This window comes from Homalodisca vitripennis, chromosome 3, assembly GCF_021130785.1.
Source record: "Homalodisca vitripennis isolate AUS2020 chromosome 3, UT_GWSS_2.1, whole genome shotgun sequence".
NCBI lineage: Eukaryota > Metazoa > Arthropoda > Insecta > Hemiptera > Cicadellidae > Homalodisca > Homalodisca vitripennis.
In genome coordinates this window covers 175977769-176121947 of record NC_060209.1, presented here as the reverse complement: position 1 = coordinate 176121947, position 144179 = coordinate 175977769, and positions in this window count along the sequence as shown.

Genomic DNA, 144179 nt, shown 5'->3' with positions numbered 1-144179 from the left:
TGCTAAGGCATAGTGGTTACCACCAACTTGCTATGCAACTTCGGCTCCCTTGAGAAACCTTGCGTTGAGGAAAGGAATAATTCCGCTTATTGAAGCTGTTTAGACGTCGTTTCGTCTGTTCAGACACAGAAAGCCAGCAGATTTCCTGTGTTACAACGTACTCAGTTCCCGTTTAGTACCCGAGCCAGTGTAGCGAGTGCAACAGTTATTACAAGATAACCAGATTAAGCAACGTCTAGTCTAGCGTGGCTGCTGCTTGGATGAATAACCGCTGAGCTATGCTGCTTTTGTAAGCAGCCCACCTGTCTAACCGTTGGTGATGGTTCGAATGTTAAAGAGAGCTTCTTAGCCCCAACATCACCTGGTAAAATAAGATATCTTTACTTTAATTTACAGTCTGATTCCCCTACAATTCGTTTATTCAACAATTCGTTACGGATACTTGTTTTTATTTCAATCTCTAGAAATACTCAGAAATCTTTAAGTTCATAATATATAGTTACAAACGTTGAAGTAATGAGATTAACAGTAACCTGAAATTCCCAGAAATGTTTCATCGGTTTATTTTTGGAGACAAAGAAGGATACGGTTTCATTTGTATTTACCAACATATAGAACTTCAGTACAAACTGCTTGATTGAAAATGAACCTGCAAAAAACTGTTTTCTTGTTCTACCTCTTTCCATAAAAACACTCCAATAGTTCGCTATTATATTATCATTAATAAGAATATTTCCATGAAGTATAACGTATATTCGTATTTCCATAAGAATATAATGAAGTATATGAATGTAGTCTGTTATGACACATCGGTATATCAAATAAAATCCAACGTACAGTAATTTAGAAACACGTTAAATTATTGCTATTTGACTAATCAATTTATAATGCTTAATAAGTTTTATTTGTTTAAAATAACTAGCTTAAAAATAATGAAACATAATTTAACTTTATTATTTAATTGATTTAAACCTTTCTCTAAAATCAGTTTATATATTTCTGGCAGAAAGTTGGATAATACACCCAAATACCTGACACATACAATATACAAATATAAAAGTATAATTTTAATTGTGACATTTATAGTTTCTTAATTTATTTGTATGCTTGAATTTGTTTATGTAAAACTTATTTATTTTCAATAACTATAACCTATAATTTCTGCATACTTTAAGTTATTAAATAATGAAATAATATATTTAAGATTTGGCGAATAATATTTACTTTTGTAAAGTAAAACACACCACTTTTAACAGTTTATTAAAATAGTAGTACACTTTCATTTCCATATAATATGCTTTGGTGCATACTAACCATATACTGCAAAATGGATATTAATATATTTATAATTTAGGTCATATCCAAACATCCGTCGACCAAGGGTCTAGGAGACTGAGAGATTGGGACTTCTGCATGGGAGATAGCATATAAGAAATGGAAAGAAAAAATAAGAGGGAATAGCAGGTTATCAACAAATACGCGAAAAAGAGGCAGAGAATTTAGGGAAACATATCTACCATTTACCTCTAAGGTGTGTTTTTTACCATCTTCTTTTTTTCGTAATTTTTTGTCACAGTTTTATCACCATAGGTTATCGAATAATGTTCAGCAAACTAGTACATATTTACAGTTTGATGTATATTTCATTGGAAGAGAAATATGTCTCTTTAGTAGAGAAGATGGCGTGTGGTGCTTTTATGAGAAAAAAATTCAAAGTAGCAGCGTACCTAGATATATATAACAGGCATTATAACGAGACCTTCCAGAATAATGAAATGTCACAGATCGTTACTATCTCCAGTGATGAACTTCGATCGGTTCCAGAAGTACAGTATAATAAATATATGACTAATAACGTCAACAAATACAAAATTACAGTAGTTAGTTTTTTAAGTTTTCTTTATTTTCACCATTTAAAACTGAATAGCATTAACATTACAAATATACGAGATCAACACATCTCCTGAAAATTGTAAAGGAAACAAAAACATGCAAAGTTCATATAGACATATCTTACTTCGTGTATCATCAATCTGTCCGTACTATACTCTTTTTATTTAACTAAATAACAACTTAAATCTCGCTTCCTACATTTTTTACGAGTGAGGTATATATTCCTCAACAATGTATCAATCTCTTAGATAAAAGGAAGTCTATAACAACAAATATATATTTGTTGTTCATTATGAATTTGATTATCGTACTTAAAATGGTACATTACTTTCTCCTCTGTCTTCATCCTCATTAAAAAAGTCTTTTAATAAACTACGCAAATATAATTTATATTTCTGAAAACGGAATAAGCTAGGATTAGTAACCAGATATGTGCAGTATTTCCATTTTATACATACACTTAATTATTTCACGGGTCAGAGAAAATAACAACTAAAATAAAGCCTGTACTTCGGAACTTTCCAGACCAACATCAGATGGAACAGTGACTAGATAGGAATAAAAAAAGAATTCTAAGTTATTTATGAATAATTTTATAACATCGGAGATATCCAAAATTAATTTATGAGAACTAAATTGAATAAAGATGCTTTACTGCAGCTTGGGGAAAAAATGATGATACAAAACATCTTGGATTAGTGAATGCAATCGAAAAGTTTGAGCGAAAATATCGACATGGAAAGAATTCAATCCAGAAAAATATAATAAAAGAATCTTTCAAACCATATTTTATGGTCCAAAAAATATCAGATATACTGTTAAATATTATAGGTTTATAACTTACTTCATTATTAAACAGTAACTCAAAATAGTTTATATTTCCACATTATTCCACTATTATTACTACAAATTTACACATTTTATGAAACCAGTTTTCTCTAATACAAGTTAAATTTGTGTAACGAAATGTTCTAGTTACTTGTATTTTTTTTCAGATTAAAAATTTAATGATTACATTTTACTGTACAAGGCATAATTCGATTAATGTATCCCAAATCATGTTACGATTCTTGAAATGAAATAAATTGATGACAGAGATGCAAGATTAAATGAGAAAACAAGCGAACAAAGGATGTAATCAGCACGTGGCGAATTTATCCCGCCTGAATCATCCCACACGCCACTCATAACAAGCCCTTAGCGAGATTGTAACAAAAACATAATACATGTAACAGTTATTTTCGTTATCTGAGAAACAGGAAAATCTAACCGGTACGTTCGTCTAACATCAGAGACCATTCTGTGTGAGTCAACAGGTAACGGAACTATCTCGTCTGAATCACTCCGGAGTAATCACCAGTGCATCCATCTACATCAGAAAACCAAGTGACCAGTCGATGTGAGGCACCAGGTGATGAATCAATGCCGTTAACTTCATACTACACGCCACAGATTAAAAAGCTTTATCAAAGATTCAAACAGAAATGTGATAACTGGAACATGTCGTCAGAAATACGGGTGAAGTTCGTTTATATGTTCATAAGCATTTAAAATCCCTGGAAAAACATTTGTGAACATCTTACTACCAATGCCATTGTAAACACTAAGATTAGATAAAAATTTCCAAAAATAAATTTTATTGATGCTAGTTTTCTGTTATTTTGACGTGACAACGTCTTAAATTAGGTTGCGGCTCGGAGTCACTCATGAAAAAGTGTAACGCCCGGTAACGTTACGATGCCCGTCCAGTGGGTCCGCCGCACGGGATCCGCACGGGATAAAGCAGATAACTGTGGGTCCGCCGCACGGGATAAAGCAGATAACTATGTTTATTCGTGAAAATGTGGAGTGCTTAGATTCGTCATTTACAACAACTACAACAATAAAGGTAAATAATTGTACACTGATATTTCATTATCGTAAACTATGATCGATTGATTAATTGTTAAATTGACACAAAAGTTGAGAAACTGAGTTTATAGGTTATGTCATACTATTGACAAATGTTGATAGTGTTAAGTAAATTATTAGTTTAAATCACTCTGCAATCAATCGTAATTCAGTCGATTGAGAAGAAACAGCGCGTATTGCTAGTCAAACATTTAAAATAACAAATTTAACCTCTAACCTGTCATAACAGTGCGACCAAACAAACGAACTAAACCAACCAATCACCACGCGCGGAGTTAGAATTTAACTGTGTTTAGCAAGAATTTCAAATTCCAATTTTAGTAAATGTTTTATTCAACTTTACCATTTACAATAACAAATTTTAATTAATTTCAAATTATGTACAATGTTTTAGTAAACAAAATATATTTCTATAGTTAAAATTTGTGCAATTCTTATTTTCATTCAATTCCTTGTTCCTATTGTACAATTTAATAATATTCATATCAATAAATATTCTACCGAGAAAAAGACGTTGTCACGTAAAATCTTCGCCCGTAAAAACCGACTTTACAGGCAACCATAATTTTTTTAAATATAAATCAAATGTATTTAGTAATTATCAATATAATTTCAATACATACAATAATGTTTATAAGCTATAAAATAAGAACGGGTAGTGTCCAAATACACGTTAAAATATTTAATAGCATTTATGCTTCTCTACTTTAACGCTTCATAATTAAAAAAATAATTAAAATAAAACAATTCTTATACAGCATTTATTGTATGTCTCTAGAAGAATCGAATACTAAAAATTGAGAGTTCTAAGTTAATAATTAGATGCGTAATAAGTAAATAGTAAACAAACACATTAGTTTGGAAACTCCGACGGATTAGGTACTATTTTGAGATTTTGACAATAATCTTTAGTATCCTTTAGAAAAATGAATAAATGAATGAGTAAATGATTTTATTCCTTCCAAAAACAACAAAGTTAATATGAAAAAATGAACATCTTGGAATTAACTGGCCACTTTCACAAGTATTGTGACCAGTATAAACATAGCAAAATAAAATACACTGTGGGTCCGCCGCACGGGATAAAGCAGATAACTATGTTTATTCGTGAAAATGTGGAGTGCTTAGATTCGTCATTTACAACAACTACAACAATAAAGGTAAATAATTGTACACTGATATTTCATTATCGTAAACTATGATTGATTGATTAATTGTTAGATTGACACAAAAGTTGAGAAACTGAGTTTATAGGTTATGTCATACTATTGACAAATGTTGATAGTGTTAAGTAAATTATTAGTTTAAATCACTCTGCAATCAATCGTAATTCAGTCGATTGAGAAGAAACAGCGCGTATTGCTAGTCAAACATTTAAAATAACAAATTATAACCTCTAACCTGTCATAACAGTGCGACCAAACAAACGAACTAAACCGACCAATCACCACGCGCGGAGTTAGAATTTAACTGTGTTTAGCAAGAATTTCAAATTCCAATTTTAGTAAATGTTTTATTCAACTTTACCATTTACAATAACAAATTTTAATTAATTTCAAATTATGTACAATGTTTTAGTAAACAAAATATATTTCTATAGTTAAAATTTGTGCAATTCTTATTTTCATTCAATTCCTTGTTCCTATTGTGCAATTTAATAATATTCATATCAATAAATATTCTACCGAGAAAAAGACGTTTTCACGTAAAATCTTCGCCCGTAAAACCGACTTTACAGGCAACCATAATTTTTTTAAATATAAATCAAATGTATTTAGTAATTATCAATATAATTTCAATACATACAATAATGTTTATAAGCTATAAAATAAGAACGGGTAGTGTCCAAATACACGTTAAAATATTTAATAGCATTTTATTACACAAAATAACAACGTAAGACATAAATTTTTGATTAATTGTATAATTTTGTAATTTATTAAATTGGTAATTATTTGCTTTGCCCACTTCACATCATTTGCCGAAAAAATAAGACTGGAGTACTGAATGAATGAGGAGACACAATAATTACTAGGAACTAGCGAAAGTTCCTTGGCATCTAACCAAAATTGCCTAATAGCTAACCAAATAACACTATTGAAGCTATACGACGATTTAAAATCTTCAGAAACAAAATCAAACACACCGTTCATACAACCATATGGGAGACTGAATAGTGAATTACGCCATAAAATATATTCTATCGGGCTCAGTAACAAGACAAACCCAATAGCAAAGGCTCAAATGACAGAGAAATTAAACAATGAACCGAATTTACCGAATAGAAACTGTGATTAAAACGCACTTGGCCGAAGTGCTGAATATACGGAGGTTGAATGCATTTCGCGCGTGACAACTACTCAGTGTGGTACGTGCGGAAGCAACGGCGTGGCGTATTGTTTCATTTCCACGTCACGACCCGCATAATTTGTTTAATTTTGTGTTAAAATATCACTGTTTGCTTGCCAAAAACAACAGAATGGCATATTGTAATAAGAAATCACCCCTTTGGAAACGTTATGGCATTTTCAATTCAGATAATAAACTGGCTGTGTGTTTGCTATGTAACAATAAGATTGCACGAGAAAAAGAAGGAAAAAATTAAGTAAAATGTTTATACGTATTATGTATTAAACAACTAAACACAATTTTAGTCATAATTTATGTTGTCTTTAATTTAGATATTACTATTTCGATAACAAGCTTAGTATAAATAAAACTACAATAAATACTATTTTTAATTGCGCGTTTTATTTATTATTTTTAGTACTCGGAGTTGTCACTAAAGAGAATAATAACAAACTATCGGTGTTTCATTGTTTTAGCTTTTTTAAATTAACAATAAGTAGTTTTTTTTACAAAATACCCACTTTGTACAAGGTAGCTACAGACTTGCGCGCGGTCGAATCTCTCAGCTTAAACAATGTTTCCTAAAGCGCTTCCATTTGTATATACGAACAAATTTAATATAAAAAAAATCATTTTATAAGCTACATAAGCAGTCTTTAAAGCTTTGTTATATTGTTGGGTATTATTGTATTTTTATGCTGACTCATAGTCCAGGACTGGTCTGTAAAAGGCTGTTGATGATCGTGTAAGTGAAACAAATTATTATAAATATTGTTCCTTTTTTGTTCACAGATAAAAATTGTTTGAGTAACCATTTCAATAGTAGCCTTGCTGAGCATTATGCTACTTTAAATACTGCTCTTTTGGCTAGTGACAGCAAAAATGGTGGTACTCCTAATTCTACCGGCTACAAGATACTATCACTACCAGGTACGTCTAAAAAACAAATAACTCTGAAAGGCAATAAGAGACCAAAATTGGTGTATGATATTAATGATCACAAATCAATAAAATATTATTATTTAATCGGTGAGATGATCGTCTTAGACAACGAACCACTTTCACTTGTTGAAAAAATCTGCTTTACACGTATGAAACCGTTATCGATGATATACAACAGAATTCGCTCGTAAATTGAAGTTAGTATCTCGCGAGCAACGGCCGTATCAGTTACATCTGATATATGGATATGTCAGCACAATAACGAGAGCTTTTTGAGTTTCACTAGGAACTGGATATCTCCAGAGTTTATTCCAGAACATGACGTTTAAGCTATGAAGCGTTTGCTGGCTCACATACTGGTATCGATATCGCAAGAGCTCAATGCTATTGCAGAAAGATGGAATATTACTCAAAGGAAGATCCACTTACTTGTCCAAGACAATAGGGCCACTATTATAAAAGGTGTATAGTCGCAGACTATGATTCTGGAAATTTTTTATTCATTACTTGCAACTAAATATCGCCAAATTCTCAAACCGAAATACCACAGATGAATGGATGAATGGCTGCTGCGAGACGAATTGTTGGCCGTAATAACCACTCTGCTATAGCACAAAAACGTTTAAATCAACTCGTCAATAACTTAACTTGCCAAACCACCCACTAGTACAAGATGTAAGCCCACGCTTGAATTCGACCTATCATTTAATGGAGCGATTATTAAAGCAAAAGCGATCTGCCTCTTTGTACATTACGGATCACGAATCTATACAATTTGACACCTTCTCAGTGAGATTTCATGGAACAATGCAATGGATCAAATTCCTTAAACCGCTCGAAGAGATTACGAAAAAACCAGCACAGATATTTCCTGCATTTCCGAAGTGATTCCACGTGTTATCACATTGGAAGTGGTAAACAGTAAACAAAAGGTGACCAAATTTTCCAAGATGTGTATACGGCAAGAGGCTATTTTCAGAAGCCGGTATCATTTATGAAGAAAGGCGCAATCGCTTACTATCAACTAAAGCTCAAAAAACTGTTTTCATTCATCATAGATTATCTTTGATAGATTTTAAGTACCAAAGTATTAATAAAGTATGAAAATGTACCATTTTTAATTAAGATAACAATTCTTTTTGAATATGTGTTTTTACCATAATTTGGCATTCGCTATTCGCTATATTTCCATTCGAGAGATATACATGAAAGCTGACTGACACGCTTTTGCTTGCTCCGTAAAAAACCAGTATTTGTGCGAAAATTTGTGATTATTTATTGTTGAAACTGTGCATGTACATTTATGTAGAGTTAAAGAGATTACGAACCAGTTTGCATGCTTACTTGTCGTATATCCCGTGCAATTCGAATTAATAGTTGTTGCGTAAGCAGGTTTGAGGTTAGGAGCGGTGCAGTGCGTTGTGTTAGGTCAAGATCAACTGATAAGTGCTTGAAAATGGTCAACACACGGAGCAACAGCTGTTCTAGTCAGGAGGAGCGAAGCAATATGACTGTGGACGAGAAATCTGCTGATTGACGAAGTATGGCAATTAAAACACAGTAATAGTGTATGCTTGAATGAAATTTATAAAGTACAGGAAGACATCAAACCTTTCAAAAGGGAGATTACTGAAATTTTGGATATGTGCTTTACCAAGATTAAACACTGTGAAAATTCGGTGAAAGAAAATGCCGGTAAAATTGCAAGTGCTGAAAATGTGATTGAAAACCTTAGGAGTGAAACTGTAATTTTGAAGAAATCTGTCGTTGTGTTGAAGAGGAAGGTTGCCGCAAGCGAGCAGTACTCAAGGAGCAATTGCCTGGAGATCACTGGTGTGCCGGAGACAAGGACTGAGGACATCTGTGAAGTCGTGAAGAAGTAAGCGAATGCTGTCAACTTCAAGTTCGAGAGCTCCATAGTGGACGCTGCCCACAGACTGGCCAAGAATCCGAGGAAGCCTGAGTCTCCGCGCGGCATTATTGTCAAATTCTGCCGTCAGATTGATAGGGAGGAGATGCGCCGCCGTGTCAAGGTGAAGAGATCAATCAACGCAGCTGAGCTGGGCTACCACAGCGAGAACAAGATCTTCGACAACTTGTCCTTATAAAAGATACCCGTCATCTCTGGGCCGAGGTGAGGAAGTTTAAGACCGAGCACGACTACAGCTACGCCTGGATCATCAACACCGAGAAGATCTTTCTACGCAAGAAGGAAGGCCGAGGTGCTGTTCTTGTCGCGGATGTGTCGGATCTGGACTCTCTCAAGTAAGGTACATCAACCTCTCATCACAACTTCGATTTATACAGTATATATTCTTTTTACCGCATGTTAATAAGTATTGTTATTGTTGTTAATTTATTGCATGTAATATTTATTAATTTGTTTTGTGTTTATTTGTTACAGTTAATATATTTCCCTGTGTTGGAATTTCTAAATAATAGTTAATGGGATCAAATAAGATTTTGCATGTATATTATCAAAATTTAAGGGGGCTATGGTCAAAAACTAAAGATTTCCGTTTAAGTATAATCAACAACAACTGGGATATAATTGCCTTAACAGAAACTTGGTTAAACGAGTCAGTGTATAACGCAGAACTGTTCCCCGACGGCTATCAGGTATACCGTCGGGATCGGTGTCAACTACGAACAGGAAAGACAATGGGGTGTTAATTGCAGTTTCAAATTATATTAAAGTTCAGAGACTTAGTGATTTTGAAGATTTTGGAGAAAAAATATGGTTAAAGTTGGAGTTTCTAAACAAATCATCAATAATTGTATGTTGCACATACTTTCCTCCTAATTCAGCATTGTCTGATTATAATTCTTTTTTCGACAAATTTCATTCCCTATCATTTAAAAACAAAAAACTTTTAATCCTTGGAGTTTTTAATGTACCAATTACGAATCGACTTTGATTTAAAACTGGGTAATGAAGTATGTAAGCAGTTATTATTTTTTATGGAAATCTATGATTTACTTTTGCATAATGATATAAAAACGAACTTGGTAAAACTCTGATTTGTTTTATCTGACATAGTAGGTTTAACTGTTGAACAGAATTGTTGTCCTGTAGTCAATGTTGATAAGTATCACCCGCCACTCAGTATTACTTTTAAGTTCACCGTTCAGAGTATTAATTACGTAGTTCCTAATACAAACTTGTTTAGCTTTAAAAGAGCAGATTTTTTAATGTCGCACAATTATCTAAGAGATGTTGATTGGTCTAATTTATTGAAAATGAGCAATACTAATTAAGCCGATAATTATTTTTATTCAGTTTTAAATAGAATTATTTGTCAATGAGTATCTGTTCATCGTAAATCGAATTCTAAGTACCCTACTTGGTTTGATCGATATTTAATTAGTTTGATTAGGCGTAAGAACATTGTAAGACGTAAATATTTTAAATATAAGATCCCTGGCATTTATGAAGAGTATAAGGAATTACGAAGCACAATAAAAGTTTGCACTAATCAAGCGTTTAAAAATCATATTAGTATTGTTGAAAGCAATTTAAGGTTAAATCCTAAATCTTTTTGGCGAGAAATAAATAATTTGAGAGTAGTAGATGGCAGACCGGCTGTCATGAGTTTAGACGGGGAGGAGGTAGAGGGACTAGCACAGATAACAGACAGGTTTGCTCGGTATTTTGGTTCAATGTATAAACACTGACAGTGAGGAGTTGTGGCGCCGTGTGCTCCGCTGTGCCTGTCATGGCACTCGCCGTTGTCACCCGCAACGAGGTGCTCTCAGTTCTTCAAAAATTAAAACCAAAAACTTTCGTGGGCCCGGATGGTCTACCTCCCTATACTTTCAAGGCTTGTTCCGAATTACTGGGTTCACCTTTACTTAAAATTTTCAATATTTCCATTTCTACTTCACAATTTCCTAACATTTGGAAACGGGCCAAAGTTACTCCTATTTTCAAAATAGGACAAAGATCAGTCATAAAGAACTACAGACCCATATCTATTTTATCAACACCTGCTAAAGTATTTGAGTCCATATTGTACAACAGATTGTTCGCTCATGTAAAATGCTTCATCAGTCCTCATCAACACAGCTTCTTTTCTGGTCGATCCATCACATCAAACTTAGTCAATTTTTCTGAATTCTGCATTTAAACTTTATATTCTGGTCAAATCGATGTCATATACACAGATTTCGAAAAGGCATTTGACAAGGTGAACCATTTGAAATTACCTTTAAAACTTAATTATTTTGGGTTATCTTCTTCATTAAAAAAGTTGTTTTCAACCTATCTGTCCAAAAGAGTTCAATATGTAACTTATGAAGGTACACTGTTTTCTGAATTTTATCTGGGATCTGGAGTTCCTCAAGGCTCCAACTAAGGTCCACTACTGTGTATTATATTTATCAACATCACTTCTTCAATTAAACATTGTGAAGTTTTGCTTTATGCAGACATTTGAAAATATTCAAAAGTATAAAACAATATTTCTGATTGTCATATTCTACAAAATGATCTTGACAATCTTTTTCAATGGAATAGGACTAATTTGAAATTCAACATAAAAAAATGTTCTATTTTGCGTTTTTCAAAAAGATTTCAGAATGACAATGTTACTTTTAATTACTCGATAGGAGGCGTTGACCTGGCATCCAACAGTTCCATTAAAGACCTAGGCATCACGTTTAACGAAAAATTCTCATTTGCTGACCATGTTATTTCTATCTGTAAATCTTCATTCTCAGTACTGTGTTTCATCCTCAGATCAAGCAATTTCCTAAAAAATACAAATGTAATCAAACTTCTTTACTACTCCTTAGTAAGGTCTAGGTTAGAGTTCGGCTCAGTTATCTGGAATCCACAGTTTGTTTATCTCTCCGATTTAATAGAAAGCGTCCAGAAGAAATCTTTAAGGTTTTTATATTTCAAGGAATTTGGCCATTACACAACAGTAGTTCCATATCTCGAACTGTTGTCAATATTTAATCTTGACTCCCTGGGTAAAAGGCGGCGGGTGGCTATGTTGGTCTGCCTGTGTAAGCTGGTGGGTGGCACAATCGACGACTCAGCTCTGTTATCAAAATTACAGTTCTACGTTCCTAGACACAATGTAAACATTCTTCTTAATAAAAAGAATTTGAATTTTAAAAAGTAGCCGAATACCGAATAGTAGTCAAATATTCATGCCATCTCTACCTTATATAGAAGGAATAATTATAATATAACTAAAAATTAAAATGTGTTATTATTTAATGCATTATATGCATATGGTTTGTATTATAATTAAATTACACCACTATATTTTGTTAACAGTTGTTTAAAACACTTGAAATTAAGTGGTAAAGTAAATATTGTTCATTAGATTATTTAAATATTTTTTCCCGCATTAATAAGTGTAATTGTATCTGACTTAATATCATTCATTATGGGTTATAGTTAATTAAAGTAAATTGCTTTTCCTACGGTCTTTTTTACATAAACTTAGCTTTCTGTACAAATACATTTCTGCATACAAAAAATTGAATTATATTGATTTAAATATTATTGTAACCTATAATTTGTTGTATATGATTTCAAAGAAAATAAAATAACAAAGTTTTGTATTCAACATTGTATATGTATGTATATAATACAGAGTGTAAGAGGAAAACCATGCCCATTGTGCTCACGCGTTAGCTTATGTTCATTTACAAGACCAGAAATGGAGTGTTATAATTAATATAGGAAAAATAATCTAAATACTTATCTAAAATATTTTGCTTACAGTTTACAGACGAATAATGATACAAAATTTTGTAATTTAAAGTAATATTTGTTGCTCTGCACACATAACAAATGTTGCAACACATTAAAATTAGAATTGCTTTTTTCTAATATTGCTTTTTTTATATATTGCGAGATTCGACATTACGGTGGTGGTCGGATCATAGCCTAGAGGTAACCGGGCTGGTAAATTAAACACATGTTTGAAAGTTAACGCACTGGCCGAACCGACCGCATCTTTTCATGGTCTGGGGAGGACTGGGGCAATACAAAGGTAGCAGGGGCTGAGGCGTGGGATTGGACACGAGCATCAGGTGAGGTGGTATGATGCCAGCCGACCAACCAGAGCCATTTATTAGAATCAGCTCACCCTCTACGTCATACAACTTGCAAAACATATTGCCACACGTGAAACCACATAAAACTAAATTATTGTACTGACATACAGGGTACCAACTGTCTTGTTACACCACATAATATTATTTATTTAATTAATATACTATAACTCTTCCCCCCTAAAAGTTGAATGATAATACAACATGAATACAAGTAATAAAATAAATATGATAAGTCATGAAACACAATTTACACACAAGTAGAAATGAATACGGATAATGAAATCAAGTACATAACGTAATAATAGCACACCTAATAAAATATCAAAACATGGATAATTATTGTATCCTCAATAAACCCCATTTCAATCAATTAATCAAGATAAGAATACATAGAAATCAGAATAGATATACACTCACATAAATATCATAAAAATCATTTTTGAATAATTATAAGTTTAGTTTGCTTACGGGTTTTCTCTGCCTAGCCGGATAGCGGCGTATGACAGGTGTGGTTTGTTGTGACCGATCAGCTGGTAGTACCTCAGCTGGAGACAAGGTCAGGCGGTGCGGGGGTGACAAGGTCACACTCCGACTCGATGGAGGGGTGCCAGCTATTTCGGAACTACTACCTGGTCTGGGCGAAAATAACGCAGGGGGTGACAGAGACTGTCGACTACCAGCTTCAAGATGATTCTTACTAGTCACTGTACTTGGCAAATATATATCTCTAGGATTTAATTCATTGTCATTTAAATCTAACTGTGTCTGCATTCCTAGCAATTGATTGATATGACGTTTCCAGATAATACCATTATCTAGTATGACTAAATAAGATACAGGACTTAGTTTTTTATGAATTCTACCTTCCGTCCATTTACCCTTACTTCTAAAATCTCTGATTAGTACTGGCTGTCCTACCAATAATTCACGAGTTTTGCTTCCACCAAAATTTACAATTTGTTTTTCTTGGTTACGGTGTACAATTTCAAGTAAATTAGGTTTGATTAAATCTAGTCTTGTTCGTAAATTACGACACAAGTTTTGCTGGTGACTCATTGGTTGTACTATGTACACAATTTCTGTAAGCTAGTAAAAATTTACATAAAGCTAATTCAGAATTGTCGTTGCTAAGTAAAGCACATTTCAATCTTTTCTTTACTGTCTTAACTGAATTTTCCGCTTGACCATTACTGGCTGGGTGGTAAGGTGGTGTGAAAGTATGCCGAATTCCATTTGACTTCAGAAATTGGCTAAATTCAAACGAAATGAAAGGTGGGCCATTATCTGATACAATATGTTGAGGTAAACCGTACCTCGCAAACATAGGTCTCAACTTGTTTATTGTTTGTTTAGCGGAAGTAGAAGTGACTTCCTCGACTTCGAGCCATTTACTGTGTGCATCAATTATTACTAAATATAATTTAGAATTGAATGGACCAAGAAAATCCAAATGGATCCGTTGCCATGGATGTTCGGGATACTCCCACACATGCAATACACTTTTTGATGGATTTTGCCTTTCACTTTGACATGGTTTACAACTGCTTGCTAGACACTCAATATCCTTATCTATTCCTGGCCAATACATATAACTACGAGCTATGGACTTCATCTTTACAATACCAAGATGACCTGTGTGCAATTCATTCAACATTTGTTTTCTTAACACTTTCGGTACTACAACTCTATGACCATACATCAATATTTATTGTTCTATAGTTAACTCATTTTGTCTTTGCGCATAAGCACTAAGTTCACTAATTACCTTCTCTGGCCAACCATGACAAACATAATTTAAAACCTTACTTAATTCAGGATCTAAACGGGTTTCTCGCTTAACATCTTTAAAGTTAAGGGGTATTTCACTTTCCTCAATATATTGTAAATAAGTACCTATGTAGCTTACTTGATCTGGTTCCTCTAGGTTTTGTCTTAAGTCATTTACATTTAAAGGTAACCTTGACAAACCGTCCGCATGTCCGTTAGCTTTGGAACGGATGTATTCAATATCAAAGTCATAAGCAGATAAAAACAAGGCATAGCGTTGTAGCCTACTAGCTGCATACGCTGGTAATCCTTTCTTGGGACCAAACACTGATATCAAAGGCTTATGATCTGTGACGAGAGTAAACCTTCTGCAAAACAAGTATTGGTTGAACTTCTTAATTCCAAACACTATTGCGAGTGCTTCCTTATCAATGACAGAATACTTGAGCTCTGCTGAGTTTAACGACTTTGATGCAAAACAAATAGGTTTTTCACTGTTATCACTTTGGATTTGAGTTAGGACACAGCCCAACCCATATGAACTACTGTCTGTGTACAACTTTAAAGGTAAATCAGGATTGTAATGAGCTAATATAGGAGCTGAAATTAATTTTTGCTTAATTACATCAAAAGATTTTTTACAGGCTGCGTTCCATGCAAAGGGTGTGTCTTTCCTTAGTAACTGATACATTGGAGTTGCCAGGGTTGCCAGGTTAGGCACAAACTTGGAGTAATAGCTAACTAATCCTAAAAATCCCTTGAGCTGAGTGACATTAGTAGGCACAGGTGCCTTTGAGACTGCTTCAACTTTAGCTGGAGAGGTGCTAAGACCTTCCTTGCTCAACACATGACCAAGATATTCAATGGATGGACAAAAAAATTGACATTTATCTTTGCTCACTGTCAAACCATTTTCACTTAACCTTTGACAAACAGCTTTTAACCTGGCTAAGTGTTCAGCTTGATTTTTACCAGTTATCAGAATGTCATCCAAAAAACATGATATTCCTTCAATACCTGCCAATAGCTGTTCCATGATACGTTGAAAAATACCAGGTGCAGAAGATATTCCATACGGAATACGATTGTAAACAAACAAACCTCGGTGTGTACTGATGGTACATAACCTCTTAGAACTGTCATCCAGTCTGACTTGTTGATAAGCATTAGATAAATCTAATTTAGAAAAGGTTACTCCTTTCTGTAAAGAGGTGAACAACTCTTCTATTCTAGGTACTGGATATCTGTCTATTTCCAAGTATTGGTTAAGAGATACCTTAAAATCACCACATATGCGTAACTGTCCATTTTTCTTTAAGATAGGGACAATAGGTGTACCCCATTCACTACTGTCTACAGGTGTCAAAATTTCATTCTCAACTAGCCTATCTAGTTCCTTGTCCACTTTACATTTTAGTGAAAACGGCATTGGTCTTGGTTTAAAATACTTTGGTTTTACCTCTGGTTTAAGATTAAGCTTAACTGGGTCTCCTGTATAACAACCTAAGCTTTCAGTAAACACATTTGGAAATTCTTGGTACAAACTCATGACAATATCATTGTCGGAACTGGGCCTATCGATAGGTGGTTTGTTTACATGTAGATTGTTTTACTTATACTGTCCTACTAGACTGTTTACATTAAGAGGTATGGTTACTGATACTTGTAAATCCCTGATCCAATCTCTCCCCATAAGCGGGTTTGCACCTTTTGCAATTACATAGAGTTCTAGAGCTTTATTAACATTGTTGTACTCAACATTTACTAATAACTTACCCAAGGGTTGAATTTGCTCACTCGTGTAGGAACTTAAAATTAGACTGGTACTCTTTAGCGGAATGTGATTAAGATTAGCCTTATAAAAATTCTCAGAGACAACACTGACACAAGCTCCGCTATCAACCTCGAAAACTACTAACCTATGTTCCAATTTGAGGTTAACCTTGATCGGATCAACTCTCACATGATTTAATCTTCCTAGGCTTACAAACTCGTTAGGCCTATCTTGTATAGAAAACAAGTTACTTAAATCATAAACTTCATCATTTACATTAGGCCTACATTGTGCATAGTTTACATTTGCAGTAATTTGACTAGGGTTAGGTGTACTTTCTGATACATAATGTTGCTTATATTGAAAATTCTGCTTTTTGCCTTTGCCTTTGTGCTGGGGAAACTTCTTATTACTATTAAAATTTGAAGTGGTTGATTTACCTGAATTTAGGCCTAATTTTGATTTACACACTTTCTCCAGATGACCCATCTTACTACAAAAATTACATTTGTAATTTCTATACCTGCACACATTTGTGACGTGGCCACCTTTGCCACAACACCAACACATTTTATCACTTGACACATTCTCCTCCCTCCTAGACTGAAAACGTTTCCTCTGATGTTGATGTTGATGTGGAGATGGTCTGAATTGCTGCATCTTCATCCCTGCCGCCATGTTGCTGGTATAAGCCATGGACGTCGTCTGCCGCTCCGCCGCCTCCAGGGACAGGGCCAGCTGCATCGCTTTGTCGAAGGTTAAGTCTACTTCTCCAATCAGGCGTTTCTTGATAGTATCACTCCGCAGACCGCTTACCAGGCGATCTCGCAAATAGTCCGGCAACTTGTCTTGAAATTCACAGTATGTTGATAGTTTTTTTAGTTGCACAACGTATTCATCAACTGTTTCATGTTCATGTTGGTTGCGTAAACTAAATTTGTACCGTTCCGCAATGAACGACGGTTAGGACTGACATGATCTTGAAGAATTTGCACAATGTCCTTGAATGTCTTAGAACTAGGCTTGTTCGGCGTACACAAATCCTTTAACAAATTATACGTTTTAACACCTATGACTGTTAACAAAGTACTCACTTTCTTTTCAGCTTTAATGTCATTGCAATCTATGAAAAGTTCGAACCTTTCGACATAAGATGACCAAGATTCCTCCGCACTGTCATAGGGTCCCAACGAGCCTATTATTCCGGTCGCCATGTTGAACTCAGGATCTTCGTTAAATAAACTGTCTATGAAAAGAGGCGCGATTTCACTAACACAATCCGACATTAATGTTTGCACTGAAATTGATGCGAATCAATTGTTGTGTGTACCTTCCTACACCGCACTTGTGTACCTTACTACACTGAAGCGTCCGTGCACCTGTCTACACCGACATCTTTGCACTCCCGAATGATCAATGTCTTCTTGATGCGCGTTTCTTTAAACTGCCTCGTCGCCAGTTTGTAATGTCGAGATTCGACATTACGGTGGTGGTCGGATCATAGCCTAGAGGTAACCGGGCTGATAAATTAAACACATGTTTGAAAGTTAACGCACTGGCCGAACCGACCGCATCTTTTCATGGTCTGGGGAGGACTGGGCAATACAAAGGTAGCAGGGGCTGAGGGAATGGACACGAGCATCAGGTGAGGTGGTATGATGCCAGCCGACCAACCAGAGCCATTTATTAGAATCAGCTCACCCTCTACGTCATACAACTTGCAAAACATATTGCCACACGTGAAACCACATAAAACTAAATTATTGTACTGACATACAGGGTACCAACTGTCTTGTTACACCACATAATATTATTTATTTAATTAATATACTATAATCAACACAACAAAATAAAATATAGAACCTGCAAGGATTACAAAACGAAAGATTTTACATATTTCTTATTGGCTAAAAGAGATTGTAATACACATTCCCCGTAGAGATTGTCGTAGCAATGTTCGTAAAATAGAAGGTGGCAGGTTTACAGTTTGTTTTTATAAACAAAATCCCTCCGGAGCTGGAGCCCGGCGACCTCTCTCACACGATAAACATCAAACCTCTACCTCATTAAAATATACACCTATATTACCTCAGAAACATTCTGTTACTACTTGTGTAGTATTTATCCATGTCTTCAAGTGAAAGAAAAATATTTTGTTTGTTTATCTGGATTGATATAACCAAAGACATTCTCTACTTTAACGCCTCATAATTAAAAAAATAATTAAAATAAAACAATTCTTATACAGCATTTATTTTATGTCTCTAGAAGAATCGAATACTAAATATTGAGAGTTCTAAGTTAATAATTAGATGCGTAATAAGTAAATAAGTAAACAAACACATTAGTTTGTAAACTCCGACGGATTAGGTACTATTTTGAGATTTTGACAATAATCTTTAGTATCCTTTAGAAAAATGAATAAATGAATGAATAAATTATTTTATTCCTTCCAAAAATAACAAAGTTAATATGAAAAAAATGAACATCTTGGAATTAACTGGCCACTTTCACAAGTATTGTGACCAGTATAAACATAGCAAAATAAAATACACTGTTTGTGTCAGAGTCCAGTTTCTTAACGTGCTTCAACAGCCGAGTCGCTCTCTATGGCATCTGTGTCTTAACACTAGCATGCGGCTTATCAATACACTTCTATACCTTACTCACTAGATAGCAAATGGCTTACAATATAAAACAAAGAAAATTATGCTTCCACAGTAACAAGTAAAAATAACAACAAAAACCCAGCAAATATACAGTACACTGATTGAAAATCATTTATATTAAGAACATACTCATCTTATTTTATTCAAATTAAAGTTACTGTAAATTAGTGCTAATTTTGAATTTGAAGTTAATCATAAAACCAATTACACTCTTCAAAAGATAGTAAAAATGTCTTTAGCTTAAAACTGAAAGAATGTATATTGTTTACTAACTTTATTTCGTATGGCAAACTATTAAATCAAACTATAGTGACTGAATCATTGTGGGTGAATTTATCACGAGCGTTACAAGTTTTCAGCAGGTTTCCTGTATTTCCAATGGCATTGTTGAATACAGACAACGAATATCATGCTCAATTTCCACCATTATTAGTTTATATTATGCTTGCATATACGAACAAATAAGAATTGTGCAATAAAGTAGACCTAATTGATAAGATTGTATGACTACATGATAAAGCATTTTAAATAACAAAACTAGAAAGGCGTTTAAAACAATAATAAATTTACCACAAATGTTCTCCACTAGAACCTCCTTATTAAATCAAGAGCGGTTTATGCAAATAAGCCTTACTAGAGGTAGAGTTTCAAACCTTATCTCCAGCTTTTGGGCTTACATATGATCTATTAACTTATGAAAGCAGTACTTTGAAGTAATTCATAGCTCGTTTTCCGAAGATCATTATTGTAAAATGTTCTATAATAAATAGTGCAATATTTTAGTTGTATATTTAAAATGGGGTATTAAAAAATAATTGCTCAGCTCAGTTTACATTCACTACACAAAACAATAATTGAAATGGGCTGTCCGAAAATTTGGCACAAAGCTACAGTTTACCTATCATATTGTACAGATAAAGGTGTATTTTTATACACTGAAAAGAAATTAACATCATACAAGCTCTATTCGCACTATCTCTTAACATTTTTGACCATTCAAATAATGTATTTTCCTGTGCACAGCGTCTAATGCGTTGTCAGTGTAGCTTCGATCTTTGTTACAGTACACGGTTTCTTTGGGTTCTAAAAAATCATAAGTTCGTCGTGACTTTAAAAATAAAACTCATTAAGTATCCATAGAACACGAGCTTAAAATCTTTGATAACACCCAAATCGATCGATATGAATTTCCTCTTTATGCATGTCTTTCATTCCCATTAGAAGAATGATTTTATTCATTGTAATAACTACTGAAACTTCTTAAGGAGACGTTACAGTTATTTTATTCGCCAGAATACAAGTTTACATTTACGTTACACCGAAGTAAAGGCTGCTTAAGATTGTTGCTAAAGCCAGGGACTAAGTTTGACTTTGATGTATAACAGCGTCAGATGTTGTTTCTTATAAAAGTTACCTCGAGATAAACGAAATTTTCACACCGATCCTTTATTTAACCGTAAACTGTTTGTTGGGTTTTTACGTTTACTTTATATAATAACACTGCATAGTCTAGTTTAGTTGTACTATATCTCGTTATTGGTGGACAATACACTGTCGTTGATTGGATAAGCATTTCAGAAACACTGTCAAAAAATTATTTCTGTATATTTGTCCACAACCTATCCCGATAACTGTTTGAGGTAGTGTTCAAAGTTAGTGCCCCTGTGGGTGTATATATATGTGTATAGTTTCTTTAAATCTATGAACTATAATAACAATATCTATACTATTTAAAGAAACAAAATTAAATCTACGAGGCACCAGAAAGTAAGTGTACTGGTACTCTCACAGCTGCAGGGAATACATTTTTGACATGTTGGCAATACTGCAGTGTAGCCTGAATCTTCCCCTTCAAAACAATACCAATCCGAGGTTAGTATGTTGAAAACTCTTGATACAGTAGCATCTCTCGCGAAAAATGTCGGTCGTATCTCCTGCCAATTGCGAAATTCGCGCCGTCATTCGCTACCTCGTTGTGAAGGGAAAAGGTCGGGTAGGAATTTATAATGACATGAAAACTGTTTATGGTAATGGAGCTATGAATCGTACGAGCATACAAGTGGTGTCACGAGTTTCAAAATGGCCGCACTTCCGTGCATGACGATCAGAGGAGCGGAAGACCTTCAATTGTGACTGACGAACTTGTGGAAAAAATAGAGAATGCGATCCGTGACGATCGCAAATTGACGTTAGATGAACTTTCTGCGATGTTTCCGCAAATCTCCAGATCCCTGATACACGAAAGAATCACAAAAACTCTCGGATATCGGAAATTGTCTGCGAGGTGGATCCCAAAACAGCTGACAGAACAGCACAAGTTGAATCGAGTGGAGAGCTCCAGAGTTTTTGGAACGCTACGAACTCGACGGCGCGAATTTCGAGTCACTTTCGCATTTATAATATTATAAATTATTTATAATAAAAATAAATTTATAATGTCAATTAACATAAATATTATAATTATTTTTCCAAATTCTAAAGTGCTCCAGGAAATTTGTCGAGTCTTTCTCAAATTCAGTTCTGAAAATAGAAGGGGCTTCTTAGTGAAAGCATGTACGTTATAATACGAAGGAGCGGTATGATATTTTTCAAACAGGAGTAGACATCGGGCACTTAAAAGTTCGGTATTCAAGGTTAACATAATTAAAAGTTAAATACAATTGTGACTAGTTCTATTTCGCGTTTTCTTATATGGATATACACATAGAAGTCTCATATTTTATCCAAAAGTGTCAACTTCTGTCAGTGCTATTCTATTCTGATATAGTTTATTATATATAAGGAAGCTGATTGAAATTGCCCGGAAAATATGTCATTGTAGTCGCTCAGTCTCTTAAAATATAGGTTTTTTATTATTGTAATACTTTAAATTCACTTTCTGTCTAAGATATTTTAAATGCCATAATCATAGTTTACCTCTTTATACCGGTGAAGAAAATATATTATGTGCGTACGACTGAAAAGTTACTGCGGCCAAAATGAGTTCCGGCATTTTAATTATCTCCCGGTATAATTTATTTATGGATCTACAGTTGAGTTTATGTTGTTACACTGACAAAGAAAATAAATATACATTTGGGATTTGAGATCCAACTTAGAATAGGAAGAATAATTTGATAAAACAATCATCTACTTCCGTCGCTTGTACTCTGCTTCTTGTTTTAGGAGAAGAGAGTACCATCCTGTTGATATTCCTGAAAGGGCCCCATACGCTTTCGAGTCTGGCTCGGCCCGCCTACATACGAACCAAATCTGCCAGTGTGTGGGGCCTAACGAGCCGAGCTGAGTCAAATAAAGGCGAGCCGTGTCAGGTCCTCGGGTATCAGTTCGCCAGTGCATTGAGCAGCAGGATCGGATACTCGTTAGTTTAGTTGCAGCGCGGACGCCAAGCTAGTAGGGTGTGTTCCGTCATGGCGGACTCCATGTTATTTATGAGCCCTGATTTCCTAACAAAATTTATTGATGAGTATCGGGATTTGCCGTGTTTGTGGAAGGTTCGTATTGAGGAATATTCCAACACGTTGCAACGATATAAAGCTTGGGAACATCTTCAAATTACAAAAGAAAAAGTTCCAAATGCAGACCTGAACTTTGTAAAAAAGAAGGTGGATAACATTCGAGCGTCATTCAGGAAGGAACTGAGGAAGATTCGCGACTGCACGAGAAGTGGTGCATCTTCAGATGATACGTACACCCCAACTCTATGGTACTTTGAACTCCTTAAGTTCACCGCAGATAGGGAGAAGCCTCGAGAAACAAAGAGCAATTTGGATGAGGTTGAACAGAATGTTTTTGAAGGGGAAGACTGTATTGGTGAGGTAGGTTTGTATTGACTGTTCATTATTACAATTTTAATAATACATATTAGCAACATACATAGAAAATTTGCAACTGTTTATTTTCCTTTATCAACCAAGAACAACGTAAATGCAATCTATAAAAAACTCATTTATTAAACATTCTGTCTTGAAAGGGCACTTTTCCTGGACCATTGAAATTGTTCACATAGACATCTCGACTCTCAGAAGCTTCCTTTGCAACTGTTGTTGCATAGGAACTGCGAAGCCTATGTAAACATCCTTGAGGTAGATCATTTTTCCAATTACCTGCAATAACGCTGGCGCTTTCTATATCTTGTCCAGCATTGAACTAGGCTACTCTGCTCTATTGTTTGCCCGGAGAAAATTGTGTAGAACCACGCAAGGTAGCTCAACAACATCTGCTTTTGAAAGGTGAAGATTGATGGTTGTATGAAGAATTTTAAATCTGGTTACTAATACACCAAACGCGTTTTCCACACACCTTCTTTCACGTGAGAGCCTGTAGTTAAAAATTCTTTCATAAGTCAACTTTTCTCGAGGAAAAGTTTCAGTAGATTTTTTGAAGTGAAAAAGCTTTATCAGCAATAAACACAAAATTCATTTTAAACACTGTATTTTCTCTCTTAGGAAGGCCCAAATCACTTTATAAAATTTAGTCTCTTCTATTACCCTTCCATCTGACACTCGTCCGTAGCAGCCGACATCTACCATTATAAAATTGAGGTTAGCATCTACGATTGCTAGTAATACTACACTATGGTATCCTTTATAATTGAAGTAGTATGACCCTTCTGCGGCTGGTTGTACAATACTCACGTGCTTTCCATTAATAGCACCGCGACAATTTGGAAAGTGCCACAATGATTCAAATACTTGTGACTTTTTTCCCATTCATCACAAGATAATGGAAACTTAAACCAGAAAAAATGGAATTTATATTATGTTATCTGAGTGCTTTGAGTACATATAGTGTGCTTTACTATAATCGGAGTAGCACAAATCAAAAAACTTATCTATTAATATTTTGCTTTCTTCTACAGGTAGAATCAAACAAAGATGTGAACAACGTTGTCAATGAACAAACGTTAGACATTAAATCTCAGTTTACAGCTCCAAAAAGAATTATAATTTCGCCAAAACGAAACAGAGGTGAAAAGGAACTGCGCCAACGGAAAGCAATTCTAGAAAAGGCTTCCACTGTACTGAATAAAGCGGATGACGAATACGACGACTTAGGTAAGAGGTATGCAGCAAAATTGCACCGTATGCCTGCTTCTCAAAGAGACATTGCAGACAAGTTGATTGGTAACGTTCTTTTCAAAGGGTTGCAGAACACATTGAGTAATTCCACTTTTATTTCTGATTATGGTTATTCGAGTGGTTCCTGGCGTGGGGGAGATGCACCATCTCCTTATACAACAAACTATTCAACCCCCATCTCATCTTCGATTCCTGAACAAGCAGACTGCACAGCTCAATCTGAAGAGTATACTTTTCTTGGATAACTGTTACTACTTTAAATTTCGTTTTACAATTTAATTAATGTGTTCAAAAAAATAACCTGTTCAAAACTAGAATAAACACTATAATTATTTGTTAATATTGTGCAGTATTCTTACCTTCAAGTATTCTCCGTTCAAAGTGTTGTATATTGACTTGCAGGTCTCTGGTATTATTCTGCCCAATGCTTGAGGTGATATGATTGTAGAAAACTTTAGGTCTTCAAACGACCGTCCGGTAAACAGAAAACGGATAGTAGCTGGGAGGGTGATAAGCGTTCCACAGTATGGTGTCTTTTTTTAGTTATAAATGGTTTAACCTTGTCCAATAACATGTTAAAGCTTTCGTTAGACATCCTTAAATTGTTCTGATAGTCATTACGTCTATCATTCGTAATAAAATTCAACAAATTCGTATGACTCAATTTCTGTCTATTCAGTAAACAATTCTTACCAGTGACAATTCTATTTCAGACCACATTCCCCTTTTCTTCCGTTCCTTCTTAAATACACCCACCTCATCTAACACAACAACCGCAGCTGCAACTTGCCTCGAAAGACTCATCCTCACAACTGAACGGGACGAGCAAGACACGTGAGGTGTATGGTGAATTAACGCCGAATCTGGCTAGCGAGTCAGGATCGGCAAGCCAGACTCGCGAGTCAGACTCGCAAGTGTATGGGGCCACGGTAAAAAATCCATACACTATGTCAAGGAAACCAACCAGATTTTAGTAGCTTACGTGCACACATTTACAGCTTAGATCTGTCATTAGGGTGGGTATAATAACAGCGTTTAAAGTATTAGTTGGTGCAATCTAAAGTAAAAATTAGATACTAACTCCGTCTTTGTAATGTGCATTAAACTACTGATTAAGCATTGTATTTGTAATTAGTTTTAACATTTAAATGTAAGCCAATCATGCCTCTGCCTCTGTCACTTCAGCTGAAAGTGTCCATAACTGTTAGGTGTCAGTTCACTTTGGATAGCGTGTCGTAAGTATTTTAATTAATTTCTCGATTTCTTAAATATACTGAAAATCTTCCTAACTGTTATCTCCTTCCTTCCTCGGTCTTCAATGAATATTAAAAAGAGGATTTTTCTGAGTAGATCCAGCCGTTCCCGAGATTAGCGCTTAGCAACACGTTTAGCGATTCAGTTTTAAATAGTAGATTTCTAAGTCTATTCTAAGATAACTTACCATATGTAAGGAATATAAGCTGGTACGAATCGCCATGAAAAGGTTTCATTTTAATCACTCAGTCTTTTAAAATGTAGAATTCTATTCTTGTAATATTTAAAATTATGTATCATTAGTCTAAGATAATAATTGCATTGTTTAGAACAATTTAGATTATATTATTTATTTTCTCAATCTAAACCCTTGATAAGACATTTAAGTTGTGCTATAGAACAAGAAGTAGAATCAGGCGTTGCTCCCCATTGCCCGAGATTATTCCTTAACATCACGTAATAGCTTGTTCGGTCAGCATAATGTCCCCTGTACACTGCTCGGCTACAGGCGTTCCCAGGCGTTCAACACATAAGCCCGTGGGCGACCTCTTTCTCTCTCTCGCGTAACATTTATCTCGATATGTGGTGAGTTTCTCGCTCATCTCGCGTCTCTTTTTACTATGTGATTAGACAATTAAAACAAAAGGTACGAGGATTTTAGCACGACTTGCCGCCTTCGATATCCGTTAGGTTTTGTGGAGTTCATTTGGTGCTGGGGGGCTTCCTTTGTAACTACTTATCCCCCACCCCTCCCCGATTGAAATTACTGTTGTTGTGAAGTGTATTTCCAGTGTTATCTGTGACTTCACCTTCAAGCACGTCAACCTTTGGACACAGAGTCGATCCCATGGGAACCACACCAGAGGATGCGACGTCACCCATGCGTAGCAATATTCTATGAACCCTTCTAATTCTAACTCTCTGCTGTTGATTTCCCCAACCACATCCGTCTTTTTATCTTTATGTTATTTATTTAGTAACACAGGATCATTGTGGTATTCACTAATCTAACAATATTCAATAATAAGTGACAGAATAACATGAGAACAGGTTGTATTGTGTATCTTTTACCGCGTATTATTAACTTTTTGGCACATATATAGGAAAGGCTGAAAAGTTTATTTCAACAATCCATTGAACCCAAAAATCTCTCGAAAATGGTACTTATCTGTAACGTTCTTGAGTAAAACTTTAGTAATATACAACTAAATAATACACCAATTTATGGGTGGAGTTTATAAATCCTTGATATATGTTAGTCAGTAAGATGATGACAAAACACGTAACTTAACATGGTTTTTTATGAGACAAAAACTAGTGGCGTATATAAGTTTCACCACAATATCTTCAGGATCCGTAGTGTTTTGAACTTTTTCAGGTGAAACGTGAAGGGTTTCTACAAAGCATCCATTAAAGAACTCGGAGATGGTTAGTTCAACTGAATTATCAAGAGCAAGATGTAAGCCAACCTCCCCTTTGGAAGTTAAGAACTTTCTGGAATGCTTTGGTGGGAGCATCATCTATTTCAGCTGTACCACTGTGTTGTGCAGAAGTTTCATGTACTATTATCTTTGTTTGATCCTGTGTTCAGATATAGCTATTTTTATAAAGTACAACTTCTTTGTTGTCAACTTTGACATTGTTGTGTTCATTGCTATTTCTTTATGTCTTTTTTGTTTTTAAGGGTCGGCTATGGTACTTTAATTGTGGCAATTGTATCTAGCAGATGTTAAAGATATGATTAGTAAGCATCCAAATGTTTTATCATATTTATTTTAAAGAGTATAAGTTATGAGTAAATAATAAAATATAAATAAGTTTAGGAATAATGTAGCAAAAATATAAAAATGAAATACAGAAAAATATTTAAAAGCAATCGAATTAGTACTAATTATACCTTTAAAGGATATAAATCACATGCTTTTATACCATAAACAATGGTATTAATGTGTTGAAGTTTAACACTATTACTCTATGGGAATTTTATTTCTGTCTGTTGAGCTATCTGTCTGTCAGCATAACATCTCTGAAACAAATTTACCTACAGACTTGACATTTTAATTGAAATTTCATTTCTATATAGGCTAAACAGAGTTTTATGGTGCATGTCACTTCCACTAGATTCTGCAAAGACGACAAATTGTATTGTATTCCTCTTTTGCTAACAAATTATATTTTAAGATTGAACTTAAAACGAAGAGCAATAACAATTGCTTCATGAAAGTTTTTATGCGATACTGATATTACTGTTAATTTCATCAAATAATATTCCAGGAGTAGTACAATCCCACAATTATACGTATACTTCAGTTGAATCTTGTGGTGACCTAAAATTCACAACGTTAACACAATTCTGAAACTGGTTTTGTTCTAAATTACATTCAGTGATTTAAGTAATTATTGAATATTTATAGACTACACCATACCAGTATTGACTGAGGGGTAACAAAGGGTTTGGAAAATTTTGATTGCCATCTGTCTACTTATCAAAGATAAATAGCTATGCAAGATTTTAGCGTATAAGTTAAACCGTTAAGGAACTATGTATTTGCAAAATTGCATGTAGATAAAAAGATAACAAATTATAGATTCAATGTAATGTATGTCAACTCAATTTATAACAAGCAAAACATCAAAATTTGTAAATTGATCTTGGATAAACTCCGATTACTCAGATCGTATTAAAGATTTCGCAGTTAATTAGGTTTAAAAATTCAACAATATTTTACGTATAACAATGTCTTATAATTGGCAGAGCTTTAGCGAAGCCTATTAAGCATGGGGCTTGGAATTCCATTTATGTCTGTCAGTCTATAGGTCTGTCCGTATGATATCTGGAAAAAAATTTATCTAGACTGACATTTTAGATGAGATTTTATATACGCAATATGGAGTTATATGATGGTAAATGTCACTATATTTGGCGAATAGTTTTACATTCGTCTTATAGGTGATCAAGACACCAACTAGAAATTCGAAGAAAAAAATAAATTTGTATACAGATAGAGTACAATCACGACTTTCTAACACAGATATCTTGAGAAATACGCCACCTGTAAGACTTTAAATTTTGCTTCAAAGTTCTATTCCACGTATAATGTAAGTTTATTAAGAAAGGTTGATTCAATGCGAATTTTAAGTTTAGTTCCATTTCAAGCCATTTAGCGCAGCGTATGAAATAGCCACTGCAATTGACCAGATTCCAGGAGGGAGTACACGTCTGTCTGTAAAGTTCTAAAAAAGGTTGGTGACGAAGAAGTTAAAAACGAACTTCTTGCATCGTTACTCCTTGGAAATGTACACAATATAAATATAACAAATAGAAAATAGTGGTTAAACTAATTAAACATGTGGTTCTGCTGTCTTAAACAATGTTTAGAAACAACAATTGATTATTTTTGACATTTGACCTTTCAATAAATATTTTACAACTTTAGAGACTAAGATGGTTTTTTTCGCTACTTTAAAGAACAATGAGGCGTAACCCGGAGGGATTTTTGAGATAAGAACTCTTACAAGAAACCGTAAGAATGTCCATATAAAACTTTACGGTACAATCGGTTGAATAGTTTAGCGTGAAAGGAAAAAACAATCAGGCACTTTCACATTTATAATATTATTAGGATATTTTAATTATAGTAAAACGTGTGTGTGTGTATATATATATATATATATATATATATATATATATATATATATATATAAAGTGTGAACTTTAATCAAATTCAAATAAGGACAATGGTGAAATCTATAGTGTCCTTGATGGTGTTGTGATCTAAAGGAAATAATAAAGCTTATTTCGCAATGAACGCAGTTAGCTCTTGCCACCAGAACAAACAACTTAGCTGCTCCTCGTGGAGGACTTAAGTAAATTTAATATTTCCGACAGAGAACTGCATTTACTTACGAATACAATTAATTTACATTTTGCCTTAGTTAATCGAGTCTTTAGTTTGCCGAAGAGTAAAAGTTAAGGTATTTATTTTTAGATGTAAATGATAAAATTTCATAACATGAAATAGTTATAATGCAAGTATTGTATAAGTAAACGGAGAATATGATTGTAATAATTAAGAAAGTTTTCTGCACGTATATTTCAAACTCTGAGCACCGATAACTCTTCATCTTTGTGTGCCCAGTTGCCTAGTTCGCGCGTTTAATGTACGAAGAATGCCCTCGCCAACTTTGCGATTTTATACAATTTCTACCACTGGACTGGAAGCTTAGGAGACCATTCATTCGACTTAGTCCTTAAAGGAATTTGTCTTTGATTCTGGAGTAACAGAGGTTTTCAGAATAGATCAAGTTTGGGAGTAGGGGGCGACCCTTTTTCCCTATAAGGAAGGATAATGGGCTGTATATTAGACTTCACTTTAAAAGAAGGAGAAACTAGTTCTTTTTCAGCCTCTTCCAGCGAAAAAGATAGTAGAAAGGTATTCCCTCACTTTTAGGCTAGTAACATTCTCTAGTACTAAAGGACCTCCTCCTACTCCAACAGCCATCTCTACGGTTAACTTAGACCTATCGATAAACCCTTGCAATATCTCCAAATTTGCGGTTAGTGATGAGCCGCTCCTGGCTATAAATAGGGTTGCCCAGATGTAAGTTTTTTGCTTTACTCAGTATTTTTTGCTCTTTAACTGGAAGTTATAAGCCAGCCAAGTAAACACTCCTATGTAAATGCCAACTTAACTGTGTTTGACCAGGATAAACACAAACACCAATGTTACTACTGCTTGGTTTGATAGTTAAAACATGGTAGTAACTTCCAGTTACAAAATGAACCGTGTGTGTTTTTAAGTTAAGTTTTAGTAAGTTTTCCAGTATAAGGATATCCATTACCAAAAAGAAGTAAGCGGTCGTTTGGCAAACATTTGGAAGATCAAACTTTTAAAAGTAATAAGTGAAGTTTGATTTAATATTATTTATATTTCACGAAAATATTGACTTATTTAGTTTAAATAACTATGGATGAAAGTGATCATTGATTATTAAATATGTTACACTATATATTTTTTTCATTTCCTTTGCAATCTCGTAAGTGCCGTCGACATGATTCTGTCATTTATACTATACAATACGGTATAAAATCAAATTTATTAGAATCAAAGGTAAACATCATTAAAGAATTTTATAATTAATCTTTACAAAGGTATGTACCGAATAACAGATAGGGGGAGTGTCTGATTTACTAGAAATTAGGATGTAAAATTTCGATTAAAATTTCATCATGATGTGTTACGTGTCTGGTCTAATGAGTACAGTTTGGGGTGCTGGTTCACACCATATCTGAAAATTGCTTACGCAATCCAAATATTGAAATATTTCGGCCAATCTGTGGAATACTATCTTCTGTAAAATAATGTTTCAAGATTTTAGACTTAACAACTCTTTAATGTGGTGAGTAATGAAAATCTTATTATAATAATGACAATTATTATAATATTCCTTAGTCATCTATGTCCGTCACCATGAAGACATATAAAAGCAAAAAGGATGTTTTTAAAGACGAAATATACATGTTAATATTTGGGACAGCCTGCAAATGAACCCCAAACACAATGTTAGAACACTGCAGACCTGAAACAAGCGTATCTGGAGAGAAGTGTCAGCATCAGGAAGTGCCTGTCATTAATCTGCCCATTGACACAGTGACAGGTGTCCATTAATCTTCAGGTCTGAGATCTATCCTGATCTTCTAGCATCCATTAAATATATAGATAATTTCTCCCACAACAACTATCACCACTTCAGATTTCTAATCTCCTAACTTCTACTTATCGTTGTTGAGTAAAAAGGTATTTCGTTGTGAGTAAGTTAATATTTTCTGCCGCCAATTTGGATCCGCCATTATAGGAGTTACATACAATTCTTTAAATGTAAAGGTTGTGTTGTGACAAATTATTTTTGTCCCGTCCACGATTCCGTATTCCGTTTTTCATTGTCTTTAATCCTTTTTGAGATGTTGGTACTTTTATCATCATTACCTTATGTTTTAAAAATATTTAAAATAATATTTCGGTGTTATGTTAAATATTTAAAGGCATTTAAATAAATATTCAAACTGACAAAAGAATTATCATATGTACTTCTACTGTTTGACACTTCAAAATACTCTCAAGATACGAGCTCCTCACGTGTTAGATTTAATGGGGTGATCAACCGAGGCGGAGAGAAAGAGTGGGGATGGAGGGGCCCCTCCTGCCAACTACAGATAGCCCGTGTGAGGAGCTCGTGTCAGTTTTGGATCCATCAGTATAAACATAAACATAACCTAAATGTGATAGTGACATTTTTTCTAACCACAATTGTTTTAGAGTTTCTTTACTCGTATTCTTTTTACTTACTTCTAAATTTGTTAATCTAGTATCGCCTTTTATACTATTTTCTTCCATAAATAAAGGTAATTCAAAATCCCAGTCATTTTTAAATCCTTCAGTTTCCATGATGTTAGGCATCATTTCAGTTACATTATTAAATGACTTTGGTAAATCTTAAGACCAGCGGCACGTAATTTCACCAAAAAAACTAGTCCCGATTATCGCCGTAGCCGTTTACTCCCCCCCCCCAAAAAAATTTTTGAAAAAATAAAATTTGAAAAACCTGACTGACAATGTATTTATTTGTTTTTTTGGTGTTATTATTTCGTAGGGCAGTAGTCCAGGTACTACTTCTAATATAAACTCGTCTTATCTTATCAGTCATAAACGCGCGCCGGTTACCTTTTGCCTGTAATGAAACCTGCGTTAGTTCTGTCTGAGTTTTGTGTGTGTAAGCAGTCATGGCGTGATCTGGGCTTGGACTTTGCAAGCTCGAGTTAATTTTTTTTCTAAAAGAGCAAGCAGCGCAAAGCGCTGCGCAGCGGGCAAGCATCGCGTGATCTGAGTTTTGAATACGCAAGCTAGGGTCTTTTTAGCGTGTGACAAAAACCATCGCACGCCATTTCAATAACTTCACTAATTATTCCTTTCCTTGTCCATGTGGGTTTGTTTGTTTACGTCTGGCGGTCAATCGAAGCCGTCCTATAGGTCACGTGACCCTCTCGGCCAATCGGAAACTTTCCTGTTTGTCACGTGACTACTGTCAACTCATCAAAACGACCATGGTCGGCCATTGTTTTTAGTTTGATAGTCGTAAATCTTGTTATTTATGTGTTTTGTATTGCCAACATTTTACTGCTGAAAAACTGGTTGTTATATGTTAAGATTTACCATGACTTTATAAATAAGGGTAACTTTTTGGAGTTATAAAGAAAGTTCAATATTAATATAATTAATTCGATATAATTTCTATGTTTTGCAGATATGTTCGTGTAAAGTGTCTTTGGAGTTATAAAGAAAGTTCTATATTAATATAATTAATTCGATATAATTTCTATGTTTTGCAGATATGTTCGGATATAAAACGACTCATTAATTCGGATATAAAACGACTCATTAATTGGTAAGATAATAGAAATCAGAACCGTTCCGAACTGAGGTCGCTATTAGCCGCATGTACAGAGTTTGTCAGGAATTTTCGGGATTTATCGGTACTGCTCGGCTCTGCTCGGCTCTGTCCCCACTCTTTCTCTCCGCCTCGGTTGATCACCCCATTAAATCTAACACGTGAGGAGCTCGTCTCTCAAGATTGGGTCAGCTGTTTGTGTAGGTCGGAGGCTGCTTTGAAAACATACAATAGAGTTACGATGTTAATAAATTTTCGGATTTATTAACGGTTTGCGGCATCCTGTTCCATGAAATATACCTTAAAATTGTCTACTACGATACTGTCTATAAAGAAAAATTGTATGATTCCAATAAAGCAGATGGATATCCGAAAATATCGACTTAATTAAAATGAAGTAATGCTACAAAATAATGATGATCTGGACATCTATATCTGAAGAAATAAGGAAACAAAAAGGGAGGGCATTTGAAACTCACCTTCTACAATAAAAACTTTGTCCATTGTATAAACTGAGACAAACAAAAAATATTAGAAACTTCTAAATGTTACATGTATAGTTTACCGAGATACTTCAATCGCTATATAGACTCAAAATAAGAAAAATGAATATGAAAAAAATTATATTTTCATTAAATACTTAAGTTTACTTAAGTTGAAGGAAAGGGTTGAGAAGTGGGAGGTTTATTTGAACACCTACTTAAATAGGGCTAGGATATTAATGTTACAACTATTTTTATTTAAGTGGTAACTTACCATAAATATTTGGTAACAAGAATTGTTACATAAATTTAAAGTACAAATATCTAAATAACGAAAAAATATATTTAAAAAATGTCTGCGGCATTGTGTTTAGTTCAAAAATTTATTAATTGTATATACGAACACTGTATTCACAGAAACAAATTGTATCTTATTCCATTAAGGCAGTTACATAATGGCGGGCGAAAATATCGAATTAGTAAAAATAAAGTATTTGCTACTCAATAATTGTATTTATACAAACACTGTATTCACAGAAACAAATTGTATCTTATTCCATTAAGACAGGTACATAATGGCGGGCGAAAATATCGAATTAGTAAAAATAAAATATTTGCTGTACGAAATGTTATTTTCGTACAATACTTTAGGTTAAGAAAAGTCAAGTTTCATTTTATTCCCGTACTAAAGCGACGTAGGAGTAAGCTCATGATGCCTACACGAACGGACCAGAGCCAATCAGCTAATGCTCGATGCCGTGATAACAGGATATCCTCGGAGGTGAGTAGTTTACGTTAGCTAATGCACACTCCGTGTTCAGTTGTTTCAGAAAAGAGTGAGACCCACATTTGTACTCTAGGTACATGGGCAGTACATCTTTCATGAGCCGCAGACTGCTAATCTTGTACTTCGAGTTTGGATCCAGCAATTCACAGGACAAATTAACTATAACTAAAAACTAAATTCAAGATAGTATCGATATATTTTGAGGTTAATTTTGCATTATCTATTTGTTACAGCAGCCGAGCCAAGACTATAATTGATCCTAATAATATTGTAAATGCAACAGTGCCTTTGTTTGTTTGTTTCGTTTTCTCGCCTAAACTAGTCAATTGTACTGACATTTAACTCGAATATTCTTATGGTCCCTGGTATAAATATAGGCCTATTCTTATTTCGAGAATCTCTCTGTGATGCTCCGTACGGATCTTTAAAGTAGTGAAATAAGAGTCTGTCAATTGTAATCGACTCTGTGTGTAAACACTAAAACATATAGTATGTTACAATCACTTTTGTTGTTATTTGTTTCTTTTTACACATCTCAAAGTTATTACTGTTACTAGTTTTGATATATATGTCTTTGCCTTTTTTACCCCATTGTTGATTGATTGTTAACTAAAGTATATTTCTTACTTACTCATTGTTTTGTTGATTATTAATTTTTAACATTTTGGTACTTAACTATATAAGTAAATATTATTAGTGTTATTAATCTTCTTTTCAAATTTTCTTTTTTAACTTATCCAATTGTGTACTGGTGTAATTCCGTTAGAAGAATAAATATATAAATACTGTGCTGTGACCTATATTTCATTAATTTAACCTCAATTTTCAATTTATTTATATTTATAGTGTGTAATTTCTCTAAGGAAGAATTATTTTCACGCCATTTAGCGACTAGGCAAGTACTCATATGCCTCATAAAATGTCCTAAAACACAATATAATCAAAACGTAACTCCGAAGTCTGGCTTTGAAGCAGTGGGCACGAACCATGTTATATTAAAGTTAGATATAAGATAGAAAGTTATTATCTTACCTTTGATATAACTTTAAACTGTTATAAAAGCCATCGTTTTTTTTGCAGAAGTAGACTTGTCTGATCTGTGATGTATAATTTCTTGATCTTGAAACAACTTTGGACCAAGTGACCTACGTACCAAATTTCAAGTTTCTAGGATTTTTCTTTGCAGTATTATTGCAAGTTCAGAAGGCCATCCAGACAGACGGACGGATCTGTAGACTCAAAATTAATAGCGATCTTCCTTGGACCTAGAAACACCCATAGAACTAGTTTCAAGGCTCAAGGAAATCTACATTAAGAGTTATTGAGCGGACGGACGGACGGATGAACAGACAGACAAGGACAGGACTGTAATAAGGACCTGTCGTGTTGTTAAAAACTTTCAGTTTTTTATATTAAGGTGAATAAAGTTCTTCCTTGAACCACGAGGAAGATCGTTTCATGTTTCAAGTAACTTAGGAACATCAGGGTTATTACAGATATCGGCAGGCGAACAGACAAACCGACGCACTGTGATTTATCTTTTGATACGAACATCAAGTACCAAGTCTCTAGAATTTTGTTATCAACAGTTATCACCAAGATGGTTGGATAACTGTACGATTTCAATAAAGTAATTCGGCCAATATTTTTTTATTTTCTGGGAAGAGGGTAAAATCATTGTAGCATTGGCATTCGACTTGTAGTTCAAACTGCAAATAAGGCACCCAGAGGGTTAGCACAATTTCAAGAAGAGATAGTACACTCAAAAAAGTTCATTGTTTGCTCATGTATAAAACATACTTAATACTACTAATATTAAGCATGTTACATATTAATTAGTTTAAAAAATTAAACCGTATTAATGGTTACTAGGAATAATAAAAAATTTGCGTTTATATAGAGCTAAACTAAGGAGCATTAACTAGAAATTAAATTAATGATGATGAGCAACATTTTAGAATCTAAAATGTAAAATATTGAGAGCTGAACCATCTCGTCATGCATGGTGAGTGCTCTAGTTGCCTTCGAATGCAAGGTTCTCGGTGATATTAGATTTAATATCAAATTCTAACCACAGTTCTCTCCAGTATTTTATTAATCTTTTGGGTTATATGACCGATATCGCTAAAATTAATTAAATAAGTTTTTCTTAACTAGTTTTTTGTCATGCTATAATTAGCGAGCCGCCTATGTATCTTTTATTTACATTCACTAATTCTCTAAGGGGATGAAGTAAATTTCCTAGCTCTTTGTTGTTTAAATTTAATAGCATGAATTATATGGAACGTTTAATACATTAACTTTGATTAATTTACATAAAGTAACAAAAACTGTAAAAACTGCAGTTGCAGTGACTTACAGCAAAAACAAGTTCCAATAGTAATAATAAACTAACTATTAAAACAAAGGAGAATCATTAATAGATTTTGTAAAGGTATTTTATATGTTTTGTGGATAGAAGAAGAATTTCTCCATTGACGAAAGACAATTTTTCCAAAGACACCAACAGAGCGTTAAAAATTAATAATAACTTTGCCGAACTTAGGTAACTAACTGCGTACTTATAGTGTATGTAACGCGTCGAGTATTGAGCTGGTAAATAGTCAGATGCTTATTGCATATTTAAAGTTTCTTACGTATGGAATAATCCTAATATTTCATAGTACGATAAACAGTTGAGATGAACCGTTCTTTTTTACGTAGCAGAGTTAAACAACCATTTCCGGTACAAGTGATGATATATTGGCCTATCGCAGCCATGAAATTAAATTCCTGCGAGTCGTATACGTTAGTATTAATTTTGGGTATAGTAAAGTGTTAGTAATAGTAAAATTAAATAGTAGTAAAGCCGAATACTATTGTATTATTATTAACAGTGAATGGTAGAAATAATTAAGAATTTAACTCTTAGTCTTTTAATATTGAATCCAGCAGTTAAGGGGGCACTCCACCCTAGAATCGATGAAAATTCCAAGAATTTACAAAAATTTCTTTTTTGACTAGTTTTGTTCCTTGTACTTTTCTAAACAATTTGGTATACAACAAGTACAGTTCAAATGCTTATAACTTGTTTATTTTATCTAGAAATGAAACGCTAACACTTACTACAGGCTAGCAGCCATCACCTTTCTAGGCTGTTTTCCGAAAGTTTGGTTATCACGCGTTTTCATTTGTTGTGGCAGACATAACTTAAGTTGTATTTGAGATAGCCTTATAGTTTTTTTTTTATTTGAAAGAGGACATTTCATTCTGCAACCTGTAGTATGGATTTACATTAGTTCCTTCAACAATCATTTTTTTTTTTAAGTTACAAAAATAATTTTGTAAAAATTTTTGAAAAAAAAAGTAAATAAATTTTTGTACAGTAATATTTTATATAATTTAGTATCCATACTAGAGGTAGCACAATGAAATATCCCATTCATCATAAAAAAAATATGAGGCTATCTCAAATACAACTTAAGTTATGTTTGCCACAGTGAATCCTAGTTTTATCCGTAAAAATTTACCCCCAGTGGGGGGGAGGTAAGGGACCAAAAATTATGGATAAAGTTACTCATAACTAACACACATATATACAAAATAAAATAATTAATTTTGCTATAAAAATAAAATAAAAACAATTTTGGGTGGAGCGCCCCCTTAAGTTGCACTTGCTTAACCCTTATGGCGAATCAGTTTTTATTTTATTAAAATATGATGTCTAGGCTTAGAGGTAATTAATTTCGGTATTTTTGCAGGATGAATGATAAAGTAAGACCAATTTTGTGATAGCAAAACTTCAGGGACAACAAAGTTCCAGCTTGAATGATCATCAGATGAAAGGGTTTATATTATTATCAAATTTATTTGGTAACTTAGCGTTGATATAAAGGAAGTGTTCAAGGCTATAAGACTATGTTTTGTTTTCAAACGCTCTCAGTTATTAAGTCAGTCAGCGATTCGTCCTTGACACATCTCAGTTCATAATATTATACAGTGTTATTTATTATGAATGAATGTTACATCTGAAAGCTAAGATTGATTTATTGGTGAACAACACCGTTTACTTTTATATAATTTACACTTATTTATATTTTTATAATATAACCAATTGAAATAGTCGTCAATCTAAGTAAATAAAGTAATTTACCAATTTAGCATTTATAATTACATAAATTTAGAATAATAACATTTTTAAAGATATTTTAAAACTGTAGAAGTGATTTTAAAATAGTAACCTGCGCGGTACAGTATGTAACGTCGGATTATTGATAGAGTTTCGCGATACTTAATTCTATATATGGAGAGGCAGCTTTCCCGTTTGATTAAATTTCTCTGCAAAAACAAGATACGTACTCAGTTGATTGTCCTACTGGCTTTCAGTAGCGAAGCAGTGTGTTTGAATGCTAGTCATTTGTGTTTCTTTCGAAACACGTGATTAAATTGTCATTCCAACTGAACTAATTATGCAGGTAGGAGAGTAAAGGGAGAAAATATTATTTTGAAATATAAATTATACTTTTCTCAATTACTAAATGCCAATATAAATGTTTCAATATTAAGTGACTGGTAAAAGAGTTCAAGTGAAAATTCCGATTAACGTTAGGATTTGGAATTAAAGTTCATCAAACTTGTTTGATTAACAGATCAGATCTTCTCGATTCATTTAGGTTTATATTTTCCAAGATTGAATTCAGTAAGTGTGAATTAACTTTATCTCGTCAAGTAATAGTCGAACAATACTCGATGGAGAATAAAACTTGCTGATTTAATGGGATTCCACGAGGAGAACCAGTTAAAAGTTTATTGCAACAAAGACCCATCTCACATTTGAATATAAGCACTTACTAGCCTTTACACGTTTAAAGCAGCACACTATATACAGGATGTAACAACACTCCCTATACAATCTTTAGCATATTGCTCCATGGACCAAGAAGAGGTAAAAAAAACTCTTTTCGTTTACCGGCAGTCTGTCTATGTTTTTTAGTTTGTTTTTTTTTATTTCAGAAACTTATAAGGATACAAATATCATATTTGGAACAAATATTTTTTCTTGCACTTCAAGTCAAAAGAATTATTAATATTATATTAACTTATCACGTTCGAAGATGGCGGAAGATTAAATATTTTATTGCTGAATACCATTAAACTGAGGTTCTAGACTTTTTTTCAAGCATAACAAAAACTGCTGAATGTAATTGCGAACATTATTACACCGAAAACATAAGAATCGGGCAAGAAACAATGAAAAATTATATTAAAATTCAACAATACCAAGCATTAATTTCAATGCTTAGTGACCACTTCTCATCATCCATCACACGCTTAACCTTTCAAAGTTGGCTGTTCAATGTTTATAAATTGTGAATAGATTAGAATTGATTAATAAACAAAACAATAACAGACATAACTCGAATATAAAATATTACTTGTGCGTGAAATTGGCTTTATTAAGATAGCCGTATTGTTTATGATAACATACCGCATTAAATGGTTTAGCGTTATAGGGGCTCAAGAAGCTGGACAAATTTCGTTTCTATCTGTTTGTTCTTGTGTAAAAAATCCAGATAAAAAAGTAAGCTACAGAAAGGAAATTATGTTTGAATATGTATTTCAATATTCGCAACAATGTTCCATGATGAAGCACGTCATGCTACGGGATTTGAGTCAGTGTTCAAAAACACTTTACATTTGTCTTACGGGTAAACAGAATATAAGTGAGAAATCGAACACACATTTACGGTAATTAACGGTAACTATTATTAATTAATTAATTTGGAAACAACGCGATGGACAGCAGGCTGACAACCCACATCTTTATGGAGGGATGATTGGGAGAACCATAGCAATCTGATAATTTGGAGAAGGAGACCTCAAAACTAGTGTAGGGAAATTAATTACGAACGTTGAATTTGAATAGAGAGTGCGATTAGGCTGGACTTTCCATAGGGCCGGCCTATAGCAGACATTGCATATGTACAAAAGTTGGGAAATATACCCCTAAGGGGATGTTATGAAATACTCCGACGGAAAAAAGGTGGACCCGGGGTCCTCCTTCGGAAAGGTTTTAAATGTTTGGCTTAACACGGGACTCTCTATCTGTGCAAACATATTTATAAATAAATTGTTAGCCTAAAATGCGCTTAAAATCGATGTTGGACAGCTTTTGAAGAAAATTCAAAAGTTGACGAATAAAGGTTTAGTATTCCTTAATCCTGTCCAAAACAACTAACCCTTAACTAGCCACCAGCTTATTTGTCTATTGTAGCACTTTGATACGTTAAAACATATTGAAATTTATTTTATAATTTATTAGAATGAAATCAAAAGCGTATAAAGAAAAAACGAATTTAAATCTAATTATACTACATACCTCTATACGATTAGTCATATATTTCTTTCTCCAATAAAGGATCCGGTAGAAAGCAGGGATGATGTTAGGTCTAAGATTACCCAGGAGGTCATGTGGTTTCCAGGGTAGTTCTTCTCTTACTAAAATGTCTGAATAGAGACGACAGCGATGTTTGTGACTCCTATTTGCTCGTGGTTAGAACCAGGGAGCCAAAGACGGGCATCAGTAATGATGTAACGTTACCCTAGGAAGGGTTGGTAATTAGCGGCCAGATTCTCGTAGTTGTGTCTCGGTATAATTTATTTCCATTTGTGAGTTTTTCCAACCAGAATTGCGTGGGATATTGCGTGGTTATCGTTGAATTAGAGATTTTAGAAATTGATAAAAATAGGGATTACAATGCTAACGTGTGCTTTTGGTTCTGTTTTTACGATTATTAAATAATTATATTAAAAGGAAATTTCTACAAATAGTAATAATTATATGGGCAAGAAAAATAAGCATAGTGATATTTACATCAAATGCATTAAAAGGTTTATAAAATTTTGACTCTGTGAGAAATAATTGTATTCCTACGAAAGGAGTAACACATTTGATATTATTGCTATTTTTACGAGTCAATTAGTTAGAATGTAATAAGTTTAAGAACTGTTAGCTACAGTGTTTCAAGAGGGCTGAGAGTACCACATACATTGTTACAAATATAATTTGTTTAAAGTTAATTCTTATTTTTGAGATTAACTTGAGATTTGTTTACATATCATAAGACTTGATTTTATTTTATTTTTTAGAGTATAGTTCCTTTTTAGCTAATTTTATTTCGGTTTTTAATGTAATTTAATTTAATGTTGGAATAACATCCTTTTCTCAGGACATTTTTAAGTTAGTCAATACATTTATAATGCTAAAACAACAGCGTTTAATCACTTACACTTTAACATGCATTCAATTGCCTCTCAGTAACTTTTAAATATTTTTGTTGGAGTCGACTTGAGTAAACACTACTCTGACATTGAGTAAACTCTATACATATTCTATATTTACACGGAGTAATCCTGCTCTTGCCTTCTATACATTTGCAGTGTTTTCCCACAACAAGAGACAGTATATGTGTGTTTGTTGTGTTTCTGCAAATATTAAGAGGGGAATTCATATCATAAAACCCGCTAAAACTGAAGTTTTGAAAAAATTTAATTATTTTTCTTGATTCACATCAAATTCTGAATAAAATAAAGCCATTTAAAAACATTTTCATAATTAAAATATTTTTATATTAGTATTTTATTTCATTAACTACATTTGAGAGCTATTTTTCATCATTTTTTCACTGCTATACCTTATGTTTTACTTCACTAAAACTAACTATTACATAGAGTAACATTACATCGGTCTAACTTTTAATTTTATAAACTCACAGGTGACTGCTGATTAGTTGGGGAAGGGCCTATTGTTGTTCTGAACCGCTGGTCTAAAGGTATTCGGTTTGTTGTTTTCTCTCTTGTTGAGAGCCTATGGGCACTGATATTTCTCAGGTGACTGCTGATTAGTTGGGGATGGGCCTATTGTTGTTCTGAACAGCTGGTCTACAAGTGTTCGGTTTGTTGTTTTCTCTCTTGTTGAGAGCCTATGGGCACTGATATTTCTCAGGTGACTGCTGATTAGTTGGGGAGGGGCCTATTGTTGTTCTGAACAGCTGGTCTACAAGTGTTCGGTTTGTTGTTTTCTCTCTTGTTGAGAGCCTATGGGCACTGATATTTCTCAGGAGACTGCTGATTAGTTGGGGAGGGACCTATTGTTCTGAACAGCTGGTCTACAAGTGTTCGGTTTGTTGTTTTCTCTCTTGTTGAGAGCCTATGGGCACTGATATTTCTCAGGAGACTGCTGATTAGTTGGGGAGGGATCTATTGTTGTTCTGAACCGATGGTCTACAAGTATTCGGTTTGTTGTTTTCTCTGCTATTGCTGAGAGCCTATGGGCACTGATGTTTCTCAGGTGACTGCTGATTAGTTGGGGAGGGGCCTATTGTTGTTCTGAACAGCTGGTCTACAAGTGTTCGGTTTGTTGTTTTCTCTCTTCTTGAGAGCCTATGGGCACTGATATTTCTCAGGAGACTGCTGATTAGTTGGGGAGGGGCCTATTGTTGTTCTGAACAGCGGGTATACAAGTGTTCGGTTTGTTGTTTTCTCTCTTGTTGAGAGCCTATGGGCACTGATATTTCTCAGGTGACTGCTGATTAGTTGGGGAGGGGCCTATTGCTGTTCTGAACAGCTGGTCTACAAGTGTTTGGTTTGTTGTTTTCTCTCTTCTTGAGAGCCTATGGGCACTGATATTTCTCAGGAGACTGCTGATTAGTTGGGGAGGGGCCTATTGTTGTTCTGAACAGCGGGTCTACAAGTGTTCGGTTTGTTGTTTTCTCTCTTGTTGAGAGCCTATGGGCACTGATATTTCTCAGGTGACTGCTGATTAGTTGGGGAGGGGCCTATTGTTGTTCTGAACAGCTGGTCTACAAGTGTTCGGTTTGTTGTTTTCTCTCTTGTTGAGAGCCTATGGGCACTGATATTTCTCAGGAGACTGCTGATTAGTTGGGGGGGGGGCCTATTGTTGTTCTAAACAGCTGGTCTACAATTGTTCGGTTTGGTGTTTTCTCTCTTGTTGAGAGCTTAAGGCACTGATGTTTTTTCCCGTTTTAGGTTACATAACTATTGAAAATGACCGGTAATTTATTTATTTGAACAAATAATAATATACATAATAATATAATAATATGCGTCGCTGGTATGCATGTAGTGGATTTAGTTTATGATTATTTTAATGTTAAATTATTTAAGATGTTGTTGATTATTATTTATGTTTACACATGTTCCTGATTATGTATCTTTTCTTGGATGTTGCTAGTTATATATTGTTACTTTTGCATTTGTCAAATTTTGTTATCACTTAGTTGTTATTTAGTTCTTATCATACACCACACATTTATTGCTGTTGCTTCGTTTTTATATTTAACTATTTATTAATGTTTTTATTTTTTACCTTTTTGTTGATTATTTGTTAACTTATATTTATTACTAATTCGCTGTGTTGTTGATTATTTATTTTAACACTGTTTGTTATTTAATTATATAAGTATACATTATATTAGTGCTATTAATAATTTATACTTTTTTAACTTATTACGTGTACTACTGGTGTAATTCCGTTGGAAGAATATATAAATAATTACAATATAATATCTTTATATGAACCAAGATTCAGAGGACAACTACTCATAGTAGCTAATCTGTTTTTGAAGGCAGCAAGAGAGGAACCAAAACAATTCAAATTCAGGACATAAGGTATTACCTGTTCTCATTAGTCTAGGTATAGTACTGTGGTAGTGGTAATTTGTAGGATGGTGATGTTTGCAGAAAAGCTGACAGTGTCTGGATCCACGAAGAACATGAAAATTAACCTGGCGAAGAATCTCCGGACAGTCGATGAGACCATTCAATAGTTTTGCAAGAAAACCATGTCCACTAATATTCTTCGGGATGCAAGAGTGGGTAGTTGAAGACTGCGTTGAATTTCTTGCACATCAACATCCCTGTACCGGAAGCCAAGTTTGATGCCGACCATCCTGAGGAACCGCCTCTGCACTGAATCCAGAATAGAGGCTTGTACCACTTGGTAGGGGGACCAGACCACCGTAGAGAACTCCAAGATAGGCGGAACAAGTGCAACATAGAGAGCTTTAAATTATGTGATGGAGAAGTTCTGCCAACAGGTGCGACTGATGAGCCCAAGTATTCTTACAGATTCGTTTGCAATGTTAGTGATGTGCTCAGTGAAGTCCAGAATAAAAGTCAAAATAATACCAAGGTCACGAGCACTACGACCCTTCGAAGAATAACACCATGTAACATATAATCAAACTGGCGAAGATGTCAGTTGACCATATATTTGTCTAATTTTAAATTAATGACTATTTGGTCAAGGCTAGAGAATGTGTTCGTAGTTTTCGTAAGGAACAAGTCCAGTCTCATACAGAAACTACATATTTACCTGTCTGTAAGTTTTGACGGCTCTTGACATAAGCACTTTACATCCAATTACTGTATACTAGTGTTATGCATTTTGACACGGAATTAGTGATCGATTTTTGCGTTCTTTCCAAGCATTGTCATAACTGTGCTGTCACTAAAGAACATTTGAATGAAAATATTTCTTTAACATGTAAAAATAATTCATTCAAACAATTCGATAAAATTATTTGTTTGAATATTTTAATGAAATTTTCGAAACCCATACTACAGTTGATGGACATTAATTGGGTAAAAGTAAATCATCCATCTGTCCAGTTATAGAACTTGAGAAATTTACTTTCTCGTGTTAAAAAGTGATCGTCCAGAAAACAGGGAAACTCCATAACTCTGCACTTGTTAGTGAATAAAAAACTCATTATATTGAATTAGGGAATGAAAACACCACGTTCATTTGTAACACCTTCCTACTTTTTCTTTTCTTCTTATATCTGGGTGTTCTTCAATCTCAAATTAATGTAAATATATTTTTTTGCAATATTTAGCTATTCTATAGTTTAAGCACAATATCTTTAGGAAAACATTTACAAAAGATCATACCTCTATCACTTATTCTACTTGACAAATTTGATTCCTAGTAAACCCATTACAAAACGCGTAAAACCCCTCTCGCTCCACCGTCTCGATGAGATACAATACGGTATCGAAACAAATAAAAAATTTCAATTTTTATTTTGACTTCCCCCTTAATATTAATTTAAAATTGCATTCAAAACTAAAGTCTCCTTCTAAGTTTCTGTTGAGTTATAACTGTATAATTTAAATTAGTACTTTCTATGAACATTTGATTTCCACCCTTCTCTCAGTGCTTGTACAAGTCGCATTGCCTTCGAACCTGTACTTACTGGTCAATTAGTAAGAAGTTTTTTTCTTTTAATAAATAGATAATGTTTCAACGTTGTTTCAATTTGTCACCTGAATTAGATTACTTCAACTGATAATGGAATAATAGTTATACAAATAAATTCATTTCACAAAATTGATTTGATAAAAATAAACGCACTCTCATTTAATAGTTTAATTAGATTTGTATTCAAAATTGGTTAGGTTGGAGTTCAAAGGAGTACAAATCAATGATAAAGCATTTCTCCGATCTCAAGAATAAACTTACCTAGATATCAGTAGCAATTACTGCAAGATCATTTCTTTACCTAAAGTAGGATATAAGCCAATCATATTGCAATATTCTCTGCAATGTTCATTCCTTTATAATATTCTAAATTTAATTTACTTATTCTAGTTGTAATTATAAATCAATACCACATAAATTAGTTGATGTAATACCCCTCCGTTTTAGAATTCACCCTTAACAAGAAATTTTTCCAATAACGATGATTGTATACTTAATAATTACTAATAAATCTAAATGCTGTAACTTATTAACTCTGCATTTCTGACTTATCTTCTTTTTGAGCCTTTTTGATTCACCGGAGTACAACCTTCTTGAGACTGGAGCACAAATAAATGATTACCATGAAATTACTTGAGTAATTACGTAACTCTGAGGTATGGATATATTGTAATGTACGCTGCCTTTTATTTTTCGTCGGTTTTAAATAGTAGCGTTATTACCTGATAAAATAATACCTATTGAAAGTTGTTGTTTTATGGAAATCATTTGTTTACTTTGCTCATAAACGTAAAGTTGGCTGTATTTCTTCTGTAATTTATGAAAATATCGTAATTTACTATTGTGATTTTACTTAGAGATTAGTGACAACAGATAAATACTAGTAAAAGGATATTTTTGCTGAATTCTTAGTCATAAATGTTCTTTTTTTACTTAGTCTCAACTGTACTTATACTATCGTACTGTAATATCAGGACAGTATACGGCAAAGATGGCAAGAGAGGTAATAAAACAATTATGTGTATACAAAATTATTTAATGTAGTTATACAATTTCCTCATGACAGTGTCTTTAAATTAAAAAGAAAATGTACTCGGTGTCATGTCAAAAAAGTGAAAAATAACGTACTAATATTAATATTTGAATAATTAAAATGTCCTTACAGTTTTATTTATATATTGTTCTCCGTAATATCTAATGATGGTTTTGGATCCAAATTATCAAATTAAATTCATCCATACGGATTATGGGTATTAGTAATACATTTTTAATTCAGCAGAATTTGGATTACGCGTTTGGCATCACGCATTATACCGTGTTCAAATACGACAAGGATATTGGCGAATGGAATAACTAAAACAACCCTTCCTAAACTTAAGAAGGATCGTAAGGAGTACGTGGCATATCGCATTGCATGCTGACTACGCAATAATTTGTTCAAGACACAACTGGACTTGGAAGCAGCTCCCGCCAATAAATTCTCTCATCGGAAAGGATATTTTCACATTCACGATTTATACATTTATCACTCTTATTCTATGCACAGTATCTTTTTCATTTATACTAGCCTGTTGAATAAGATTTATTGTAACGTCAAAGATCAGTAAAATTTTGATGCATTGGGTTAAAAATTATATCATGCGATACGTTTTTCTTTTTAATTATATTATTACAATGAGGATTATGTGAAACATATTAAAATTGTTTTTTTTAAAGTTTTATGCACATTATTACATTTGTGTTAGTCACCTTCACATTATTCGACATTTCGCAAGCAAGTGTTACGTTTTATTACAAATTACACGAATTTTGAAAGATAATGGATATTATTGCAAGAAAATACAGTTAAAAAGCATAATTCTTCTAAAGGAAATTTTTATAAAAAATTATAAACAGTCAATACATTTCATACTTCTTTTTATTTCAAACCACTTTTGTCAAAACTGAAATTTTACTACTGAATAAAATAAAATAATTTATTAGCAAACAATTATAATACTTAATTTTACATTGGATTAGTTGATAACCATCCTCCATAGTCACAGAGTAAAACCTGTATTTCTCCATTTCATTCTAAAACATTAATATGCAACATTGTGTAAATTATTATATATGTACATTTTTTAAGTATTCTCTTACAAGACAACAATAAATAGCCAGCGATAGCCCCAACTCCTCATAAACAACCGTGAAATAGAGGGTTAACAATAGAATGCCTAGGCTAGGCGCGGCGCCTTTGCTATGCTGCAAGAAATCTAAACGTCGTATTGAACAACAAATAGTTTATAAATAGTTATAATCATTATCTTAAATATACCATTTAGTTTGTTTTTTTAATACTGCTTTAAGTATATTACATATTATTTTCCGTAGTAAATATTAATCATAAACCATATAGTTTTTCACTTGACTTGCAATTTTCGGTGATACAGTAATATGTAAAAAAGTGTACACAAATAACAATCAGTAAGAGAACATTACACTGACCATTCGGAGCAATCAGTCTGTACACCGCACCGGCTTCCACTGATTGTTGTTTTGAAACCCCACATTTTCAGTCTTTTCTTTGATGAAAAGCAATTTATTGTAATGAAAATAGCAGCCTGTAATGAAAATTGCACTAAACACTCTAAATCTTTATTTGTACAATTAAAATAATTATTACACGAAAGAATTAATACAAAACTACACAGTTTGTGATTGTATATCGTTTTATTAAGTACTATAATAATATCTGTTGTGCTGTGATGAATAACAGTAGATTATCATTAAGGCTGAGCGTTTGCTAATGTTTACGTTGATGTAATGGGTAACCTCGATGCTAACGAGATAATAGTAGCATAAACTAAATTCTAAACAAGCTGAATACAATCAATCATACAAGGTATTAAAATATGAAATACGAACACAAGTATGTACAGACTTTAATTCAAGGGTAAAAGGAAAAACAATGTTAAAAATCGGTGACAAGGTTTTATTTCAGCACAACTTTGCATTGTAGTGCCCTCCCTACATCACAGACCTTTGATTATTTAAACACTACTATGAAATCTAACTCAATTAAGGGAAATATAAACATATAATGTGGCAAATATATCTTGAGAAATATTTATCTGTAAATTTCAAACTTGATATGAAACTTCATTTCTACATAAACAAAAGTGTGTTCTGTGATGGTGTATGTCCAGAATTGCAATTCGTCTAGACGTAATTTGTTTGCCCATTTCTTTTTTTTATGATTGACTGTCTGTCTATCTGCAATGAAGATACATATCAAGAATGAGTTATAGATTAAAGATTTTACATGCAACCTAAGCGAACCCTGTTACACGACACTTGGTGTGACGTAATCCTATCTTATTTTTAAATTTAGCAGAGCTATATATTGTAAATAGTTGCTAGTTTATTACAAGAATGAGAGTCTGTCTAGGAAAATTCTCATTATGATGAGCTCATATAAGTGATGAGACAAACCAATTGAATTTTAAAACGACTTTTCAATCGGTTGATTAAAACAATTGAATCTGTTTAGGTACCATTTTGCTTTAAATTACTCTTCATAATGAATGCATATACAATAATATTTTGGAAAGTACAAAAAAGTAAAACTGTATAGCTAAACGTTTAATTACAAACTTTAATTCGTCTGCCATTAGTACAACAGAGAAGACTACCCTAATGTCAGTTAATTAACCTGTAGTGTGATTTATCAATTAACGTGTAATAATGTAGTAGGATATTACGTTGGGTTGACAATAAACTCATTCCATACCAAAGTAAACAATCAAGATGAATAATTGTTTCTCAACGACCTTTACTTCTCAGCAGACAGCTTGTAAAGTGTGAATCACAGAGAGTAATTTGCAAAGTAACTAAATAATCTAGTAAAATCTACTTATAAGTTTCAGAAGACGATGCAATTAGTGTTAAAATCTAAAGTACCCTTCTGATTCAACAAAAGTAAATCGAGTTGTTTTATATTTCAAAATTATAAAAAAAATTATTTATGAATTAGTTATTGTTTTCTAGAATAATTTATTATTCTTATAATGAAAATAACGATTTTATAAAAAAGTTATTTTAATGTTTACAGACAAACATAAATACTCAAATGAATACACCCTCACATATATGCGTATACATAATTTCATTATTTTATGTATATAATCAAATAGATTCAAAATGCATACATGGAAAAATTAATCATTTCCTCATACTATTGCGTGGGATTTTGCACCTTGTGTACAGTATATTACAGTTTAATAATTTTTAATTTTTAATGTAGAGTGTTCTAATACTAATTATGTTAATACTGTATGTGGATGGGAAATTATTTACACGTTTTATTTTGATAAGCATTGTTATAAAATACACATGCACATGCCAATAAATTATACAACAAATTATGTTAAACAAAAAAAGCGTGTAATATAAACACTGCAAATATTAAAATTATTTAAAATGTCTTACTAACTGTGTTCTTAGCTGGATTTATGGAGAATTTATAGATTACAATTCTTTTATAATTACAACGTTACAATTGAAAATATCATATAAAGTAATTATATTTTAGATCTATCTATGCTAGTGCAGCATTCATTGTTCAGATAGTAATTAATTGTTTGCATGAATTTGTTGTAATACATTGTGTGAGATAAAAACAGGTCAAACGTGATATTCATATGTAAAAGTAATAAAGCTTGCTGGTTGGAATATTAACCAGGAATTGAGAATTCCCTAGATATGTCACGCACGCCAGTAGCTAAACAATAAAACAAATTCCCAGTATTTACCAGAACCAATACAATGTTTCCATGATAATATAAACCATGCTTGATAATATTATTACAGCATTCTCCAACTAATAGTAGCCACATGAAATATTGATCAATAAGCATTTATTCAACGCAAAAATAGCATTACTATTACAATTATACTAATAAGCGAGTATTTCCTTGCTTGTTTTGACTTCTTTTATTGGAATGCAATCATAATTTATGTACATAAATATTAATATTTAATATAAGGAACAAAACTAAAAATGTATTTAACAAAGGTATTACTAATTTTAATTAAGGCTATTTAATGCCTTTTTTAACACCGTAAAAATGATAAGTTCTACATTATTACAAATTAAAACAATTTAATATCAAATCCGTCCTAGTTTGTCATACTGAACAGTATAAAAATAGTTTCGATTATTAACTGTATTAAAAAAATATTACGTTTCTTAATTAAATTAACACGAACAAATGTTGGGTGATTGTTTAATTTATAAGACTAATAATTGTTATGCTCTAGCTTATTATTTATAATCTGACCTAGACTATTACAGTTTTTTTCACACGGTGCAAATTTTTCAATGACATAAAAAGTATGTATTAAGTTTGGTATGAGTATTTAATCTAAAAGAAATTTAAGACTCAGAGATAGTAGCTGATTAAATCTAAATTACAATGTAGTGATCACCATATTTATTTATTCACATTGGTTTAACCAAATTAACAATGGGTTTTGCATGAGAAATGTAATATAATAACCAAATTAGAGGTATATGATATGACCAACACCAGAATACCAATAAAATTATAATCTAAAAAACAACAATATTAAACAGTATTAAAATAATTTAACAGCAATAAGCGAGAACAACAATAGTAGTTTAGATATAAACAAATATCAATATAATAAAGCTTTAACATAGCATATACCAATGCTAAGTTTAATAATAAATATATACAAACCATAGAAATTAGATGTCTTGATCACAGGTTTCCCACATGAACATCATGTAAACCTTCAAACAAATTCAATAATAAATCAATAAAGAACAATACATAATAGCACTGGCTTACCAACCCAAACACCAGGTAGACAGCATATTGAAGTCCTTTAGATGCAACAAAAAAGATAAATTGATGATCACAACTCTTAGTGATTATGCACGAGGGTGCGCGCGCGCGTGCGCGTGCCTAATGTAAGTTAGATAACATTAGTGGTTGAATTAAGTGACTTGTGCTTCAAAACTTCTTAGAGCTGTCTTGAGTGTTTACGGGCTTGTGCAGGAAAAAGTCCAGTTGATCCGGCAAAGAGAGACTTGGGACTGAAGTCTAAGGTACCATTTGCTGCATAGGATGTGGAGAACGATGGTGGAGAGAAGAGGTCTTTAGATCTTGTACTTTAGGAAGTTCTGAAGTTTACTGTCCTTAGAAGCTCGGCACAATGCAGGTTACCATTAATCAACCCATGCAAAAACAACATATCCAAACTCGAGGCGCACAAACAAGCCTATTAAAGCGTATCTGGAATTTTTCAACATCAGCTATTAAATATAGTTAGTTTAGGGACCTAACAACACTACAGTATTCTAAATTTAGTCTGACAAGACAGCAATGTAGCATCTCTAAAGCATGCAATTCTGTAAAGTCCGAAGAGGAAACGAAGCACATCTAAGACCTTGTTAGATATTATCCGGACATGTATTTCCCCACACAGAGAGGGGACAGGATACCTCACCTCTATCATTCGGGATAGGAGAGTTCGTTTTAGAAAATCGTTGTAAATAATTGATTTAGTTATGAGGTGAAATTTAATGCAACATTTGTCATAAATAAAATATGTCATATTCTCTATATACCACCGATTGATACTTTTTATGTCCTTTCGTATAAGAACCTCATATGGGAGAGGGGTGATCTCCAGAGACAATTTAATATCGTCAGCAAAGAGAAGATTGTTACAACGGAGTTACAACACCCTTAATGTACAGATTGAACAACATTGGGCCAAGAGGAGGCTCCGTGGTACCCCAGATGTTACTCCAAAATCTCTTTATAAGGCGGAGATGTTCCTCACTATGAGTCTTATATAATAATAATCTTTATCTTTATTTTCTTCAAAATTACATGCAATACAATATAATTCTTATACCATATGAATACAACATGCACACAATAGGGTAAAGCTGAGAATAAAGATATAATCTCCCAGGCATGCCTGATTGGAGAATTTTACACACTTTCAATTAACTGAAAAAAAATATAGCAGCAACTCAAGCAAATACAATAAACATTCAATATATTATACAAGTTTACAATCACCAATTGAAATCATAATTACTTTCCGCTTAGCTAGAAATACTATAAATAATTTAGATAATTTATAAGAGCCTATATATACAATTACACGAGTCAAAAAATACAATTACAAAATTAATATAACTAAGGAGAGTAAGCATAAATAAATACATTTTCCATAAAACTAGATGAGGAGGATAAACAAATATAACTTTTATTACTTAACCATTTAAGTATCAAACTTAAATAATATTGGTTCAATATCTACAAATGATAGATGCCATTTTTTAAGATGTTTTAAAAAAACATTTAACGAATTTTCATTTCTGATTGTTTGTGGTAACAGATTGAACATTCTTGGTGCCATATAGAAAAATGTCTTTGTAAAAAAGGTATTAAAAGGTTTTGGTACTAATAAATCGTTTGCGTTTCGTAGCTTTAATTTATATTCATTTGTAGGCTTATAGTTTTGGCTTCTCATAAAGAAAATTTTTACTACTTTAAATAAAAACAAGTATCTTAAAGGCAGTATATTCAAGCATAAAAACAATAGATATGATGTTTCAGTTTTCGTTTTATTCATAATTATTCTTATAAAGTGCTTCTGCGTAGTAATTAAAGTTTCTAAATTTGAGATGTACGTCCCTCCCCAACACGAAATTGCATATTCCAGTCTACTGTTAACTAGGGAAAAATATAACATTCTTAAGAGCTTTTTATCACAAACATTTTTCAAAAAATATAATATTCTTATGACATTATTAAGTTTTTGTTTTAATTTTGATATATGAGTTTTCCAACTTAAATTCCTATCCAGCCATAACCCCAAATACTTCAGGGATTCTTCCTATAAAACTAAACTACAATCTTTATTACATTGAACATTACTGTTAATACAATCTAGACATTTGTAAATAATTTTATTTGAAAAATGTGTGTTTTAAAGGAAAATTTATATATTTAGTTTTTTGTGGGCTTAAAATCATATTATTTACAGCAAACCACCACCTCAATTTCTTTAAATCTAAATTTATTTTTTCCTCGATCTCTTCCCATGAATTCTCAACGTAGCACAAAGCGGTATCATCAGCAAATGCCGTTACCACAAAAAATTGCCGTTACACAGATCGTTTACATAAATCAAAAACAAGGTTGTGCCCACAACTGACCCTTGGGGTACTCCATATTTAATTTCACCTAATTGACTTATACTGTCACTGACTTTAACACACTGCTTCCTCCCCGACAAATAACTATTGAACCATCTGTATGCAGTTCCTCGTATTCCGCAATCATATAATTTATTTAAGAGAATTTCATGGTCCACTGTGTCGAACGCTTTTGTAATGTCTAGAAATAGTCCTAAAACTTTTTTCCCATTGTTGATCCCATTGCCCACTTTATCCATGAATTCAAGCAAAGCCATTTCAGTACCCATACCTTGTCTGAATCCATACTGATTTATACTAAAAAAATTGGTATTTTGGAGAAAGTTTAATAATTTTTGTTTCATAATTTTTTCAAATATTTTTGCAAAAGAGGACAGTAAAGATATTGGTCTGTAGTTGCTATGAGAGGTTCTAGAATCTTTTTTAAAAATTGGTATAACTAGAGCTTCTTTTAATTTGTCTGGAAAATGCCCCGTTTCAAGGCTAAGATTTATTATATAAAGTAGAACATTAGCAATATTATTGTACATTTCTCTAATCAGTGAGGTGCTAATACCATCAAGACCTGCAGCGGTACCAATCTTTAAAGAAACAACTGCTATCCTGAGATCATCTAAGGTTGCAGGGGTTAAGAACATTGATTTGGTGCTACATTGTTTCTTAAAGTAATTCTTAATATCATTATAGTCATTATTATTTGGTTTCTTAATTGTTTTACTTAGTTCACCAGCAATGGATAAAAAGTAATTGTTAAATTCATTCGCCACTATTTCAGAGTCATTAATTATATTACCATTTACATTTAAATTTATGGCAGAATTATTGCATTTTGTCTGGGCCGTAATATCTTTAACAATACTCCATGTTTTTTTAGGATTACTATTAAATTTATTTAATAGTTCCGAATAGTAGTTATTTTTAGAACACGTATATCATTTTGCAGCTTGTTTCTAAATTCCCTAAATTGTTTCTGTTTTTCCTCGTCATTAGGATATTTCTTAAGTTCTTTTAACAGATTGTTTCTAATTTTAATACGCCTACAGGTAGATGAATTAATCCATGGATTAAGTTTAACGACGTTGGATTTTTTAATTGTTATGACACTCTTTGAATCTGTAATTATGGAATTTAATTTATTGTGAAACGCGTCAAAGGCCAACGATGCATTAATCTGCTGATAAACGTCACTCCAATCCACCAACTCTAAACTATTTGTCAGCTGATCCTTATCGATGCGATAAGACAGCTGTGCCACCTTGACCGAATCACACGGCGCGGGAGGGGCCCCTACCTTCAAACTAACAGCTGTCAAGTAATGGTCCGACACACAAATATCAACAACGCCGGCTTTAATTTCTATTTTGTTTTTGTTCGTTAATTTTAATAGTATGTGATCTAAACATGTTTTTGAATTTACAGTGACTCTAGTAGGTTCGTTTATTAAAGATTCAAATCCATTACAAGCCAAGGTAAGTTTATAGTAATCAGTTACTGAATTATCTTCTAAAATATTGATATTTATATCGCCCAATATTAACATGACCTTGCAGGTCATAACATTATGTTTCTCTAAGTAATGTTTTAATTCATCAATGAAAACTGTACTAGGATGTTGGTGCCTTCTATATATAGCCATTAGATTAATATTAAAACCCATCTCCTGAAAAGAAAACATTACTACATCAGCAGTTTCAAAATTTATTGGAATTATTTCAAACTTACTAATACTATTATGTACAAAAACTGCTGCACCACCCGCCCTGTAATGCTCATTTGTCTTTGCATGTAGGATATAATTTGGGATTTGATAAAATTGTGTTTCATTATCATTAATCCATATTTCTGATAATATTATGATTTTAGGTAAATACTGCAATTCAGATAGCTCTACTAGGAATAAATCAAAGTTTGCCCTCGTGCTTCTGATATTTTGATGCACAATAACCAGACCTGAACCTTGATTTAGAAATTCAATATCTTTAAAGCAATCCATTTAAAATTAAGTATTTTAAAATTATATCTATTCTCAAAAAACAAAAAAAAAACAATATGGTAAACAAAACATACATAAACACAACATGAACATAATAGAAAAACATTCTTATACAGACAAAAAAAATATTACTGTAACAATAAAACAGTACCTACATTTTGTCAAGGTCAGCCTGGCACTGTACGATGATTACTGGACCACTATCCTCTTTTTTAAGGAAGATCTTCCCACCTCTGACCCAGAGCCACTTGTAATTTAGCTGCTTCCGTGCCTGCCTCGCCATGCCCAGCAACCTCCTTCTCGCTGGGGAGAGTGATTCGTTCACATATACTGGGTTATCTGACGGCAGGTCCAAATGTCTAGTGGAAAAATCTCTCTTGGCTCGCCTCTTTGCCAGCATATCATCAGCATCCAGCCTCCTGACAAATTTAACTATGATTCCAGGGTGGTCCTTTGAATTAGGTTTTTTTCCCAGGGTGTGGCAGGCATCAATCATACTGTCCTCAATATCCTTGCCCAAGGCTTTACCTACATTCTTGACGGTCTGGATGACATCATTATGCTGCACTGGCACTCCCTGTATCTCTATACAATTTCTACGAGAATATTGATCTGCCTCATCTAGTCTGCCTTCTAACGTTATAACTCTTTCTTTCAAAAACTTATTTTCTGTAGCTAGGCTATCAATATTTGTTCTAAATAATGCTTCATTTTCTCAGCCTGTTCCTTTACAATTTTCGCATTTTCATCCAATTTTTCATTCAAAGCCTCATAAGCTTTATTAAACTCTTTAATGGAAAGTTTATGTTCATTAGTTAGTTCCTGAATAGCTTTCATAACATCTTCTCCCCAATAGCAGCCAGGCCAGTGTAAAAACGATCCCATGAACCCACTCGGCTTCAGTTTGCGGATACGAAAAGAGTGGCAGACACGGTTGAAGGCCTTCAAGAATATTTCAGCTCAGTAGAGTCAACGTTCCTTTTCTGTGCATAAAGCATATCATGAGCTAAACGTCCATTTATACAGTTTATATCGCACCAATGTTTGACAGGTTTACAAACAAAGTAAAACAAATTCATTGTCTAAAATATGAATAGTAATTGTATAATTAAAACTAACACCAGCCAAAACTAGAGTAACTGACTTAGTTAAAATAAAAACAACAACAGTACATTAACAAATACTGCTAAAAAAGAGCAATGGTTCATAATGCAGCCAATATTTAATATAACGGGATGATAGTACATTTTCTCTGATTACAAGGCAATCTGTTTAAAGACAAAGATTGGAATGAAGTTAGAAAAATGTATCTAGAGATATGTCCATTTACAGAAGATGGTCTATCAAAACGTGTTAACATGAAATGTTAATAAAACTTAATACCTTCCTGTCTACTTTATCCTAATTACTCCAGGCAGGTGAAACACTCAGTAAGGAGTTAAAATTACATTCAACAGTACATTAACAATTACTGCTAATTCAGAGCAAAGGTAATGCAGTCAAATTATTAAAATAAGTTAATATAATGGGAAAGTTATACACGTTCTTAATTACAAAGCAGTTTGTTTTAAGACAAAGATTGGAATAAAGTTAGGAAAATTCAACAAGAGAATTATCTATTTAAATAAAAAGGTTTGACCAAAACATGTTCATATGATTACTCGAGGCAGGCAACACATTCAGTGAGGAGTTAGAATTCCATTCCTGTGGTTATTTTGTAAAATTGATTTGTAGTTGTAAAAAATTAAATTCTTATACATATATCTAGGGGTGATATTTGATATTGAGTGGACCGCTGATATAGAACATCTTATGTCAAGGAAAATAATATTTGCCATAATAATAATTCACCAACCTGAGCAAATGTTAAATATTACAGAGTTAAGAAGTGCATATGCAAACTGAACTTAATTGTGTGTGCTTATAAGCAATCAGTCTTGGAGAGCGGATTAATAGCGTACGGTACTGTATACAACAACACTGCAGTCTTTGTGTAACACAAAAAGCTATTATTAAGGTTGCCCTTTGTAACAGTCGATTGTACTCATCAGATCCCGTGTTCAACGGTCGTACAGCTTTTAATGTTAGAAAATTGTGTCAGAAACTTGATAAACTACATCTTTAAACATTCTTAGTAACTTTTCGATCAACTGAAACATCAGTATCACACGAGCAATGCAGTTAACGTGTGAATTCGTTTTCGAAGACTTCATAAAACCTATTTTACTACTAACACTTTCTAAATTAAGCACTACTTATACTGAAATATACAGGAGCTGCCTTGGTAACATGAAGAGTACACGTTGTCTAATTTCAAAACTATAGTAAATAATTGATTACTGAATATAACAAGAGTGAATGCAGAGATGTTGGTGTCAGAAACTTGATAAACTACATCTTTAAACATTCTTAGTAACTTTTCGATCAACTGAAACATCAGTATCACACGAGCAATGCAGTTAACGTGTGAATTCGTTTTCGAAGACTTCATAAAACCTATTTTACTACTAACACTTTCTAAATTAAGCACTACTTATACTGAAATATACAGGAGCTGCCTTGGTAACATGAAGAGTACACGTTGTCTAATTTCAAAACTATAGTAAATAATTGATTACTGAATATAACAAGAGTGAATGCAGAGATGTTGGTGTCAGAAACTTGATAAACTACATCTTTAAACATTCTTAGTAACTTTTCGATCAACTGAAACATCAGTATCACACGAGCAATGCAGTTAACGTGTGAATTCGTTTTCGAAGACTTCATAAAACCTATTTTACTACTAACACTTTCTAAATTAAGCACTACTTATACTGAAATATACAGGAGCTGCCTTGGTAACATGAAGAGTACACGTTGTCTAATTTCAAAACTATAGTAAATAATTGATTACTGAATATAACAAGAGTGAATGCAGAGATGTTGGTAAACTCGCAGTATAGAATGAACTACCCAGCGTATTGATGTGTGTGTGGGTTGGAGTCTAACGGTCTAACGTGTTTTTGTACGAGTATGCTAGCGCAAATGTGTTTGTAAGGTTTTCAAGAGAGTCCAGGGTCCGAGAATGTGTAGGGTTATGGGGAAAGAAGGGTTTTATCTATTTAGATAAATTTAAATATCCAAAGCATTAAAGCCTTACAGAATACTTACAAGAATAGTTAATTACACACATACAATTCAAACACAGAAATTAACTATATTCAGAATTCTGAAAATAGTTTTATTATTCATATTGATAAATAACAACTTAACTTTACTACCATTAAAAACCACGTTTTTAAGCAAAAATAATACTAAAAATTACCTCTAATATTATCAAGCATTTTCCTCTAGTTAGTACGAGACTTTGTTGTCAGCAATATTATATCCTTCGATTATTCGTCTTACATATAGTTCTTCGATTTTTAAAAATTTGTCAACAGCCTTATAAATTCATGTAACATTTATAGTGCAATTAATTAATAGCGACTCTTCCCAAGCACAAGCTACGCTTAGGTGGGAATATTCAACATCCCATAGTCCATGCAGAATCTCACAGCTCCATCCTTTTTCTTCACCAATACGAATGGTACAACACGGGCAATTGGACGGCTCGATGACGCCATCATTCTCCATCTCCTTGATGATCTTCCTTGCCTCCTCCCGTTTCGCTAACGGTACCTCCGGAGATTCTGGCGGATGGGCTTGGCGTCACCAGGGAAAGCTTTGCCAGTTATAACCTTTCAGCCACCAGGACTCCAGGACCAAGTTTTTCATCATCACTCTTCGGCTCTAATATTATGCTTTGCTCTTCGTCAATTACCTCCTCAGCTTCAGCGTTTATCACCGTTTGTCTTCTTGCTGGTATGAAGACATTGGAGACTAATCAAGTCTGAGCTGCAAAAATTTCCCCAGAATTCAGAATAATTCCTGATCCTCACCGAATGTCAACACCTTCTTCTTTAAATCCAGTTCAAGTCCAAAGGAAGGTAGCAAGTCCATTCCGAGTATGAAACTTTCCTCAATATTAGATACCAAAGCGCGATGCTTGAAACAGCCTCCGATGAGAAAGGTAGTCGTCTCTCCGTAAAACAGCGCGAACTTTCCTATTGCGGCCCTTAACGTCCAGGTTAATGGCTCTATTTCCCTTATCACTTACAACACTAAGGTTAAGGATACCCGTGGTGGCTCCGATGTCTATAGGTGTCTTCTCGGCTTCCCATACACCAAACTATTGATGTATAGACTGTTCGCGCTGCCAGCTAGCATTGCCATTACTATCTTTGTACCTGGGACCTTTCAGTCCTAGTCGACGGCCGCAGCTCGCCTCCCGCACTAACTAATTAAAAATCGAGTCATTATTCAATGTTCTGTGAGCTTGTACCGTTATTTAGTTGCATTATATATTCACAACCCTCATTACTAGTAAGTGGTATTTTTCTCCGATGTTCTTGGACTTATTAGTATAATATAACGTAATTGGCATGTGTAGTAATGTTTCCCCTCTTAACTATGTAGCTTCGATAGTTCACCGGTCACCGCCTCGTACGTCTCATCCGTAAGTAAAATTGTAATTTTGTTATAAACATTATCCCTTTCATGAGACACATTTATTTTTATGTATTATAAAGTATATTTTTAAATAGTAAAGTACCGTACTTACGAAGTTTTGTTCGCAGATTAGTTGTGGTAATTTCCTTTTGAGGGGATCACGTTGTCGTCATTCTAGTTTGTCTTGATAAATGGCTAGTACCGTCGCGATTTTGTTTAAGGCGAGTTATCGAGTCCTAGAAAGATTCTTCTTTGAGGACTACTTTGGTCTAATCTTCTTTTTGTGACTAAAGCTGCAGTGTTGAGTCAAGAAGCTAACACCACGGTGTGTGAGTCGGCATCAACGCGAAGCGTTAAACTTAATAAGTCTTTTTTAAATTTTATTAAGTGATTAAGTTCGTAAGCAAATTTACAAAGAAAATTCAAATCACCAGCCCCCCCCCTAGATATAGGTTTCATTCATTATTAATCTATTGTAGCAGTAACGTGGCAAGTTATATTTTAAAAATATAAAAGTAATGATTTTAGGTTTTATTTGCCATAACTAAACTTTGCAATATGGAGTATTTATTACTACGATCTCAGAGATCTCCAGTCCCATGTGTTTCGTCTATTAGGTACAAGACATTCTTCGGGAAAAGTTAGTACCGTTTACAGACTTCAAAGAAACATATTCAAGTTATAAAAGGAAACTATTATATTGAGCAAATATTCTCTGATACAGTATTTTATAAAGCTCGTTTCCCTCCTCAGTTGAACATAACACTTAACTGAACTGCTTCTATAGAGACACCCCTCCTTTACACTACAACTCGACTCGCTGTGTGTTGTACTGGAAAAAAACGTATGTATTTTAACAATGAGAAGAATTTCAATTTTGCTCTTTACTCAGAGTAGTAGCGGTTTATAAGAGCACGCGGATAAATGTACTCTAAAAGAAGAGTACAAGAATCTGCTTATAAAATAGCACAGCAAAGACGTGGTCTGAAACTGCAGTCAACTTGTGTATGCTTCGATTACAATCATAATTTTTGCTGACATCAGCATCTCTTGCAGATAGGAAAACTGTCAATGATGTAGTATTTGGGAGAGTTGGCTTGGAATAACGATAAGTATGCATGAGATGGAACAAATATACATTGCAAATCTGGCACTGCAGTGAAGAATTGTATTTTTACATTATAAATATATATTGTTTTACTTTGAACTTTGCCAAATATGAAGGTAGTACACTTGGTTCAATAATGTTTTCAATTTATAAGAATATAACAAGACTGATTTTAAACGGACAGCTGGCATTATATGTATATTATAATCTAATCGTCCTCAAAGGGAATACGTGGAAAGACTGGCTCTACACGATCGAACATTTTTAAACTCGTCAAACATAAGTTTCATGAGAATGTACGTTCATGAAACGTGACAAAAGCAAAACACTTATGCCAATATCTTTGAGTTTTAAATATATTTAAACCCTAGAGAGGTTAATAATACATAACTGTGATGACAACCTTAATCCAACGTACGTTTGCGATGCGATTGGAAAATTTGAACCATAAAAATACCCGTGCCCTAAAATATTTTCGACGATTAAAGTGGTCAAATCTTATTGAGTTTCTTAATTAAAAATAAGTAAACTCATATTTACGTTAAGTAATTTGGGAATAATCTTCAATAAAACAGAAATTACAGTGGCTTATTATGCTTACGTTCGGTAATTGCTTGCAAAAACGTATTAGTCGTAGTTTGAATTCGGCATTATAGGGCTGCATATGAAACAAATCTAGATCCTTTGCACGTAATACACAAAGCAATTTTGAAATTAGTTCTTTGGAAGACAAAAGGATAACCCTATTTCCAGAAACTCAAATGTTTACTTCGAGACAACTATTATTTTTTTTAATTCAGCACAGATTAAATAATTGCTATTTTGAAAACACGGGTATTTTACAAGCAAATTCTACCTTTATTTATAAATATAAATAAGCAAGGTCGACAATATAGGTTTTTAGACATCTTTATATAATTTAAAGCAAAAATTCGACCAGTGGCTATTTTCGTTATCTAATAGGGATAGAGAGACAGTCAGGCTATGGAGAGTATTAGCGTCATTACCCCCTCTTCCATCTATTATTATTATTACTCAACTCCATATTAAGTATGAAATGTACCCTCGTTGCAGTAGCACGGATCAAAATATATTTAGAAACGTCTGAAACATATACAATTTAAATTAAATTGTTTCTTTTAATACCTTTAGACGATTTTAATTTTTTTTTTAATTTCCATAGTTTACAATTATATTATCAATTCAAGCTTGTGCACAGGTTGAGACTCGTTTCCTAGGAAAATTAGGCTGCGTTTTATAAGTGTACGTGAAACTTTGAAAGTATTTATACTATGAAGTATATATACTTCATAGTATAAATATACAAGTATATTTCTTATACCTGTAATTTTTAATATATATAATGACTGAGTATATTGAACACAAAATTAATTTGGAAAAAACTTGTAAACATTTTGAAGTTAGGAATCATAAACATTTCTAGAGTTTTCCTTATGCGAGTTTTTCATTAAGATTTTCTATTAGTAATTTCTGCTATCATGATGGACATCAAAATTAAATATCTAAAATTTTATTTTGTGTTATTAACACAAGATTACGTAGGAGGGTAACACAATTTATACAATATTCAACACGGTTGAAATACAAGAAAATAAAAAATGCAATTAAAATGTAATGACAAAGTTAAATTTTTATTTAAAAGCTAAAATAGTTATTCAACGAAACAAATTAATCTAAAGAAATAATGTAGACAAATTGTAACAGTAACAGTAACAGTAACATTTGTAATGTAACAGACAACAAAATAAATAGTTAAAGTTTTTATCTAATGTAAAAAAAAAAACAAAGTTTCTGTGAAGTAAAGTGCTCTTAAATATCCCGAGTTCATAATTAAAACCCTCATTCTTGCTGCTTTCATGGTAGACATTCCACGTTTCTCCACATAACAGAATGTAGTGAGAAAAAGGAAGATAACTATTCAAACTTCGTTAAAAACATCTTTAACAGCGTGATCATTGAAACTATGTAGACTATGAACGTCTCGGTTGAGTGATACGTCGTTAAATCGCAGCAGGCAATACTCGAACCGAACGGCTGAGTTTGTATTTGTTGAATCATTCTCTCATCTCTTCGTTATAAACTACTGATAAAATGAGCCTTTGCATAATCCATCAATCGATATCGAAATATGTACACAGCTTTCTGGACGAGATGTTCAGGTAGAGAGAGATTTTTATCTAGCACAAAGCCGACATTTCTTGCGATCAACTTAGGCATAAATATAAATGCCAATGGGCGATGATTGTTCCCAAGTTCTGTTAGATGCAAAAATGTAGCATCTTACCGGAAAAAAATACTTCTACAAAAGCGGCCTCCATTACAAAATTAATAAGTTATACCTAGTTTTTAAAATGACGGATAAGATTTTTAAATGAATAGATAACTTTATTTGAAATATTGGATAAATGGGCAATTATTTTTAAAGTATTACTTCTAAATAACAGGATAAGAAATTTTCATGCAACAATTTAAAAGGACATAGAGTACAGTTCGAGGACTTTAGCTGTGCGCGTGACCTGGAGTGTGTGGTGATGGGCGGGAGGGGTGGCGGGGTAGCATTATGCGCTGCGTCCCGAAAACATTTCCTTTGACTCATGGTTAAAACCCTCCTTTCTGGAATCGTATTGGCCAAATAACTCATCGCACTCGCCACAATCAGTCTGTTTTGTGACAGTGCTGAGTGTAGCTTGTGCTTCGCTTTTACCGATACTGTCTGTTGAGTTAAAGTCGAAAGTCAAAAGCCTATTCATAGTCAGGCTCGCGAAATTGTGAGTAATGTTTATACATTTATGAAGGAAGAGACAGACCATCAAACTGTTAAACTTCCGTTGTCAAAGGCTCGCCAAAGAACTGCTGCAGCAACTGGAGTGTCAGAGCGAGTTGTGACTAAAATAAACAGTTAACTTAACAAGTTGAAGGTTAGTAACATGTGTGAGGCAAGTTTTACTACACCAAACAAAAACCGTCAACGACGTAGAATAGTTGACAATTTCCATGTTGAAGAACATCGAATACCGACTGCAAAACTTTTGAGGGAGGCGCTAAGGGACAAAATATATTTCCAGGGTTGTGAGAAAAGTTTTAGGTGGGTATTAAAGGACCTGGAATTTACTTGGAGAAGGACGGCAAACAATAGGAAACTATTAATTGAAAAGCCAGAAATTCGAGAGAAGAGAATAAAATACTTGAGAACGTTGAAAAATTACACGGAGCAAGGACGCCCCATAATTTATTTAGACGAATCTTATATACTATCGTCTCACGTATCTAACCAAACTTGCTGAAGTTGAGCGGCTTACGGGACGACGCAGAATGCCGCTGGCCCATGATCATCTCATCATCGACGGGTGCAGGCTGACCTGGGAAGATGGGAAACTGGTGGCAGGGAGACAAGACGGCGTTAGAACGGCTCAAGCAGTTAATCAGGCAAGATCTGACGGACTTTGTAGCTGGTCTGCAGCATACTCCCCAGAACGACCAGAAAACACTCGGGTACGAGGGACAGGCGGCGTGGAGACAGCTCAGGAAGCTGCGACCAACACCTCTAGCGTGGTGTGAGACGGGCAGGTCAATCCCACAACAGACGGAGGAGCGGGAGGCGAACTGAATCTTAAGTTTATTGTGTATAATGTGTGTGGCCTTAAGAATAAGGTTAGTAATTATGATTTTGTAAATTTTATTTTAGATTACGATATAATTATTTTATTAGAAACATTTGTATGTGAAAGTGACCGTGATTTTTTTGTTAACTATTTTTACCAATTTAACATTTATTTTACTTTTGCTGTAAGGGCGTCTAATTGTTGGTAGAAGTAAAGGGGGGTCTTAATATATTTAATAAATAAAAAATCCAGCCATACGAACAAATTGTCATTCATTGAAAATAATAACTTCACATTGGTTTCACTATAACAACATAAACAGTAACGAACAACTATATTTTTTGCCGATATATTTAAATTATAACGAATGGAACACAGATTTTGATAATTTAGCCTCTTTTCTAAATTTAAATGTTGTACAAAATTTAATTATAATGGGGGATTTTAATGGTCGAGTGGGAATCGAACAAAATTTACCAGAAGAATTTTTAATAGATTTTAAAAATATAGAATATAATAGATGTTCGAAAGACTTGACAATAAATGCTAAAAGGCCGAAGGCTGCTAGGACATATTGGACAATCACGGGTTTATTATTTTAAACGGTAGATCTAAAAGGTTGACAAAGAAGGACAGTATACTTTTTGTAGGTGCTATGGGAAGCTCGGTTATAGATTTAGCGGCGGTGTCCTCGGCTTGTTTACATTTGGTACACGATTTTAGAATAATAGGGTTTCCAGGATCAGATCATTTTCCAATAGAATTGTGTTTAAAAGTTGGTACATCTGAGACAAGGGAGGAGGAGAAACCGGTCCCGCTGTTGCCCAGAGCGAGATGGGAATGATAGCAGATGTGTGGCTTATCAGCGTAGGCTAGGTCATGCTGCTTCGCACTTTACAATTGAAAATGACAACCAGAAAAATATTGATCAAATTATAAAGTACATTAATGAGTGTGCGGATAACGTAACAAACCAATCTCCTAAACACCGTACTTTTAACAAACAACCGTGGTTCGATTATAGGTGTTTGGCAGCTCGAAAAAGGGTTTTTAAACTGTTAAATAAATTTAGAAAATCGGGTTCAGTAAACGATAGATTAGAATACATTGAGGCAGAAAAGGTGTTTAAAAGTACATGTAAAAATAGTTAAAAGAGCTTTTTATTGTAATACCATAGATAATTTACAAAAATCCTCTGATTCAAAAATCGTTTTGGGTTGGCTATAAATAACTTTAGAAATAAAAATAGAAAGATATATAATAATATTAGCGTGATGAATGGAACAGACATTTTAAAAACTTATTGAATCCTACTTTAGTAGCGGGATCTTTACATTATGCAGAACCCCTAATTACTAATGACTGTCTAGACTCGGAGTTTAGTATGAGCGAATTTAATGAAGTATTGTTTAAGTTGAAAAGAAATAAATCGCCAGGTTTAGACAGAGTCCCGTACGAGTTTTATAAAAATGCCCCTAATTCCTTTTTAAAAAAAACATTTTAAAAAGTATTTAATAAGATATTTAGAGAGGCAGCAGTACCGCCAAGTTTTAAAAGATCTATTATCTTCCCATTACACAAGAAAAGGTGATTTAAGAATGTGTAGACAATTACAGGGGATTGAGTTTCATTGATTGCGTAGCCAAAATATTTACAAGTTTATTAAACAATCGCTTAGTCAAGTGGGCGAATACACATCAAATAATCACAGAGTTCCAGGCTGGTTTCAGGAAAAATTATTCAACTATAGATAATATTTTTAGTTTAACTAGTATGATTCATTTAAGATTAGCTATGGAGAAAGGAAAATTATATTGTTTTTTTGTGGACTTTTCCGGCCGCTTTCGACAGAATTGATAGAAAAGCACTATTTTTTAAATTGTTAAAATTTTGGTATTTCGTCACGTATGGTGGCAGTATTAAAAGATTTATATGACGGCACGTCAGCGAGTGTCTGGACTCAAGAGGGTGAAACAAGGAGTTTTGACACAGGAATGGGGTTAAGGCAGGGCTGCATTCTCAGTCCATTGTTGTTCTCATTATTTATTAATGAGCTTCCGGAAGGTGCTGGGTGGAGGATGCAGTTTTGACACACACCGCGTCAATATTCTGCTGTATGCAGATGACTTAGTATTATTAGCTCCAACAAGCACCAGTATGCAACACATGATCAAAAAGCTAGAAATATATTGTACTACATGGAATCTGAAGGTTAATTTGAATAAATCCAAGATTATAGTTTTTAGAAAGGGGGGTAAATTGAGTGTTAATGATAAATGGTGGTTTAACGGGGAACGAATAGAAGTTTGTGAACAGTTACAAGTACTTAGGAATTACTCTTACATCGTCTCTTTCTTGGTCGGAACACTTCAAAGATAAAGCCAGGGCGTCAAATATTGCAATTAATTATGTTTGGAATCGACTGATAAATAACATTGATGTCCCAGTAAGCGCTAAGTTTACATTATTCAGCTCGGTGGTGAAGTCGATACTTTGCTACGGGGCTCAGGTCTGGGGATTCTCCGAAAATGAATACGTAGAATCAGTGCAGAAAAAACTTTATTAAAAAATTATTTCGACTTCCGAAAAACACACCAAACTATGTTATTTATCTCGAAAACGGGAATTGAAAAGTTGCATATGTTTACTTTATCTCTGAATATTAAGTATTTATTAAAAGTTTGGAGTCTGCCCTGAGGAGCGGCTACCAAAAATTCTCGCTCGACAAATTGTAGAAAAAATATATTTTTTGGTGTAAAGATTGGAAAATTTTAGCAAGGAATGTGGGGAAAACATTAAATTTTGACATTGATAGTGATTTGCAATCACAACTGTCGGAAGTGGTGGAGGCAGGCAGAGCGGGCAGTTTGGCGGGCCTATACAGTCGGCAGAGCCAGGACGTCTGTTTATCACAAACAATACTTGACACTTGACCTTGACCTGGGCAACAGAACCTTTCTCACTGATAATTTGAAAGTTTCAGTTATGTCTTGGGCAATTAAGGTCAGAGCAGAGCTTGTTGATTTAAATTACAAACCCTGGATAACCGGCAAAAATTACTTATGCTCATTATGTATAAAAAACGAAAACGAAGACGTATTCCATTACGTGGCTTCTTGCCCTATTTTTAATTACTACAGAAAAAAATGGCTCGGTAAAACCTCCTTAAATAGGAACGAATTTGAATCTTACCTCAATGGAAGGGATTGGCCTAATTTGGGTAATTATATGAAGGATACGTGGGCGTACCGTTGGGTTTTAATGTACGAATTTAATTTTTAATTTCTAAAATAAATAGTTAATAAACGGAAACCTTTGCATTTTTATTTCATAATTTATTATAGCATATAGATGTTTACGAGAAGTGTAAGCAAGTGAATATTATCTGTTTGTGTAAAAATGTATATTTTATATGTTGCTTGAATTTATGTATCTTTGATTAATTTTCATAATTAGCTTTAAATAATAAGACGTAAAGTATACTTTTATTAGTTATTTGTTATTTTCATCACGGCACTAATTTATGTTATTTTCTTCTTGTTGTATTATTGTTATTATTTATGTTAAGTTTATTATGTTATATATATATATATGTATATATATATATATTATTTTATACATATAGATTTTGAGTTTAAGTTGGAATACTGTATATAATTCTAATTCGTGGTATTGTTTCTTAAGCCAACCAGCCGACGGTCATTGACCATGGCTTATGTGCGGCATCTCATTGTGGAACAAGAGACATTTTCTGCGTTTAATTTATGTATTAAAGTTCATATTTGTAAATATGTTTACCATGTTCCAAAAGACAAACAAATGGTTTAATAAAGCACTTTTCTATTCTCTCTATTCTATTCTATTCTAACCAAACTTGGTCAAATGGCTCAAATGAAGGGTTACACGTGCCGATTTCCAAGGGCGAGAGACTAATAATTATCCATGCGGATGGAGAGAAAGGGTTCTTGCCCAATGCTTTTACATGTTGGAAAGCAAGCAACCATAGTGGAGACTACCATGACAATGTGAATGGGGACATTTTTATGAAGTGGATAAAGGAAAAATTGTTACCAAATTTAGAACCAAATTCAGAACTAGTATTCGATAACGCGCCATATCATAACATACAAATTGATAAAGCTCCTACTTCAAAACGTAGGAAGCAAGATATGAAGTTGTGGCTTTCAAAACACGGAATACCATTCTGCGACGATATCCTTTTATCCTGAACTCTACAAACTTGTGCAGCTATATAAACCAAGGCATGTCCGGTACGCCTTGGACGAAACTGTTCAACTACAGGGTCATGACATCTTACGACTTCCGCCCTACCACCCAGACCTCAATCCCATTGAGTTAATTTGGGCCGAAGGCAACATCATGAATTTGGTTATGAGAAATACATCTTTCACTATGAATCAAGCTAAAGCTCTATGCGAAGACAAGATATCAAGTATGGGCGCAGAAGAGTGGTCAGTAAAGTGCAAGCACGTAGATAAAATCGAAAGGGACTATGCAGCCGCAGAACCCCAGATTGACAATTCATAGAATATTATTATAGAATCCCTTATTATATCAGTTGGTTCGGATACAGACAGCAGTGACAGTGACCCAGAAGAGGAGGACAACTTGAATGGAATTGAAGAACTGCAATGAAAAAACAATCATTGTAAATAACATTTGTTATTAGAAAATTATATTCTAGCATTTAAATTAATTAAATATTATTGAAGTGATTGTAAATTAAATAATAAGAGAATACCAAATAATAACAATAATAGGACTTATCCTTGTTTTTCAGTTGTTATATTGTTGTTTAACGTGTTTTTGAAAATAACGTATGTGTGAATAAAAATCGGCAAATCGAAATCGTGAGTTTAAAGTCGTTAAGAGATTCTTGCGCCTTCATCTCAGCGGCTAGCACGTAAACGCAACCCGCCACACAGATAGCGTTAGTTTTTTGAAAGGGTAGTATTAGGGCTGCACGAGCACAGCTAAATTCCTCCAACTGTAATAGGAGAGAAAATATTGTAGAAGTGGTTTTTTCTGAGGTGAGCTACACAATAAATCAACAACTGGTAGAAACTAAGAAAAATAATATAGACGAATACATAAATGACTAAAATATCTTAACTCATTACAACCTAGTTTTCTAGCTTAGAGTGGCATTGTTAAACTCAAAGAAATATATAATTCCAACACTTTATTTATCATAGTAAAATTGTTGGATGTCATTTTATAATGAATAGAGTACAAAAACTAATAAAAATAGTACAAATGAGGAATTTACGGACGATTTGTCCAAATAACGCTGTGTATAGTTATAAATATAAAAATTGAAAACTGCAACTGTGACTGTAAAAGATTTATGGTGGTAAGGGTTAAATCAAGGTAAATGTTGAGTTTATCTTGAGCTCACCTTCCCCTCGATTACTCCACCGTGCTTGAAGATAGTATCTAAAACTTAATTGTGCAGCTGATGAAACAATGGCAATACCTCCTCATTTAGAATAGACTATATTTTGTAGTCTAGGTGGATCTCTACAGGCTAACATTACTCCAGATTCCAGGAGTCAAGTCTGTGATAGCGTCAAATTTCAGACGCTGCACTAAGAGGAAGGTGGACTGGAGATAAACTCAACATTTACACCGTAATTACAAAACAAATATTATTAGGACAAAGACCTTACAAGAAATTATTTAAATTTCAGAAATAAATTGAGAAACTTGGAAACTATAAAATTAAATTAAATGTGTAATATAAAACAATTATTGTTGACAAAGGAAAGCATAATAATATGGTGGAGGTAAACTTTACTAAGGAACTGTATCTATATATTTTATCCTTCCAAAGCCATGTCCAACACATTTTACCCCGGGTCATTTAGCTCGTGGTTACGGAAAATTAAACAGTTCTGAAACTTTATTACGATGTTTAGAAATAGTTACAAGTGTTTACTATTAATAGACTTTTGGTATTTGTATTCACATTATTTTTTATTAATACATTCATTTCTTATTTAGAACTTCAATAAACAATCTATAATATTGCATTTAAACGTTTTATTTATAAAGTATTAAAAATGAGTTTTACTTTTAAAAATATATAACACGTTTTAACTTTAGCAATAACCCGCGGTTTCCCGCAATTTCTCTACAACATGTATTAAATTGGAAAGATACAACTATTTTAATAATACTTGAACTATTTTACAACAATGAGGAAGAACACCAAAATTTTAGCTTTTGTATTAAAAGCATTTATGATGTAATACGATAGAGTCCAATGATATTTTCATACAAAAATATATCTAGTATATTTTTCCGTGCTCATAGTTATATGAAACGTAATTATAAAATAATAAATATAATAAACGACACAATTTTCGATCAGCTGTTATATGTAATGATTTTAAGTTTCGTCAAAGAAATATAATTTGAATTAAGCATGACAGGTTCATCTTATATTTAGAACGTCTGAATGCCTAGATTTAAAAATTAACTGATGTAACATTTCAATATCCCTTACATATATATTACATTAGGTTCTAAATAAAAAATCCTTTTTATGTTAGAGAAGTATTCTAAATGCTTTGGTTTTGTTGAATTGCATGTGTAGATAATGGTCTTTTGTAATTTCGGAGAATAATACTCTTATCAAACCAATAATTAGGTATTTCTTACTCTTGTAATTGGGAAAGAGTAATTGTTTTCCCAATATAATCTTTAGGTCAAATATACAATATTTACTTTGGACTGAGAAACGTACATTTGAAAGTCATGAACTTTTCATACGATTTAATAATAATATTGACGATTATATTAATTTTCTGAAAGCAAAAGAAAACCTTTGCGGGCTACCCAAGCCTTTGTTTTACTTCCGGTATTCTTTTTCGAAAGAATAAATATCTGTTAACGTGATACAGTACGGTATATGCTCGTGGTTTCCAAACCTGTTCGGTATATCATCCCACGTCCTTGCTTCAGTGCATGAATGATATATTTTATATATAACTTTTTCACATAACTCATCAGTGGGATGCGATTGTTCCCTTGAGGATATCCAGCAAAAAAATTACATATAGTGCCTGGTGAATTACCTAGTGATTCTTCTTGCTATAGTCACGGACTCATTATGGTCACTAGTCACCTCTAATTATAATCACGGAGAAACTTGTTCGTTCTATCGTGTCGGTGGCCAGTACCTCCGTGTTGTTCCTACAGCTTCTGTAAATATTCCGTCTCACAATTTCTAAAGAAAACAATTTCGAGTATCCTATATATTAACAATTGTTTCACTAAGTAAATAAAGATAATGTCCATAACGTACTAATTAGTCTGAATTCATAGTCGCTGCCATGTTGTACAAACTAAAGAATACTTCTTGTCACTACTTATTGTATTACACTACGACACGAGCTCCTCACGTGTGAGATTTAATGGGGTGATCAACCGAGGCGGAGAGAAAGAGTGGGGACAGAGCCGAGCAGAGCCGAGCAGTACCGATAAATCCCGAAAATTCCTGACAAACTCTGTACAGTGTACATGCCGCTAATAGCGACCTCAGTTCGGAACGGTTCTGATTTCTATTATCTTACGAATTAATGAGTCGTTTTATATCCGAATTAATGAGTCTTAAATAAATTTGTGTAATTGTAATTGTATCATAAATCTTTATATTCGTAGCATTAGAGATCAGTAGGACTAAATTATTTTCATCATCCGTATTACATAAAATTTCTGTAATGTAAGTGTAATATTTCTTACATAAATATAAATGTTTAAAATTGTAAACCAAAAATATACTCATATATGATCTTAAACTGAATTTGTCAGTTACAGTAATATAATATAATTAGCAAAATTTTGTATTTATTAATGATGTCACGTGCTATGTTAGGTATTTAAGTCAGGTAGTTGTCATTGGTTTTGTCATATTTCTATTATTATGTTTTTGGTTGAATATTTACTCGCAAGTTTCTTTTTTTAATCTTTTTTAATACCCTTAGTTTATTACAGCTATTACATAACTCTTATTACAGATTTTGTAGTGTAATTATTAATTTATTTACTACCAATTAAGGACTCCACATTATAATATGTTGCTTTTGCCCTATTAATTTGAATATATTCCAATAGCACAAAAAGATTATGACATTTTATTCGTTGTGCACCATCTCACATTTTGTAAAGTGTCTTTGGAGTTATAAAGAAAGTTCAATATTAATATAATTAATTCGATATAATTTCTATGTTTTGCAGATATGTTCGTGTAAAGTGTCTTTGGAGTTATAAAGAAAGTTCTATATTAATATAATTAATTCCAATTTAGAAGTAAGTAAAAAGAATACGAGTAAAGAAACTCTAAAACAATTGTGGTTAGAAAAAATGTCACTATCACATTTAGGTTATGTTTATGTTTATACTGATGGATCCAAAACTGACACGAGCTCCTCACACGGGCTATCTGTAGTTGGCAGGAGGGGCCCCTCCATCCCCACTCTTTCTCTCCGCCTCGGTTGATCACCCCATTAAATCTCACACGTGAGGAGCTCGTCACTACGACAGTTGATATTTTAAATGCAAATACAAAATAATGAGTGATTCAATCAGCTGTAAAATATTTGAACTGTCGTTTCAGTAAATAAATTTATTTTGGGTTCCTTTTTAAAAGTATTTTTAGGTGGTGTTTTTTCATTAAAATATGCCAATGTTTGATTCAGATATCTAAGTAATGTTCATGTTAAAATTTCGAAATCTGGCTACGAGGTTTTTTTGTGATTCAGTATCTAAATATGTTCAGAAACTTTCTAGTTTCTAAAATATATAGGATAACTGTGACCTACGATACATTCATATGAATAAAGACCGAACCGTGAAACAAGTTTAGTTTAGAATAAATAGTAATTTAAATATTTGTGTGTTTTTGAGTGTGAGTCCGTAAATCATAGAAACAATTGATAATAACACGCTGAAACCAAGGTTACTAATGCTACATACATTAGTTGGGTTGACACACATAAAGGATTGAACACAATGGCAACACCGAAAACACAGTATAAGGCTCCGATGTGCATGACACCGCACGGTGATGTAACCAATATACCATAATATGCACATCCGTCATCATGTCAACGTGATTAGGGGGAGGGGGGAGAGTTAGTTCTCTCCTCACTAAATATTCATTTATACAATTAGGATACACTGAGTAATGCGCTACGACATTAATCGTACTCCTTAGATGGGTTCAAAGCAGCAATTACTTAATTTACATTACATTCATTTAAACATTATTACTTAGTGCTGGCTCGTGAGTTGATAGCAAACAATGAACTTGAATCGTTCATATTGCTAAAACTGTAAGAATGAAACTGTGCTTACACAACCACAGTGTCAATGCAGCAGCGAAGCTCGTACAAGGGTTATCGCAAGTCAGCATGGCTGCTACGTGGATGGGTGACCGCTGAGCGATCCTGTCCTTGCAAGGAGTTCACTTGCCAGGCCATTAGCGGAGGTTCAAAAGTCACCTTTGAGCCGTTGGTCCCCAGGTTGTGTTATAGAGGGCTTCTTAGCCCTAATTTAGCCTGGTAAAATAAGACACGTTTCCTTTACTATTACTTTACTTACGGAATTATTTTATTCTGAATTTCGTATTGGCTGGTAAAATATACATCAACAAGGTACATCAAACACCTTCATAGGCATCTGGAAATCCTTAGAGGTGTTAAAATTTCCATACGCTTGTTAACATACATGTTCAGTACACAAAAGAGTTTATATACGAGTATATGGGAATAATGGTAAGAATTGACATAATTGCCTACAGTCAGTTAAATGGGAACAATGAACACCGTAGGAAAAACTGACACCTACTCGTATTTTTAAGGGTAAGATTGATATAAGAATGTTTACAGCTAAAGACCACAGGACAAAAATTAAAATAATTTGACTTTTCAAAAGAATGAAATATTTGGAACTTAAAATGATACAAAAGTACAAACAATCAAAACCTATACACTGCAACAAAACGTGTTTGGTTGATATGATGCCTTGAGATTAAAGATATAGTTGTATTTTCCTAAGGAGTTGAACTTAGTTTCCCTTGGTTCTTGAGAAGCACTATGTAAATGTATTTACCTTAACCTGAAGGGTTTCCTCACATTCGAAGTTTGCACAGCCACTTACTTTACTGCAAATATGGTAGTAAGTAGATCAATATTTATTCCGTATTACCTATTCCAATCTCTATATCTATGTCCTTAAATATTTAATTTTTAAATAAATTGCCCAAAGATGACTAAATAAATAAAAGTAATACATTAACTCTTCAGTAACAGTGAATAAATGATTTAATTATAACAGTGAATGGAAACCAGTTGCTTCTTCAAGTAAGAGAACAATATTCTCAAAAAGTCTTCAACTACGAAGTGGATTTTTCTCACTGAATAAATATATATTTTTATCTAGGAATTCCCATCACACTGTTTTACGTATAACTTATTGAAAGTAGTAAACCGCAATACCTAACACATATCGCTTTCGTCCTATTGGACATTTAATAAAAGAATGTTTATTAAAATACGTGTGGCTGCTCTGTGTTTACAGGAGAGTGTTCTATATTCACATCGATCTCAACATATTCATAAGTAAACTTGCGCAGTAATGATACTTTGTGGTTATTGATTAGATAATAGCATGGAACCAGAATACCCGGCATTAATGTTCAATCGCTAAAGTGACCTAAATGTCAAGTAGGTGTTGACTTTGCAGCAGTTTATGTCTGACATGTTGACTCTTCTTCCTCACCGTTGTCGGTCGATACGTAAACAGTAAGCGGCTTAGGCCGTGGGACTTGGGATTCATTTGCTATAATACTTTTAATATGAAAGGATCGTGAGTAAATGTAGTACACATTAATGATACTATATAAAAGATTGGCGGCTAGGTTATTAGTGATAAATACTAAAAAAATTAAATCCAAATATATCATGTATTGGCTCATATATGAGGCATCACTGAGTTAATAAACTTGGAAAAGTTAAAAATAAAAAAAAACATGTGGACCAACAAAAGAACATGTAGTGAGTGCTTCACAGAATTAACGTTGCAGAAGCAGTATCCTAAGTTATGAACTATTCAGAAGTACTTTGTTAACCTAGGGAACATCAGTGGATATTTTCAGGACAAATATAATACCATAGCTTCAACTTCGTATTTCTCAGTACTTACAACACTTTTTTGACAAGTTAACTAAAAAAGTGAATTTCATATGATTATTACACTTCAAAGCTGAAATTCCTACTTCATTAATAGTGATTGTATGTAAAAAATAATTTTATTTGCAATAAAAGGAAACACAATAAGTACGTTGTGTTAAATAATTTATAATACTAAAGTTTTTGGGTTAAAATATTTAATAAAGGCTTAATATTAATTTACACATGTATTACGCGATTTGCAACAGGAACATAGCTCTCTAACTGTAACATATTTGTCAATTTTGGGGTTCATGTCCGAACTCTTTAAAATAACTCCATAATCGAGTGCACCAGCTCTCTCTGTATCATTACTTTCCTATTAACACCAGGAGAGTGCAGGTACAGGTAGTCCATATATCCATCCATCTTTGAGTTTTCTAGTGGCGATAATCGAGTGCACCACCTCTCTCTGCATTATTCCTTTCCTATTAAAGACAGATGAGAACAAAAGAGGTAGTCCATATATCAATCCATCTTTGAGTTTTGTAGTGGCGATAATCGAGTGCACCAGCTCCCTCAGTATCATTCCTTTCCTATTAACACCAGGAGAGTGCAGGTACAGGTAGTCCATATATCCATTCATCTTTGAGTTTTGTAGTGACGATAATCGAGTGCACCAGCTCTCTCTCTGAATCATTACTTTCCTATTAACACCAGGAGAGTGCAGGTACAGTTAGTCCATATATCCATCCATCTTTGAGTTTCGTAGTGGCGATAATCGAGTGCACCAGGTCTCTCTGTTTCATTCCTTTCCTATTAACACCAGGAGAGTGCAGGTACAGGTAGTCCATATATCCATTCATTTTTGAGTTTTGTAGTGGCGATAATCGAGTGCACCAGCTCTCTCTGTATCAATCCTTTCCTATTAACACCAGATGAAGCACAGTTAAAGCCACCTATTAGCCACAGGTAAAGGTATTCCATATATCCATCCATCTCTGAGTTTTGTATTGGCAGTATCGAGAGTACCAGCTCTCTCTGTATCATTCGTTTCCTTTTAACACCAAGACACTGGAGGGTGAGGTAGTCTATACCTTCATTACTTGGTGAGTTGGGTAAAGGTGATTTCAAAACACTTTTAAAACACGCAATCAGAAGTGTTGTTGAATATTGTTTCTTTAAATTCTTTATGAATATCCTCCAATCCCTAACATAACTGTAAAGTAATTTCTCGGGGGAATCCGCAAATTGCCCATTACTGCGATAGATGCTCGTTACCCACAAACAGCAGCGCGCCCTCCGTTCCACATCTAGTTTTGCTTTACTTCGATATATTCAAGGATTTAATCATAATTAAATATCTTTTGTCAGACATTTCTTTAACTAGACATGTACTCTGAGTTTAATTCAATACCAAGGGATTCAATTGTTATCTCAGCGCAACAACCTCCGGCTCGGTTTCTTCCTCTTTTTCATTACTTAGAGGCTGGTACCAAACAATTTATTTAAATGTCATAAACGTTTGGGACAAGAAGTTTAAGAAATTCGTGTAATATTATATCTATGACAAATTATAACAAACCAAAAAGCTGAAATCATCTCGGATAACAGTTAAAAAAAAATATCTCTATTAATAGTTTATTAGATATTTTTACAATATTATACGTGGATGGGTGACCGCTGAGCGATCCTGTCCTTGCAAGGAGTTCACTTGCCAGGCCATTGGCGGAAGTTCAAAAGTCACCTTTGAGTCGTTGTTCCTCAGGTTGTGTTATAGAGGGCTCCTTAGCCCTAATTTAGCCAGGTAAAATAAGACATGTTTTCTTTACTTACGGAATTATTTTATTCTGAATTTCGTATTAGCTGGTAAAATATACATCAACAAGGTACATCAAACACCTTCATAGGCATCTGGAAATCCTTAGAGGAGTTAAAATTTCCATACGCTTGTTAAAATACATGTTCAGTACACAAATACATAGAATTGTTAAATGTATGGAAATTGTTAAGAATTTACATAAATGCCTACATTTAGTTAAATTGATGTAATCAACGCCCTTGGAAAAAATTACACCTAAACGTTTTTTGGAAGGTTTATATTGATATAAGAATGTTTACTGGTATAGACTACAGAATAAAAATGTAAAACAATTGAACTTTTCAATAAAATTAACTATTTTGGAGCTTGTTATTGTACACTTAAACAAAACGTGTTAGTTTGATATGATGCCTTGAGATTAAAGATATAATTCTATTTTCCTAAGGCGTTGAAGGTAGTTTCCCTTGCTTCTTGAGAAGCACTAGAAATGTATTTACCTTAACCTGAAAGGTTTCCTCACAGCCTCGAAGTTTCCACAGCCACTTACTTTACTGTAAATATGTTTGAACATTATCAATATTTGTTCTGTATTACCTATTCCATTATCTATATCTATGCCCTTAAATATTTAATTTTTAAATAAATTGCCCAAAGATTACTAAACTAATAAAAGAAATACTATAATCCCTTCGGTAACAGTGAATAAATGATTTAATTATAGCAGTGAATGGAAACCAGTTGCATCTTCAAGTAAGAGAACAATATTCTCAAAAAGTCTTTAATTATTAAGTGGATTTTCTCAGTGTTAAAAAAATTAATACATATTTTTTTAAATTATTTTTTATCAAGGAATTTCCATCACACTGTTTTACGTATAACGTAATGAAAGTAGTAAACCGCAATACCTAACACATATCGCTTTCGTCCTATTGGACATTTAATAAAAGAATGTTTATTAAAATACGTGTGGCTGCTCTGTGTTTACAGGAGAGTGTTCTATATTCACATCGATCTCAACATATTCATAAGTAAACTTGCGCAGTAATGATACTTTGTGGTTATTGATTAGATAATAGCATGGAACCAGAATACCCGGCATTAATGTTCAATCGCTAAAGTGACCTAAATGTCAAGTAGGTGTTGACTTTGCAGCAGTTTATGTCTGACATGTTGACTCTTCTTCCTCACCGTTGTCGGTCGATACGTAAACAGTAAGCGGCTTAGGCCGTGGGACTTGGGATTCATTTGCTATAATACTTTTAATATGAAAGATCGTGAGTAAATGTAGTACACATTAATGATACTATATAAAAGATTGGCGGCTAGGTTATTAGTGATAAATACTAAAAAAATTAAATCCAAATATATCATGTATTGGCTCATATATGAGGCATCACTCTAGAGTTCCTAAACTTGGAAAAGTTAAAAATTAAAAAAAAAAAAACAAAACATGTAGACCAACAAAAGAACATGTAGTGAGTGCTTCACAGAATTAACGTTGCAGAAGCAGTATCCTAAGTTATGAACTATTCAGAAGTACTTTGTTAGCCTAGGGAACATCAGTGGATATTTTCATGACATATATAATACCATAGCTTCAACTTCGTATTTCTCAGTACTTACAACACTCTTTTGATAAGTTAACTAAAAAAGTGAATTTCATATGATTATTACACTTCAAAGCTGAAATTCCTACTTCATTAATAGTGATTGTATTTAGAAAATAATTTTATTTGCAATAAAAGGAAACACAATAAGTACGTTTTGTTAAATAATTTATAATAATAAAGTTTTTGGGTTAAAATATTTAATAAAATCTTAATATTAATTTGCACATGTATTACGGGATTCGCAACAGAAATATGGCACTCTAACTGTAACATATTTGTCAAGTTTGGGGTTCATGTCCGAACTCTTTAAAATAAATCCATAATCGAGTGCACCAGGTCTCTCTGTATCATTCTTTTCCTATCAACACAAGGAGAGTGCAGGTACAGGTAGTCCATATATCCATTCATCTTTGAGTTTTGTAGTGACGATAATCGAGTGCACCAGCTCTCTCTGTATCATTACTTTCCTATTAACACCAGGAGAGTGCAGGTACAGTTAGTCCATATATCCGTCCATCTCTGAGTTTCGTAGTGGCGATAATCGAGTGCACCAGGTCTCTCTGTTTCATTCCTTTCCTATTAACACCAGGAGAGTGCAGGTACTGGTAGTCCATATATCCATCCATCTCTGAGTTTCGTAGTAGCGATAATCGAGTGCACCAGGTCTCTCTGTTTCATTCCTTTCCTATTAACACCAGGAGAGTGCAGGTACAGTTAGTCCATATATCCATCCATCTCTGAGTTTCGTAGTGGCGATAATCGAGTGCACCAGGTCTCTCTGTTTCATTCCTTTCCTATTAACACCAGGAGAGTGCAGGTACAGTTAGTCCATATATCCATCCATCTCTGAGTTTCGTAGTGTTTTTTTTTTTTATTATTATTATTAATAAGGGCATAAAACACGCAGGTTATCAATGCCCGTAGGGTTAACGGACACCTACACTTTAAAATATGGTGTCACGTTATCAGTACAAGTAATAAATAGCGGATCGCTGTGTCAAATAACATTATCACATTAAGACTATAAGAAAAACAACAACAGTGGACGGAGGACTAAAACTAAATAACAAAATTAACCGAGGGGCTGTAAAGGGGCCCGATAGTTAAAATATGTCAGATAAATAATAACGATAATAAATATAACAAAATCTAATGCTAAAACTAGGTAAGTTAGTGAAGGAAGGTTGTAAAGGGACCCACCCTCACCAATAATAAATAACAAATCAATAGAAGGACAAAAGTGCCCGTCTCCTTACGTGACACCTACATATTAAGATAGTGGTGTCTCTCACCTCACAGAAATTTTTTTTTTTTTTTTATTTTTTTTTTTTACTGTAAAGGGGTTTACCCTTGATGAAAACACATAAATTTTCTAACGAAATTTAAAAGATTGCACCTAGGCGGTGCTAGTTAAAAGCCTTAAAACTAAATAACAACTCAGGGGTGAACTGCAAAAGGGCTCACCCTTACCTAAAACTAGCGGTTAAAATGTTTACTAAAACTAATCTGGTACTATATCACTCATATTCTGGACATTAATTTGGTGCTCTCCAGAAAACTAAAGAGCTTTGTTAAAACATCTTCTTTGTCACCAAGCAACTCATCTAACCGGCCTGGCAAACGATGTGCTCTCCTCTGCCCGGCGTAGAGGCGGCAGTCTATCAACACGTGGCTGACGTTTAACGCCATATTACACTCCGCACACTGCGGTGGATCACCACGACTCATTAGGAAACCGTGAGAGAAGCGAGTGTGTCCGATACGGAGTCGACACAGTACTACCTCCTCTTTGCGGTTAGTGCGGTAAGCAGTCGACCAAGGCTTTACTGTGTATTTAATCTGCCGAAGTTTGTTATTGGCCACTTGATCCCACGATATATTCCACTGATGTTGTAGTCGTGACTTTACAATTGGCTTTAGATCGGACGCGATTGATCGCCTAGTACATGGAGTCAGAGAGATTGCCTCCTTTGCTGCCCTATCTGCGATCTCGTTACCAGGTATTCCGGTATGTCCCGGTACCCATAGTAACGTAATTGCGATACCCCGCGACATCATCTCGCTCAAAGCGTAGCGGATCTTACGAACCAGGACATGTTTGGAGTACATGTCCTTGATAGCCAGAAGACCGCTTAACGAGTCCGAGCACACTACCACCCTATTTGTTCTTGGACATACAATATTTAACGCTTTCAATATAGCTGTTAGTTCTGCTGTGTATATTGAAGATTCAGGAGTGAGGCAGAATTTGTACTCTCTATTGGAAGTGACAAAGGCACAACCCGTTCCTGCCTCACTCTTTGAGCCATCCGTGTAGATGACATCGCAGGGTGAACAGGATGACAAAATTTCTCTACAGGCGCTTGTGGACAACAGTGATGCGTCTTGCTTGTCCAACTGTAATAACGACAGTATTACATTGGGAGTTCTCACTGTCCATGGTGGCCTATCCATCTCGTGACATACTTCAACATCAATCGCTCCCATGTCCACTTCTGCGAGATGTAACAGGATTCTAATGCCAAAAGGTGCGGGGGCATTAGGTTTATTGTGGTACAAGGGAGCAAGCGATGTGTCTAGGACTACCTCGAAGGCCGGATTTTCTGGCCTTGATTTTAAATTTAAAAAATAGTTCATAGCCAATTGAACACGTCTCGAAGATAGGGATGGCTCACCACTCTCAGCCAACAGACTGACAACGGGGCTGGAACGAAAAGCCCCAGTAGCCAATCTGATGGCAGAGTGATGGATTGAGTCCAACATTTTAAGGGCTGTTGGCTTGGCAGAAGAATAAACCTGGGATCCATAATCAATACAAGATCGAATATATGCCTTGTAAAACTGAAGCATGCATTTTCTATCTGCACCCCACTTCGTTCCGCTTAAAGCTCTCATCGCGTTAAGTCTCTTTAGGCATTTCGCTTTAAGTTCTTTAATGTGCGAAACCCACGTCAGTCTGTAATCAAACCACAACCCGAGGAATTTCACACAGCGACTCGCTGGGATTATTATTCTATTTATCCTAAGAGTTGGATCAGTGACGTTCCTCAGTCGAGAAAAAGTTATACATTTAGTCTTTGAAGGAGAAAAAGAAAATCCGGTTTGGTTGCTCCAATCTTCAAGACGGTGGATGGTGAGCTGAAGGTACCTCTCTGCAGTAGCCAGCCTCCTGGCAGGGACAAACACAGCAAAGTCATCTACGAATAGAGAGCATCTGACAGGAGCTCTGACGCAGGAAGTGATGCTGTTTATGGCCACAGCGAAGAGAGTACAGCTAAGGATACTCCCTTGAGGTATACCGTTCTCAAGAATTTTGATGTCGGACAAATGAGTTCCTAGTCTTACATTAAAAGAACGTTCATCCATAAAACCTTTGATAAAATATAATATATTACCGCCGACGCCCCAATTTGAAAGGGTGTTTATAACTCCCCTACGCCAAGCTGTATCATACGCTTTTGTTATATCGAAAAATACAGCAACAAGTTGCCTCCGTTCAAGGAAAGCATTCAGGATTGACGATTCCAGGCATACTAGGTGGTCTAGAGTTGAACGGCCTTGACGGAACCCACATTGCTGTGGAGACAGGAGATTATTGTGTTCTAGGAACCATACCAGTCTACGATTAACCATCCGCTCCAGTATCTTACAAAGACAACTGGTAAGCGAGATAGGCCTGTAGCTAGCAGGGGAGAACTTGTCTTGGCCAGGTTTGTATAATGGTACAACGTGAGAGTTGCGCCATGAACTTGGAAAGCTGCGTTCTTGAAAAATTTTATTGAAAAGGGACAAGAGGCACGCTTTAACCTCTACAGGAAGGTTTCTCAACATGGCGTAGTGGATGTCGTCAGCACCGGGAGCTGAGTTTATAATGGGAGAAATAGCGGATTCTAGTTCGTCAAGGGAAAACAATAAATTTAAGGGACTTATATAGTTATTTTCATTTATGGGCTGTGCTTCATGTTGTACTTTATATCGCTGGAACAAAGGACTGTAGGACGTCGTCCTCGATACGTTAGAAATAGACGAGGCCAGAGCGTTTGCCACATCTTTCGGCTCGGTTAATATGATGTCGTTCACCCTTAAGCCAAGAATAGGCAGAGGTGGCTGTTTTCCACAAACTGCCTTTAGTCTCCTCCACACCAGAGATAAAGGGGTGGTACGGTTAATCGAGGAAGTAAATTCCTTCCACGAATTTCGTCGACATCTTTTAAATATGAGACGAGCTTTAGCTCTGGCAAGACGAAATCGTGCGAGGTTTTCCTCGGTCGGAGATCTATTAAATATCCGCAAGGCTTTCCTGCGATCCCGAAGCGATATCCTACACTCTTCTGTCCACCAAGGTACGTTTCTTCTTTTTGTGATTCCTTTTGTTTTTGGAATACTTTCCAGAGCGGCACTTGAAATGGCAACAGTTATCTTGTTAACGGCGGAGTCTATGTCTATTGATGTTGAAACATCTGGTGCCTGTAAAACTTGTTTAAATTTGCCCCAATCTGCCTTATCAAGTACCCATTTAGGTCTTTGGGGCACATTACCTGGATTATCGAGAACTTTAATTATGACCGGTGCATGGTCGCTACCGTAAAGGTCAGAGGAAACTGACCAGTCGAAGCGGTAAGCAATTTGTGGTGTGCACACGGTTAGGTCTAATACTGACCAGGAACCTGTTCTCGGGCAAAGATAAGTTGGCGAGCCATCGTTTAATAAAACAAGATTCAGATCGTCAAGGACCTTGGAAACCATGTTGCCCCTTGGAGAGCAAGTAGTAGAGCCCCAAAAACGATGGTGGGCGTTGAAATCCCCCACAAGTACGAAAGGACGAGGCAATTGATTAATAAGGTCCGCTAGATCTTCTCTTGGAAGACATTCTGGTGGCGGGGGGACATAAACACAACAGATATGTAATTTAAACGGTATGTCAATCTTTATGCATATTACTTGTAGAGGTGTGTTCAAAGGTACCTCCACTGTATTCAGAGAAGGATTCGCGAGAACCATAACTCCTCCACATGCATGTCCGTCATTATGGTTGTCATGGCGGAAGATATCCCATCCCCTGATGGAAAATTGGCATGCACGGCGAAGCTTGGTCTCCTGAATACATATGATATTTGGTTTTATTTGTGATGCTAGTAGATTCAGGTCTTCCAGATGGCTTCGCAGTCCGTTAATATTCCATTGTATAATATTCATATAAAATTAGGTTTTAAAAGTAATTTTGTTTTTTGTTTTTCCTTGATTTTGTTTAAAATTTACAGTAGTTTTTTCAATTTCTGAATGTGGCCTAAGGTCGTCATCAAACAAATCCTCCTCCATTAGGCTGGATTTGGAGGACTGGTATGAGGGAGGGGTTCTGTTGGCACCCTTTGACCGTTCGACCACTTTAGAGGCAATTTTTTGATTTATCCCAGAAACGAGTTTTTGGCGTACTTCCGGAGATATATCTTTCTTTCCCGTCACGCTGGAACTTCCAGCATTAGGGGTTTTTAAAAATTGAGCAGCAACTTGGCCTTCAGTAGACTGTTGCTTGTTTAAAGTGTTCCGTCCCTTGGGTTGACTAGGTATAGCCGGTCTTACAGACACAGAAGGTGCAAGGTCTGGTATATCAGTGCCTCCACTATATGGGAAGGTCTTGGCACTAAGTTGTTGTACCAAAGCAGCAACCTGTTGGGTTAGTTCTCTAACCATGCCTTCCAGAGCTGAGCAGGAAGAACACGGTTTCGGTTGCACAGGGACAGAGGCAGCTTGAGAATAGGATACGTCCTTCTTCGGGGTTTGCCCAAGTCGTTTCCTATATTCTTTACGAGCATCGCCGAAAGATAATTTCTCGCTAGTGACTATTTTTAGCACTTCCTTTTCTTCTACGTATACTTTACAGCTGCGAGAGCTTGAAGGATGCTTGCCCTTGCAGTTGACGCACTGTTCTTCGCCACCGGCACAGTCCTTGTCACTGTGACCACTTTTTCCACAAAGACTACATGTTTCAGGGTTATTGCAAGTTTTGCTCGAATGCCCAAAACGTTGACATCTATAACACCTCTGAGGATTTCTAAAGTATGGGCGAACTTGTAGAGAAAGATATCCTGCTCTAATTGTGGCTGGTGGGTGAGGAAGGGCAAAAGTCAAAATGTGACCTGGTGTAGGTGTCGGTACACCGTGTTCAACCTTCATTATTCTCACCACATCAGTCACAAGACAATCTTTCAGTTCTTCTTTCAACTCTTCAATTGAGCAACATAACATATCGCGACAGAAAACAATTCCTTTGCAGAAGTTTAATGTCTCATGAGGATGGACAACGACTTCTACTTTGTCGTAAAAGGATCTCATGGAGAGAAATTTCTGAGCCTGTGGAGCGTTCGCAGCCTCTACCAAGATGCTTCCATTACGGAGCTTCCTAACAGAAGACGGCGAGCCGCCCACTCCGACTAGAGCCTTGTTAACAAGGAAGGGGCTCACCTTTGCCAAGTTCTGAGTATCGTCTTTGTGTTTGAATACTAGAAAAAGTGGGGTGGGAAGATTTTGAATATTAATTTTCTTGTCTGCAGTTTTTCTCTGTTTGTTTGTTTCCTCTTCAGATTCTGAAGAGAGAGCACGCTTCTTTTCCAGATCCATAGAATCTCTTTCTACAACTCTATCATTTGCTTGAGAAGGGTTTAATGTAGCCATTCAATATTTGAACCAGCGCATCGTGATTAAAGGTGCAGGCCGAGACATCGGGAACGGGTATACCCTCGGGAACCTGTCAGCCAAAGCTTGGCAGGGCACCCTACCCCAGTTCCCCGGGGCCCGATGTTATCTCGTTTAACCGAGTCGGGAATTCACGCACGACTCGGGCTCGCACGTGGCAACAGAAATCTCCGACATTTCTGTCCAATAATCACTTCCTGACCAGGGACCGAAGTGGCTGGCACCAGGATTCATACTACCGTTTGCTTCGGCAGAGCAAGCTCACATCAGCTCTCTTCTGCTACACCTTCTCAGAGTGTAGCAGTTCAAGCACTCCCCGCAAACAATAGCACGATCCAGTCAGGTAAAGGGAGGAATTAGGAATAGGTAGGATTTATGGATGGGACAGGGAAAAATTCCAGGATTGGAGATGTGTCTGGCACTAGCTCGGGGTACGAAAGGTCGCCAAACTTTAAACGTCAGAGTAAGACGTCCCCCTACGGGCGAGTTTCGTAGTGGCGATAATCGAGTGCACCAGGTCTCTCTGTTTCATTCCTTTCCTATTAACACCAGGAGAGTGCAGGTACTGGTAGTCCATATATCCATCCATCTCTGAGTTTCGTAGTGGCGATAATCGAGTGCACCAGGTCTCTCTGTTTCATTCCTTTCCTATTAACACCAGGAGAGTGCAGGTACAGTTAGTCCATATATCCATCCATCTCTGAGTTTCGTAGTGGCGATAATCGAGTGCACCAGGTCTCTCTGTTTCATTCCTTTCCTATTAACACCAGGAGAGTGCAGGTACAGGTAGTCCATATATCCATTCAATTTTGAGTTTTGTAGTGGCGATAATCGAGTGCACCAGCTCTCTCTGTATCAATCCTTTCCTATTAACACCAGATGAAGCACAGGTAAAGCCACCTATTAGCCACAGGTAAAGGTAGTCCATATATCCATCCATCTCTGAGTTTTGTATTGGCAGTATCGAGAGTACCAGCTCTCTCTGTATCATTCGTTTCCTTTTAAGACCATGACACTGGAGGGTGAGGTAGTCTATACCTTCATTACTTGGTGAGTTGGGTAAAGGTGATTTTAAAACACTTTTAAAACACGCAATCAGAAGTGTTGTTAAATATGGTTTTATTTAAATTCTTTATGAATCTCCTCCAATCCCTAACATAACTGTAAAGTAATTTCTCGGGGGAATCCGCAAATTGCCCATTACTGCGATAGATGCTCGTTACCCACAAACAGCAGCGCGCCCTCCGTTCCACATCTAGTTTTGCTTTACTTTGATATATTCAAGGATTTAATCATAATTAAATATCTTTTGTCAGACATTTCTTTAACTAGACATGTACTCTGAGTTTAATTCAATACCAAGGGACTCAATTGTTATCTCAGCGCAACAACCTCCGGCTCGGTTTCTTCCTCTTTTTCATTACTTAGAGGCTGGTACCAAACAATTTATTTAAATGTCATAAACGTTTGGGACAAGAAGTTTAAGAAATTCGTGTAATATTATATCTATGACAAATTATAACAAACCAAAAAGCTGAAATCATCTCGGATAACAGTTAAAAACAAATATCTCTATTAATAGTTTATTAGACATTTTTACAATATTATACTTTGTTAGTTAAACAAAAAAGCAAATAAGTATGCATGGTCCAAGACGCCGGACTTTGAATCTGAGTTAGAGATATTGGAGGTTCAAATACCGTGTATGACCGTAACATCATTATGGGCAGAATAAGGCTTATAAGAAGGCTTAAACACTAAAGTATTTTACGACTAGTATGTTTGGTCGTTACGACAATCAGATTACTAGGTTTTCAAAAGTTTAATATATTGTGATATTAGTGATAGACAATTACTATTACTAAATTTGCAAAGCAAGTTAAGACAACTTATACATGGTAAACAAAAATACATGTCAATGATTTTCCAGTATACAATTTAATTGAGTTCCAAAAAGGAGCCAACCTAATTCTGTTGTTCCAGTTACTAGACTCGTACTTTGCTAATGTTGACTACTTGTCTTTACATTGTTGTCGGTCGCTTATGCAACTATTATTTACGATAAAATGCAACTTTAATTAACATTGGAAGGATATATTATTTGATATAAGGATGGAACTAAATTCTTGGCGGATTGATAACCTAATTGGCACGCGTATTAAATTATTATGCGGTACGTTCTCATTGGGATCTCCACCATAAATAACTTAAAATCAATTACACCATTAGGGAAAAATTATCCTACGCTTTAACAAAGTTAGGTTGTGTGGTTATAGTATAAAATTAGATGGATTATTACTTACTTTACCTAAATAAAAACCAAATCAATATAGAATTCATGCACAGAAATAAAATATTTCTTAAAATATACATTTTGTAATAATAATATTAATAGAGACGAACTCAATCTTGAATTTAAAACTTTTGCAAAAGAATCACGTTAAGAATAAATCAGTGGAACAGAGGTCACGTGGCGAATACTTATGAAGGGCAAGCGTGAACAATCACACAGTATAATATGATTGGATATGCAACTTCCTGGATGTAATACTTTTCTATTGGATCTAAATGCACGGTATTAAAATCCACTCAGACTGAAATAAACTGCAGTGAAAGATACATTATTGAGATCGTGATTTAAATTAAATGTCAAGATGAAAGGCAAGGTTAATTGTGTAGTGACATATGAATAATATGTTATCAGTACAAAATTAAAACACAGATTCTTTACAAGACAAAATAATATAATGTATACGATAAATATTTTATGCAATCAACCAAAAGAATTATTAGCAATTCTTACACCCTAGACAATATCAGGAAAACACAGCTACTGCTATTATTGGACGGAATTTGAAATGTCGAACTCATGTGTATTGATAAAATTGAATCTCAAATTTGTACATGACACTGATCAAAGAGAAAGAAAAATGAACCTATTTACTTTAGAATTGTTTTGAAGTGGATGTGGGGCCCTATACAGTTGTACATTATTACATTTTAAAACTAATCTGCACACTTGGATACTGTACTAAACCTAAATTTAACGATTGAATAAAGTTGCTAAGAATTGAATTTGGGAGAGAATTTTAAATGACTCAGTCTTATTCATAACTAATCGTATTCTGCGCTAAAAATCTGATCAAAGTTTTGTAAATGAAACTGCTCATAACAGAACAAAATTAATTAATTTAAAGTCGGATTGTATTGAAGAAGATTATGGAATGCATACAGATGTACCGGATTAAGCTTTTCAATTAGCAGTTAAATTTAAAATAGCATACTAAACGTATACTTAACGATTCAATGAAGTTACTAAAAGTTTTTAAAAGTTATTTATATTTGACAATATAATATTGATTTTTCTGACTGCAGGAGGTTTAAACAGATCGTTATTGTGAACTAGAGCGTAACCCACCATTCGCAATGAATCAACCCTCCATATAATAGCCATGTAATGTGTGGATCGTCATTTATCAAAAGAAATTATATTTACTGACAATAATCTATGATTTGTTAGACAATTTGGCCATTTGTTTTTAAAACAGGACAATTACCTTAGGTACTAAACTGTGCCTTGACAGATGATAAAGTTCTCGGTTACATTGTAGGGAAAGTTGAAGTTTACTTTGCAGCGTCTATGCTCAGTCATAGCTGTCATGAGTTTAGAGAGAAGTTGTACTTTCGGTGGTTAGTAAATTTGAGGACTAACCCTCCCTACCAGCTTCGTTATGTGTGGATTGTCATTTATTAAAAGAAATTATCTTTACAGAGAATAATCTATACCTGTAGGAAATTGTTGCTATTTGTTTTCAAAACAGGACAAATCCCTTAGGCATTAAACTTTGCCGTGACAGTTGATAAAGTGCTCGGCTACACTGTAGAGAAAGTTGCAATTTACTTTTCAGTGTCTGTGCTTAGTCATAGCTGTCATGAGTAACAAGTGGGCTGGCCGAACAAAATCGAACTCTTGAATACAAATAGTTACTAAACAAAAAGTCATTTTAAATACATTTAGCCTAGACACAAAAACAAGTTTGTCTAACTACAACAATAAACCAGGTTCCTCCAGTCGTTAATAAATAAGTGGGAACGAATTATTTTCTTTTAGCCGAGTTTTTATAATAGTTGTAAAGGATTTCGACAATATTTATGGGCTTTATAATTATTCTGTAATGACTGTATAAATATTTAAAACATTTATATTAATTCCTGAATTGATTGCTTTAAAATAAAATCTTAATGTAAATAATTATAAATATTTCAATATTGTAGTCGTTTTCATTATTTAAGGAAATTTACTTCATAGAGTCTCGCACGAATTCAACGCTCCTTTCATTGTGCGACTGTGTGAGGCGTGTATACCACTACCATCAATAGGTCTAACCTTAATTGAGTGTAACCTACTTGGGAGAAGCGATATCAATGATCCCCGTCTTGGTAACCCACTTGAATCGACAGACGCTTAATCTAATGGACAGAATCCAATAGAGATATATTGAGCTTCTCAGTACTCTGTAAAGAAGTATCAGCAAAGACACAACACTTTCGGCCTCACACCAGCACGTGACCTCTACTTAGGTTCCTTCCTTGTGGAAGAAAAGTTTCATCTTTGGACTCGTTCTTGAACTTCTTGGATCCATCTGGATTATAAAAACTAAAAGAAATTATACAGAAATTCCATACATCGGATAAAATAATCATAAAAATGATTATATTGGCTTTGCGCAAGAACGGTTTATATTTTATATAATTTTAATTGAACAGGTTAATAACTTTCAAAAGAGATCTTGTCATAGTAATCCCATTCTTTCGTAAGGTAAAAGCGTGTTATTTAGAAACTACAGATTTCAGATTAAAGTCTTATTGTTTTTTAACTGACTACAGAATAAGTTTAATTTAGGTACTATAAAAAGTTTTCTTTGACAAAATTCAGTTATCAGCATTAATAAAATTCATTTGTTTGGACAAAATTATTTTTTAACGAATTAGATGTAAAAAAATCCCTTTAGAAGGGAAATACTAAGGAAAAGAACAATTTTGAACGTGACAAAACCCTATTTTGGTTTTTACAAAAACTTTTATATTTTATTTTTAATCAGCAGTTACATTTTATAAAAAGTTTATCTACACCGTTCTTATTCTTGTAATGGGGTGAATTAAAGGCAGAGGATGCAGTTTCACGTATTGAAGATTCACTTTACCTGCAATATAAATAACCTTATATTGAAATGAACAATCAATTTAAAACCCTTTACAAAAAATGTGCTTTGACTTTGTATTTGTTGCTTTTGATCTAATCTTTTTAGATTTTCTTTCTATTTCCTCTATGACATCTCTATCTTTCTTTACTTTTATGACAATTCTTTTGACTTCACTGATGTGTTCCAAATCTTTTGTATCATACGGTTCTCAATCGTGGCCTAAAACTTCCACTTCGCCTACATTGTGATAAAATTAACATTAAATACTCTTATTTTAGTCAAAGTCAACAGTCATAAGAATATGAAGGAGTGCTGAGGAAATTACAACGCTCAAAATTACCAGCCTGCTTCTCTGTCCAAATATAAAATATAAGACTTTTAGTTGCCAGATCAGTTGCACTTAGATTATAAAACTAAAAGTTAACTGACATAAAAGGCTTCCTGAATAGGAAAAATTGGGACACGGTTTATCTGCTGTAAATCAAAGAAATAGGTAGTGTTCTTTCATGTAGCTGTGAATTTAAACCCAATATTCAACTATGTCACAAATAATTTTGATAGAACACTGAACTTCACCAGTCTCATCATTGTAGATAGAATGTTGAATGCCATTTTAGTGGGACTCTGTTCCTCTTACATTTCTAGTAAACTCTCTGACCATTACCTTTTTCAGTGTGCTATCCATTATGTTTCTGTCTCTTCCCCTCTTATTTTAATTCGCTGGCCAGAATAACCTCAGTATGAAGTGGATCCAATCTCTTTCCACTGACTTTTGCTATAGAACTAAAAAGCTTTTTGCTTAATCCTAAAACAATTTTCTGTTAGTAAAAAGTAACTATCATTAAAAGCATGTTCTTCGCCTTTCTTCGTTTTTTTTTGCTTAAATCAACTGGCCTAAGCTGGCGGCATTTTACTTTGTGTGTCTTTTCGTGTTTTTCCAGACCTAATGTAAAAATCATTGTTAAATAATTTTACATATTTAGGCTTAAACCGAACACATGAAAACCTTTTAGTGTTGTGAAAGCAAGAGTGAAAAACAAAAGAGCTCATCTACCCTCTAAATTCCTTAACTTTTTCCTCTGCTGCCTCAAAGAATTTAGTTTTTTCTCTTCCTGCAACCACTATTATTCACCTACACTAATACTACCATCTAATTCTTCAACATCAGTAATATTGAGGTTAATTACTTTGTTGTTATTGTGGAGGAAAACCTCAAAACAACAACAAAACAAAGCATTCTGTCCAGTCAGCTGCTCTCAAACCAAAGGTTCTGTTTGGTTGAAAGTAAAACATTCTCTTTGATTTTAAAAGATGTAGTAAAAGACTTCTTTTTATTAGAAACCCTGTTTCTTCTACTGAATTTAAAAGAAAAAGAATTTCTTTTGAAGCTAACATCTTACAAAATGTGTAAATGAATATAACAAAAACATTTGCATCATCAGCTCATTTTTATTTTTTGTGAAAACATTCCTTTTGAAAGTTACCTCCTCACATATAGACTATTAGTTTATTAGGACCTTCATTTTATCAACAGAAAACTCAAAATTACATCTCTTGAGTTTTAATGATTAGCGATGACATGAATGGAAATCAACTTCAATATCAACGAAATTAAAGTTAGAATCAGTTAGAAATAAAAGAAGCTACAAATTTATCACAGCATTGATTTACAAAGTAAAAACTTTAGTTAGTGTATGATTTCATGTGATCATTTGCACTTGATAATTTTAAAAAACATTGACTGTTATTGGTGTTTGCTAATTATATAAAATGAATTATACAGATCTACATAAACAAATGTTTTAAGGGAATGTGATTATTTAACCTAATTTGTAAGTTTTGGGTAAGCTGAATTCGAAAATTCAATCAGCTTTTTCATATGTTTTGTTAAGAAAGGTAATTTTGTACTACAAATTAAACAAAAGTAAACTGCTAATAGTAATGCACAATATTCTTTAAATAATATCTTAAACGAAAATGAGCTTACTAAAATATACAAAACTTTTATACTAAACTAAATGAAACACTTTTCTTCCACGTTCTATTGGTACACTAGATAACAGCATCTGATATGTCTCTGTGAAGTGTCTAACAGAAGTCCGCCATTATTGTTAAGCTACATCTTCCCTGATATCTCTTTTATACCCTGGTTTAATGGTTCTCCTTGCTCTTCACTCACAGCTTCCAATTTTCCAGGAAAGTTATCAAAATGGGAGTGGAGAAAATGCGCTTTTAAACTCATAAGTATACCTAAAGCTTGAAAAGCTTCCAGAATATTTTCAACAATATTTTTGTAGTCAGGATCTTTGCTATGACCTATAAGGTTTGCTACAACGTCTTTAAATCCAATGCACGTTTCTTTTTGAGAATCCATCATGATTCGTAAACTCTTGTTCAGCAATAAGCTTTCTAATGTCCGGTCCGTTAAACACACGTTCCATTAGATTCCCTTAAAGCCGATATCGCAACTTGGACATTAAGTATTTGAAAAAATAATTTTTTGTATTGCTTCATAAATCAAAATTTGATTTGAACAGGTAGTAAAAGAAGATTGTGAGGAGGTATAACATTTTCTTTGGCGACATTCTTTTCATCAACCGCGAGCACTCTTTATTGCCAACTCTTTCAAGTGTAATGATTTTATCAGTTTCGAATACCCCATAGACAGAGAAGATAAGTGTATTTAGTATAACCAGCTTGCTGTTCGATCTGCACGCACAAGAATTCTCAAATCTCCATACACTTGCCAAACGAAAAACCAAGTTCAAATTCTCGTACGTTTCCTTGAGATTCATAGAATAGCCTACATGGAATGGAAGCATAAAAACTTCTGTTGTGGCGTAAAACTGCCTTAAATCTATAAAAAGACGCCATTCTGCTGCAACATATTGAATTTTGAAATTATCCATCAAGCCTTTTATATCGGTGCAATACACCAGCTTATCCTCCTAGATAAAGTGAAGGACATAACCCGGTACTAACAAATTTCTACTTTGAAGTCTCGACCCACGCAATTCAGCGGCATCTTTGGGCAAATTCCAATCTCAGACTAAATCATTTATATCCTCCTCGAAAACAATTTTGGTCTCAAATCAAAATAAAAGTCAGAACTTGAATAATGTGCTTGGTTCAGATTAGTTACATGTCTTTTCCATATTATCAGGTGTCTTGAGAACTGGTATACATGTGGTATGAAGGGTGGAACAAGTTTAAATTAGGGTATACTACAAAATGCTTTCATTTTTAATTATATCCTTTTACATCACACGAACAAAAGTAACAATCGTCACTAAGGTTCTCTTGCTCTCGCCAAACAATAGGAATCCCATTACGAAAAGCTTTTTTCATGTACTCGGCCCAATTCGGAGATCCTCAACTCCCGATTGCAAACTTTATGAGGCACCTATGCTTTAATTCTCCCAGTTTTAATTAAAAATAAACTAAATGTACTTTTCCCACAGTTTTTAATATTAAACCGTTGCTTCACTGCAAACGTAACAGAAACTGTCAGGTGGGTGAATGAACTTTCACTGAGCCATATACAGGGTGATTCATGAAGTTCTCCCCCCACTTCTACAGCACATTGCACTAGTAAAAATAATGAAAAAATGTTATATAAACATAGGTCCGAAAACGCTTCGTTAGCGAATTACAGCTAGCGAAAGATTTCGCCTGAATTCCTGGGTAAAGAGTAAAATAAAGCCATACTGAACTTTTGGAAAGGTTAATTAGGTAAGAAATATCGTGGATTCTTATGTATTTTTACCTGATAAAGCTAATAAAATAGGTTTCAGAACTGTACCTGTAGTAGTTTTTGAGGGATTCAGGGTTAAATGCAAAAAATTGGGGCACGAAACAATGTTTTTTTAAGTTTGATGTACAATAACTTTGTTAAATTGGTAATAAATACATAAAATCAACAAACATTAATTGTAGAGAATTTAATTCTGAGAAAATTGATATAATCAAAGACTAAAAAAAAAGAAATAAGTACCAAAAAATCGATTTTGTTTGTTGATTTTACGGACTTACGGACATAACGCGCGAGGTGAAATCGGTCACGTAGTTCGGCTGCTACGAAGGGTTACAATAAAATATTCATACGCGTGCCAATTAGGTAGTTAGTCCGTCGATAATTTAGTTCCGGAACATTGGATAAAAAAATAATATTAAGTTGCACTGGCTAACTAGGTTGTGAAATGTTGCATTATATAAAATGGAACTAACTAACGGTACAACCTAGCAAAGAAAAACCTGCTGGACACTTTTACAATAATTAAGTTGCCGGTACACGCGTTTTCAATCGAAATGTATTAAAACATCTGATGGAAACGTACAAATGCTCAACTTTTCTCCATAAATTTCGTGTATTCACCAAATAATACATTTGTATATTTATACTTGAAATTCAACTATACCTTCCAAAATATATCTTTGTTTAGTATTTTTATTGTTAAGTTGAATAAAGTGATTACATATGTAACAAAATGTAAAGACCCATGTATATCGGCACTATTGTTCTTATTTAAAGTGACGGAAAAAATATTCTTGGTCAAAGGCCACTGACTCCTCATTGTTCATTGTGAGCATGGACTCCCTTCAGTTAGAAATAAACTGTAATAGCCATGTACTTTGGCAAAATCCTAGACCTTCCTCTACAAGATTTTGAAGACCATTTAACATTTTATATCAGAAGGCGGCGACCCATATTGCTGTAAGTGATGTAAATTATGTGGAGGACCAAATAGCTCAACTAATTCTTACCTCTGTAATCTTTCTTGGAACCTATGTGGTAGTTGTATCCACTTTTGAGTTAACAATGATTGATGGCAAAACTCTTTAAGCTCTAACTGAATCATCCATTTAGATATGTAGAATATGTGGGGAGATCCCGAAAACATGAATGATTGATCAGCCACTGGAAAGAGAGAAAGTGAAAGAAGTAGATACGAAAACGGCCTATTTACGCTACATAGTCATATTCGATATTTAGAATCAATTTTCCATATATCGTACAGATTAGACGTAAAAAGTGGGAAATTTGAGACTAAACTAAAAATAATCCAGTGCATGGAAGAAATCTATACAATACGAACTCAAGAAATAGTTAGGTTTGCTGGTAGACATACATAAGCAAAGCTGTGGCACAAAAATGACAGAAATTATGCAACAACGTTCTTTGCACACTACGATACGGCTTCAAAGAAAACTGACGAAGACAAAAAGTTGATAAAGGGATTTGCTGCCATTTTTAAGATATTGTCAAGTAGAAGAACAATTAGTAGAAGCTTTTCATGCATACTTAACTGAGACAGCAAAACTATTCATTGACCTATAGCCAAGGTATTATATGCCGTCGAGTGTTCGTAAACCATTCGTTCATGGCTCTAACATTATTAAGGCAGTAATTTTGCCGATTGTAATACTTTCAGAAGAAGCACTCGAATCCACGAATATTTAAGGAGATTCCGAGAATTCAATACAAGGAAATCATCTCGAGTAGTTCAATTAACTGACTTGTTCCATGCCCTGCTATTTTCATTAGACCCACTTATATATCGCATACAATGTAACTGATGAATAGTTAGTCGACATGTGAATCATAAAACTGATTTGGACGATGAAGTGAATAAACTCATGTCAGTCAATCAATCAATCAAATCTTTATTGCAAAGACATGGATTTACATGCATATAAACGTCATTGTGTTATAACAAAGTTTTTTCATTTACACTACATAAAACCACACTTAGATATACAAATCACCACTCATTAATTTTCCATGCACTCGGCAATTTTTCAACCTCCAGCGACGTAGTCAATCTTCTGATAGGGCGGTCTCCCAGTTACATGCCAAAAACTCGTTGACATCATAAAAGGCTTGTAATGCAAAAAATAGTTTTAAACTAGTTTTGAGCGCTTTGGGCTGTTTAGCATGTTTGATACAATTCTGCAGCTTGTTGATGAATTAAACACCTGCCTGTGAGTCAGAAAATGTGCCCTCGGATATGTAATTTGTTATTTGAGTTTATGAATGATGTAGATCAAAAAATCCATGTAAGTACCATATATGAAATTATGTACATTTCCATATCGATTCTATAAATACGGTTAAAAGATTTTTTATTTGAATATGAAATTGTAAACCGTATAAAATCAACCAACAAAGTTGCTACTTGGCCAACTTAAACTACATTAATATTATGTTAAAACATACTCATACGATGAAGCCAAAGGAATGAGACTTATAAATTTTACAATAAAGTCGAGTTGACAATAAACTTTGTTAAAAACAGTAGTTAGAAACAGCATAGAAAGTATTGCTAATAACTTTCCTAATTGTTAAAACATCAGATAACCCTCTCTTTTTGTTCGTTTTGTAGAAAAGGAAAGCATGGCAGAACAATGATTAACACGCTTTAATTAACACATAACAAGCAAAGTCTTTAGTCAATAGAGTAAGAGACAAAAAAAGATCTTTTATCAGAAAAACATCCGCACCAAAGATGATTACGAACAGGAAAACTGCAATAATTACTGCGCGCTTTCCTCCTGCGTTTCATGTGTAAGTTTATTAAAATACGTACAATTCAATGGTAAACTCTAAAGGAAGAACCAGGTCGATTACGAAGATTATCTCTAATGTAAGGTATCAAAGTATTAGGGTTTTTATTTCATTCAGACGTCCTTTGACTTTATTTCCTTCAAATCTGTCATTAAATAATAAATTGGTAATTTTTAACGATGGGGATCTAAGATCTTAAGTATTAATATCAATCTAACTAATCCTAACTGTTTATTTCTTTAGGTGATATACGGGAAGGTCACTTGAAAATTAGTTAAATACAGTTAAAATAAATTATATTACTGCAGCTGTATACATATGAAATAAACATGTCCCAAGGGAGTTATAATTCAGATAGAAATTAAGACTAGTCGTCTCAGTGAAATAAGGTGTGTTAATACGCTAAGGCCACAGCTATTAATCTCCAGACCACTTTTGGTAAAAAGAAAGTATGTGATGTCCGAAGCTTACAACGTACGTTTGATGTACTGAAAGTAAATGAGTAACCTAAAAGTATTTCCATAAATAAAAGGGGAAACAGGGGAATATTGATTTTCGGATATAGTAATTAATACTTTCGTAAATAAAATCAATAAGTATACATTAATTATAGTGTGTCAAACATAGTTACAAGTTTTTTTTATTTACGATGGTAGTATTTCACATTTAAAACGGACCAAGAAGAATTTTACTGGCTCAGGCTAATTCTTTAGATAAATATGTCTCAGCTGACATCAAAAGATGCTGATAGCTCAATATGATGGATGGGTTGACGATAAGTCGGAAACACCATTTCTGCTGAAACAGCTGCATAGTCTGCTTGTGTTACTATCTATTTGACAACTAAACCCATTGCACTTTTCTGTTGTTTTTCCATAATATTTTTCATTGTTACTCTAACGAGGTTACTATAATATTTTGTTTTACTATACTTTATGTAACATAATAATGTTTATCTACAAAGTAATACTGTTTTACTACGAGTAGTATGTAGGATTTCTCGTACATGTAGGATTTCTCTCATGTAGGCTATGTAACTTACAGTCTAGAAGCAAAGAGCCAATTTCTATAGTCTATACACACGATTAAGTTATTCTTGAACAACTAAGAAATGTTCTCTAAGAAAGAAATCCGCTGATTCCAAGAAAAAAATAGACAGTATGCTTATACAGGACAAATTGGTTCTCGGTTCTTAGACTATCAAGCCTTCCTTATTTTTAACCTGTTCGTACTAATAAAAATTATTTGTTTTGAAAGTTTCATAGTAATATTTCGACATTGTCCCAAGTATTATAAAAAAAACTCTTAAACAGTATGTCGTATGACCATTTTTAGAAGTTTTATTTGCAGCACAAAATTTTTCAAATTCGAAAAACATTGCGACCTGTGCCAAAAAATGTTAACTGAGAACAAGGTAGTGTGGCACATCAATTTATAGGTTGTTAAAAATATTTAACATTTGAACTTTTTTCTTTTGGTCATACAACATACAGTTTGAAAGCTTATCTTGTGCTCTTTCCAATATAAAATTTTAAAACTGCAAATTTAAGATCAAAATGACCAAATTAAACAAAAAAAGATAATGAAATATTCCAAATAATCAGTGCCTATTGAAAATAATTATAAATTGAAAAGATATGTAAAACAATGTTGTACCAAATTGTTCAACTTTCAAAGACCTTCAAAAAGATGTGCAACATGATCTATCTTGCCGTTTAAACTTTAAGATATTAGAACCTATGGCACTCAATTGTTTCAACATCTGTAATTTAAATGCAACAAAACAATTTTGAAATGCTCGCCATATAAGATTTATTAGGGTTAAAGTCGATTGCATCGGTCTATGGCAAACCGTTCAACCACGGGGTAACACAAAACTCGTGATATCAAGGAGTCAGACATGTGACGTTATAAGTTATAAGTTATAAGATGTGGTAGTACGGTGGAACTTACTTCATGTAAGAGAGGTTTGACAAGCCAAGAAGCGTTGTTAGAGTTGTTAAAACTTGAGTCACACTTCGATAGTTTATGCATGGTATGTCCGAAGGCCGTTTTATAGTGAACTGGTAGTATACTCATCCGATGACGCCAAAGGAATGAGACGAACTAAGTATATGATAAATTTGAACTGACAATAGACTTTGTAAAACAGTAGTTAGAAACATTACAGAAAGTATTGCTAATAAATTATCAGATTATCATCTCTTTTTGTTTGTTTTTTAGAAAAGGAAAGCATGGCAGAACATTGATTAACACGCTTTAATTAACACATAACAAGCAAAGTCTTTAGTCAATAGAGTAAGAGACAAAAAAAAGATCTTTTATCAGAAAAACATCCCCGCCAAAGATGATTACAAACAGGAAAACTGTAATGTACTGTAATTAATTGAACTCGCCTTTTCAAAAATAATTGCGCGCTTTCCTCCAGCGTTCCATGTGTAAGTTAATTAAAAATATTTACAATTCATTTGTTAACTCCAGAGGAAAAACCAGGTCGATTACGAAGATTATCTCTAATGTAAGATATCAAAGTTTTTGGGTTTTTATTTTATTCAGACCTTCTCTGACTTTATTTCCTTCAAAATCTATCATTAAATAATAAATTGGTAATTTTTAACGATGAGGATCCAAGATCTTAGGTATTAATATCAATCTAACTAATCCTAACTGTTTATTTCTTTAGGTGATATACGGGAAGGTCACTTTAAAATTAGTAAAATGCAATTAAAACAAATTATATTACTGTAGCTGTATATATCGGAAATAAACATGTCCCAAGGGAGTTATAATTTAGATAGAAATTAAGAATAATCGTCTGAGTGAATAATAGACTAGTACAAAGAATTGTGAAATATACCTGTATACTGAAGTCATGTTGTAAAATCTCATATACTACTGAAGCAAAATTTGGAAAAAATTAGTATTGATTTAAAATATTAAACAACATAAACAAACATGATGATACATTAACATGATTGAAGATTAATAGATAAAGATTGGCCGTCAAAAAAACTATGATGAATCAAAGAAATCATGAAACTTAATTGGTGTAAGAGTCTGTACGTTTCCAATGTCCCCACGTAAAAACATCTAAAAGCTTTCTTGTTCCATTGAATATAGTATGTGTTATGGTACCTTATTAAATAGAAAATCGAGATCAATAAAAAAATTAATTAAGCTTTAAAACGTTTTAAAACAAAAATGTCCCAGCCATTTATTCAAACTCATAGCAGGACGAAACTAGCACAGAACTATGAGGTCGGGAAGTTAGTTTTGGATTTTTAAAATTCACCATATTCTGGAAGCGACTTTATGTATTGCTTCATCAATCCCAATTTGATATGAAGCGGTGGTAAAAGAACTTTGTGAGGAGGAACAACATTTTCTTAGACGCCATTCTTTTTACCAACCGCGAGAAACTTTGGTTGCCAACTCTTTCGAGTAATGATTTTGTCAGTCTCGAATATCCCATAGACAGAGAAAACAAGTGTACCTAGTATAACCATCTTGCTGTCCGATCTGCACGCACATGACTTTCAAATCTCCATACACTGGCCAGCTATGCTTTCTTATTTAAGTTTACGAAAAACCAAGTCCAAATTCTCGTACGTTTTCTTGAGATGCACAGAATGGCCTACATGGAATAGAAGCATAAAAACTTCTGTTGTGGCGTTTTAAGTCACATTCAAATTCAGAAACTGAATCATGTTCTCGTTCAGATATGATTCCTTCTTCAACAGTTAGATGTCTTTTCCATATTAGCAGGTGCCTTGGGAACTGGTATGCAAGTGCTATGAAGGGTGGAACAAATTGCTGAGTTTAAATTATGGTATACTAGAGAATGTTTTTATTTTTAATTATATCCTTTCAAATCACACGACCAAAAGTAACAATGGTCACTATTTTTCTTTTGCTCTTGCCAAGTAATAGGAATCCCATAACGATAAGCTTTTTTCCTGCACTTGGCCCTATTCGGAGATCCTCATCACACCTTTTACAAACCTTTTACAAGGCGCCCATGTTTTATCTTGATCTCCCAATTGTAATTCGAAATAAACTATATGTACTTTTTTCACAAAGTCTTTATTATTAAACCGTTGATTCAGTACAGTCCTCATAGGAGGACGAAACTAGCACAGAACTATGAGGTCGGGAAGTTAATTTTGGATTTAGAAATAGCAGTCTGCTTACCAATGAGCCAATTTGGTGACATTTACACGAGCACCTCGTTTAGTACTTTATTTTGTAAAAACAATTTACACAGACTTAAAAATAGACTACTAAATAGTTCGTTATCAAACAAATTTTGTGATTCTAGAAGCCGGTCTCATACTGACATAGGCTACTAGTAAAAAGTTTAAATACACATATGAATCCTGAATTTTGTAAACGGTAATTTGCCCGATTTGTAAATAAAATATTAAAGTCTTATATAAAGAAGTTCCTGGTGAATATTTACGTAACGTGAATAAGTACGTGTGATTAATTCAATGAACTTACTATTTACATCATCGTTGCGGATTTAATTTTGATACAGTTACTGGTGCATCTGATAGTTGTACGAGTAATTGTGAAGTGTAAAAGCTGTGATTTTATACTGAACGGCCAATAGTTTTGCCATATTTTAACATAACATAACATCCCGCGCATAACGTTTTATATACCAATAAGTTTAGACTGGTTAATTTATATCTTAAATTATTAATATAATACAGTATTTAACTCTGTGTGTGTGTGTGTGTGTGTGTTTTGTGGTGTAATGTGTGGTTTAAACAATATATCAATCGTAATAAACTAAAATATTGAGCAATTAGAGTGGTTGTAAACATTTCAGAGACGGAGTGTGTGAATGAGGATACGCAATCAGTCCTAAAGACGATAATATTATTTGTGAAGTACGTCTGAAGTTCTCTAGTGATGATAGAATTTACATGTAAAAGGTGTAAAAGGCGTTAGTAAGCTAAGGTAGCTAAGGTAAGCTTTTATAAGGCAGATGAGTAGGACTTACCTAATCACTGAAGTCTAAAACGGTGTTAAAATTTTAGTTACTTATTAGAATATTTACTCACTAAAAATGTAAAAAAATAATAAACAATGTTTACACAGACTAGTTGATTATATTTGACAGACTCATTCAATTAATATTACACAACTTTAGAGACCAAGGTAGGATTTTTCGCTACTTTAAAAACCACTGGGGCGTAGCCCGGAGGGAGTTTTGCCAAATAAAAATAGGCTTTTATTCATTTCAGGAACCGCAAGAATGTCCATGTAAAATTTCAGTAAAATCTGTTGAATACTTTACGTGTGAGAACATAACAAACAAGCAAAGACCCTTTTACATTTATGATAATATTAGGAAGTATAAATATGTGTGCAATAATTAATGTATAATAACAGTCATATCAGTATATAATTAACTGTATTAATTAGGACCAAGGAAGGTCCTAAAGTTAGAAAGAGCTTTAAGTAATTATACTTGTTTTTAAAGTACAGTTTTTAAAGTGTATCTAAACTTAAAAAAGTAACTTTTTGGAAAAAAACTAGGCGATAGTAATTCACAAATTAACTCAGTAAGACAAGTGTACGAATTCTAGGTTCTTAGATTTCGTCTTCCTCTTCTAGATCTTCAATATTTCATTCCTGCTCCTCTCCTCTTGCTTGGTTTGTTTTGCAATTTCTAACATTTTATATACTGAAACACTCCATGAATGCTTGAAGGCTTTGAATCCCATCACAAAATTATATAATAAATTCACAAAGACGTTGGTGAAGCATATTTTACCCTTCTTAAATATTCAGAGTTATATGTGATTACAACTCCCCCCAAACACCCATTTTAATCATAAAGTTGCACATAAAAATAAAGCTTTGGAATCTTAGTTCAAACCATTCAGGAGGATTCATATGTCTTCCAAATGTCATTCAATAAACAATTTATGTCATGTTTAGTAGAAAGGTGAGGCACTACTAAGGTAATAAGGCAAATAAGAAATCGCAATACATCTATTAAACAGTGATATTGACGTCTTATTAAAGTAAAAATCAGCCGTCCTGGAGTAAACATCGCGTCATGCAAGGTTTACTGAATAGAGTACTAAATCGTACTTTGAATGCTGAGGAATAATGGATCATCTCAAACAGCGTCAAACAGTTGCCGTCCCCGAATAAGTATTCGTTATGTAACGTTTCCTGAATAGAGTACTAAATCATGTTTTGAAAACTCATGAATAACGAATCATCTCAAACAGCGTCAGTGTCCTCTATTCCCAGTACTACCGCTGAATTTGCCGTCTCGGAATAAGTATTTGTCATGTAAAGTTTCCTGAATAGAGTACTAAATCATGTTTTGAAAACTCATGAATAACGAATCATCTCAAACAGCGTCAGTGTCCTCTATTCCCAGTCTACCCCTGAGTTTTCCGTCCCGGAATAAGTATTCGTTATGTAAAGTTTCCTGAATAGATTACTAAATCATGTTTTGAAAACTCATGAATAACGAATCATCTCAAACAGCGTCAGTGTCCTCTATTCCCAGTCGACCGCTGAGTTTGCTGTCTCGGAATAAGTATTCGTTATGTAACGTTTCCTGAATAGAGTACTAAATCGTGTTTTCAAAACTCATGAATAACGAATCATCTCAAACAGCGTCAGTGTCCTCTATTCCCAGTCTACCGCTGAGATGGCTGAACATCAACAATACGTAGTTTCATCCCTAACTCCCTGGCTCATCCCTAGGGTAAACTCGTGCGTTATTGCCCCTCTGCGACCCCTGAACAAATTTCGGATTATTTATAACATAATCATCGTCGTTACAATATTTTGTATGAATATTGTAAATTGAATTTATAGTATTATAAGTTTTACCAATATTAGTACCTAATTTTTTCTCCCGTAGTAGACTTAGTATAATTGGCTTCTTATGAGGAACGTCGTGTAGTGGTGCAATGATTAAATCTCAGAAAATATGCTTAGTTATTCATTTGAGATAAAGTTTTTACCTGTCAATGTGTTATTAATACAAAATTAGCCTCCTTTATTTCTACGACCAGCAGGTACGTCCGGCTTGTACGTAATGCAATTTTCAAGAACACGGACACGAACAACGTTAAACTTCTTGCACTTTTAATAAAATAAAATAATACATTTCTAAACAATTTTTTGTTTTTTAATCTCATTTTTAACCTCTTAACGCTATGATATAAAAAAGGCGCAAAATTGCATAAAGCTTACATTGTGCTTTTGTTGTTTTAACATTTTCCTTGTAGGGAAAAGTTTAAGGTCATTTCACTGCAGAGGCTGTCAAGGTGGTGCATTCAGTTTTCAGCTTAGGTATCTTTTTCGTTATAAAAATTCCATAGCCCTGTAAGACACCTTTTTTGAATACAGAAAAAAAACTCTTCTAATTCATTTTGTAATAGGTACACTTGGATAGGAGGTGGGTATGAACTACACTAAACTCTTCATAAGTAAACGTGTTATATTAAACTCTTCTGCAATAAAATTAAAATAACGTGCATTAGAGGCCAACAGATACAAGGTTAAATCAGTGATACATAAAGGAAAAAATATTTTACTCTTCAAAAAGAAAAAAAATAATTAAAACTGTACGAGTTTATTCGATAGTAAAATATTATTTATTGTATAATACTAGTTAATAAATATAATTTGACATATTTTAAATGTTTTGAATTACTATAACAGCAATTATTTACTTACATTGTTACCTTTAAATCATGTGTACGTCTTCCAATCAGGATAACAAGTACACGGTTGTTGAGCTACTAACGGAAGAGGTCTTAAAACCGTCATTAAATATATCTTATATCACATAATCGAAAATAAAAAGAGAATGAAACAAGATTTTTCGGACATTTGCCATCCATCAGTGGTACAAACATTATGTGTTACTGATTTTTTTATCAACGAACAATGGCAAATGTCAGCAAAAATCCTGTTTCCTTTAAAGTTTAGGTTGTTCCACAAAAACAACAGGTTCTAACGGTGCGCCTGAATTAGCACCCCCTGGACATAGCACCCCTTGGACATAGCACCCCCTCGCTACTGACGTCATTTTGACGTCACGAAAGGGGGTGCTAAATCAGCACAGTGGCCGTGTCCAGGCCCTGAATAAGCACCCCCTTGGAATACGGGGGTCCTAATTCAGCGCCTTGACCGTGTTCATGTGCTGATTTAGCACCCCCTTGGACCTGGGGGCTGCTAAATCGGCGCCTATAACTTACTGATGAGATGAATAAGCACGCCAACGGAATATAACAATAAGAGTTTAACCATATTGCGATTTATTAATGACTATATTTACTGCTTTGCTACGGTTTACTTAATGTTAAAAAAACAAACCGTTCAATAACAATTGTAAAAATACTATGCATCAAATATACTTAAGTAAAAAACTAGGCTCTAGGCATTCAAATAGAACTTTATTTTAAAGTAAAATTAATTTGAAACAATGGTACGAACAACGCAGAGTAACTGTTATTGCTTAAATCCGGCATGTGTAATAAATATACATGGTCAGAGATTATATCATCCTATTAGCCACTTTAAAAACAATTATTTATTTGTTTTAATTTTTCGAATACCAATCAAACGTGGGAAAATTTTGAACCGTAAAACTGTAATTTTGCGACGGCTAAGGGCCAATTATTTTTATGGACGCATCACAAACTGAATTATACTATTTAAACTGAATAGTGCACCACGATGTGTAGACAAGATCTCAATTATCTGGGGGATACCAGTGTTATTTTAAATACTTGTGGTGGATAAGTTATTCAAGGTTACAATATTTTGTGCATTTACGTCATTCTCAAGCTTTCTGCATTCTGAGATTAAAATTAGCTTTATTATTTCATAACTATATCGTATTCTTTATATTGTTTGAATATTTTAAAAAGTGGCTTCAATCAGAACATATTAAATAGAATGTACATTGGGAACATAGTCTGTGAATGTGCGTGTGAGATCGATTGTGTCGGACTGTAATTCAAACACACTTGACAAAAAATGTCAGTATTATTTTATATCTATAAGAATAAATATCGTTCATATATCCATATCAGTTAGTTGAACTATAATTAAAAAAAACAATAAATGCAATAAATGTACTATCATATTTTCAAAAGCGTTATTGCTTAGGTCAAAACACACATTTATATACTGAGTATTATGGATCTACATTGCTTAATTTCCCCTTTGTCGGTTAGTGTGCGTTTGTTTGTTGTTGTTAAAAATGGAATATCTTAAAACCTAATAAATTGAATCCCAAAAAGTCTTGGTCTAAATTTTATGGCGGCTAAAAATATATTATGATATCTTCAATACTTTCAAAATAGTGGCTATTAAAATATTTTACCTTTTAACTTCTTCAAATCTGCAATTTTTCTAAAATATTGCAATAAAATTAATTTGAGTGGGTTCTATCACAAATCTAATGACCAAATAAATGAAATATCATATGCACAGATTTACTGTAACAAAACACTGTTGACATTGATGTTCTCAGCGAGTAGGTCACAATACAAAAGCCGAATAAACGGCAGCTCCAGAATATCGTATACCAATCTGTTGCCAAGCAAACTTTTTGTCTAATCAATTACAAACTACTAGAGATATTGCAAATTTATCAACAATGAACGCCTTTACGAACAATGAAGGACAAAAACAAACGTCTTAATTAACAATAATAAACTGTTTTATTTATCATAAAGCTTACATTTATTCACAATATATGTTAAAAAACTAAATAAAAGTGACTAGGTTATCTGTTGTATATTAGGAATAATAAACAACAAGCAAAATCGTACAGTAATATTCAGACAATAATGCTTTTATAGATGACAAAATGAAAGATAAGCGGTTTTATTGGAAATACATCTGATTGTCGCTTGACTTTTTAAATAAATTCATTAAACATCAAATATATGATTCTATTCCATCCTTAGATAGGCCTGAAACATTTATTTCAAATGTTTTGCATAATAAATGACAAAAATAATAAAATAGGGATAAGATACTCTGAAGATACTGTTCATTTATTTTCAGGAACCGTGTTGTTTTTTTCAAAGTAAAGATGCTCTAAATGAGTTATTTATTGTTAATGTTAAATAGTATTTGAGTAATTAGATTTGTGATAAAATCCACGGTCAGACTTATTGTTGTATACCTGCTGGATTTTAAGACATTCAAAGTTAATCAGATTTAATGGCTGTCATTGTTTAATGAATATGTTTTATGACTGGCCTTGTTACCACAAATATTTTATCCAAATTAGGTAGGATTTGTTTATTCGTTTTAAGATATTAAATATTTATAAAAGCACCGAAAATCTATTTCCATATTCTGAAATGTGTTTACCATGACCTGAGCAGTACCGGTATATAGACTTGTCCTAAAAATTATAGAGCACTCTGTATATCAAATTATTATACAGAGTGTCCCACAACCTCTACCAATATTTTCAGACATTATTCACGGACCAAAGGCAAAAACAATCATATTCACCTTTCTAAAACTCAATAATTACTCAAATAGCCACAATTTTGTTTTGTTTTTGTCTTTTTTTACTTAATCATTTATATTTGATGGATCTTTTAGGTTAACATGTTGTATATATCTTTATAACCTTAAGGCGTAATTACATAAAACATTTAAATTTCTTACAAGCTTTTTTTTCAAAATGGTGATTTCCAAAGCGTAAATATCTTAAAAGCGATATATGGTAAAAAAGGTCTAAATTATTACACAATTTAATAAAACATCCAACGATACCAAGTTTTAAAAATTGGTTGTGAAATAAGGGAGATAATTTGTTTTTTAAAACCAATTACCAAACAATACCCGCCTTTATTATATGACAGCACTGAATGTGGGCTGCAATAATCAGGTGATTTTAACATTAAATTACTGAACTGTGATCATAATATCCTTAATCATAATATCCATAATATAGGAATAACAACTGAGAATAAAATCGATATTATTACTCGACCACTCGATGTGGCCAGGTTAGTTTTGGTAGTTTTGGGTCGGTAGTGCACGGACGGGTTTCGTCAGCTTCGTCAACATTATGTGTGGACCTACAGTCCTACAATCGATATTCGCAAGTAGATTTTACTCTGTATTTTTTTATATTTGCTAAACGGCCGATATATAACGAGCAACGATGTTAAGGCTCAAATAAGGAGTCTCAAGTTTTTATAATATGTTTACTAGCTGATACCTGCGCTTTCGTACAGAAGTTTTGTAGAATAACTGGTACGTCATAGACATCTCCTTCATGTCTTTAGAAAAATAGCATACTACTGATAAAATAAATTATGATGATTGGAAGATATTCCAATTTTAATTTCAATGCAACATTCCATGATTTTGTGAACTGATGTTCTAAAGTAATTACAAATCACGATCCCTCCTTTCCTATAGTACTGTAGATAATAAAAGACTTATGATCCACATTTGAAAATAGGGTTACTCATAAAAGGAGCAACAAAACATATATGTGAGAATATTTTACATTTAATAGTTGATAACATTTCATATGAAAGTCCCAATATGAATTCTCTCATTCATTCTCGTAATATGACACTAATAATATTGTCATCGATACCGTTATAAAAAGTAATATAATCGAGGGTATAATCCTTTACCAGAGGGATATATCTGCTAGAGGTAAGATGGACATAAGTCGACTAAACATTTTTTTTTTATATTAACTAGTAAGGAAGAAACCTTTGCGGATTAATATACTTCATCCTTAGCTACCAATGCCTCATCCATAAGTGTTTTATCACAGTGTTAAGTTTATAAACTAATAATGCATCTTCAAGTTTTAGCCTCATGTGAAATATACCTTTCTTCCGACTCAGCCGGAAGGGATATTATGTATATGATGTTTCTATATTCATTTCCTTATGAAGAATAGTTCGGCATGATTCTATAGAGGACATTTTACACGTAAGCAATAGTAATACTTATGGGCGTAACCTTGAGACATTTTTGTGAGTAGGTATCATTCTACGGATGTTTGTGTAGTGTTAAGTCTATACAACTGTTCCATTGTGCAGATTCACGGTACGCGTGATAGTGCATAAAATAAAAAATTATAATCTAGTTTTTTACTGCAGATGGTTACGAGTAATTATTTAAGGGCAGGTACTGAAAAATTATTTCTGTAATAAATGACAAGTCAAAAACTCTAATTTTCATGCTTCATCCTTTTAGTTCCATAAAAACTAATTTTGAAATGTAATTAATATTAAATATGAACCAAAAATGCTGAAAAGAAAAATTCTATACTGTGACAGTGAACTATTTAATCTAAAATCCGAGCCTAAATTGTTAACAAAATTATATTAGTTTTTTAAACTTGAGTTAATTGAACTAAAAAAGAACACACCATGTTCGTGAAACTGTTAAATGAAATAAATAGTTTAATTATGGATTCATATGCAAATAACATAGTTTTAATTATATCTAGAAACGTGTTTAATTGAGTTTTCACGATTGGGTTAAGCTTGAACTGTTAATGCTCAGTGAATACCCTTAAATAGACTATGAGTAGATTTTCCATTGGTATGGACGCCCAGTACGCAATGCCTGTACAATAAAAATGATACAGCATAGATACTAGACTAATCGTGTATAAAAACCATAATTACATTTTACCTTCCGTAATATTAAAAAAAATCGGCTAAAAAATAGCTTTTACTTGCACTAAATTGTAAATCTGTAGATACATCAGTAAATATGTGATATTCAAGAGGAAAACAAATTATGTTATTTTTATAGTATTCTTATATTTAAAACGAAAGAACTTAATATACAATAATACAAATCTCATACCTCAAAAGAATGAATCCATACATCTAAATTAAGACAGCTAATTAAAATTAAAAACAAAAGCAGTATTTATCATAAGTTTTAATTTGTCTTTAATTACTGTATACTCGTAGTTAAAAAACGTAAAGGGAAAAGAGCCTACATGGGCTTTAACGATCTGTGTGTAGAAAATTGAATTTTTTAATATATATTTAGCAGTGCGTTAATTAATTGTATAAACGTATTAACTGAAAGAACCAACTGAAATAGAATAAATGAAGGATATGATTTAATTAATAATTTTAATAGGTGATATTTAGAAAACAGAAAGCAAAGTCATGAGCGAAAATATCAAAATGCGTGTGAGAGGGAGGAGTGCTAAGGTCTATTAGCCTTGTTGGTCGGAGCATTATTATGTAATATTATGTCTATGGTAATTTTGAAGAGAAATCAGGCATATTTGATTATTAAATTATTTAATCGTTTATCGGAAATTGTAAAACAATCCTAGATAGTAGCTTATAAGTGGCAGCGTCACAAAAATCCAGATAACAACTATTATATTTATGATTAAATTGAATATGTAAAAGATAAATATCCTTTTTGCTGGTTGAATGTTAGACGGTGCTAATTCAGTGACTGAGCCATGTCCATGCGCTGAATAAGCGCCCCCTTGGAACAGGGGGGTGTTAATTCAGTGCCTTGTCCGTGTCCGTGCGCTGAATTAGCACCCCCCTGCCGTGACGTCATAGCCCGAGGGGGTGCTTATTCCAGGGGGTGCTAAAGCAGCGTCCCCGTTCTAACCTTCTATCTAACAGCTCCTCACGCTTAATATATATTTAAAGGAAGTACGCAGCATTTACGTAATATGAAATATGTTTATTAGTTACTGAAATTAATTTGTGCGCTATCAATAATGACCTACATAATGAGTCTTGTTACAATTGGAACGTCATGTAGCAAATCTGTCAGCTTTCTTTGCAATAAGCCTTTTCAAATGTTTCAGTTGAATTGTACAGGGACAATATAGAGTACAAATTATGCATACTAGTACTATAATTTTGTCTTATTGTTCTTATGAAACTTCGAATACAGGTCTACAGAATTTAACAGGTATATTTTACAACACTAATGTCCACCTCGTACTGTAACTGTTATTTCTCTTCTTTTGCTAATTAGACTTCAAAACGGACGTGCAGAATTTAGAGTGTATCAGGAATAAATTAGTATATTTTAATATGCATGTACTAAAGAAGCCGTTCATGAAACAATTCATTAAAAATGTAAATATATAATAAATATCATTTTATCCTTGTATAGTTTTAGAAATAAGTTGCCTAATTCTCGCCTTTTCAATTTTCTCAATGTGGAATTAAATTAGAAACTATAAAGTATCAGCCAGATATGTTCTTAAATCTGCTGTAAACTTGCTGTAAAGGGTAAAGTCTTAACTTATATAGTATAAATTATTTATTTTATTTACAATGGACTTAAAACTTGTATTCAGTAACTATTTGATTTTAAGTATATCTCCGTGAAATTACCTTAAGTCAGATTACTTTATGAACGTTCCTTACTTGAAGTATATATAAATATAATTAAAACTGAGACAAAAACTTAATTCGAATATAATATAGTAAAGAAAAAAAATCATTAGTTTGGATACGAAAAAAAGGAGATAAGCAACTGAAAAGCAACAGTATTTCCCTGTATACCGATTTCATCTTCAACTGAAAGCCAGCTGATCCCACCTTTGGCGCTCACAAGGGCGGTGGTCAATGCAGGTGGTTTATGGATGCAATAATGGAAAAGCTAATTAGAAATATTGCAACTGAATAAATGATTTCATTCATTCACAAAAAAGCTACAAATTATTCAAAAAAATTAAAACGTCTTGTAATGAACTGGCCAATTTTACAAGTAGTGTGGATAGTATAAAACACGTTAAAATACATTTTTACTGTCAAGTACTTTTTTTAGTCCAATTTGTGATCATGTTTTAACAGCCGAGTCGATCTCCGTGGCATCTGTGTTTTATCACTAGGCTTATCAGTACACTACTGTACCTTAAACACTGAATAACAACTGGCTTACAAACTAGTTAAAAACTTTTGTCTCTATGGATTGCTTAAGTAAAATTAAAACATTCTGAGTTATAAAAAATTATTAAAACATTTTTGTTCTTGCATCTAAAACAAAACTAATATAATTAACTTATGAAAAGTAAAAATTCATATAATGGTTACAAAATGGCCAAACTTACTTAATGTATAGTATTATATTTTCGACTTTCTGATTTTTTCTGATTTTTATTCCACGAGACTTGAGCAGCATTAAAAATGAACCACAAATCTGTTCAAATCAGACATGAGGTGTGAGTCAGACAGCTACGGCACCGATTTTGTGAGCGAATACGTAGAAGAAATGTTACAAACATTCTCGCTCTTCACGAGACTTGCTGCTGACAAATATCGACATTGGTCTGGGTAATGTAGCCAACATACGCGTAAATAGGTTTAGACTGTTGCTAATAGAAAAATATTTACATTATTGGCAACCTATCTTAACAACAAAATCTCTATGATTTGATAACAGACATTTGTTAGTAAATATGTTGTCAAAAGTGTAAACGTAGCCTGAGATAACCAATTCAGCCACTCATGTTCTCGAAATTCTACATTACTTCTTCAAACATACAAGACTTACATTACAGGTAAATAATATGCCTGGGCATTGATGGTTTCTTTAACCTACTCAAAATATACTTCAATAATATAATATAAATTTATCTAATTTGGCCAACGGTTTATAACAATAATATTGCACCCATTTAAAATTATGACGATTAAGTTTCTTTATTCGTTGATTCCAGATCCATTTTATGGTTCAGCGAAAAGGCGAAACAGTGCCTAAGCAAAATCTTCTGTAGTATGTTCAACAATAGATTTGCGCGTGGCTCTTAAGAGCTTTGCCGCCACCGCGTAGACACGTAAACAAAGCAGTTAATTGTGCAACAAAGGAATCCAGGAAAGTTTTAAAATTCATCTCGATGTTTATGTATGTTATGTGGATGTTATATAGGGTGATGTTATACTCGTGAACAGAGTATAGCCTCAGGGTGTAAAACAAAACTCAAATTGTACAATGTCGAGGAAACTTTCAACAGTTTATTGAAATTATAATGACAAAAACTTGTTAAAGCTGGTTGTGTTTGAAAATGAGGAATCCAGTGGTGGATTCACGTAATCCCCAGGTAATTAATCCTCTGGAGAATTATTCGCTGTTTTGGTTATTAGGGTAGAGACCTCAGCCAGTAATTAAGTAAATGGTTTTCAGAATAAAACCCTTTAACATATTGACTGCGGTAGACGCAACTTAATATTTACGCCCTATGGATAAAACCGTATCATTATTGTATATAATATTTTTCCCAGCTTCTTATATTAATGCAAGCCAGACATCGAGATAAAGAGAATAAAATTCGTTACTTTCAGTTAAATAGGCGATCTTTTTAGGCTTTCTGACTTAACTTTACTCTATGCGTATGACGTTTGGTGTGAACTTAAGACAATTACATGGGAAAAAATATTGTTTAATATTTTTATACCTTCAGATGTCCTCATTTGGAATAAAGTTTAAATTTTAAACAGTTTTATAATAACATTTTAACAAACTCCTGATTTTGTCAACATTTAAGTGTTTTTAAAGATTTCTAACAAGATTTGCTTAATTATAACTGTTGGTATTGTAGGTATTTTAATCAGTATGCAACCTGAAGTTTTTGTAGGTTAAAATAAGATTTACTGTAAAAATATTCGAAAATATTGTTTACTATTGACAAGGAGGTGAAGTTCATTAATTATTATTTCAGGGATTAGGGAAATTACTGATAATTAAGCGGATTATTGTAATACATCGTTACAACTATTAGTTAATATTAAACACTGTGAAATAGTTTGAACAAAATTATTTCGATGTTAGAGATCGAGGAAATAGCTTACACTCACGTTGTTGTGTCACTAAGAGACTTTTCGTTAGTGCCAACAATTGCATTGAACAAAGATGGTAACAAATCTTACAAATTAAAACCTTTAACATTTACATAATAAATAACTTTAGGGCACTGAGTTTTTTTTAATTTCTCCATAGAAATATTTTAATGATATTCTAAGAATAAATAATGGATTTTGTTACAGAATGACATTTATTAAAATAATCGCAAATGGGTTTTTGGGAATTCATATCGAAGTTATGACCGGTATTACCAAAGAAGCAAATAATTTCTGTACCTCGTATTATTGACATAAATCCTAAGATCCCTTTTTGCAGCATACCTTGCAGAAAACTCCTACTTACAGTTTCTTACAATTGTATTTATTACTGAAATCAACAAAATCTTTTTTCTTTAAAATAAATTCATAGATGATCATATTGCTCATGGGAAAAATTATGTAAGTTTTTATTATGTTATGTTTTTTAGTAAAATATTAACATTGTTTTAACAATAAGAAAAAAGTGAATTCATAAGCCTATTCAACTCATTAAATAGAGTAAAAACGAATAATATCGGTATAATTGGTATTATGTAAAACAATAATATACTTATTGTCCTGGATGATGTACAAAAAGATATTGAAAAAGAGTTCAAATCGTCTGAGCATCAACTTCAAACAAAACAGCAAATGATGTAATAATTTTAGGAAACAATTAACCTTGTTTTCCGATCTCAATTCAAGAAACAAGGAACAGAATCTGACGCATTTCGTAGAGGAAAAGAACAAAACAGTACGTGAAAAATGGTGTCTGATAACATCATCATAATTCAAATCTAATGAATTTTATAGCACTTTGGGATATTGCCTGTCAGTCGCTTTGAACAATTTTTGAACAAATACAGTTTTAAAATATAAAGTATCATTTGATTGTAACGTTAAAAAATCTACTAAAAATAAAATTAAATAGTTGCGTATAAGCTTCTTTGTTTGAGATATACAAAGATTTCAAATTCTATTAAAATCTGAAACTAAATAAAAAACTTAAAATCTCGTAAATAATTAGAAATCACGGACCTTAAACACGAGATCGTATTTGACTTTGAGAACTTGTTGTGGAGTTATTTATATGTATTTCGAGAACCTAAAACCTGTATTAACCACCAAATCCAAAATTTTTAATACACAGAGTCCAATATATACATTATTTTTTGTAGTGAACACCACATTTACTATAAAGTGTTTATTTTATTCTCTATGGTCAGTGCTAAATGTTACAGTTGCTATCGAATGCTACCTATAGTCGAATATGCGTCTTTTGTCAATGACACTTGAAACCAAAAATACATAGTTACATAATGTCTATACCCACAATACTTTGGTTTTACAATCATGTCTTACCACGTTTTTGCATCAGATGGTGACTATGTTTCAGTTGACTATGAGACAAGCAACTGAGGAAACCCCTTATTGTATTCAATCTTAAAAGGAACTTTGCACTTGCTTCTCGAGTGATAATTTTCAGGATGGGTAAGGTTGGTAGAAGCCGCCGAATCATATCGAGATCCCATGAGGAATAATAGTGGCATCTATATCTCAGTCATGTCACTTTGGAAGAAGGGGAAGCTAACTCTGTTCCAGCCTCTTTCAAACAAAGCGGGTAAGTGAACGTACTCTCTCATGTACTACTCTCTATCTCTCTCTCCCACGACCTTTAGCACTAAGGATTCTCCATGAACTAAAAAAAGTTATCCTCCGCAGTAAGCTATGCCTAATGATCAACCCGTTTGACCCAAAATTTACGGCCTCTCCTAGACATCAATGGGGTTGGACACTTTTAACTGATACATTATTTTTGCTGTACAATGTGTAGCAATAACTTTAATGTATATGTACGCCAGACAGAACTTCTGGGATATAATTTAGATTAAAGTAAAAAAAAAAAACATATTAACTTAACAATAGCGTGACATAGTGTGACTATATTATTTTTAAGAGCTGATATTATATATATATATATATATATATATATATATATATATATATATATATATATATATATAAGTTCATTAAATTTGTATAGGTGGCAATAGCATAATTTATTTTCAATAAACATTGAATCACAAAAAGTACTTGTTCCGCCGGGTCTCGAACCCGGATCTCTTACTTGCCGGGTGAATGTGCTACCATTACACCACAGAGCCCTCAGTTTTTACGATTCAATTATTTTGTATTTGGCCGTTTCTTTCACAGATGTGTTTAAATAACCAAACTAATATATGATCGGAAGACCAAATACTTGTCAAATAACTTATTTACGTTCATTAAATTTGTATAAGTGGCAATAGCCTAATTTAATTTCAATAAACAATAAACTACAAGATATTATATTATATTGTAGTTACACGGTTTAGTTTGAAGATAGATACCCTATCAAAAATGGAAAAAATATATTTACATTAAAACATAGTGTAAAATGCGATAGGGATTATTTTTCAAAACTAAAAAGGATTCTTATCCAAATGTAGAGTACGGTAGGCTGATTATCCTTTCATGCATTATAAAGGATAATTAGCTAAATCAGGTTGTGAGCTGTAAAATTGTACGTTTTAAGGACCATTACCTGCCTCATATGTTGTACCTAAAACACCATCAAATCTACAACATTTTCTATGTTTCATCTCCATCTACGACATCGTAAATTTCAGACGACAGTACGTCGTCTATAACGTATTTTGTAGAACTTTATTGTATTTATCCAAAAAAGGTCGACAACTATCAATATTTAACTATAGGACCGCTCCTTATAATTGGGTAATGAATGAAATTACATTATTTCAAATTTATTGATATTAAATAGAATAATCAAATTTATATGGTAGGGTTAAAATTTTGAATCCAACATACTAGTACAACACTAATACTACATTTACTTTTAGTCAGAAAAACCAAATACAGTTATGCTATGTTTTTCATTTCAAAGCTTTGTAAAAATGTAATTAAATACATCGACAAGAAGCGGAATGTGACATGTTTTGATCAGCCCGCTGTGTTTTCGGTTTAGATGACGAAATATTTAAACCTGGCCTTGAAAAGCCATATTTTCACTTATTAGCTGTTTTGACACATTTAAAAAGGATTTATTTCACTGTAACAATTTTTGAAGGAACTGGTGTCCACATTGGTTATAAAATGTTAACCACATACATCATTACCTGAATCTATCAAATTAAGTAACACAACAATACACTATATCGACTTTATTTTACCCTTTGATATTTAGAAATTTAATATATTAGGAAATATCATGCGGAAATAGCGTGAACTTACAAAAACACAAAGAGAACTCTGTTTATTATAAATAAATCTCAGTACTCAATAAAATATAATTTAAATAAATGATACAATTAATTACAGACATCGTCGAATTGCTCGGGAGCATGCCCGCAAATAAGGAGAAGTTTTCACGAATTCTCTCTTTAAATCTGAAAGCTTTACTTAAATATCTGAAGATTTAATTTATTGAGGCGTTTCTTAGCAAGAACTCTCATTACTGGAGAAATATGCAATTCTCTGTAGATTCAAAACAAACATTTATTTTATTTCAAGGTCTTACAATTTATAATAGTGGTTTATATTGTCATTTCTGAGCTTGGCTAACATGACGATGTATACTCAGGAAACTTTTCTCAGCCATGCTTCAAAAGTAACTACTAACAAACTATAGGTATGTAAAATTTTTAATATGTTAGTCTTAATTACTAAAAATTATTTTCGATGGATCTTTTTGTACTTTTTAGTGGCAAGAAATAAAGACCGGTTTTAACAGAACAATAATTTCGGCAATGTTAGAGTACTCCTAAGCATATGACAGGTGGGTATTAATTATAGAGAAATATTATTAACAAGAAATGCTTCATTGCATTAGGTAGATACAATAGTGTATTACAAATGGCGCAATGTAATATTTCAGCGGACCGCAAGCCACTTACCGTGAGAGCGCAGATAATCCTCACATTGCCATCATTATAACCGTAACTGTGGCTCATGTACTTGGGTTACATTACTCCAAAATAAAGTACTGTATTATAAGATATGTCGTAATGGTGTAATTATTCACTAAACACGATTTGTTATTCTAATCTCTTTACTATACATACGTGTTCGCTTCTTTTTATTATTTTTGTTTCCAACGTGTACACTTATAAAACACGTTTATCACTCCAGTAGTCGCGCGGGGGACTATTGTCCCCCAACCATTTTGTTTTAGCTGCAGTTATGGGTTGGCAACCTTGGTGACCTTAGGCATCTCTCTACCTTCCCTCCCCCTCCTTCAACAACATTCACTACAGTTTCTACACAATAGCGGCGCCGGTGTGTTCACTATGAGCTTTCGTTCTGAAGTCTACACGTCTGGGGTGCAATTGTCCCCCGCGCGACTGCTCAGTGATTCGTTTTACAACACATGTGAATATTTTTTTTTGTGAATAAAAGCTAGTTTTCTTGCTTTTCACGTGTGTATTATAACTGTTAAATTAAAATATGTCTGAACTTGATCGGGAACAGTTACGACTTTGGTTGAGAGTGCCTGAAAATGATGAAGAAAGTGTTTTAGGAGTTGAAGATCCGGACGAAATTGAAAATGATAATTTACAAGTATTTTCAGAAGAAAACAGTGTTGAAGAGGTTCATGACTTCATGAAGGAGGAGATGGATCAGTCACTGATGACGACCTTTCTGTACCATTACCTCCAGGTCGTCCAGCTGCTGGAAACTTTGTCTATCCAAAATTCTACATAGGTAAGGATAAAGAAACTCGGTGATATTTGACAAGTCACATGCCACGTAAATCTCTTACACAACGGTATAATATTATACCGCCTTCCCACAGACCAGGACCTAAAGGCCGTGCAAAAGCTGCTAAAACACACCTGGAAACTTTTGAATGTATGTTTGATGATGATATAACTAACCAGATTGTATTTTGCACAAATGTTTATATTGATAAAATCAAAGAAATTTCCTAAGAGACAGAGATGCCAAAGCAACAGACACAATTGAAATAAAATCATTGCTAGGCATTTTTCTTGTTGGTGGTGTTATGAAATCTAGCAAAAGAAACGCGGTAAAAATGTGGGACAATACTCATGGAACAGAAGTAGAGTTAGTGTATGTAAACATAAGTTTACAAAGATTTAGATTTTTACTTCGATGTTTACGTTTTGATGATGTGAGAAATAGATATCAGCGTAAAAGTGTGGACAACTTAGCTCCTATCCGGAAAATCTTTGAAAAATTTCCAAGTGTAGATGAACAGTTGGTTGGTTTCAGGGGAAATTGTCCTTTTCGCGTTTACATGCCAAGCAAGCCTTCCAAATATAGCATTAAAATTTTCGCCTTGGTTTCTGCATCAAATGTCTACACTAGTAACCTGGAAGTATATGTTGCTACACAGTCTGATGGACCATACAAGGTCAGCAATTCATCAAAAGACTCAGTGTTGCGCCTCATAGAACCAATTACAGATCCAATAGAAATATCACAGGAGACAATTGGTTTTATTCTTTGCATTTAGCAGTCACACTTCAAGATGAACATTCACTAACTTATCTAGGTACAGTAAGAGGATCTATACGATTTGTTCCAGGGAACATTTTAGCAGATCCGCATAGGGAAGTAAACAGCAGTATTTTCGGTTACCATGAAAAAGCCAATCTTGTCTCATATGTACAAAAAAATTAAGTTGTGCTTGCCATTTCAACTATGCATACGGAAGGCGAGATTGATATCAACACAGGCGACCAGAGAAAGCCTGCCATCATAACTACATACAATGAGACTAAGTTTGGTGTATCCTTGACAAAATGTGTTCAAATACGACACTGCAAGAAACTCAAGAAGATGGCCGCTAACAGTCTTTTTTCATCTTAGCAGATGTACTGGGACCTTGACGAAATCAATGCATTGAACATTTATAGAGCCAACCACAACAACGTCAACGTCAACCGAAGTGATTACTTGACACAATTTGCCATAGGTTTGATCAAGCCACGCATCAATCAAGCCAAGATTCCTAAAGAAATAAGGACTAGAGGAAAACTGCTTTTAAATCAAAATCAATCAAATTTAAGAAAACCAACACCAGCAGCAACAACCAAGAGGAAATGCCAGCAAGGGCCGATGTTTCATCTGTCAGAGACAAAACAACGAGGAAAGCATGTGAAAACTGCAATAACTGGGTGTGCCCTGACCATCAAAATACTGTTTGTGAGCGATGCTACGAATAACTTTATTTGAGTAACATCTAAACTAGTTCTTTTTATGTATAAAAATCTCAATTTAAATCAAATTTTACATGCAATTTATTAAAATATTATACTAATTTCTATTCATTTAATTATTTTACAAGTGTATTGTATATGTGTGTATTAAAAAGGTTAAAAATAAAAAATAGATTTTTTTTGTAAATTATGTTCAGTTATAACCCATGAAATACATTCTGTTCATAAACATATCTCAAACAAATTAAAAACAGGTAAAACATTAAAGATAATGTTGGGGAACAATGGTCCCCCACGCGACCATTTACGTAATCAAAGAGGCGCGACTACTGGAGTTTGAATTCAAACTTTGTTTATATATTTGTTCATTTTGTTCACCTATTATTAAGAATTGTTCAGTTATATTTCACGACGTCTTCCATTTTTTAGTGAAAATTTTAAAACACGACAACCATGCGAAACAACTATGTTAATACTTCTGTTAGTAAACTAAACATTTCTCTCATGTAACTATTAAATGTGATATATTCTGCCTCTCAACAAGTTTTAATTATGCCATCTATTTGTGAAAAAAGTTGACAACACCTCTCGTTGAAATTGTTCCTAAAAGGTTCTAATAATTTCCAGATTGCAAAGGTTTAGAATAGAGGCCGCATCCTGGCGTGAACCCATGAGACAACAGGCATTATCTCAGACATATGATTTTAGAAAAAGGGAAGGATAACACTGTTCCAGCCTCTTCTGTTGAAGCGAACATTGGTAGGCGTGCTCTCGCATATTTGGGCTTTCAAAAGCCTTAACACTAAGGCAACCTCGCCAACTCCAAAAGTCATTCTTAGCCTATTGACCTACTGACTATCCCCTTGCTGACCTGACAAATGTGGACAGAGATATAGCGAGATGTATGGGGCACTCTAAGAAAAGGTTCAGGTACGCGAACCGAGAAGGGTCTAGACCGATGTGACATTTGCGATGAACTCAAATACACGGGCGATAGGCTGACGGAATGGAGAGGCCCTTTACTGATGTTCACAAACAATCTGCCGAGCTAATAAAAGTTTGTATAAAGATTACTTTGTAAAACTGACTCATAAGAAAGTTACTTGTTATGGTACAGTGCTAAAGCTGTTTAATTAGGACGCAATAATTAATTACGGTACATTGTATGTAGATACGGTCCATGAAATCTTAAAATTAAAGCTGGGGTTAAAATGTTGTAAATTACCAATATAAGGAATATATCGTATTTATATACTTAACAGTCCAATAAGGGATTAGGAAATTTGAGAAAGATATACATCAATTTAGTACGCAGACGTTCAATGTAACTCCAAGTAATACGATCCACTATTGTTAATTTAGGATCTAGCACAGTGTGTTTCGGATAGCGTATCTGTTAAATCCATGCATACTCTAAACCTTTACGTTATAATAGATATTAAGCAATACAATTCAAATAAATATGAATATCATTGCTCCTAAAATACTTTACTAAAATAATCCTTAGTAGTATAGTAAAAACTTATACCAATACGAAATATAATAGATGGTATTCAACCGCAAGGTATAAATATCTTAAGATAATAATTGTAATGACACGGTTTGAACTAACAACTTAAAAGATAGTTTTGAAAGATGACTACGAACTAATGAAAATATTTAAAGAAAAATCATAATTTCACAACGTTTATACAATTATCTATGACTCTTAATTATTGTGCTATGTATTAACAATAATTATGTAACAACAAACATTACAGACAAATTTCATCAGTCCACATAAATATTAGGTTTATTCATTAGTCTTCTACATTGTAACTTCTTCTAAATATAATAAAACCTCTCTAAAGAATCGTTTTACTGAATGTCTATCTAAAATTCAATATTAATACACATACTACTGCGTCACTTTATAAGCCAATCATTTTAAAAGCCACAAGGACAAACGAACCTCAACATAGGTAGTATCGTTTTTGGAATTGTATATAAAACACTGTAGAGGATTTCACTGTCAAACTTCAGAGGATAAATAATAATAGTTGGCTTGCAACTCACGCGTACACATGACGCTAGCTTTAAACCCACGTTTAACTCATAAATGCGGTTTAAAAATCGGATCCTCCGCCATTTGTGTTGTATGGCAGCCAGCCAATAATAAGTTCAGAGTTGAAAACTCATGTAGTTTAGTAGTAATATATAATTTATTTTATAAAGGAGTATTTAGCCTATTATTTTCATGGGTGCTTTTGGCTTATTACAATAAACCATATATGGAATAGTTTAATCTCTGTAAAATTGACATTTTATATAACTAGAGTATATAAGTTTTTACCACAAGGAAAGTTTGGTCTTCTGTCCATAAACAATCAGGACTTGTTATTCAAGTGAGGAATAAAATCTATCCGATTCCTTGTAGCTTTGATTTTCAAATTCTAAATATTATAACTATTCTTTAGGAATGTTCTTTTTTTAGGAAAATAGACAAACATCCGAAATAAATCTGGCCATTAGAACACTATTCTGCATTAAATAGCTTTACTAAGCACAGGACTATATAATAACGAAAATAAAGATAGCAGTTATAATAAAATAATTAAAATTACTTATTTATAAATTGTATTGGATTATATTTAAAATAAAGTTTATAAAACGTAATTCTATTTGTTGTAGTACGACAATGCTATAAAAAAAAACATGTCTATAGAATAAAAAAACATACATTTACTACTTATGTTTTACTTGTTATAACTTTTTAATTTTTAATTTATATTTTTAAACTGCTGTTTGGTCAGGAGCTGAAGGTTCCCCTCTTGGCAAAAGCATTTAGCATTTTCGGTGCTATGAATATAATTATGAAAAATATAAATTTTGTTAACGATGTTAAGAAACAAAACTAAATAAAATAGGGCTATATAAATGGGTTAATCCCGATATAGCTTATTTTTAAACGACACTAACAAACGACCCTTTAGGTATATTTTGCACTGCTGATTGCACACATACCAGTATTTGCTTGCATTTTTACGATTCTTTTTACAAATAGCATTTATTATTTTCCACAACAAGAAGAAACTAAATACTAAAAACATAAAAATTTTTAGTACGATTTTATAGCTGTTCCTATACACAGGAATGATGCCTGTATTTATTATCAGGAGAAATCTTCATCGCCCCATCTCTCATCTCATCACGTAAATAAGACGGTTTCTAGATCTCTATTAGCACATGCGTATCAATCTCATATCATCAATAGTACGATCTCTGGTCCTTCATTAGCACATGCGTATCCATCTCATATCATCAATAGTACGATCTCTGGTCCTTCATTACCACATGCGTATCCATCTCATATCGTCAATAGTACGATCTCAGGTCCTTCATTAGCACATGCGTATCCATCTCATATAGTCAATAGCACGATATCTGGTCCTTCATTAGCACATGCGTATTCATCTCATATCATCATCAATAGCACGATCTCTGGTCCTTCTTTAGCACATGCGTATCCATCTCATATCGTCAATAGTACGATCTCTGGTCCTTCATTAGCACATGCGTATCCATCTCATATTGTCAATAGTACGATCTCTGGTACTCCATTAGCACTCGAAACCATCTCATACCGTCAATAGTACAATCTCTGGTACTATATTAGCACATGCGTATCCATCTCCAAGTAATAGTACGATCTCTGATCCTCCATTAGCACACGCTTATCACTCATATCGTCAATAGTACGATCTCTGGTCCTCCATTAGCACACGCTTATCACTCATCTCGTCATTTGAGTTTATTGTGAACATCTATTAGAACATTCGTATCCATCTCATGTCGCCAAAAGAAGCACCTTTTGACCTCCATTATAGCATAAGTATTCAACTTAGCCCATCAATAAAACCAACACCGTACCTCCATTAGCTATGCGTATCACTCACTTCGTCAATAAAGACTCTTGACCTCTATTGCGACATGCGTATCACATTAATTTATAATAATAGTTATAATAATAGACAAGTAAGTAATCAGTGACGAGGGTTTTATTTATCCTCGAGGATGGCCTAGGAATGCAATAATACAACATAGACTGTAAAATGAGTTTTATAATAATTATTACATCAATGATGACGAGAACAAGGCAATGTTTAAAGTTCGTTGTAACATATGACCATGGAAAAACATTACTCTAATCCTACTTAAATATGGATCTACAAAAGTTGTTGATCACCTCGAAAGACTGAGCGTACGGAGCCAGGTAGTGAAGGGGACTGGTGGTGTGGCCCCTGTAGGCGACCGGGGCGAGGGCCGCCATGTAACGCGCTTTAGCGTTGTATTCCGGCCTGGAGCTGCACAGAACGAAGAACATGGTGGTGCCCATGGAGTGGCCGATGTAGAGGATCTGCTGGTGACCAGTCACTTGCAGTATGTAGCCTATCATCGACGGGAGGTCGTGGCGCCCCTTCTCGTCCCAGCTGTGGGGTTACAATGAAATTAAATAAAATAGTAATTATTATAGAAGCTGTGACTTAACCTGCACGTTTTGAACCTAATTCCTTAAACATTTTTTCGAAACTGATGTTATCCGTACATATTTACCTAAAAAATTGTGTCATTTGTAATACCTATCGAATTTCAGTTTCATTACGTGATTTTATTGATCAGATCGTCCCAGAAGTTCCTCGGTGTTTGTACGAAACATTTATTGTAGCTATTCATGGTATTGCAGTTCAAACGGTTTTTAATTCTGCTATGGATACATATGGAATTTTTAATCAAAGTAATTGGTTTGATAACCTAAATCAATAAAGGTAAATGATATTTAACATCCCTGCATGGAATAGTTAGTCGATAAACATTTGACATCATTTTACAACAAAATACAGTTTACTTGAAGTGTCACTTCTATTAAAAACATGTGTCAATTATAAACCATTGTCATTTGTGTTAATGGTCGTTTTAGGAATAACGTAATTAAAATAATGTGTAACATTTTCTGAAAGCCGAGTAGGCTTGTTGTTTACTGCCAAATAACATACGTCGGCAATAACATGACTTTGTTTTGGAGGAGAGAAAAAATTAAAGTGTTAACGTGGTGTACGTTTACTTTACTTAATTTACTTACACTGCCGTGTTCATCTGGTAATTCGATCTAGTAAACGATCCACTGAAAGCGCTGTGACGAGTGGTGTGCTTCCAGTTGATGTTGTCGGAGGTTGCTTGTTGAAACCTGTGGCTGACGGTGTAGACGCCGTAACGAGGGGTGAGCTTGAGGTGGATGATGTTGAGGTTGGGTTGCTGGAAACTGTAGTTGACGGTGTTGAAGCCGTATTGAATGTTGAACTTCCGGTTGACAGTGACAAATCTGGCTTGCCGAGACTTGTGGATGATGGGAATGTGGTGCAGTCAAAAAACGGATATGTAAACTTGATAAATTGATCAGGATAGCACATCTAAATATGAACTCTCTTTCCACGGGCTTCGAAGAGATTCGTGCCGTGCTAGAGGATTTAAACCTGGATGTTTTTGGTGTTTCGGAAACTTGGCTGAATGAAAGTAAATCTTCTGATGAGTTTGCGATGAGTGGATATTCATTGTTTAGGAGCGACAGAAAGGGAAATGCAGTTGCCTCCAGAGTTCTGGCACTATATGTGAAGAACTGCCTACAATTTTCGCTGAAATCACTTCAATTTGAAGATTGTAATTTTCCAGAGCATATTTGTGGAATATTGAAGTGTAAAAGTGAATCTTTCTGTATTTGCATTATCTACAGACCGGGAGATATGACTTACACTTGTCTAGAGCCCGCTCTCCACTTTGTATTTTATGATATGGCCCAGTACGCAGATAATATTGTTGTAATGGGTGACTTGAATATTAACTTAATAGATTTATCATCCCCAGAGTCCCGCTTTGCAAATAAACTCTTTAAGAGCCTTGAGGTGACTCAGTTGGTTAAATTTGCTACAAGGGTTACTAAAACCTGTGCAACTTTGATTGATCACATTATTGTAAATAGCAATGTTAAATACGTACAGTGTGACGTCGTGGATATGTCAACCATCTATGACTCAAGAGGTGTTCGAGTATCTGATCACAAGATGACATATGTCGATATAAAAACAAAAAAATCAAGAAGGCCTCCTAGATTTGTTACTTATCGTGACTTCTCCCGATTTGACATTGACAAGATGATACATTGTACGTCCAATATTATGTGGGAAGATGCTATGTCTATGAACAATGTAGATGGCATTCTAGATTTTATTAATTCTACTATTATTCAAGTTTTTCATGAAAATGCACCTCTAGTACATAAGAGAGTGACCAGAAAGAAATCTCTATGGAGAAATAAACAAATCATTCAACTAAACATAGAAAAAGATTATAATATGAAGAAAATGCTATCTACAGGAAATGAAACTTGTAAAAAAACATATTGTAAGGTTAGAAATATGCTCAACAATGAAATAAGACGATCAAAACAAAATTATTTTAGAACTGAAATGGAGAAATGTAAAAGCTCTAGAGACTTTTGGACTAAAATAAGGACAAGTGGTGTCACTGATCCATTCGATCCAGCCATAGCCAACTTTGTAAAAGATTTGGAAGAAATCAATAAGTATTTCGTTAGTATGGGCTTAGGTATCATGGCAAATGATGATTGCGTACAGTTCTATGAAAGAAAAAAATCAGAGAGTGTCACTTGTGATTTCTATTTCAGGAGTGTTACAAGGAGAGAAGTGCAGGAGGCTTTGAATAGCATCACATCAGAGGCAGTTGGAGCTGATGGCATATCAATAAAAATGATTAAAATGATAAGTCCGTATTGTATTGATGCCATAACACATTTAGCTAACCAGTCATTGGCCACTTCCACTTTTCCGGATGCATGGAAGGAGGCAATTGTACTGCCTCTTCCCAAAGTCAAAGCACCTTCATCTGTGTCCGAGCTGGGTCCAATTTCGGTATTGCCTGTCCTGTCGAAGATAATGGAGAAGCTGGTTGTTTCACAAATGGTACAATTTCTGGAGTCGGAGAATATCCTTCCAGCCTTACAGTCTGGGTTCAGGAAGGACCATAGTACTGCAACTGCGCTTTTGCTCGTTTGTGACGAGTTGCTTCACGCAAGGGCGGATAAGAAAGCATCTCTTCTTGCAATGCTGGACTTTTCACATGCATTCGACTCAATAGACCACAGGATGTTGTTGGCTGTCATGCATTTTTATGGTTTTCGACCAGAGGTGGTTTCTTGGTTTGATTCCTATTTGGTGAATAGGAGACAAAAGGTTAAAATTGGGATGGATTTCTCCTCATCTTTAAGTAGAGTTGCTGGTGTTCCACAGGGAAGTTGCCTTGGGCCCATTCTATTCACCCTGTTTTCCGCCACTTTGGGTTCAGACTTGCAACATAGTCGCTTGTATTCATACGCCAATGATGCTCAACTGTGTGTTTCATATGAAGCCGGAAGAGCTGACTCAGCAGTTTCCATTTTGAATGCTGACTTAAGCATTGTCCATGATTGGTCTGAGAGGCATGGGATTAAACCGAACAAGGAAAAGTGTAGTGTGTTGTCGATTCCTTCCAATGTGGGTTCGGAGACAGTGGGTGAGGTGTTGCTTGGCAGTGTCAGACCGAAGGAGCGTGAATCCTCAAAGCTCTTGGGCCTCATGCTTGATAGTGGCCTCACACTATCTGGTCATGTAAGTGCTGTTTGTCGGTGAACACTTGGTCGACTGAGAATGCTATACAAGCATAGGCACATGTTTCCTAGAGAGACCAGGCTTCGCCTTGCCCGGGCTCTTGTGCTCTCTGTGATCGATAATTGCCCCCCTGTCTATGGCAACATTGTGTCTAAAGGAGATTTAGAAAAATTACAGAGGGTCCAAAATATGTGTGTAAGGTATGTATGTGGTTTAAGAAGGTTTGACCATGTTTCGGAGGCTTGACGATCGCTGGGTTTGTTGACTGTAGCTGATACTTGTACCCTGCGCTCCTCATGCCTGGTTTACAGAATCCTGACCACGGGCAGGCCGGGATGTCTAAGAGAAAAACTAAAAAGCAGGTCTCAAGTCCGATCTCGCAGTACTAGACAGGATCAAGTGTTGGAGATGCCTCGCGTTCGCCGTGAATTTGAAAGAAAACGATTTGCGTACTTTGCTCCCAAATTATATAATGAACTGTCCTCCAGCGTAACAGGCCAGGTTGTATCTGAAACGACATACAAAGAAAATATATACAAGTATTTAATGTACAATACAATGTAATATTTATGTTTAATATTATGTTTTATTTATTAATAACTATAAAATAAGCTTTTAATTTTTTAAGAACTATAATAAGACATGAGTCGTTTTGTAAACCAGCAATTACTGTTGAAAACCGCTCCAAAATAAAGTCACTATTTATTTATTTAATTGAATTCTTTTTTTAAATTTTGTTTATACAGTACATGAAAACGTGATATTTTTTATTACATTTTATGTAGGTTTTAATTCTTTATATATCGCGCTGAGTTGCTATATACTGACAATTATACATGCATCATCATGATTAAGCCTGTAATTCATAGTGTAGCGATATTTGATATGGAATTGTACAAGTTAATGACAAGTTCAAGTAAAGAAATAGCAGTGAAGAGGATGGAATCAAAGACCTAAAACCGTATTCTAATATTCTAGACGTTTCATGGATGTATAGATTAAAAAAGAATCTGTATGAATATTCAATGATAAGTTTTAGGTAGAAGTATACCTAGCGAGTGCCTTTGAAACCAATAAGTTGATTTTCTACGCAATAGACCAAGACCTCCAGATGAGCCAGGGACTCCATAGACTTGGACATTTCATGCTATGGAATGAATGATGATCTCCGATAGTTGTTAATCATGCCGTAGATAACTTTAGGTAAACTAACTAAGGTAAACTTTAGGGCCATAAACTATTTATACGTAATTTATAACTAACGAATGCCTTGACTTAACATAGAATTATTAATGAACTTATACGTAAAACACGTGGTAGTATGAGAGCGCCTGTGGTTCTAGGTGGATGGAGCTCCAGAGCCGAAAATGTCTGCTCTCAACTATCCTAGACGCCTTAGACCTTAATCTTACGAAAATTGAACACGATAACTGTACATAATAGATAGTATCTCACGTTGTGTTAAAAACAAAGGACCATATGTGGTAGAAATATATTCAAAATCGTTACATGGTATTTAGGACAAAATTGGAGGTTTTAGACAAAAAATATAGAAATAAAATCTATATAAAGAAATTTCATAAAGACTGATAACACGTGTTATCTTAGTGACGATTCCCGGATGGTTTGATAAACATCACACACATTCTCTCTCACATACACAACCAAGTACACACATTCAAACTTTGTCATGAGTAGCATTATAATTTATGTTAATGTTCCAGAAATGATTTTCTGACTAAACAAACTCTTAGTGTTACCTAATGAACAATTAGTGTGCACTTAAAATCAATTAAAATTAAAAAATATTACGAAACTCACATCCAGTTTCAGAAATGTGGGTATCCAGTGCAATGTCTCCGGCTTTGAAATAGATATTCCCGCGATTCATTCCCATCCAAACCTTCCGTCTCGTAACCCTGGTCAGCTAGCGAGTAGCCTAGAGAGAACTTATTCGTGATCAGTCTGAATAATACAATATAATTTTATTTTATTAATTTTCACAGATTAAAAAAAAATATATCATTTACCAAATTATGGATAGCCGCCAATTTTTACATTTGGTACTATTTTCAATTGAATTAACCGCAATAATAATTTAAATGCCCATTTTTGAATTCTCGATCTTTCCAGACTATTCATTTATATCATCACCTAACTATATAGAGTAGCTTCTAACTTATTAAAGTATAAAGTCTGACAGCTAAATTAGTCGGGAATATTGGAGAATATTTCTTTCGATGTCTCCCTTACTTGATATGTTGAGCTTGGATTTAGCTGTCTGCTTGCCTTGGTGGAGGGTTTAAACCTTACCGTTAATTCCAATTATGCCGGGGAATATTTCAAATGTTTTACAAATCGTTTTTCAGATTAATCGTCAATATCTATAAGCGATGATGTCCAGCTATTATACTGCAAATTCATTCTGTTGCATCTAGAACTATTGTATTTTACACATACTTTCCGTAGTATGCCTAAATTATAGGGTATATAATTTCCAGTTAAAAAATAATAACCTACTTTCATGTGACAATATCAATGACAAACACAATAAACGATTCAGTATACAAATCAAATCAAATCAGTTTTAGTGCAGGGACAATATTACATTGTATAGCAAACGTCAAAAATTTTAATCTAAAATTTCTTACATTCATACCACAACATTCTCATTCACACATACAATTTTACACTTATGCACATTTCATCCTTCGCCAATATATCCCACTATAAACAGCTGAATCAGTCGTGAATTGGGCGGTCTCCCAGTTAAATGCTAAAAATTCCCTTGCATTATAAAATGCTTGTGACACCAAAAGGTGTTTAAGGCGCATTACGAACGCCTTGGGCGTTACGGAATTTTTTATTGAATTTGGCAGACAGTTAATAACATTAACACCTGCCTGCGAGGGCAAGTGTTCAAAAACCACTGTTCTGTGGCTTGCAGTTCGTAGTAATTCTGTACCTCGTGTCTCATGCGTATATGTATCCCAGCCTTAAGGCACAATTATACATAGAAAACAAAGTGGTTTCCAAAATGTACAGACACGGGAGAGTTAACAGCTGCAATTCCTTAAAAGCTTGCCTGCACGACTCTCTGAATTTTGATAAAACAATTATAATACCGTTTCCTATATTATTTCGTCATTATGTGGCTAAGCTTCCCATTCTTTACCATTGGTTTTTTACCATTAACTTCTAGTTAAAGTGACGTTAAGCAGACAGAGACTTAATTATTTTGCCTTATGAGTTGTGTCCGTATACAGGGTGAGGCAGACCACCCGTACAGTATGTATAGCGGCCAAACCAAACGAGGTAGATTATTCGTAACAACTTAATCCCCCCTATTTCCACCCCAAGGAATTTGGAGAAATTATTTTGAAATCTCTAAAACTCCCCAAAAGGGTAGTTTTTGGGGGGTAGGGGTAGTTTTTGGAAAATTTTCAAATGTAAAGGTATGTTAAACTATATCTCATTTTAAAGGTATTTCTTCATTGATTATTTTGATGCAAAAAGTTTGAACCTATCTTGCCGCTTATGTACACGGTACACCAAAACGTTAATAAATCAGGGGTTTATGGGTAAATTTATTGCAACTACCTGCACAAACGTAGAGAGACGATATTTTTATTGCAAAATAATGATGAGATGGCTTATCGAAAAATATCATAAAATGCCACCCTACCCCAAAATTTACACATTTTAAAAATACATAGAATTTTGAAATACTTAACAGCCCCAATCTAATAAAAATCAAATAGCAACCTAGGTTGTGTTGTACATAATTAGAAAGCTCTTTAAAAAATAAACATTTTCTACATTTAAAGTTTGTCTCTATCTCCAATGGTTTCAAAACTGTAGTACAAAAATAGATTTTTTAAATAATTTTCTAAGTTAGTTTGTATTAATATCAAAATCTAATGACACAAATGGAAAACAAGTTGGACTTTTAAGTTTAATTTGTTTTTAAATAATGTAGTAAAAAACACATCAGGGTTTCTATCAGTGTAACATGTTTCAAAAGCAATCTAACAGTGGTGTTCATGTTTTAACAATCCCAAATACGTGAGTTGCCCCTGGAAGAACTTTGGAACCAATCCCTTAGTCTCTTATCTAATCTCTGTTATTATCGTCTCCCTATTCAGTTGTTCTTGTGACCACGTGGTATGAGGTAGATATTAATTTAAATTTTTTTAAAGTACGTAGTGTAAGTTTTGTGTGTTCTAAAATGCCGTTCTCAAATGAGGAGGCATTCTAGATGATTATGGTGTTAGGGGAATGTTTCCAAAATTACTCAGCTGCCGCTCTTTTTTATGCGCAACGTTACCCAGACCGCGAACAACACTCCAGGAACGTCTTTCAAAGACTTGCTAGTCGAGTTCGTGAAACAGGTCATGTTCAACCTGACCACAACAAAGGAAAGGAACTCGCTAGACCCGTGAGAAGTGATAGGGCACCCGAAGTTTTGGCAGCCTTTGAACTGAATCCGCATGATTCTACACGAAGAGTAGCTCTTGATTCTGGTATGAGTCAAAGATCTGTTTTAAAAATCGTTAACGATCATAAAATGCACCCATATAGGATGTCATTACATCAAGAACTCCATGGAGATGATTACCTTCATAGAATGAACTTTTGTTTGTGGGCTCGAGAAAAACTAAAACAAAATCAAAACTTTCACCGTAACATTCTGTGGTGTGATGAGGCCACGTTTAGGAGTAATGGAGAAGTGAACCGTCACGATATGAGATACTGGGCGTTTGAAAACCCACACTGGATGCGAGAAGTGGACAACCAAAAGTACTGGACACTTAATACCTGGTGCGATATTATCGGTGACAAAATTGTAGGGCCATTCTTCTTTGACGATCGCCTAGACCGAGTAGTTTATTTACTATAGTAGAGTATTTAGTATAGTAGTAGAGTATTTATTATAGTAGTTACTTTCTCATTGGTCACTTGCCTAATTTATTGATCGAAATTCCTGAGGAAGTCTTACAACGTATGTGGTTTATGCACGATGGGGCACCAGCACACTACACCGAAGATTCTCGATTAATTCTAAACGAGCAATACCCTGACAGATGAATTGGAAGAGGTGGCCCTGTGAACTACCCAGCGAGATTTCCTGATTTAACGTGTATGGACTTTTACTTGTGGGGTAGACTAAAAGAACTAGTGTATAAATCAAGACCAACAACTAGAGAGGACATGATGCAGCGGATAAGGGAGACTATAAACACGATCAGTAGAGAAGAGATAATTAGAGCTGTAGATAGCTTCACCTCAAGGATTGAACTCTGTCTGGAAAACAATGGGTTGCAGTTTGAGCACCGGTTTTAACTCTTCATGAGGTCAGTTACTAGGTTATTGTTGGTTTTAGTTTGATAATTGATAATTGTCATATTGATAATTTACCATGATGCTGCTGTAATATGGTAGATTTGTTTTCAAAGCCAGTTTGAAGTGTTTTTTTGATTAAATAACAACAGGTTTTCTCCTATACATTTTTTGTGTAATTTAAGTGTAAAACATTTTTATAATTGAAAATGTACTAACCTAATAACTGGGTAATTTTCCTGTTTCATGAGAGAACTCAGCACTTATCGTAAGACATTGTAGTTTACAGTGTTTCAATACTTTTTTAAATTTTAAAAGACTCTTTTAAAAATTGGATACAGTACTTTTTCAATCATAAACATAAGATACGAGTTTACTGTTGGAACTTTTTTTTAATTGCACATTGCACTGACTTTTATAATAAATACATCGAGTAAAATTATTAAAAAATCTATTTTTGTACTACAGTTTTGAAACCATTCGAGATAGAGACAAACTTTAAATGTAGGAAATGTTTATTTTTTTAAGACCTTTCTAATTATGTACAACACAACCTAGGTTGCTATTTGAATTTTTTTAGATTGGGGCTGTTAAGTATTTCAAAATTCTATGTATTTTTAAAATATGTAAATTTTGGTTTAGGGTGGCATTTTATGATATTTTTCGATAAGACATCTCATCATTAGTTTGCAATAAAAATATCGTCTCTCTACGTTTGTGCAGGTAGTTGCAATAAATTTACCCACAAAACCCTGATTTTTTAACGTTTTGGTGTACCCTGTACATAAGCGGCAAGATAGGTTCAAAATTTTTGCATCAAAATAATCAGTGAAGAAATACCTTTAAAATGAGGTATAACTCAACATACCTTTAAATTTGAAAATTTTCCAAAAACTACCCCTACCCCCCAAAAACTACCCTTTTGGGGAGTTTTAGAGATTTCAAAATAATTTCTCCAAATTCCTTGGGGTGGAAATAGGGGGGATTAAGTTGTTACGAATAATCTACCTCGTTTGGTTTGGCCGCTATACGTACTGTACGGGTGGTTTGCCTCACAATGTATATTTAGTTTTGTATGGTGGAATATCTATCAAGCGGGAACTTGTAAACCATAACCAAATGATCAGTCTTTTCCACTTCTCCTTACATTTTTCACGACTAGCATTTACCCACGGCTTGTCCGCAATTCCTCGTTGAATAAAAGGTTGGCATGTCCTTACCTTTTTACCGGTTTAACAAACACCTCTGAATATAAGTGACGGTCACTGGTAAATACTCCAGTTTCCTAATCTACTTCAGAATACTTAGACTTTAGGTTATAAGAGCAAAGTTATAGAGCCCTGAAGTCGGAGATGAATCGGCTTTAATGCGTACCAATGACATGCACATAATTCTCTGCATTAATTATAATATTTAAATAAATGGCTCGAACAATATCAGTTACACTTGAACTATTTTAGATAAAAATGGAGGAGTACGAAATTCGTAGTAACCAATTGTAAAGTATTGTACATTTTTAAACAATACTTTAGAAGATGGGTTTTCCTCTTTTATTTAATCTAGTCTGATTATATAAACAATACATTTCCCATCAGTGCTACTTTTATATCATAAGTTTTCAAATGTTCAACAAATAACAAATTAATTAGCACCTCTGAATTCATTATACCTTTATAACACTGTACCTTTGTGTGAATAAAGTTCCAAGTGGGGAGTATAGATTTAACAAGAGTACTTTGTAACAGTTGTTGCAGAGTACTTTGAATGATTGTAACTGTTACGGAACAGTTTCCTTTTAGCACACAACTGGGTTCCTTGCGACGCGACAAACGTTCGGGTCGATGTGGTTTTACGCTTTGTGACTGCGTTCTCTGTATTGTAAGTTATGGTTTGCTTCTAACTTCTACATTCTAATATGAACATGTAAGTTAGACGTAATAACGTCAATTAAATTGTTATATAAAAGTTTATATTATAAATACTTCTCTAAACTTTGATATTGTTTAGAGCTAAAAACTATAAACTCTGTGGTTCTAGCTGCGTTTAAATGAAAGTATTACATATTTAATTAAATTAAATAATTACTAAGTATAATGATAAAAACTAATTCTAAAGAAGAATATTAGTAAACTAAGTATAATAAGTGCCCTATGCGTGGTAGCTTGTGAATGTAACATCGTATTGAAATCAATTATATTAAGTATCTGTTTTAGCGCCCTTCCATTTTATATACAAACTACATGTCATTAACAAAACTCAGCGTAAATAGAATATGTGAAATTATCGCATAACAGACTCCATTGAGGTTGCTTGAAAAATTTCAGATTTATAGCTCATTTTATTCTGAAAATATTCTACGATTAGCGAGACATATATACAAGAAACTTTTACAATCCTCCGCAAGACGAAAGAAAGATTGTGTCAGCCCTCAACGACGCTTATCCAAATTCCATTGTTGGACATTCAGCATCATAACAATCATTCTTCTTGATTTACTTTCATGAAGGCTTTAAGTTTACAACAACTGATCTCAAAATATCTTTCCACTTGATACATTCACATTTTTGTTCATATTGACATTGGTATCATAGTAGTGTTAAATAATAAAAGTTGCACTGAGTTATACACGACGCAAGAGTGCTCTGAAGTAATAAAAGTTGCACTGAGCTATACACGACGCAAGAGTGCTCTGAAATAATAAAAGTTGCACTGAGCTATACACGACGCAAGAGTGCTCTGAAATAATAAAAGTTGCACTGAGCTATACACGACGCAAGAGTGGTCTGAAATAATAAAAGTTGCACTAAGCTATACACGACGCAAGAGTCCTCTAAAATAATAAAAGTTGCACTAAGCTATACACGACGCAAGAGTGCTCTGAAATAATAAAAGTTGCACTGAGCTATACACGACGCAAGAGTGCTCTGAAATTAAATCTTGTAACCGACTTTGAACGTGGACTTTCCACTCTCTATTTTTTTTTCTCTTTACTCAATAAATAACAATGTCCCATGTTAAAATCTCATATGCTTTACTCAGCATATTTCCACACTTATTTTCTCTGTTATTTTCTCGTTGACATCATAGGTTACCCGTAGGAATAATGTAAAAATATTTGCTAACGGCCAGCCTAATATTTTAACTCTATAAATAAGCAACATGTGTTAATTTCACGTGATAAGGCAATGTAAACACATTTGCCAAAGTCGAACCTAATATTTTTACTCTATAAATAAGGAATATGGGTTAGTATGTCACATGTTAAAGCAATTTAAACATATTAGCTAACGCTAAGCCAACTCCCATGGAGTGACATAGAAGACATAGACAAATGAAGGTTTATGCACAATTTTAAATCTGTAGGTATTGCTATTTGCGATAAACCGCGAGGAAAGATAGACAGGTACCCGATACAGAGATGATATTTTTCTAGCCCCACGATTGATAGGCTTCGCTAACGTCCTGCCAGTAAACTTAATTAACAGTAAATTTGTCATATTTTAATATTATAACTTAAAAATACTAATAACGTTGCTATTTACATGACATAATATTTTAAATCAGAAAAGCGACGAGAGTGGTGTATCCGTAATAGGAAAGGAAATGAAGTAAATTTACATAATAATGATTTGTGAGAATTTACCCATTTAAATAACTAAAATTGTGTTTCGTGATTCAATTTTAATAGTTCTATGAGTATATAATTTGCTACAACCCAATAAGGTCTTATAAACAAACATATTAAATTATTTAAACTTTTAATAGTTCGAAAGTATGGGACTTAAAGGCATTTAAAAGATATTCTATAAACACATAGTATGAAATTGTTTATATGTATTGTTTAAGTGATAAACATACTGAAAATCAAGTGAAAGAATTCATTTCAGCAAACTTTCGCCGGGCACACAACAGCTGAAGTATCGATTTCACATTTGTGAAAGCAAAAAGTTTGCTACAAGAAGTTAAACGTGAGAGAGGAAGAATAATCTATTCTACACCATTAGACAATTTCCTGTACGCTGTATCGAAATGCAATATATTATTCTAAAACTGTAATAATTATATTCTTTTAGAGGAAAACGGATAATAAAGAAAAACATTGATGCTCAATCCGATTCCTACATGTACTTTGCAAACCTTACGGAATGAGAATGAGGCCTATGGCAGTTTTGGTTTCCACGTAATACCAGATGTTCGGCTCATCGTGAGCGTCTTCAGCCGAAAGCTCATAGAAGTTAACCCATTTTGTACCACTGTCATATTCACTAATTTTATATTATTATATAAAACTGTCCTTATTACTTTCTTAACATTTTAATTTTTTCCCACAAAGTATTAAGGTCATCCAGCTAATTAAAAATAATCTTGAACTCAATACAGTATTGAAATTGAATTGAAATTGAACACTTGACAATGATTTCAAAACAATTCCATAAAAATATACCGTATATATTTGTTTAATCTGACTTATTCCCGTGGTTAGTTCTTATAAAAGATAATCTTAGTTACTTTCAGAATTTTTTACCTAAACATTTAAATATATACCACCTTATTAGTCGTTTATATATCAGTGTACTATAAATAGGACAGTGGTAGATAGTAGTGTCGGTGGCTGGCGTGGGTCATCACTGAGTGGGGTTCAGGCAGCTGCTACTTGTCCGTGGATGCTGTTCTGCAGTCTTCTTCTCAGTGCAAGTTTGGCTGTCATTATGTTGTGATTCACTGTACAAGTAGTGTGTTTATGGTTTTTATTGTTCGGTAATAGAATGTCAGTTACGCCATATTTGACTTGAGATGAAATATTTAGTGTACTATAAGAGTTACATGATAATGATGAAGGTCTGCAATCTGCAAATGTTGTAGTTCTACCACCAAGCAACGTTGACTACGTGACTGACAAGGAAAACATAAATGATGACAACACCGAAGAAGCCCAAGTAGTTGAAGTTGCAGGTAATTTAGAGTTACAGGTAGTTTATGATGATGTTGAGGCTGACAGTAACAACAAGGGAATAGAAAAGGATGAATGTTTGAACGGCAGTAATAACCAAAACAGAACACGGGCGAATACTTCCACAGTACAGTCTTCCACGTCAAAGTCCAAATGCAGAAAAAAATCAGTGCCATGTAAAGGAAATAAACCTGTTAAAAGGAAATGGGCAAAAACTGTACCTAATTATGACTTTCCCGAAAAAAGTAACCATGCAGAGAAATGTAAAACTGAATTGCAAGCTAGTTTTGAAGGAAAAACTCCTGTTAAAATATTTGAAACCATTTTTACTCCTGAAACATCAAATGACATTTTAAATCAAACTTTACATTGTGCGTCAACATCCAAAAGCGACCAAAGCTTCACATTAACCCTAGAGGAACTAAAGATCTTTTTTGTCATTCTTCTTTTTTCTGGTTACCACGTATTACCTCAAGTGTTACATTACTGGAGTACAATGGAAGATTTGGGGGTTTCTCTAGTTGCTAATTCCATGTCTAGGAAAAAATTAACACAGCTCAAATCTTTTATCCATTTCAATGACAATACAAAACTTGACTATAAGGCATTCAAGATCAGGCCCCTGTTGGAAACAGTAATCCAATCATTCTCGAAGTACGGTTTATTCGATGACAAGTTAGCTGTACATGAAATGATTATGAAGTATTTTGGGCGACACAACATGAAACAGTTTATTAAAGCTAAACCGATAAGATTTGGTTATAAGATTTGGGCTCTATGTGGAGTAAGCGGCTTTTGTTACAAGTTTGACTTGTATTGTGGTAAAGAAGTGGTTTCAGGCGATGAACCTCTTCCATTGGGTACAAGAGTAGTTGCAAATCTGTTACTCTTTTGTATACCAGAAGAAGGACCATGTTTTGTTTATCAGGAAGCAACAGAGGAGATGTCAAGGAAAAAACTGTTCAGCAAAACCACTAACCTATTGCAACAAGTGGAACATTACTCTGTGTAAAGTGTTTTGGACCATATCATTACAAATAATATTTGCAAGTGAAACATCAACTGTGTTGGAGATATGTCATTTACCACTGTCCTATTTATAGGACAGTATTCTTTTCATATACAAATGTAAATTTTTTAATAAATCTGTAATATAAATACTTTGTAATATTCTATTAACCTAAAAACCAAATTTCAGTTAGGTTTAGTGATTTTATCATAAATTGGTAAAAAATGGGGAACAGGAGCGAGATTCTTCACTACATGATCCATCCAGAAACACGAATATCTGATTCTGAATTGTATGAGAGACCCTGTCTGTTATATCTCAGGAACAATCCAAGTTCAAGGAACAATTCAGGATTATCAAGGACCAGGATGCGGAGACGTGGAGCAGAGGAGAACTTGATGGAATTTTTTTATTTTATATTCGTGCTTTATTTATAACCATCAATACAAAGTGAGTAAGTGAGTACCTAATTTTAATATCTAACATTATTGTAATTTCTGCCATTTTAAAACTATAAAACATATGTAGTCCCCTCAGTTGCGTGTAACAGACTACAGTTCTTATTTACATTACTGTAATATAATGTTGTATGAGTTTTACATTTTTAATTGAGCATCTCCACCAGATAGACCAACTCCAAACCTTATATTCACATCAATTAGATAAAAACACTATAACATTCCTGGATATATCTGGATTTTTTATTTTTTGACCATTTGTTAAAAACTCCTTTCTACTTGCTTCCTAAGGAAAACATGCTTCAGTTTGTAAATTAGTTTGTTTAAACTTAAGAGATTAAACGAAAAATTAACTCCGTCATTAATAAGGGAACTTTTTAAAAAGCCTGTCTTTTAAAGTCTGTAAGACAACATTTAAATTAAAATAAACTGTATTTAACACCGAATTTACCATTTTGAGTTGTGTGTTTAGATACCGGAAATTAAATTAGGCTTGTAATATCTTGCAAGACAGTTATCAAAGCAGGTTCTCGACGAATTTAGGATGAATGGGATACTCGGAGAGATCTGTGAGATAAAGAGTAGGAATAACACATGGACATTCACCAGCTTTGAGAAGATAGAGGTGTTATGAGAGCAAACAGTGGTGAAACTCGCTTTTGGCGAGTAATGTTTTTGCCCTTTTTTACCTCAAATCACCGTTTGAGTATATTTTCAACTGAAGTTAAAAAAAAGAAGAATATTGCCCATTGAAAATTACCGCATTGTCAACCGCGCATTCTTATCGCTTGTCAAGGTTAGTCAATATTTAGACCTTTCATTCCCAAATAATTGAATAGGAAGTCTGATAGATATTGAAATTGTACCATGTAGCCTAGAGAGTATTCTTGAAACATTTATAAAATTAATACATGTAGTGGAAATAAAACATTAATAAATATTGTCTCAAAAAATATTTGGTTCATTACAGTCATAACTGAAACAGTTATAAACGTAAAAAATAGCTACGTAATTAAAATACATAAAAATTAATATTTTTTGTTTCAAAACTACTCGAAGGTTGTGTCTTAGCTATAGTTACCACAAATTCTGCACTCGTATATACGTTACAAATTTTGTTATAAAAAGGTCTTAACTATGGGAAACGTGTTGCTTTAATAGGCTTCTCTGTCTTTGTGGGAAGTAGATTATGTAGAGAAATATACTGTGCATAAATATATGGTTTTATAAATATACATTTTAATTTAAACTTGAAATAATAATTCCTTAACAATAACACTATATAGTAGCTAACATTATTTCTTAATCAATTGGTATTTATAATTTAAAAATGTTCAATACTTTGTCGGTTATAAAAATGATCGTAATGAAAGTCATCTAAACCTCTCAGCAGGTCATGCTATCCTAAAAGTGGAAACAGTTTGGTGGATGTCAGAGGAAACTTACAATAAACTTCTTCTCTGATAAAATGGTGGACATCAATAAACACTGGCTATTTTTATCTCACCGTATTCCTGTATTTTCCTTGATCGAATCTCATATCCAGACGATACAAGGTTCTAGGGGTAAAAAGGTTTATTTACGTACGTGTAAAGAAACAAATAGATAGTCCGTGGTTCAATAGATCTTTTTTTTCAACCCTTGTTTGTAAACGGACTTTACTTACAATAGAACTGGATTAATCTACATGAATTATATGATATATTTCCTATTTCATAAAAACTAAACTACTTCCTTTGTAATACGTATATAAAATGAGTATAATACAGTATTTCAAGGTCTTCATGTAGTACAATTCAAACAATTTTAAAGAGAGGACTCCAAATAGAAAAGCCTTTCTAATTTTGACTTTACTTTTACCAATACAAAAACTTGTTTCTCAAGATAACTGCTAACTGAACGGTTTTGAAATTATCCATGTTGAAGAAGGTGCAACGAACACCCTCGCTGGTTCGTGATTTTATATTGCCCTCACAACAGAATAATCGTATTCAACAAATCTTTTGTTTGGACTGCATCTCGGATGTGGAATCCCCTTTTACCTTCTATAAAATGTATGGAGAGCCGGGATCGGCTTGCTTCGGCAGTTAAAGATATAAAATTCCACCTAGATGTGTTTTAGAAAAACATACTTGTTATTGACGTATATTAGAAACGCTTGGAATGTAAATAGATAATTATTATTGTTATATTTTAGGGTTCTTCTATATTTAGCGGTACGTGAAGGTTACTCAATCTATAATAACTTGTTAGTTTATTCATAATAAGTGTGTATGCGTTTATTCTCACAAAATTACTCATTAGTTTTTATATTTTGTAATTTTATCCACTAGAACAATCTGCTAATTTTTAGATCAGTTGTTAAGTGCAATAATAATAACATTTAAAAGGAATCATTCCAATTAAAAGGGATTACCTGGAACAAAGATGCCCTGCAAATATTCATTGCAACTGCGAGCACTTTACTGAAGTTTTAATTATTAAAAGCATTGGAAAGTGATCCGCAATAAACCTTCTTGTAAACCTAAGTACTTCTGTCCATTCAACATCTACTTAATGGTTAATGGAATTTAGTTTTTTAGTATAGACGATCATGCTATCCACATTTATTAATTAATTTAACTACTATGTTTATCTGACGTCCAGGATAAATTATGATTTATCAAAACTGCAATAGAATTATTTCTGTTAAATTTAGAAAAATCAGCAAACACAGTTTTGTCAAAAGCTGAAATATAAACTGGGGTTTTTAGAAATTGAAAAATTTGAGTTAGTTTGTGTAACTTTCTGTCTCCATTCACTCTATTGTATTTTTACAACTACTTAAATTAAATTATGTCCCTATTATGTCCTCTGCATACATTGTAACTTAATGAGTGGAATCGAGAAACCCATATCATTTGTATAAATATTATAGGAGATAGAACCGATAACCAATCCCTGATGTACACCAAATTCAACTCGAATCAAGCTTATTTAAAACCATCTGCTTTCACGCACAGTAACTTTTGGGTTAGGTAACAGCTGAGCCAATCAAGAGACCGGCCATAGACAACCAGATGCGATTTCTCTTAACGAGTCTTGATGGAAAATACTTAAAAAATGTGTATCGGTGTTCTAATCACTTTTTATTTGTTGTTTATGCCCGGTATTGTTTATTTTATAAAGAGATGATGTCATGGCTCATTTTGCAGATTTATCTTTGGAAAATCCGCATTTATTTTCAGCTAAGAACTTTTAAAATCTATACAAGTAAAATTTTTCCTACACCACTAAATTAATTTTCGATTAATTGGATATTAATGCAATAGGGTGATACCTATCAGC